Source organism: Meles meles, chromosome 15 (assembly GCF_922984935.1).
Source record: "Meles meles chromosome 15, mMelMel3.1 paternal haplotype, whole genome shotgun sequence".
In the NCBI taxonomy this organism is placed as follows: Eukaryota; Metazoa; Chordata; class Mammalia; order Carnivora; family Mustelidae; genus Meles; species Meles meles.
In genome coordinates this window covers 6,881,036-7,021,003 of record NC_060080.1, presented here as the reverse complement: position 1 = coordinate 7,021,003, position 139,968 = coordinate 6,881,036, and the positions used below count along the sequence as shown (strand labels likewise).

At 52.1% G+C, this 139,968-nt stretch overlaps 3 protein-coding genes and 1 long non-coding RNA gene across 4 annotated transcripts; 1 reads left to right on the top strand and 3 right to left on the bottom strand.

Moving 5' to 3' along the window:
• Positions 1-2,292: 2,292 nt before the first annotated feature.
• LOC123925931 lies at positions 2,293-6,217 on the bottom strand. Its single transcript, XR_006815112.1, has 3 exons — positions 6,011-6,217; positions 3,407-3,688; positions 2,293-2,561 (listed from the first exon to the last, which is right to left on the bottom strand). It is a non-coding gene; the product is annotated as an uncharacterized LOC123925931 (long non-coding RNA).
• A 13,518-nt stretch (positions 6,218-19,735) lies between these two features.
• Positions 19,736-39,564, top strand: CYS1 (cystin 1). Its single transcript, XM_045979321.1, has 3 exons — positions 19,736-20,124; positions 35,338-35,390; positions 38,986-39,564. Exons 1-3 carry the CDS (start codon positions 19,792-19,794, stop codon positions 39,098-39,100), a joined length of 501 nt encoding a protein of 166 aa, XP_045835277.1. The 5' UTR covers positions 19,736-19,791; the 3' UTR covers positions 39,101-39,564.
• Positions 39,565-49,249: 9,685 nt separating this feature from the next.
• Positions 49,250-58,421, bottom strand: KLF11 (Kruppel like factor 11). The gene is made up of 4 exons (XM_045979848.1): positions 58,223-58,421; positions 56,187-56,456; positions 54,000-54,963; positions 49,250-51,893 (listed from the first exon to the last, which is right to left on the bottom strand). Exons 1-4 carry the CDS (start codon positions 58,262-58,264, stop codon positions 51,613-51,615), a joined length of 1,557 nt encoding a protein of 518 aa, XP_045835804.1. The 5' UTR covers positions 58,265-58,421; the 3' UTR covers positions 49,250-51,612.
• A 28,205-nt stretch (positions 58,422-86,626) lies between these two features.
• On the bottom strand, positions 86,627-139,066 carry GRHL1 (grainyhead like transcription factor 1). The gene is made up of 16 exons (XM_045979448.1): positions 138,936-139,066; positions 135,591-135,777; positions 132,741-132,811; positions 130,253-130,643; positions 129,169-129,245; positions 127,583-127,739; positions 127,307-127,418; positions 126,272-126,366; positions 104,932-105,090; positions 98,066-98,153; positions 96,691-96,830; positions 95,014-95,051; positions 92,674-92,765; positions 92,261-92,346; positions 89,438-89,502; positions 86,627-88,262 (listed from the first exon to the last, which is right to left on the bottom strand). The coding sequence occupies exons 1-16, from the start codon at positions 138,953-138,955 to the stop codon at positions 88,148-88,150; spliced, it is 1,893 nt and encodes a 630-aa protein (XP_045835404.1). The 5' UTR covers positions 138,956-139,066; the 3' UTR covers positions 86,627-88,147.
• Between the last annotated feature and the right edge of the window lie 902 nt (positions 139,067-139,968).

The window sequence follows — 139,968 nt, the reverse complement described above, 5'->3', positions numbered from 1 at the left end:
TGTAGGACATCTGGGGTGCTTTCTAGTTTTAGCTATTCCAAATAAAGCTGTGGTGAATACTAACATGTAGGTTTTTGTGAGAATATATGCCTTCATTTCTCTAGGACAGATACTCAAGAGTGTAATTGCTGGTTCTTACGCTAAGTGTCTGTTTACCTTTATAAGAAACTGCCTAACTGTCTTGGAGAGTGGTTGCCCCGTTTACATTTGCGCTAGCAAGGAATGCAAGTTCCCATGGCTCCACATCTCCGCAGGCAGTTGATATTGTTGGTAGTTTCCATGTTAGTGTTCTAGTAGGTGTATAATAATGGATTAAAGGAGCTGTAGTTGGCATTTCCCTTCTGGGTCACGATATTAAACTTCTTTTCCCGTGCAATCACTTTCAATTCACACATCCTCTCCATCAAAGTGTCTGTTCGGGTCTTTCGCTCATTTTCTAGTTCAGTGGTCCTCAACTGAGTGTGATTTTGAACCCCCAGGGGCATTTGGCAATGTCCGGTGATGTTTTGGGTTGTTTTCTTGCTGATCAGTTTGGAGAGTTCTTTATTAGATTTTGGATGCAAGTCCTTTGTGAGGCAGGTGGTTTGCAAATATTTTCTCCCTGTCTGTGGCTTGTTCATTTACCTTTTAATATCATTTATGATGTCTTGAACCATTCAGAGGTTTGTAAGTGTTTATGTGGAAAGGCTGTTAAAAATTTCCTTGCCTGGTTTCTGGTTTTGCTGTCCTGCTAACACACCACACAAAGATACATTTTCTTACAGGACATTGATGGGTATTACTTTGTATGCCTGAATCTCGGATCTGCTGAATAAGGTTGGGCTCTACTCTACTTTTTAGTAGCCGAGCTTTACTTTTTTTAATATTTTACTTTTAAGTAAACTCAACAGCCAGTGTGGGGCTCGAAGTACAACCCCAAAAGCTTTGGGCTTCACCAAGTGAACCAGCCAGGTGCCCCTGAGCTCTACTTTTTTAAGTTGATAGGTCATTGTTCCAATACCCTCACTGAATAATCCACTTACCCTTTCTATACAAATTTTAGTTGATAAGGATTTTTGTTTTGTTTTTTAAGGAGCTATACTTAGTCCAAAGTAGGGCTTGAACCCAGCACCTGGTGATCAAGAGTTGCACGCTCTACCGACTGAGCCAGCCAGCTGCCCCTTTTTCTATTTTTTTTCAAGATTTTATTTATTTATTTGAGAGAGTGAGAGACAGAGACAGAGGATGGCGGTGGGTGGGGGGGGGGGTGGCAGAGGGAGATAGAGAAGCAGGTTCCCCGCTGAGCAGGGAGCCCAATGCGGGGCTCAATCCCAGGACCCTGAGATCACGACCTGAGCCGAAGGCAGAGGCTTAACCCACTGAGCCACCCAGGCGCCCCACAGCCACCCCTATCCCTATATTAATTTTAAATGTATCTTTATCCTATAAAATACAGTACTAAATTTCCATATGTATGATCTCTGGATTCTCAATTATGTGCCATCTATCAATTCCCATATTCTTTTAATTATTGCAGTTACATTATTTATTTTTTATGTCTGCTGGGGCATGATTCTCTCATCTTCTTCTGCCTTTTTTTTTTTTTTTAAGACTCCACACCCCGACGTGGGGCTTGAACTCAAGACCCTGAGATCAAGAGCCATGGCTCTATGGACTGAGCCGGCCAGATGCTCTCATTATTCTTTTATTAAAGTATTTCTGGGCTATTCTTGCAGTTATTTGTCACATAATCTTAACAATTCCTTTGTCAGGTTTAAAGTAAAACAAACCAGGGGCACCTGTGTGGCTCAGTGGGTTAAGCCTCTGCCTTCAGCTCAGGTCATGATCCCAGGGTCCTGGGTTCAAGCCCCACATTAGGCTCTCTGCTCAGCAGGGAGCTTGCTTCCCTCTCTCTCTCTGCCTGCCTCTCTGCCTACTTGTGATTTCTGCCTGTCAAATAAACAAATAAAAACTTTAAAAATAAATAATTAAAACAAACTGGAAACAATTACTAGAATTTAAAAAAAAAACTTTTATTTATTCATTTGACAGAGAGAGATCACAAGTAGGCAGAGGGGCAGGCAGAGAGAGAGGGAAGAGGCTCCATGCTGAGCAGAGAGCCGGATGCGGGGCTCGATCCCAGGACCCCGAGATCATGACCTGAGCCGAAGGCAGAGGCTTTAACCCACTGAGCTTGAACCCTGGGCGCCCCAATTACTAGAATTTTTAAAATATAATTTCATTGAGTTTATAAACTATTTGGGGGAAATACTAAGTCCACCCATTTATGAACGTGACATGCTTCTTCAGGAAGATTTTGTTCAATGGCCACCGGTAAGTTTACTCATGTTCTTCTTGTAGGTTTCACACGTTCCCCTTGGATTTTTTCATTGTAACTCCTGACAGCTGCACGAGGTACACGCGTCATCACCCGCGTTGTATAGACCAAGAACGTGACACAGAGGCGGTAGGTAGCAAACAGGTGAGACTAGGATTTGAGCCAGACGGTCCTGTTCCCAAATCTGTGCTATTAACCCCGGAGTTAGTCTGTATCGATCACGGTCTTTTACTCCTTTACTTCTCTACAAGACCCAATGGCGTTATTTAGATTTTGCATCAGTTACACACAAAAAAATTGCTAATATTTAACTTACGTTCTCTATGCTTACATAGCTTGGAGTCTAAGTAGTCTCATGAGAATCAAATTAAGAAACCTTACATATTTTCTTTGCTCTGATAGAGTTTAAGTGATCTCTCTCTTGTAAGGTTCATAGTACTTGCCTGTAAAAACTCTCAAGGATGAGTGCCTTTTTGTGCAGAGGGAGGTAAACTTTTTTTTTTTTTGTAAGATTTTATTTATTTCTTTGACAGAGAGCGAGACAGCGAGAGCGGGAACACAAGCTGGGGGAGCAGGAGAGGGAGAAGCCGGCCTCCCGCTGAGCAGGGAGCCTGAATGACTTTTTCACGTCCTTCTATGGGGCAGATACAGTCAGTATTTCTACGTGCACTTCAGTGAGGGGACATTTGAGGATAGCAGAAACTACTGTAGCCAATTTAGGGAGAAAAGCGTCAACAAGGGGGAATCAGTGCTTACAAAATTATTGAAAGTGCTAGAGGCTCTGGGCATAGCTTCCAGGAGCAACTTCCAGAACAATGCAGACCTGGGCCACCAGGGCCACGACCAGAGGACTGGGATAGAGAGATCAAGGCCCCCGTGCAGGGGTCAAGTGCACACTGCTTAGCCAGGATCTCTGCCACGGGGTGGATTCTCTGTGCCTTTCCTCGTGACCCCCGCATAGCTAGAAGCTGTTCTTTCTCTCTGAACTTTTTATTTTGAAATAATTATAGATCTATAGAAAAATTGCAAAGATGTTATAGAAGGTTCCCATGTGCCCTTCATTAACTTCCTCTAATAGTGGCATCTTACCTTTGTTAAAAGTGAAAAAATGAACGTTGGTACCAAATGATCAACTACAGACTTCATTCCGATTCTGCTACATTCCTCACTAAGGTCGTCTCCGTGCGAGGATCCAGTCCAGACTTCCACGTTGTGGTTAACATGTTTGTCTTGTTTCTTGTTTTTTAATGAAATCATTAATGCCCCTGTATGGACTTTTGAGTGTATTTTGGCCAAATTCCTCAGGTTTTAATGGGTGTGATCTCATTTTTGTAACCTTTCTGAATTTTTGGTCTTGATTTCCACCTTGATCTGCGTGATTTAGAAAGTCAAAAATGTTAATTATCAATTATTTGATTTCCGTTTCAGATATCTTTTCATTCCCACTCTGTTTCTCATACAGTTTGGAGTGGTTGCCTTAGAATAAAATTAAGAAACTTCACATATTTTCTTTGCTTGATATAGTTTACCAGAAAATGTGGCATGTACTTTTTCCTTCCTTCCTCATTTTTTAAAAACTAAAAATATGCAGAGAATAATGTAATTTAAAATTTTTTGAGGGACTGTCATGTTGTTTTCCATAATGACTGTGCCCTTTTACCTGTCACCAAGAGGGGACAAGGGCTCCTTTTTCCCCACATCCTCACCAACACTTGTTATTTTATGAGTTTTTTATTTATTTTATTTATATTTGAATTTTTAAAAAAGATTTTATTTATTTGTCAGAGAGAAAAAGAGAGAGAGAGCACAAGTAGGGGAAGCTGAGGCAGAGGGAGAAGCAGGCTCCCCACTGAACAGGGAGCCCAATGTGGGACTCGATCCCAGGACCCTGGGACCATGACCTGAGCCAAAGGCAGATGCTTAACTGAGCCACCCAGGCATCCCTATTTTATGGTGGGTTTTTTTTTCCCCCCAAATAATAACTATTGTGGTTTGGGCTTACATTTCCAGCATTAACTTTTATGGGAGTATTTTTAATGGGCTGACAATGTTGAGTTTGGAAGAAAATTGATACTGTTAACTGTTGTCTCTCACCCGGTATGGTGAAAGAGGTCGAAAACATTTGACAAGAGACCAGAGGTTCATTTGAGGTGGGACATGGAAACAGAGGGGCCATAATTCCAAACGTGGCCTTTGGAGTCGGACAGACCTCGTCTGCTGCCCTCTGCCACATCCGTTGGGGAACTGAGTAAGCTTCCTCTTTCTCAAGCCTTACCTCCCTCATTGAGAAAATGGGGCGTTAATATTTCAGCAGGACATGTGAGGCTTCAGTGAAAGAATTTATGGCGTCTAGCGCAGCACCTGGCATTCGGTAGTCCTCAGACATTGGTAGCTATTATGAGAATTAGGAATTTTGTTCCAGAATTTTCCAAGCTCCGCCCCCCTCCCCAGACCCACCATCCAAACCCTCCACTGCATGGCCTGATGAGACCCAGGGCAGCTGGCACCACCGTTCTTTCTCGCTGGGGCCTGATGGGCAGACCCAGGGAGGCTTATCTAGGCTTGGCCCACGGCTGAGGACACCAGTGTGGGGAGATTATGGAGGTTCGAGATGGGGCTGCTGGATGGGCATATTCAAACCCTGCAGAATCACACTTTGGGGGCGGGGGTTAATATAACCCAAAGCGTCCAGAAGGTGCTCCAGGAAGCAGAGGACCGGGATACCCGAATTGCTCACTCAGCGTGGGCCTGAGAGCGCTGACTTCACTCGCCTCAGCTCATGCAAGCCAACAGCCAAGTCCCTGGAAGGCCCTCAAGGCCCACGGCTCAGCTCCCCACTTTCCTCCTTCCCCCCAAAGGTGTAGGGGCATAGGGGAAGGACAGGACCCCGGCAATTTCTCGGCTCTTACCCCACTGGGACTAGGCAACCAACTCCAGCCTGGGGCTAAAGAAGCCCAATTTCAGGCCAGTTGCTGGCCACGGGCAGAAAGAGAAACTCGGACTTCCTGCCGCATCTGGAACTTGAGAGAACAAAGCCGGAGACTCAGAAGCACAGAATGGAAGACGGACCCAAGGCAGAGCCAAGCAGAGCAAACCAAGAAGGGGACCCAGGACTCTCCTGGTTGCAAGTGATAAGACACTTGAGCCAAAAGGGTGTTTATTGATTTAGGTGCCTGAAAAGCCCTGAGTGGCTGTCCCGCCCCGCCACCCTCCCCGCCGCCAGCGCCCTCTACCTCCGCCCCGTCTCTGACATCATCACTGGCCCTGGTCACCCCCCCCACCCCCGTGCCTGTTCATTCCCAGGCCTCTTCCTACACGTGGCCCACCTTTCCTGCCCTCCTGCCCCTTCTGAGACCAGAGAGGGTGTGTGTGAGAGAGAGACCCTCGGTTCTGTGTTAACAGTTCAAGGAGAGCTAAAGAAATGGCGCAGAAAAGGTCTAAACGTTACTTAGTGTTACTAAAAAAAAAAAAAAAAAAATCCTACTGATACTTAGTTCTTTAAAATCTGAACTTTTTACTTACTTTTTTACTGCTTTCCTCATAGAGACTGGTGATTAATGTAGGGCCTGATAACAAACGATGTTCCTCCGGAATTCAGACAACATTCCCTTAAAAATAGACACACACACACACACACACACACACACACACATTCTCCCAGCCCTTCAGGAGCGCACAGCTCAGGCGTCATACCTAGGAAACCACCTCTTGTCTTCCTCTTCCCCTGTGGTGGGCTCTGGCCAGCTTGGCTTTTCAAGGTGACTCCCCTTGGCCCGGGCTGATTCCAGAAGCAGCAAGGACAGCTGCCATTGCGGTGGGCTGTACCGGGTCCCCTCAAAGCCACGGGAACTCCATCTCTTCCTCTGAAAACTTATCCCTAAGAGATACTCCTTGACAAGGGCTTCTGGGAAATGGTACCCCCCCCCCCCCCCACCGGCCCCATCTCCTTCCCAGATGCCACCTCAGCAGGTTGGAGACCCAAGACATCCTGCAGGGAAGACCCTATTAGCCTCTGGGACCCGCGTAGGTGGCCGGCACCCCCAGCCCTGCTCCTGGACGCAGGGCCCATCACCTGGCCTCCAGCCCCTGATCTTCCTCAGCTTTAGGAGGAGCTGTGGGAAATAAGACCCCACTCCACTCTTCACCGGCCTTTCCAGGAAGAGAGAGAAGCCATTTAAACTCAAACTCTTCGTTTCCAGCGGCACAAACGCACTAAGAGAGAAGAAGCACTTGAACCAAAGCTGATATATACAAACACCCTTAATTCCACACTTTATCTCCCTCTCCAGGACCCCAAGTCCATTTACGCCGACCAGTGGTGAAGATGATGAACCCTAATGCTTACGGGGCGTGCACGGTGCCCCATGTTGGCGACCCTGTCTCACATGGAGGCTGCTGCCGTGACTGCCTTTGAACAGCCGCAGAGCACACTCCTCCGCACCTGTCGGGGGCACCTGCTAGGGGCTGCGCTTTCGTCTTCGTGAGTTTACGTAAAGATCCTATTCATCTCCGTACTTCCTACCGCTCTGATGCCTTGCACGTGGGAGGACAGGCCGGATACTACATTTAGTCAAGTGCCATCGAAGGAACGAGTTGGTGATGGTGTGGGGTGTTGGGGGTGGGCGGATGGGGCATGTCTCCTAAGCCCCCCTCAAACGAACGCCCCACCCAAATAAAATAGTGCGCGTCGCAAAGACTACAGGGCAAGTCCCACAGCCACTGTCACACCCTCAAGTTAAGGGCAGATGGCTGCCCCTCAGCCCTGCTGGGAAAGAGAAGTTCTGGAGAACACACCCCCCCCCCCCCCCCATTCAGCTTGAGCTGCGATTGGAGCCCGGGAAGAGCGATACCACGCTTGGTCGGCAGGGGGCGCGCTGGCGCTACGTCCGTCACAGGTTCTTGACCTCCAGACTGGAAGAAGGAGAAGAAAAAAAACCAACAAATAAACAAAAACCAAAACCCAAACCCCGGGACCTCTCCCCTGCTGCCTGGGAGACGGGAGAAAAGCTGATGGAAATCATGTCTTCAAGGAGATGCTGGAGGAGGGAGCTCAGGCTTCACGTTGGCCTGAGAGCTGTGATACAGTAGTTCATTGTGTAGAAGATGCCTGGACACCTCTGTTTTGCAAAGGGGACATTTTTATTCCGTCTGACGGTTATGATACAGTCATGTTGAACATCAAAAGCAACACGACTTTGGACAGAAGAAACTGTGTAACCCTGGGCAAGTCCCTTACACCCTCTCCAGGCCTGAGCTTGCCCACCTGGAAAGACGGGCATTTAAGTGTCCTTTGAGCATTGACAACTGATTTCTACTCTACTTGATGAGTCCAGAGCCAGAAGGTAAACAAAATTGTGCCGTGCTTAAGAAGTCAGTCCTGCCTGTCCCGGGAGCAGTGTCCTAGTACTATTCTAGGTGCTGGGAGCATAGCAGGGAACAATACAGAAAAATCCCTGCCCTCTGGAGTGAGCATTCTAGCAGGAGGAAAAGAGAAGCAAACAATAAACATAACCAATAAGTTTAGCAAATTATATGTTAGAAGCAGAAAGAGCTGTGGAAAGAAAATAGAGCAACATGAAGGGGATCTGAAGTGTAGAATGCAGGGTTGATTTAAAACAGGCCTCCCTGGCTCGGTGGGTTAAAGCCTCTTCCTCCCTGGGTCCTGGGATCGAGCCCTGCATCGGGCTCTCTGCTCAGCAGGGAGCTTTCTTCCCCTCCTCTCTCTGCCTGCCTCTCTGCCTGCTTGTGATCTCTATCAAATAAATAAAATCTTAAAAAAACAAACAAACAAAAACCAGGCCCATCCGAGGATGGACAAGAGCCGGGCAGCTTTCTGAAAGAGTGACACAGATGCAGTCAGTGCAAAGGCCCTGGGGTGTGCATGTGTCTGACATGATCAGGGATGGAGAGCAGGGAGGCTGGCGAGGAATGAGAGCCGTGGAGGCTGTCAGAAGCGGCTAGGTTCCGGCTATGTCATCGGAAGGCCAAACCAAGGGAACTACTGATGTTCGAAGATGTGATGTGAGAGCGCAGTTCAAGATGACCCCAGGGTTTTTGGCCTGAGTAACTGGAGGAGTAAAGAATTTAGGAAGATGCTGTAGTGTTAAGAAGAGGTCAACCGCTATTTCCTCTGTTTTCCCACAGCCTCTTGGCCCTTTGCCTGGGAGACACCCATGGCCTGGGAGACATGCCTGTGTCACAGGGGGAGGGGCAAAGAAATAAGGCAGTCTGGCAAAGTGAGTTTAGGAGGTCCCAAGATATGAAAGGCAGTAACTCCTTTTATTCTCGTGAGAAAAAACATACGATTTTTAAATATTTTATTTTGAAATCATCTTTGGAAGAGTTGCCAGGATAGTGCAGAGTGTTTCCCTCGAGCCCCAGCTTCCCTGGGGCACGTGCTATCACCAGAGTGGGATTACAGAGCCAGGACACTGGCCGAGGTACGTCCCACACCGTTCACGTTCCTGCAGACTCGGTTCCAATTTTCTGGGGTTTCCCTGCTGTCATTTTCGGGTGCAGAACCCCTCCTGTGCTGTGTGGTCGTGTCTCCTGACTCTCCAACCGGAGACCGTTTCTCCATCTCCTTGCTAACTGCCTGGCACATCTCTTCTTTCCCGCTGGGCGCCAGGTGTGGGCAACAGGCTCGGGGGGCCAAGTGGACCCCCCCCCCCCCCGCCACAGGCCCAGGCAGGCAGCACTAAGAGAGGAACAGCCACAGTGGGACTCTCCCCCTGGCCTTGGCCACCCTAACCCCCTACTCGCTCTTTCCTCGGGGGCCACCAATCCCTGGACACCAGGGCCACTTCCGATCCGCACCTCTGGGGGATGCCTGGCTGCCTCCACCACTGGAGCCTGTGACTCTCGATCTTGGAGTTGTAAGTTCGGGCCCCTTATGGGGTGTAGAGATTACTTAATAAAATCTTCAATAAAACAAAGAAACAGAAGTTGGGGCTGGGAGGCAGCAACACCCTCCCCCCGCCCCCCACACACACAGGCGATGCCTGTTCCCCCAGCAAAACCCGGATGACAGGATCAAAGTACTGACTCGGCAATTTGCTCCTGAGGCTGAAGAACGCTGCCGCCAGTAAGGAGAGCCTCCCTTCCCTCCTTGCCCCACCTCACCCCCTGCCCCCCTCCCCCCGAGTTGGCAGCCGGCAGCCTGCAGCCAGGGGCGCGGGAGCGCTGGTGTTAGAGATGAGACCCAGCGTGGCTGGCACTGTTCAGGCCGGGAAGGGTCTGATGGCCAGTTACCATGGCAACCAAAGCTTGCTTTAAGAGCCGCTGGTGCTCGCGTCTTACCCAGACAGGAGAGACTTAGGGATGCCTGTTGTTCTGGCGGCACAGGCTCGCCTCCCCGCGCTCGCACATTCAGGGAACTCTCTTCTCAGGAGGCCGCTACAGGTGGGCATGTGAGCTCCAGGCTGTGCAAACTGAAGACGGATGGGGGCGATCTTTCCAGGGGTGGAAGATGCCGCACAGTCTCGGTCTGGGAGAGAGGCTCCTCAGGGGACCGCGGCGCACTCTGCCAATGCCACCAAACCATTGGTGCTACCGTCTGCGCGTCTGCCAGTCTGCCGGACTGCTGGCGCGGGTGGCTCGCCGGTGATGGAGGGCACAGCCAGGGACCGGGACACGTGGCCCTGGTGCCAGGACAGGTGTCAGGGGAGCATGGGCTCCGCAGTGAGACCGCCTGAGGCTCTGGCACGGATGGGCTGTGTGACTGTGGGCAGGTGTCTTGGGCTCTCTGAGCTTCAGCGCCTTGTCTGTCAAGTAGGGGGGCCTCAGGATCTACCCCATAATGCTGCTACGGGTCAAACCATCGGAATGTCACAGAGGGCCAGGGCCCCAGAGCCCTCAACACGTGGTCGCTCTGAAATCCTGGCCGCAGGACCTTGGGTGAGTCCCTCCTCTTTCTTCAGGCCTCTGTTGGGGGCGTGTGCTACCCAGGCTCCTTCCAGCGCCGACTCCACGCCCCCGGGGGTGCTGTGTGGCATCCTCACCATGGCTGCCCAGAACACAGCACCGGTGGGGGACCGTGAGGGTCACGCTCCGAGTGACAGAATGACATCCATGCTGGGAGCAGGAGATGGGCTGGGGTGGCGAGGAGCCTTTCTTTACTTAAGCATTTCATTTCGTTCCAAACGCAGGGTTCTATCTAAAAATCAGGATGCTGGTTTCCCCACTAGAGCAGTTAGTTAAGAGCCTGCAAGGGCATTTGGAAGAAGGCAGCAGCTCTCGTTTCTCTGCCCCCACCCCCAAGCCTCCACACGCCCCGGTGCCTTCACCTCTTCTTTTGCAAACTCACCTTCTGCTCCTCATTTAAAACCCAGCCTGGGGGGCGCCTGGGTGGCTCAGCGGGTTAAAGCCTCTGCCTTCAGCTCAGGTCATGGTCCCAGGATCCTGGGATCGAGCCCCGCATCAGGCTCTCTGCTCTGCAGGGAGCCTGCTTCCTCCTCTCTCTCTGCCTGCCTCTCTGCCTAGTTGTGATTTCTCTCTGTCAAAGAAATAAAAAAAATTAAAAAAAAAAAACAAAAAAAAACAAAAAACCCAGCCTGGTGCTGGCCCCGTGCCGCTTTCTTGACTGCTCCCAGAGACACTAACTGTTAACCCTCCTTCCTCTGTATTTTGTACCTGTTGTTTCCCCTTTCTCCCTTTATTTTAATTATTTATCACAGCTATTTATTATTAAATAAAAATTCTTTAATTATTTAACACAGCTATTCATTATTAAATAAAAATTATTTAATTATTTAACCCAGAAAATCATTCATGTCTCCCTTTATTTTAATTATTTAACTCCCCCACTGGTCCCCAAATTCCCCGAGGGTAGGGATTATGGATCATTTGTTTGTTCCCTAGGTTTATCATTATGTGCTTGACAAATGTTTGTAGAGTTCATCAAATTGAATATCTGTGGGGTGTATACTTGTTCAAACAGATTGAGTTTCTTTTCCGATGATTTCATTTTGGTCTAAGTTTGCATTTAGTTTAAGGAATCAAAACATAACTGGATATAGATTCTTAAATGGCTTCAAATACATCCCTAGTGTTGATGTGTATAAAACTGGAAATCAGAAAGATTTTTTTCCCTTTATCTGTGTGTGAATCAGAGAGAGAATGAGGGCACAGAAACGCTTTCAACATTTTATGTGTAAGGAAAAAAACTGGTAGAAGTAGAAACAGAAGGATGACTGGCCGGTCTAGTTCTGGCTCCCACAAAAGAAGGACTTTAAAAATTAAGAAGGTAGGTTTGCCTATGAGAACATTTTACTTTGAATTTCACAGCCCAGCAAGCTCACCCGAGGCCCCAGTGAGCACGCTAAGTTAGACATGAAAGCAAAAATAAGTTACTAAAAGTCGCAGGTGGTTAATATTAACTTCCTTTCTTTCATGAATAAGCTGGATCATCCGGATTGACGGGGTGAAACACGGAGGCCTTTCAACTAACCTGGGAATTGGCACCCTTTTCTGGGAAGGACCAGGTGGTAAATATTTTAGGCTTTGCAGGACAAACGGCTTCTGGGGCAACTACTCAACCCTTCAGAGTGACGGAAGGCCAGCGGGAGAGCGCACATGAACAAACGGGGGCATGGCTGTGTCCAAGGAAACTTCTACAAGAACAGGTGGGGGCTGGATTTGGCTGAGTGGCTGCAGGATGCCGACCCCTGAGCTAAACAGCTCATCTTCAGGTCTACCGGTCCCTTGTTCTTAAATACATATAAGCAAGTACATATAAAAGAAAGCCGTGTCGACCAAGTTCTAAGGTTATTATGGGGGGTAAGGAGAGTTGCAATTTGAACACAGAATCAGATGAGTGGAAAATTAAACCTTTCAAGTCTGAACAGTGGTTTCTGATCCAGAGGAAGGCTGGCCTCTGGCCTGGGGCAAAGCCCTCCTCCTGCTCTAACTGACCCCTCCCTTACCCATACCCCACCCCACTGTCTTCGAGGTCTGAGGTTTGTTGTGCCCAGAAGGGGGCCTGCTGGCTGTGCTGATCTATTACACAGAGCACAGATCTACGCAGACAAAGCTGCACACCGGCCCCAAATGGAAGTGTTGACTTTTATTTATTTTTTATGTTTTAATTTTATTTCTCCACTTGTCAGAGAGAGAGAGCGCCGAGCGAGCATGGGGGCGGGGCAGAGAGGGAAACAGGCTTCCCGCTGAGCAAGGAGCCCGGTGCAGGACCCTGGGATCACGACCTGAGCCCAAGGCAGATGCTTAACTGACTGAGCCACCCAGGCGTCCCTGGAAGTGTTAGTTTTTAATCAATGTAGGAAAATAAATTTGCTGTTTTTGAATACTCAGAGATTTTACGTGACTCACTGTATTAGCCAGGGTTCTCTGGAGAAACAGAAGCGATAGGGTCTGGAGAGTGGGGTACATTTAAGAAGAGGCTTACTACAGGAACGGGCTCATGGCGCTGTGGAGGCTGAGAAGTCCCACGGTTGTCATCTGCAAGCTGGGAACCCCCGGAAGCTGGTGGCAGAACTCAGACTGAGCCCGAAGGCCTGAGATTGAGGAGGGCCGATGCCCAAGGACCTGAGGACGTGGGTGTCCCAGCTCCAGCCGGAAGAGTGAGAATTCACCCTTCCTCCTTCTGTTCGAATCGGGTCCTCAGCCTCCCCAGGGAGGACATCTCCTGACTCTGTCCGCGGATTCAAATGCTAACGTCTTCTGGAAACACTCCTCCAGACCTTCCCAGAAATAATATGCCACCACCCCGCTGGCCTCCCTTTGCTCAGTGAAGTCGACACATTAAATTAAGCATAACAACTATTAAAGTAACTTTTACCAAATTACAAAGGTTAAAAATTCCGGGACACATGGGTGCCTCAGTTGGTGAAGCAGCTCCCTTGGCCTGGGTCGCGATCCCAGGGTCCTGGGATCAAGTCCTGCTTTGGGCTCCTTGCTCAGCGGGGAGCCTGCTTCCCTCGGCCTCTGCCTGCCACTCTGCCGGCTTGTGCTCTCTCTCTCTCTGACAAATAAGATCTTAAAAAAAAAAAGGTTAAAAAGAAATCCTGGTGTCTGAGAATGTATTTAGGACAAACCCTATTCTTAAACTTACATTTAACAACCCCAATGAGATAGAATAGGGTGGTCTTTGGAAACTGTCCACTTGACCCTACTACTCCCCCGAGGCCCCCACATGGTTCACAGAATCACGTGCAGTTTCTTCACCATGCGGGGCAGTGGGGCTCTTTTACGCCACAGTAAGAAACAACATGGGCGCCGGGCTGGTTTACAGCAGCAAATACTTAGGGCCCCATGCCCATCACAAGTTGGCCAGGGGTCTGTTCAGTGACCCAGGACCCTGGGTGACAGCTACCACCGCGAACGTTGCCAGTCACTGTGGCTGAAAGAGAATTCGAGATCTCCCAGCCGGCTTGATGGTTATTGTCCAAAAGGGACACACTCAATTCTGCTCAGGAATCATTGGCCAGAGAATGTCCCAGGACCACCCAATCCCAAGGTGGAAAGTGCATACCTACCATTTTCCAGGAGGAAGTGTTTGCCGTCAGACACAACATTCTTGATCTACCATATCCCTCCAGGCTCACTTCCCATCAGCGGCAGGAGTCGTTGTAAGACCGTGAGTAGGAATTTGTGCTTTGATCCTGTGTGTGCATGCGGGTGTGCAGGGATTTGGAGAAATTCGCTGGCCAGAGAGGGTAAAAAGGTTAGTGTAAGATGAAAACATTACCTTAATCGGCTAACTCAGACTTCAAGGTTCATGGTGTCAGAGGAATTGGTGGGACCCTAGTGAGTATCAGAAAGCAAGACTTCCTGGCCCCTTCAAGGGTCCTTCTAGATGGACTAAGATTCAAATGGACCCGAGACAGATTAGCAGAAAATCAGATTTAAGAGCATACATACGGGGAATCCACACAGACATGGAAATTCCAAAGACAGCCCAAATCCGGTATTTCCGCCATCCTGAACCAAGGAGAAGGGGCTAGGGTTCTTGGACTTCAAAGGGAAGGGATATAATTCACAGGAAGATGAAAAAGAGCTCATGTTTGGTCAACAAATGCTTGCCCTGCCCTATAGATGGGTCACTCCGATAAAATTGATCTGTGGCAGTAACCCTTATTCTGGAAAGATCTCTGATTTAGATTCTCCGATGTAGTTCAAGGAGGGGCAAAAGCTTCTCTTGGGACTGTAGGGTCAGGATTGCCTTTTGTGCTAAAGAATCTGTAGGTCCGAGTGGCTTGTCCTGGGCAGCCTGTCCTCGAACCATGCTAGCTCATTCCTGGGGAGGGGGTGAGGTCGGGTCGGGGAGGCGGCAGGGAGGGGCGCAGCCCTGATGCACAGGGGAGAGCTGAGTGGACGGAGCTCAGCTGAATTGCAGCCTCTGCTTGCTGGTGGTCAGGCACTTTGGATCAGTAAATAGTCTGTACAGTCCTACACTCAGGGCGACTCACTCATTGGTTGAAAATCACAAGCCAGGGATACCCTCGGTCCTGGACAAACGGGAATGTTTACTCACCCCGCCTGCACAGCAGCCCTGGCTAGCGGGGTAGTAGCTCCTTCTCCAGAGCTCGTTTGCCTGTTCTGCTGCGTCTCTCAACAGTTGGTTACAGCGAGCATAAGGAAAAGACCACGAGGACCAGGCGGGCTTGGGTTCGAGTCCCACCTTTGCTGCTTCAAGGCTTCGAGACCTCGGGCGAGTCCGAGGCTCCTCTGAACTTCGGCTTTGCCGTCTGTGACATGGACAGAGGTAACATCTAACCTAGGAGGTTGCTGAGGGGCTCATTTAAGGAGCCCAGGTCTGTAGAGCGACCTGGAAGTGCTTCCTAACCTTCTTGGGCGGTGGTTGATTTCATCCCACAGAGCAGGTGGTCCTTCCGGCCAGGGGGACATGCACTAACAGTTCACGGGCATCCATCCCTACGAGCAGGCTGAGACTTCGGTGCCACAACACGACAGGGCCAGCAAACGTGGTGTTTAACCTGGACTTTAACTGGAGACATCTCTGTTCCTTAGGTGATCAGTTCACCAGGGGATTCTCAGGTCTCCCAGGAGGAGGAGGGACGTAAGCATCTCCCCAGCTCTCTGGGCCCATGCGCTCATTCTGTGCAGAAGCGACCAGAACAGGACAATTTCCACACTGCAGAGCGGCCGTTCGCAGTGGGGCTGTTTGAGCTAATGCTGGACGTTTCCTGTTGGACGCACGCTGTTTAGCCGGCGGTGGTGCCGAGGTTCACTTCCATGATCCAACCATATTAAGGTCAAGTTCACACCGGCTTCACTGCCCCCTCCCCTCACCACTGCCCTCTCCCCCTCTCCCCTTTCCCCTCCTGCTACAAGACTTCCTGGGGATGAAAAAGAACTCTCACCCAGCTTGGAGTCTATGTATGCTTTGAGCGGCTTCCAACTCTCCAACTCAAAACTGTGTTTGTGGAAAGGAGAGTCAGCCCCTGGCTGCGAGGAGAAGGGAGGCCGGCAAGGGCAGATGCCACGGTACTGGACGGTCATGATGCTTCTGCTGTCCCCAGCCCCCGGGGAGGGGACGGTCCCACCACCTGGGCCAGCACTGTAGCCCGTGGGCCAGGTGTGGTCACCTGAACCTAAAGTAGCCCAACTCCAGAGTGGGCGGCTTCCTGCCCACCAGTAAACACCCCACCCCAACCAGAGCACCCACTCCCAGTAAAACCGCATCAGGAAAAGACTCCACAGCCCCGGAGCTCCACACCAGCAACCCAGTCCTTTCTCCTGACTGGTGAACTGGGTGAGGGGGAGGCTGATGCGTTGTCCATATGCAGACCTTCCATCCTGCTTCTCGCTCCCACCTTCGGTCGGACCTGCTGCCTAATCCCCAAGCCTCCCGGTCAGAAGACTGACTCCTGCTTCCCCTTCAGCCCCAACATCATACCATAGGCTGTAATTCCTCTTCCTGTTTTGTCTGGAAACCCTCCACGATCAGCTTTGTCCCAGAAATGTGCCGAAATCGCTCATCTGTGATATTCTCTCCCCTTTACCACTCCTTCCCTGTCTTTTTCTTTTTTCTTTTTTAACTTTAATATCTTGATTTCAGTGGAGGGGGGGGATCTCAAGTAACAAGAGAAGCAAACTGTGCCAGACCTGCCATTTTGGACCAGAAGCCCACAGAGCCATCTTCAGCAACGCGAGCTGGTCACCTAATGGAAGCCTGCGTCATTAACCTTGCTTTCTGAGTGAATACTGCAAGAGAGTCCTAAATCCATTAATTATCCTTAATGAGTAGTATCTACTCTTTCTTACCTCTCTCTCCACCCCTCTCGGTGGGGAAGTCATGAAACCACATGCAAAAGTGTACACACTTTGCGGGGAGACAATAGCCCTTATAGATTACTGCTGTCCGACTGTATCAGCAATCACTGAGAGCACCGTGGCTCTCTCAAGTTCCTGACTAAATATGAAAAATAGAAACATGACTTGCCTGTGTTTCAAGTGCTCTCATTTTTCCTCTGAATATATGATTTTTCTGCATATTCATAATAACTAGGACCTACACAGTCTGTCTCTCCTACATGACCGCTAGTGATGTGTTTGGAATGGTGGGTGATCAAAGAGGTCCGGAGCAGAGAAAGTAGATCTGGAGAGTCCCTGAAGTAGGGCCCTGGAGTGGGGCTTTAAGAGGGAGATGGTCCTTGGGCTCTGGTAAGAAGAAGACCTGCCTCATCTCCAGACACCAGGCTAGTCCTATAGCCAAGGAAAACATCGCTCGGGACCCATCTCCTGCTGAAAGTATCAACAACGACGGTTCTCTCCCAAAGTTTAATTTGCTCACTGCGAGGAAGTTATTTTCCAGAATTGAAGCAGACAGGTCTCAAGCTGGGTCTCATCTTCCATCTCCCTCACCAGCCACCACCACGGTCACTGCATAAAGAAGTCCTTTAGCTGGAGAGATGTGGCTGCCAAGATGTCCCCATTTTCCATGTCCCAATATTTGTGGGATTTCGCTAACCCCGTGGTACAGAGAGATTCTTGTTTATTTCTAGAGATGATCTTAGGGCTCATTAGTCATGTGGGAAAACTTAGATTGTCTGTTCATTATGGGAAACTTGTAATAAAATCAATCTGGGTTTTTAGCCTGTTCGATGGAAGCCAGGTCTCCAAATGCAGCTGACTTTAAATGGGTTCTCAAGAGTGGAAAGACTGTAGGCTTTGGCATTACTGTTACTGAAGCCAAGCGAGTTGGACAAGTCTGGGGAAACCAGATTGGGATCTAGAGTGCTTAGAAACATTAACTGCCCTGAGAGGTGAACACAGGGAACTCTGGATATATTTAAACTATGAGTCACATGACTGACTCTATTTGGGCAGAAGAAAAACACATTTTCCTTTAAATGATTAAACTTAGTTGAACTTAGTTCAAGAAAAATGTCTTTTCCTTCTGAATGTCCCCCCCCCCCAGGCTTAAAGAGTTTTAAGATGAGATTTGTTTTGTTAAAGAGAAAATGTATATTAGTAGCTTCCAAATCAGACACAGCTGTAGACTCGGGACACCTAGATGACTTCAAATAATGTGTCTGGCCCATCTCCTCTATCTGGATGGTTAAGACTGCAGGTCAAAAACAGAGAGAGCGGGGAAAAAGGAAGTTAGAAAGACTTCGTTGGGGGCGCCTGGGTGGCTCAGTGGGTTAAGGCCTCTGCCTTCCGCTTGGGTTGTGATCCCAGGGGTCCTGCTCCAAATTGGGCTCTCTGCTCAGCGGGGTGTCAGCTTCCTCCTCTCTCTCTCTCTCTGCCTGCCTCTCTGCCTACTTGTGATCTCTGTCTGTCAAATAAATAAAATCTTGCCAAAAAAAAGAAAAGAAAGTCTTCCTTGTCTGTTGACGGAAATGGATTTGAATCCCATGTTTATCCCATCCCCCCCCCCATAAAGTTTTTAATCTCTACTCCTGGAGCGATAAAACAGTAACATTTCAAGTCCACAGTTCGAAGAGGTTAGCCAATATTTCACCTGACCTCTTCTGAAACTCATTCAGGATTCTGGTTAATGCTAAGCCCAGACCGGTGAGTGAGACTCACGGTGTTGGCCTTGCCTTACTTTGGAAAAGTTGGGTTTTTAAGTAAGTGGGAAGAAAGAGAGGAAGAAATCAAGTCTAAGCACAATACAGGCAAGACCGACAATAACATCCCTCGGGTTGAGGGAGACAGCTTTGGGGAGCCGCCTGTCCTTATCTGGGGGTTAGTTCACGCACAGTAATAAACGTTTTTCTTTTACTATTCCATGACCCAAAGCTAGAATAATGATTTATACCTATTGGTATTTCCTTTGCTTTTTATGGGGGGGGGGTGCTTCCTCTGTTCCCTCTTTATAATTTTTCTTTCCTAACAGCGATTACTTTTTATGATGGGGTTTTGGGTGAGGCGCAGCGCTGGGGCGCGGGGTCTCAGACGGGGCGGGCCGGGGTGGAGGACGGAACGAGGGCCCGGAGCCTTCCGCGGCGGCGCTCGCCCAAGGGCTGGACCGGCTGTCCTCGCGGAGGGTTGCCCCTTCCCTCCCCCTGTCGCGTTTTAGGTCCGCCCTGGCGCGGGAGGGAGAGGGGCGGCAATCTGCGGCCGGGGGGCCACGGAGGCGTGAAGCCCCGCGCGCGAACTTCCTCGAAGCTCGGGTGTTCGTACCCACCCGAGGAGTGCGAGGCTCGCAGAGGCGACGTCGCCCACCGCCCACCCAGCCTGGTGGGGGCAAGGCTGCGACATCACCTCCCCGCTCTCGTCCCGTCCTCGCGCAGTGTGTTCCATAAAGTGAACACGCCCAGCCGAGGTCGCCCCAAGGCCTGTCGGCGCCCGGGGGTTTCAGTTCCAGGCGGCGGGGACCTGGCTGACCCGAGGGGTCGCGGAGCCAGAGCCGGGCAGGCGGGCCCGCAAGGGGGTCCCCACCCCAGGCGGGGAGGAGGAGACGGGGCAGACGACTGAGGAGGGGACGCCCCGCCCCAGTGCCCCGCACCCGGATCTCGCTCCGCGCGCCACCTTCCACAGGCTGGGGCCGCGCCCCCGCCTCCCGGCCGCCCCTGGCCCTGGCCCTCGCCCCCGGCTCTGGACCCCTCACCCCTCCGCCCGGGTCCGCACCCCAAACGCCGGCCGCGCCCCTCCCCCGGATCGCGCCCCCCCCCACCCCATCTCGGCCGCGCACCCTTCAGGACCGGATGCGCATCTCATTAGCGCCCCGACCCCCCTCCGCCGCCCGCCGAACCCGGGTCTGCGTCCCGGTCCCCCCGCCGCCCCGCCCTCTAGCGCCCTCGCCACCCCCCACTCCCCACCCCCGCCCAGGCCCGGATCCGCACCCCAACCCCCGGCTCGCGGGGCCCTGCATCCCTGCCCCCGGGTCGCGTCCCCCGCACCTCACCGCCCCCGCCAACCCCGGCCCGGGTCCGCACCCCCGCCCCCGGCCGCGCCCCCTCCCGCGTCCCCGCCCCGCCGCGCTCCCGACCCGGGGCCGCGCTCGGGCGGCGAGACCGGCCTGCCCGGCTGGCGGCGGGGGCGCCATGGGCAGCGGCAGCAGCCGGAGCGGCCGGGCCCTGCGGCGGCTCCGCAGCCCCGACAGCCGGCCGGCGGGGTCGGGCGGGGCAGCCTCGGAGGGCGGGACGCGGCCTCTGGTCTCGGCGACGGCGGCGGCCGCCCGGGAGGAGTCCCGGAAGGCGGAGGCTGCGGAGGGGGCGGCCGAGCCCGACCCCGACCCCGCGGCGCCCCCCGACGGCGGGGACGAGACCCTGCGCCTGCTGGACCAGCTGCTGGCCGAGTCGGCGGCCTGGGGCCCGGGGGAGCTGGCCCCGCGGGGCCCGGAGCGGCCCCGACCCGCAGCCGGCGCCGGGAGCCCGGTGAGTGTGGGAGCCCGAGAGCCGCTGGGGCCGCGCCCTGTCCCCCAGCCCCCCCAGCCCCCCAGCCCCCCAGCCGCGTGCTTCCTCCCACCCGCCTCCGCGCACCCCACCCCCCGCCCCTCGGCCTGCGCGGCGCCGTCCCCCTCTGCCCCGAGTGTCACCCACCGTCTCTGTGTCTCCGAATACCTCCGAGATGTCCCGCTGATCACGCGGCCTGTCCTTCCCCGGCACCCGCTGATGTTCTCCCCGTCTGCCCCTCCGTCTGCCCCTCCTGGCTGCTGCTCTCGAGTCTGGGGTGACAGTGCTGGGAGCCGCCTGGAAGGGGGGGGTGGGGGAGACACACATCCCTTGGCAGAAATGCGTCTCCGGCTGTCCTTGGCCAGAGCTCCCCTTCTAGAACTGTGCGTCTACCCTCAAAGCACAGCATCCCAGAGCCCTTCCAGCCGACGTGGGAGCTGGCCAGGGGTGCTGGCTTTTCTCTCAAGAGGAGGCTGCGAAATGGCGGGGACCGGTAGCCAAACAGTGGTTCACAAATGTGTCAGACACGTCAAGAGTCTTGCCTTGCGAGTGGAGCAGTTCACATGCTACTGGCGATTTTTAAGATGCTGTGGAATCTGTTTTTAGCTTCCCGGTCCTCTTTTCCAGAACCCTTGTAATAACAGTCCTGTTGTTCTAGAAAAACAATAAAAACGAGCGCTCCGGTTTGGCAACAGTCTCCTCTCCAGCAGAGCAGAATGAACAAGATCTTTACTCTCAGCTCCCGGACTTGAGGTGGTCGCCAAAGGCAGCGCCCCCTTTTCTGGAGCCCAACAGGCTTAACTGCCAGGACCCAGGGAAGTGTCTTCTGGGGGCAGCCAACAAGCAGCAGAATCCTGAAAAGGCCTCCCCTGAGGGGTGGGGAGGAGAAGTGGCTCAAATCAGACAGTGTAGATTGTCTCAGCAGCCCCCCTCCAACCTCCTGCCTGTCCCCTGTCCCCTGCTGCCCTCCCAAAGTGAACCGCAGTGAGTAGGACTGAATTCGTTCACAAGATTCCTTCAGGACTACGTCACCATTCAGTTATATAACACTAGAAATGGATAAACAGTTGAGAAACTTGGGGGAAATTCTCAGGGAGCGTGGAAGCAATCATCTAGTGTCCAAGTTTCAAGCGCCTTGGAAACTCTCAAAGTGAAAATGAGAGGAAAAGAAAAAGAATGGATTTCCCCCCGATACGCTGAGTATCCGTGACTCTCAGGGAGCAGGGCTGCCTTACTCACTGTCCCGGTCATTTCTACGAGCCCAGCACCCCGCTAGGTGCGAAAGCCAACCCAGATGGCACGCGGTCCTTGCCCAAAAGCGATTCACAGTCTAGCTGGGGGAGAGAGGCCCGCAAAAACAGAACACAGTGTGCTGAGACAGACTTGCACAGAGCCCACAGGAGGAGGGAACGATCCCCTGGAGAAGTCAGGGTGGCACGCCAGAAGGGCAGCCCTTGACCTGAATCTGGAAGGATCTGTGGCCTTAGCCAGGCAGACAAGCAGGGAAGAGCATTTGTGCGGAAGGAACCCTGCACGCGCGGGCCAAGGCGACGGGGTGTGGTCTACGGTGCCCAGGCTGTGGATGGGGAGGGCCCGGGTGGAAGAGGCCGATGGGTCCCTACCATGCTGTCAGGTCGTTCTGGGAGTTTCCCCACGTTAAGGAGTTTGGACTTCATCCTAAAAGCTGTGGCTATCTCTGAAGGGCTGGGGGGCACAGCGTTTTGTGTTTTAGGAAGAGGACACGAATTGCTGTGGGACGATGGGCCACGCCAAGTAAGCCTGGGACCGAGATGGCCCGCCGGGGGCTGCTTTGGTGGTCTGGGTGAGCAGGTCCTGAATGAAGCAGGACAGTTAGAGGGCCGAGGGGACGAGGAGGTACCTGGGAGGGAGAATCGGCCCGCCGGGGTGGATCTTCTGGAGGTGGATTGTATGTACCTTCTGTGCCATAATTGTTTCTTGAGTGAATCCTAGAATCTTAGATTATTAGATCTGTAGGAAATCTCCTCGAGTCCAATTATTTTCAGGTGTGGGGAGACGAAGTGAAAAGGTCCGGGCTCCTAATTTCTTGACTGTAAAGTTCACAATTAGAAGGTCAATTGCCTTTCCGCTCAGTTGTGAGGTTTATGCTTTTTGCTGTATAGATGACCACCTTGGACTGATTCTCTTGGCAATTACACATCTCATAAGATTCTGAGTCGACGAGACATCATTGAGCTAGGAAGAAATTGGTATTTAGATGTATCAATACTGACCATCTAAATACCAAAGGGCCGAATTCAACCCCTACATACAAGTCACCCCTTCTCTGAAATGTTAGAGATGCTGTTTCCAAGGACAGAGCAAATGTTTCATTGAGCAAGTAAATGACACAATTTAAATTTCTTTAGGAGGGAGGGATGAAAACCTTCCTTAGGTCCTAAACTATCTAGCATTTTGAAAGAGGGAGGTATTCTTCATAAGACAGTATCAGACCAAGTGAAATTATCTCTTTAAGCACCCATGTTTAAAAATTTTAGCCACTGTGGATTAGACTCTCTTGGAGACTGATTATGCATATCTCTGAACCATCATCCTGAATATTATGAATTACACTCAACTATGTTCAAAAATAGTCGTAGCTCATATTTTAATGTGCACTTGGGTCTTGGACATGCATTGACTCTTTTCATCTTTAACATTATTCTCATCCATTTTTATAGATGGGAAAGAGAGAACAGGCACAGAGAGGTTAAGCAACTTAACCAAAGCCACACAGTTATGGTGGAGTGGAGATCAGATTCTGGGCAGTCAGGCTCCTGTACCCTGTACCCTTATGATCAAAATGGCCCTAACAGCTGTGATGATTGTCACATTGTAACAATTGTCTGTCCCTGAGCAACCCCCACCCTAGTGGACCCTCTCTGAGCTGGCTGTGGGGGAGGGGGTGGAGTCACATACCCATGCCTGCTGATTCCATGTTTAAAGGAAGAGCAGGACCCTTCGAGGTCAGGCCAGAGAGGTTCTTCCCTGGCCCAGAGAATCGTCTCTTCGGCCAATGGGCTTTGTGGCAAATATTCGAGTTAATCAAGTGCTCATGTTTGTCTCATTTCTTAATTCTTGGTTGTTTTCCTGATACAGTGAAGGTTGCTGGGTAAAAATGAAGTATTGCCATCGTCTAAAACTGGCATTTTTTAAGTTAAGTTTTAAGAAGTATTGATGTTTATTTATTTATTTTAGATAGAGAGAGATAGAGAGATTGGGGGTGGGAAGGAGTAGAGAGAGAGAATCCTAAGCAGGCTCCACACCCAGAGCCTGATGCGGGGCTTTATCTCATGACCCTGAGACCATGACCTGCCATCAGGAGTCGGATACTTAACCAACTGAGCCACCCAGGTGCCCCTTTTAAGAGGTATTTAAATCAATCATATATATCACTATGTATGATATATATATTCCTATCTACATAGGTATCTACGAGAAATGTGGTCCCAGCGGCATTATGTTGATATCGGTGCAATTATAATATTCCCTTTTGAATTTTTATACTTAAACTATCTCTTAAACAGCTTTCATATGGCTGCATAGTATTCTTAATGATTTTAATAAACGCAAAATATCCATCAAGTCCATATAAGTTAGCGAAACCGTCTCCTGTTGCTGTCCTGGGTTCATTTCCACCTTCGTGTCTGTGCCATGTTAGGTGTGCAAGGCAGAATGCCTTTCCCAAAGCCAGTGGGACTTTAAAATCAACAGCATTTTAGTGGGATATTGAAACGGAAAAGTATTGAGGATGGAAAAAGTATGTGAGGAAAGCTGACGGTTTGGGTTTGGGTTGTATTAAGCTATTTAATCCAATTCTAGTGCGGTATCTCCGGCCCTCGGTGCTCTGGTAACTGGGAGGAGGTACCGTGCACGGCTGACCCGTGCGCTCAGCGCGGGCCACGTGCCGTTTGAGGTGCTGGGTGTACATAGTGACCCAAACAGGCAGAACCTCCGCTACCATTCTGATCACAGTAAGTCCACCAGGGAACAAAATAAAGTATAAAGAACAATAAGAGCAGGGGCACCTGGGTGGCTCAGTCTGTTTTAAGTGTCTGACTCTTGATTTCGGCTCAGGTCATGATCTCAGGGTCGTGAGATCGAGTCCCACATTGGACTCTGCGCTCAGTGTGGAGTCTGCTTGGGATTCTGTCTGTCCCACTCCCTCTGCCCCTCCCCCCGTGCCTCTCTCTCAAATAAAAAAAAAAAAAAAAATTTAAAAAAAGAACAATACAGCAGCCGGGGCTGGGGAGAACAGGAGTGGGTCCAGGTTGTTCTTTTTCTAATAGGTGGGCGGGATGGTGTCACTGAAGGGGCACACTTGGGAAAGCCGTGCAGGAGGCCAGGACGCCCCGCTTCTGTGGGAACTGCTGTTCCAAGCGGAGGGATCAGCCAGTCAGAGGTCCTGGGGTGGAGCCTGGAGGGTCTGCCCAGAGAGCAGTGGGTTGGGCTGGAGTGGAGAGGGCAAGGTCAGGGCCGTGGGAGACAGGCTGGTGCCCAGGATGGGGGCCCAGTGTCTAGGCAGAGCATCATATGGTCCTTTGGCCACTGTTAGGCCATTGGCCCGCGGACGCAGAGTCTTTGTAAGTGCGTGGGACTCAGGGGAGGGGTTGTGGCTGGAGCTCTGAGTGTGGGAGCCGGCGGAACAGAGGCACATGGAGGGTCGACCAGAACGCCAGTAACAACCATGCCAGCTAACACCCTCGTGTGTGCCAGGCAAGCACGGCTGCCGGTGTGCATGGGTGTGAGCGTGTGTGAGAGGAGAAGAGGACCCGGCCCTGCTGTGTTTAGACGCGGAGAAGATAAGGGGACATGCCAAAGGGGCCAACCAGCAATGCGGGGAAAATCCAAGAGGACGCCATGTCTGGAAACCAAGGGAGGAAAGTGTTTCAAGAAGGGAGGGCGAGGGGCACCTGGGTGGCTCAGCAGGTTAAAGCCTCTGCCTTCAGCTCAGGTCATGATCCCAGGGTCCTGGGATCGAGCCCCGCATCGGGCTCTCTGCTTGGCTGGGAGCCTGCTTCCTCCTCCTCTCTCTCTGCCTGCTTGTGATCTCTATCTGTCAAATAAATAAATCTTTAAAAAAAAAAAAAAAAAAGGGAGGGCGAGCAGCTCTTGTAAATGCTGCTCGACGGGATGGTCAGGATGAAGCCAGGGAGCTGATCACTGACCTTAGCAACCTGGAGATCCCCAGAGCCCTCGGGAAGAGAGTGGGGGAAGCCCAGCGTGCTGGGGTTCATGGAGAATGAGGGGCAAGGGACCAGAGTGTGGTCAATGCTTTCGGGAAGGTTCCTTTTCCAGTACAGTGGCAGTAGATAGTCAAGGATGGCTCTTTCAGGATGCCCAATTTACCATGAAATCTCAGTCCAGATGGGCTGGATATACAAAGTTTTTGAGATTAAATGCACTAATAAAATCCAAGGGCACTCTTAGAGAGGAAATTCTGATACAACCCAATAAACACAAATTCTGCCCCTTTACTACCACATTATGGAGTTCAGACTTTGTTCCCACTCCTGCCTAATAAATCTGGGCTGATTAAGATCTAGGGAAGTTTGTTTTCTGGGAAGTTTTTTGTTTTTTTAAGATTTTATTTGTTTTTATTTTTTAAAGATTTATTTTATTTATGTTTGAGAGAGAAAAAAAGAGAGAGAGCGAGAGCATGCAAGTGAGTGGGGAGAGGCGGAGGCAGAGAATCTCCAGCAGACTCCCTCCTGAGTGCAGAGCCTGGAGGGGCCGGATCCCAGGACCCTGAGATCATGACCCGAGTGAAATCAAGAGCCCAACGCTTAACCAACTGAGCCACCCAGGTGCCCCTATAGATCTTAGGTTTTTTTGTTTTTTGTTTTTTTGAAGATTTTATTTATTATTTGACAGAGACAGCAAGAGAGGGAATACAAGCAGGGGGAGCTGGAGAAGGAGAAGCAGGCTCCCTGCTGAGCAGGAGCCCTATGCGGGGCTCGATCCCAGGACCCTGAGATCATGACCTGAGCTGACGGCAGGCGCTTAACTGACTGAGCCACCCAGACACCCCGAAAGTTCTTATTTTTAAGTAATCTCCATATCCAACTCGGAACTTGAACTCACAACCCCAACATCAAGAATCATACACTCTCCTGACTGAGCCAGCCAGGTGCCCCTCATTTTCTGGAAACTTTATCACTGCTGCAAAGGTAGCACATTTTTTTTTTACAAGAAGGTCTAGGCCGGTCATGGGTCCCAGTTAGGCGGAACGAATCCGTCTTCCAGCGTTTTTGCGAAGGTTCCGTTTTGCTCTAGCAGAGGAGGACCGGGATAAGGCTTGTGTGTTCCCACCAGCCAGGACTTCAGCGTGGTCCAGGTTCACAGCCCCCGTGGGAGATGAAGGCGAGGACAGCAGTCAAAATGATGACGTGGCTGGAAAGCAGATCACCAGAGAGACCCAAACGTGATGGATGACATGACGGACTTTCGGCAACGAAAATAAAGCCACTGTTTTGAAGAGTTACTGTCGTCCACATTCAACGTGATCTACAGCAAAGCACACCAGTTTGAGCGGGAGCAGGCGGTATTTGAGCAATCTAGGAAACAGAGAGGAGTCAAGCGTAGCGCTGACGCTCAGAAAGCTCCTAGTTGTGTTCTGGAGGGCTGTGTCAACGTGCGTTTGTTGTTCATCAGGGAAGCCCCGCACAGGTGTGTCGGAAGTGTTACACACCCAAGGGGTTGAGGCAGGCGCCTTCCCGGTGGGCCTGACGTCTGAGCTGGTTCTGAAGGATCGGTTGAGTTTTCCAGCAGCGGGAAAGGGATGGAGCATTCCAGAGGGAGCAGCGTGTGGAAAACCCAGAGGGATGAAAGTGCTTCAGGAGAACATTGTGCGGCCCGTTTATAGCCGGACAGCGAGGGGATGATGGGTGGAGCGCAAAAGGCAAGCGGGTTGCCGCGAATCTGGATTTCACAGCCCTCTAGGCTAAGGGGTGGAAATTCATCCTGTAGGCAGTGGGGAGCTCGTAGAAGTTGTCTGTGTTTATTATACTTAAATGTTGATTTTAAAATCAGAAGAGGTAATAGACATGCACAGGAGAGAAGACGTGAAAGATGTCCCCAAAAGAAAGTGTCCCTCCCACCGTCGCCACATTTCCCCCAGGTCCCTTCCCCAGAGACATCCCCTTATTTCTTGTGCCTGCTCCCTGGGCCAGCCTCCCTTTCGGAAGGTCAGAGATGGCAGCGGGGAGGGAATGAGCGGGGCTGTGCAGGAGTGGGACGCTCAGGTAGGCGGGTACTGCACTGATCCGGGGCAGAGAAGGTGGGAGACGACCAGGTGACAGGTGGGTGCGACAAGCAAAGGAAGGCGAGTTTCTAGAAAGACGCCGGGGCTTCTTGCTTGTGTAGTTGAGCCAATGATCACGCTCAGTGCCTTATACGTCGGGTCTGGGGCGGGAGGCCGATGAGTTCTGGGGGCTGTCTGAGACTCATGTCCACTGCGGAGAGTGGTTCCTGAGCATCAGCCTGCAGACAGCCGGGTTGGGGTGCGGTGGGGGGAAGCACTGGAACAGGGGTGGGAGGGAGAAGAAGATTAAGCCTGGGGCAGATCAAACGCTGAAGGCAGAGTCCTCCCTTCAGGGGACCTGTAAACACAGTGAAACTTCAAACTGTGAGATGCACAGTGCCTGGAGAAGCCGGTCGGCTGGTGACCTCAGAGGGCTCCCTCCCTCCATGCTTGCAGGATGGCGGCCGCTGTGCATGGGGTGAGAGACCAGCCCCACAGCGCCTGGCCTGACCTGGGCCTCAGCAGTGGCTACTGAGTGCAGGGTGGAGAGGCGAAGGGGGGGAGGGGGGAGGTCGCTCTCGCATGCCTGACATCCAGCCGTGCTAGTAGGACTTTCTGGGCCCAGGAGCTCTAGCTCCCACAGGGGCTGGGACCAGTGGTGGCTGGGCTCTGGTGCGGGGCCAGCAAGGGTCTGGGGAGACCCAAGCTTCTTACCTCCTTCAGGGCCAGGAACCCGATCCCAGCAAGGAAGGAGACCGCTGGCCTCTTTCTCCCAACATCCAGTGTCCAGGAACCTGGTGGTCTCTTTCCAGCTGGAGAATCAGATCATTGGCCCCAAAGGGAGTCAAGGCCATGAGGCCCACATCTCATTTGAATCGGGGGGTCTTTGGGGCTCAGCAAGGGGAGCTGCCCCAGGGCCGGGCGGGCCCCCTGGGAGCCACGCCAGGTCATCTCCCTCCTCCTGCAAGGGCCCGTGCCCCCAGATCGGGGCCGTCCCCAGGGTGGGCAGCTGTCCGTCTGCAGCCCACCCGTGAGTCCAGCAGAGTCCCCAGTGTCTGTAACGGTGTGAAAGTGAATGTGGTTGTGCTTTATAAGGTGAGAAAACACTATAAATGCAGTTGCTTGTCCTTTTCCTCCTACCCTACCCTGTTTCGCTTCTCCAGGCCTTCATTCTCTTTGGAAACACTTTCGTGAAGGCGTGGTCTTGTGAAGAGAGGTGGGGCTCCCGGACCGGTGGTCTCAGAGTCAGAGCCTCCTTTGGGAAAAGTCTGGTTGTCATTTGATTCATGCAGAACCGCTCTCCTGGCTGAGCCCTGGGAGACCATGGAGTGGGGCGTGTGGGGACAGGAGCGCCCCCTGGCGGCGGGAAGGCTGGACCCCCCCCCCCAAAGCACAACACGGGACCAGGCAGAGGCGGGGGGGGGGGGGGGGGGGGGCAGGCACCAGGGCTGCCATCACGCTGTTCTCTCCACACTGCGTGTTCAAGTGTCCATCGTGAGACATAAGGAGCCATAAAGCCCTCAACCAACCGGACCAACCTGGGCTTCCAAGAAGGATAATTCTTGGATAATGAAGAAGGGGACGTCTTTCCAGGCCATGGAATATTAATACGCGGTCATAAAAGGGAGAAAACTACTGCGATGCCTGGTGGGCTCCGTGGGTGGAGCACGCGACTCTTGATCCTGGGGTCGTGAGTTGACCTGGGGCCGTGAGTTCGAGCCCCACACTGGGCGCAGTGAAATGTCGCTACACACAACATGGTTGGATCTCAGCATCCTGCACTGAGGGACAGAAGCCAGGGAGAGGGCGCACGCTGTGTGATTCTGCGGGTCGTGGCTTCCAGACGGAGCCGCAGATCTGCAGGGATAGTGGTTGCCGGGAGGCAGGAGCGTGGCCGAGGGAAGCAGGGAGGACCACAGAGGGTGCTGACGGCCGGGATGGTTTACCATGGAAGGCTGCTGAACCGGGTTCCTTACACGTCTGTGGCAATTCTGCACATCACTGATACGTGTGTGTGTATGAACATGAAGAGTTAAAAGAGTTAAAACTTCTTCTCTAAATAGAAGAAACAGAGCAGAGCACTGGGTGTTGTGCAAAAAGAATGAATACTGTTACGCTGAAAAAATAAATAAAATGGAAAAAAAAAAGAAACAGAGCAGAGATGTTTTGGTAAGTAAAATATACATTTCCTAAAAATTAACCACTGATACTTTGCTTTTTCCAAAGCGCCCTAGTGTAGGAGTGTGAGGAGACTAAGAGACCCTCTGATTCACTCCCTCTCCAGCGCTGGTGTGTTCCTCCAAGCCTGCACAGGATCGTGAGTGATCACACACACACACACACACCCCCCGCCCACCCACACACACTCACGCACTCCCTGAGCTCAGCCCAGTTCCCACGGCCACCGGCCTCAGCCCAGGCGCCACGGCCCCCCGGGCTCCCAATGTCTGTCTGGCCCAGAGGTGGCCAGCTGCCAGCTGGCAGGTGGCTGGAACGTGTGTCCATGCTAGGCCTGGAGCCACCGGCAGGGGCTGCTGTGTCTTTGCTTTTCATCCAACCTCCCTTTGCGGCCTCAGTGAGCTGGGTTTCTGGGAGGGCGTCTAACATGGTCCGTATCTGACAAAGTCAAGTAAAAGGCTTAAATGCATTGACAAGGAAAGGACCGCAGGCTCAGACCTCGGGCATAGGAAGAAACTTCAGTAAACATGGAGCAGATGTAACAAGCCTGAGCCCCCGAGCCATCAGGGAGATTATGAAAGCAAGAGCACCACGTCCCTTCCGAACCCCGCTGCAGGGTGTGCGGTCCCCGCTGGTGACGGTGTGCCCAGTCCTTAGCTGCCCCGTGAGGCCGGCAGTGTGTCACCGTTCGTGGCAGGGAAAGCAGCGAGGCAGTGGAGATGGGCTGATCCTGCAAAGGTCTGACTCTCCCGCTGGGAGAAACTGTATTTGTGACGACGTTCACAGAGTCTGGTGATGAGGGGGCTGGCCAAAGCAGGTGACGTCGGAGGCTGCTTCCGGCTGAAACTAACGAGAGGCCGCAGGGTGCAGATAGCATGACGTTGAAGAAGCAGCTGGCGATGGCTGGCAAACCACTGCTTCTCTTCTCTGGAGCTCCTGGGAATGCAGGCAGGCCCAGCGACCGAAAGCTGTCGGCAGGCAGGTCGGTGGCCGTGTAAGCAAGGACTTTCACGGGTACCCGAGAGAGTTGAAAGCAGGGTCCCAAAGAGATCTCTGTCTACCCCTGCTCACAAGAGTGGTATTCGCAGCAGCCAAAATGTGCAAGCGACCTGACAGCCGGATGGAGAAACAGAATGTAGTACATACACGCAGCAGGAAATTAACCAGCCTTAAAAGGGAAGGACATCCTAACACCTGCTCCAATGTGGATGAACCCCAAAGTCGTGTCAGCTGAAATCAGCCAGACGGAAGAGGACAAATGCTCTAGGTTTCCACTTAGACAAGGTGGTCAGACTCATAGAGCCAGTAGGAGGGGTTTGGGGTGGGGGATGCACAGGACGGGGAGCTGTTTAATGGGGACAGAGTTTCTGTTTTGCAAGATGGAAAGAGCTCTCAAGATTGGTTGCACAACAATATGAATGTACTTAATCCTGGAATATACATAAAGTCTTTGTGGTGCCTGGGTGGCTCAGTGGGTTAAAGCCTCTGCCTTCAGCTCAGGTCATGATCCCAGGGTCCTGGGATCGAGCCCTGCATCAGGCTTTCTGCTCAGCAGAGAGTCTGCTTCTGCCTCTCTCTCTGCCTTCCTCTCTGCCTACCTGTGATCACTGTCTGTCAAATAAATGAATAAAATCTTTAAAAAAATACTGGAATATACACTTCAAAATGGTTAAGATGGTGAATTTTAGGCTATGTGCATTTTATCACAGAATTTTGTTTTTAATTAAAAAGAACATTCAGGGGCGCCTGGGTGGCTCACTCGATTAAGCGCCCAACTCTTGATCTCTGCTCAGGTGTCAGTCTCAGAGTCATGAGTTCAAGCCCCGCATTGGGCTCCACACCCAGTGTGGACCCTACTTAAAATGAAACAGAACAGGGGCGCCTGGGTGGCTCAGTGGATTAAGCCACTGCCTTCGGCTCAGGTCATGATCTCAGGGTCCTGGGATCGAGCCCCGCATCGGGCTCTCTGCTCCGCAGGGAGCCTGCTTCTTCCTCTCTCTCTGCCTGCTTCTCTGCCTACTTGTTATCTCTGCCTGTCAAATAAATAAATAAAATCTTAAAAAAAAAAAAAACAGAACAAAAAAAGAACATTTGGATAGCCTGAGCTGCTCTGAGATGGGATGGGTGGCTTCAAGAGGCAGTGGGGGTAAGTGTGTGTGTGTGTGTGTGTGTGTGTTACTTGCTGTCTTCTTTCTTCACTCCATCCCTACTCTCTATCCCTCTTCCGACTGTGAATTCCTTGCTGACTTGGAAGTCATCTCCTCTTCATCTTTATACTCCCCAAAGGCAAGAGTGAGTGTTCAAAGAAATGCGCCATGATAGTAAGTTCCCCATGGCAAGGTCCCCAGCCACCAGCGGTCACGGTCAGCTCTTGGCGGTACCACTGGGACAGGGCTGTGCACCATTGCTGTGGGGCCAGCCTCCACTTGCCGTGTTGGGCAGGCAAGAACAACCTTTACTGGAAGTGGTTGGGGCTGGCTGGCCCTCCCCTGCCCATCCCCGTGGGGCTGGCATTGACAGGCATCGACAGGACACACCGAGTGTGTGCTTGCTTCCACTTCCCATCACTAATGTTTCCCAGGAAACACATCAGAGCTAATTTCTCAGGGAAGAGTGTATTGTACAGGGACGTCTGGTTATGCCTCAAAGACCAAGACCAAGTCCCCTGGACCGATCTCATCACGTGCTCTGGTCACCTGCCTGTGGGGCTTCGTCAGAGGTTACCCTAGATTGGATGTTGGTTCACCTACTTCAAGTGGTGTTTCTTGGTCACCTGTAGGATAGCTGTTACTCTAAGGATGAGCCGAATGGATAATCTCTCATCTCACAGCAGTCCTAGGGCCAAGATACCATTATGCAGATGGGTAAACTGAGGCTCAGAGAGCCTCACAATCCACTCAAAGGCATATCATTATTAAATGACACAACTGGGATTTGAACCCTTTTCTCTATTACGCCGTTTTTACTCTACTATGCCAACTGCTATATAGACTTTGAACTCAAGATTATAACAACCCAGCAACTTGACATTCAACTTAATTTGGCAAATACCCCGTGTTTGTCCTGTGCTCAGCTTGGAGAGCTGTAAGCTCGGGAGAAGTGGTACTCGTGCTGGGGAGGACTAACGAATACTAATGGGTTAATAACTAGAAGACAGCGTGGTCTATAGCATCTGTCCGATGATAATAGAAACGGTAACAGCCGGTGTTTACTGAGAACTTACTAAGTGCCAGGCACTTTGGATTGACTTTAAAGTATCTCCCAGTAAACTTGCGTTGCACACGAGGAAACCTCTGCTTAGAAAGGTCAAGACAACCACCCGAACCACAGAGCTGGCAGGCCAGGGTTTGGGCTATCTCTCTTTCGAAACTCGTGCTTCTGACTACCATAGTGCCCACCTTCTCCAATCGCACATTTCATAGCAACATCCACCCCCGGCTAACTGTTTGGTGTGTTTAAAACTTACTTCTCTGGTGACATTTCCGGCACCTCGAGCGCAGAGTGCATGTCTGTGCGGCCGCTGATGGAGCGCTGGGCTTGCTGGGGTGCGGGGTGAAGGGCGGGTGACTGATTGACCCATGTGATGACATCTCCGAGTCAGAGGATGGAGGAGGGCTTTAAAACCGAATTTGGAGGGGATATAAGCAGCTTCCAATGGGCTAGTTCTTTCTACTCGCTGTGTAGGATCATGGAATGAGGGAAGGCAATCACTCCACTATGAAAAGGAAAAAAAACAAAACCTTTAAAACTCCCCATTATCTGAAGAATAAGGAAGGTCCCTCTACCAGGCCTAAATGCATAGATTTAATTTCAAGTGGTCCCAGACTAGAAATGCCACCGAGGTACCTGGAAAAAAAGTCATCTTCCTCTTAGGCCTCGAGGAATACTTACAAAGACGTTTCCAAGGACAATGAGCAGCATGCAACAGGAAATAACCAACTATGGAAGGAACCCAGTAAAAACCAGAAGAAAAAATAGTTAACAAAAACAGATGAGGGAAGGGGCACTTGGGTGGCTCAACTGGTTAAGCGTCCAACTTTCGATTTCGGCTCAGGTCATGATCTCAGGGTCCTGGGATGGAGCCCTGCGTCAGGCTTCACGATCAGCGGGGAATCTGCTTGAGGGCCTCCCTCTCCGTCTCCTTCTGCCCCTCCCCCCTCCAAAATAGATCAGTGAACGCTTCAGTTGTTTGGATTACCAGGAACAGGTAATAGTCGATTTATGTTTATTATATTTAAAGAAAATACCTGCAAAGCACAAGGGCCTAGAGAAAGTGACATGATGTATTTGAGAAAGAACCGAACAGAACTACTTGTAGAAATGGAAACTAGGATAAATTCAAAGATGCCAGTGGTGTGGCTTAGCAGGAGATTAGAGGAAGATGAAGGGATCAGCACACTGGAAGACAGAGCTGGAGAAGCGACCAGCCCGTAGCACCCAGACGAGGCTCTGATCCAGGATGCTTGAGAAAAAAACCTACGGCAGACATTAAGCTGTGAAACAACAGCAACTTTCCCTTTCACTAGGGGAGCAAGACAAAGAAGTCTGTGATCGTCATTTCTCTTCATGTGGTACCAGAAGTGCGGAAAGCCCAGGGGAAAGTCAAATGGCTGTTACTCTCAGAGAATGTGAATGAGAACAAAATAAGACAAAAAGAATCTATAAATAAATTATTAGGGCTAATACAAGAGTTGGTAAATTCACCAACCCCCATATATATATATATATATATATATATATATATATATATTTCAGTCATATTTCTGTAACAAGAGATATGAAACTTTATTTAAAAGGTTTATGTTGTGGTGTCTAGGTGGCTCCATCAATTATGCGTCTGCCTTTGGCTCAGGTCATTGCAAATACAAGTATCTAGGAACTGGTCTAAAAAGAGACATCCAGGGCTCCTGGGCGGCTCAGTCAGTTAACCATGTGCCTTCTCAGGATCCTGGCATGGAGCCCCATGTCGGACTCCCTGCTCAGCAGGGAGTCTGCTTCTCCCTCTCCTTCTGCCCCTACCCCCCCCTTCACTGTCTCTCTGTCTCTCTCTCGAATAAATAAATAAATAAATAAAGAGAGACCTAAAAAAAAAAGGACTTTAAAGGCCTGAAGGAATGGAGAAACAGTCCCGGTTCATAAATCAAAAGGCGGATTATTATAAGGCTATCAATCCCCCCACAAATGATCTGTGGCTTAATATCACCCCAACAAAATCCCCAAGATTTTTGTTTCCCATGGAATAGGCCAATTCGAATATGGGGGAGTGCAAAGAACAGAGAGTATTCAAGACTCTTTAAAAAAAAGGAAAAGGTGGGAGGACATGCTTTACCAGATGCCAAGGTTCATCCTAAAACTGTGGTCCCCGGGACAGGCTGGTGCGGGCCCAGGGCTCGGCACCGACCGCTGGAAAAGCCACAGACAGACGTGTGCTCCGTCTCCACACCCTTGTCTGGGGACAGAGAAGGTTTGGCGGAGCCGAGGGGAAGGCCTGGAGGTGAGAGATAGGGGTGCGGTCGGGCCGCCGTCCCTCCACAAGGCAGGGAGCCGCTTCTGTGACCTTCGTCAAGTCACCCGCTGCCGCAGCCACAGCTCTCCCACCTGGGAAGGAAGCAGACGGAACCAGAAAGCCAGAGGGAGCCTTTCCCGCTGTTTTTCTAGGACGGCGGTGGCCGTCCACTGCTGACAGAAACCCAGGACATCAGGCGGGCCGCACCCCTGACAAACTTTTGATGCTTCTTCCTTTTGTCCTTCTCAAGGTGTCCTCAAAGCAGAGCGCTGATGAGCAGCCAGAGAGCGCCGGAGTCTCCAGGTGAGTGCGAGGCTGGGCGAGGGCATTCCCTCCGCCAGAGACCACAGCTTCTTGTGTGGCCCCCAGGTCCCAGGTCCCCGCTCCCCTGCCCAACGCAGCTCCCTCCTTCCAGGGACAGTCCGGCCAGGGAATGGCCCATCCATGGAAACGTACAGAAGCCCTCCGGTCTCACAGCCGCCGTGACCTTCCCCCAGAGAGAGGCTCTGACCCAGACCATGGAGGGAGTTTCCCGATCTCCCTCGTTCACGCAGAAACCGTGTGCTGGGGGACATCTGCCGACGAGCCTTCCAGAGTTTGCAGCCCAGAGGGATGGCAGATGGGGCCCCTTTAATCCTGTTGCAATTTTATCAGGAAAATGCTTTTAAAACCCCTGGGAAGAGTCAGATAAGGACCGGGGCCCAGAGACCAGACCTCCTCTGCCTTGGGCCATCCTGCATGCCTCCAGGCCACGGGAGGGTTTCAGGGCATCAAGAGCAGCCCAGCATGAGGCTCAGCTGGGGTGACCTTGGGCCCCTGGCCTGTTCTCCCTCACCGTATCCTCCTGGCTTCCTTACCTCTAAAGGGATCCCCGTGATCTACCCTGTCCCCGGGATGGGCGTGACTCTGGTATCAAGATGTGAACAGGTGTAAAACCAATTCCTAATGGCCCAGAGCAAGAAGCCGGCTGGTTTCCCTCAGCGACCACACATTTGCAGGGTCTTCCCTGGGCAGCTCCGTCTGTTCACAGGCGCAGGCAGTGGGCTCCTGGGAGCTCAGAGAGGGGACAGGAGCGGCCTGAGGGCTCCCGGAGGAGCTGGTGATGGTTCAACTGGTTGGCAGGCCATGTGGGTGGTCACAGAGGAGGCAAGAGGAGGGAGCGCCCGGGCAGCATGTCCAGCTGAGGACGCTGGGTGCCGGCAGGTGGCGGTTAGCACAGGCCCAAGTGTCAAACTTCGGCCACTGGCCACCGCTCTCAAGTGCGAGCAGGCTGGGACCCCGGGAAGTGGGAACGCTTAACCCGCCGGCACCAGTGGTCGGGGCCCAGAGCCCTGGTCAGCACAGTGGAGAGCCGCGGTCCTCCCTCAGACCGTCCTCCCCTCACTGTATGGTCCGGGGATGGGCTTGGCACTCGGCATCTGGGGGTGGTCTCGGGTGCAGGGGCACACGGGGTCCCTCTGCAGCAGCCTCGCCAGCGGCCCCGGCCGGCACTGAGCCAGACGCCCGTGCCTGCCTGTGGGCCCCAGCTCGGCGCTGGCTGAATGTTTCCACTGATTTTTTTTTTTTATATTTTATTTATTTGACAGAGAGAAATCACAAGTAGGCAGAGAGGCAGGCAGAGAGAGAGGAGGAAGCAGGCACCCTGCAGAGCAGAAAGCCCCATGTGGGGCTTGATCCCAGGACCCTGGGATCATGACCTGAGCCGAAGGCAGAGGCTTTAACCCACTGAGTCACCCAGGCGCCCCGCAACGGATTTTAAAGAGAATTAGTGTGACTTTTCCAGCTTTTGTCAACCTGAGGAGTTTAGAAGGGTTAAGTTCTACCTGGAATCAATTAGCTCTTTCTTCTGCCTCTTAACCAAGGGGCCCCCTTGGCTCCCTGCACACTCCACCCCCTCACCGGGGTCCACTCCTCCCTCACTCCCTCCCTCACCTGCTTCCGTGGGAGGCTGGGCCAGGCTCCATCAGCCCTGTGGCCCAGGGAGGAGGAGAGGCGGGTGGAGGCAAGCTCTGAGGGAGGCTGGCCCTCCCCAGGCTCAGGACCGGACTGGCCTTCCTCTGGCCCCCAAACTTGGGCTCTGTGGCCTCTAAGGAGAGCCCCCCGTATCCCGCCCCATGTCTGCTGTGGTTCCCCGGCCCCCTCCCCCCGACTGCGGGCCCTCCGTGGCCCCCACACAGCTCTCGGAGGCAGCGGCCCCCCTTTCCTCCCAGCCTCCTCGCCCAGCCCCTGCTCTGCAGTTGGAACCCGGCCGAGCAGCATTTCTGGGAGAAATGTCCTAACACCTGCAGTTTACTTGGAAATACCTCCAGAAATCAGATGAAGGAGATGTGTGATAAAGTAAATACAGCCAAAAAAAAAAAAAAAAAGTGTATTTACTTCATCATTGAATCTACAATTTCAACCTTTCTGGGTGCTTAGAAGTCTTTGTAATAAAATGCTGAAGAGAAAAATCCTTCAAAGCCCTGTTAAAGTATCTCCCCCCCCGAACGCTCGCCCTCCCCACCCCCGTTCTCGGCAAGCTGGGGTGTCCCCTCCTCCGCAGGCCCCCAGCCTCCACACTCGTGACCTATAAGGCAGGAGGCGCACACGGCAGTCCGGCTCCCGGCCTCACTCTGCCTCCCGAAGGCAGCGCGGACACCTGACCCATGTCTGGTCCCTCACCATTCCAGGCACACGGTCAGGTGTCTCCCAGACGCTTGTTGGAAGAACGTTTGATGTCAACCTGGGCCACGTGGGCCTTGACCCCCCAGTCCCGATCATCCTCGATGACGTCTGCGGAGGGACATGGAAGAGGCAGGGCTGAGCCGGTCGGGCGGGCTTTGAGGACAGGGCTGGCCTGACCTGAGGTCTCAGGATTGGGTAACAGAAGCTGAGGGCGCATGGGGAGGAAGTTTGGTGACTCTGGTGGCTCCTGTCCCCACCTGCCCAAGGATCTCCCAGCCCGGCTCCCTGAGTTCACAGATGGAAGTGGCCCCAGCTCTGACCGGCAGAGCCGTGCGGGCTCCTTCTCTGGCACGGCAGAGCAGGCCGGGGGAGCTCGCTGTCCCCCAGCTGGCGACAGGCAGCTCTGGGCTTCGGAGCTCGCCTCTCCTCCAGACGCAGCCTGAACGGTGCCCACACCCTCCCACCTGTGGGGGGTTCTGGGGAGGCCGAGGCCAATGCCAGGCAACACTAGCAGGGAGCAGCCTGAGAGAAAGGGAAGTTTGGGGTACAGGGCACACCACCCAAAAGTCCCTGTGATGTCCAGAAAGTCGGAGAGGCCCAGGTGCAGGCTGGTGGGAACCACCTTCTGGAGCCCGGGCAACAGGAACAGGGGTGTGGCTCTGGTCACTTTTGCCATGTCCAGTCCTGTCCTGAGCAGCTCTATTCACCGGCCCCCGCCCCCGCCCCCGCAACGAGGGTGTCGGACCGTGAGTAAATCAGGCAAACGGGTATCTCGAAATGCAGCTCACGTTTGCTCAGGGCTGTGCCGTGTGCAGGACAGGCTCTCCGTGTGCTATGGTATTCATGCTCCAGAATGGACTTAGAAAGACAGCTCCACTTAGAGGGGGAGGAAAAAAACAACCGAGGCTCAGAGATGCAAATGCCTTGTCCAAGGTAAGTGGCAGAGCTGGGATTTGAACTCAGGCCCTGACCCTGACCCTGAAACGCTCCAGGGGCTGGCTTCCCGGCAGAGTACGTAAGGTCTTGGCGGACAAGGTCATAGGCAATGAAGCGAGAGAAATAAGCAGAGGCCTATCCTGTAAAAGATTAAGAAGTTAACCTCAGGGCAAAGGTTTTCGGGTTTTGGCTTTAGGACGGATCAGAAGTCCCTGAACAGGTAGGCCATCGTAGAGATGATGAGTTTGAAGGTAACATCTTGTCTCCTGACGCCGCTGTCTGTGTTTCTGGCCCCCAGAGCCCCGGACAGCAGCCACAGGAGGCCCGAGAGGCAGTCGGGCATCTCGGCCGTCTCCTACGACTACTCGGAAGAGGAGCTGATGGCCAGCATCGAGCGGGAGTATTGTCGCTGAGGCCCCCGGAGCAGCCCTGCAGGCCCCTGCCCCAGCCAGCCGGACGCTGCTCCTCTGCCCCACCCCCACCAGACTGGGGTTACACCCCCGCCCCCCAGCCCTGCCCCCTGCCCAGGCTCTGGCTGGAACTGAGCCCCTCCAACATGCAGTTACTCCTGGTTCTTTCAAAAGATCCAGCTTCAAGCTTGCTGGCAAGAGGTGGTCAGCTGCGCAGACCCAGGCATGAAGGCAGATGCAGGTGCGGCCCCCAGGTGTGGGCACAGGTGTGGCCCCCAGGTGCGCGTGCAGGTGCTCTCCCAGTGCTCCTCTCTCGGTCTCTGGGGAGGGCTTGCCTGCAGGGTTCTCCTGGAGCCTGAAATGCTTCCCATGTCCAATGGCCCTCTCTGCTCCGGGCCTGGGGAGCCTCAGTGAGTGGGGCCCAGATGGGCTCCCTTGGGCCTCTAACACGTCCCTGATTCTGCACACAAGCTGCCTGGAGATGTGGATGTGTGAATTGGGGTTCTGTCGGTCTGGGGCAGGGCCAGAGAGTCTGCATTTCTAACCAGCCCCCGGGGGAGACCCCTGCTCCTGGCCCCAGCCTCGCTCGGTGTAGGACGGCTTGAGTCTAAGCTGTAGACCTTATCTGACCCTTCCGGGTGCTGGGGCTGCTGAGAGCCACCGCCCTCCTGGCTCTCTGGATAGAGGCCTGCTCCCCTCCTGGCAGGTGTGATGGATGCAGCGTGCGGGGCTGTGAGCGGGAGCCCTCAGTTCTGATCCCAAGCGAGCAGCCACTTCACCCTGTGGGCCTCAGTTTCCCTCTCTAGAAACTGACCCTGGAGGCTCTTCCAGGCATAGCAGCCCTGACGATCTGGAATCAGGCAATTCCAGGTTTCCTTGATCTCTGCGGTCCTGCCACCCCCTGGGGCACAGCGCTGCCTCTGCAGCTGTGGGGGGGGGGAACCCCAGCCCCACCTGGAGGAGGTCCTGAGAACACCTGCTCTCACCAGCCTGATGGGAACTGGTTTCCTCTCTTCCCACCTGGGAGAAGGCGCAAAGTCATCGTGGTGAGGCCAGGAGAGCCCAAGAACGTCCCCGTCTGACAGATGAGGAAGTCGATTTGCCGGGGGTGCCTGTGAATCCAAGACGGGGCCGGGGGAGCCAGAGGCTGACCGGAAGGCAGGACCCCTGTGGGGGCGCAGGCATGACCGGCCTTGGAAGAGGGCTCTGGCTGGCGTGCGTTCTGGGTCCAGGTGGCAGGTCGCTCTGGAGCAGCTGGGAGGATGTCAGAACAAAGGGGCACGTGGGTGTGACATTAGCTTTTGCCAAGGCCAGAAGAGGTCTCGACTTGTCACAGTTCCCACCAACTCCGGCAGCCTCCCTGGCGTCGCCGGCAAGATGCGAGATCTTTTCGGGCACAGACGCAGGGCCCCTTGGCACTGTCCCCAGACCCACAGGCCTGCTGCCGTCACAGGCAAACGGGTGTTTCCATCAACTTTTATTACTTGGCAAGACAGCCTTTGGTCAGATGTTCCATCACTGGGAGATTCGTACCGCCAAGCCAGAGGACGGTGCGTGGGGCCTTCCAACAGCCCCAAGTCACCCCCACAGCGAGAGCTCCTCCCCATGCAAGCCCAAATCATTTCTTTTGATCAAAGATGAAAGCCATTTCTATTTTAATAATACAGATATTTCTCTTAAAAGTGGTTAATATTTTCTTTCTCACCACCAGACACATTAGGCCTTGAGTTTCGTGATGTAAAATGTTTACAGTTTTACATCGTTATTTTGTTAAAATGGAACATATTCGGCCAGTTTCTTGCATTTTTCAATGGAAACCTCACACAACCGTTCATGAGATGAAAGTGTTCAGAAAAAGAAGACGTCCCCCTGGGGCTACTACGATCTGTGTCAATGTCAAAGTGAGAACCCGTCATCAAAGCAAAGCAGTTGTTCTCAGGTCTTTTTTTTTTTTTTTTTTGATCACTTCATGCATTTTATTGATAGTCTATATTTTAAATCTGCAGTATGACATCTTACATAGGGAAAAAGCTTCTTCCTAAAAGATAACTATTAATAATCAAACCAGCTTTAATATGACTGACCTTTTAAGGTCTTGTTTTGCATTAAACAATTTAATTTTTAGCAGGTATAAAGCACTGTACAAAAAAAAAAAAAAAAGGAAACTGGGTACATTCTCAAAATTTAATACAGGGCTTCCCAACCAGGAGTCTTCTGTGTAGATATTGGAGAAGGGTGTTATGTTCAGATTTAAATTGAAAGAAAATGAGAAACCAGGTAAAGCAAGCCGACCAAGTTATACCAGGGCTTCCTGACCTCTGGGAGAGACTTTCAAAAAAGCAGAAAGGAGCACAAGGTCTTTTTTTTTTTAAATTCTCTGAATTTGGGAAAGTATCTTCCGGACGGTGGCCAGCCGAATAAACCACGTGCCCCAGCTGTGAGGTGGAAGGTGGCCAAGTAAGCCCTGTGGGGCGCTGGCCCAGGGGGCGGCGGGGAAGGCTGGGGGGCCCGCACGGGGTGTGAAGACCTGTGGTGGCCACTCGCTGCCCCAGCCCTTCCCGGAGCAGCTCCGTGCGCCCCCGGAGCCCCAGCCCCCTGCTCCGGCTCCAGAGCTGATTGCGGGTCCTGTTCCCAGACGGGGAGGGGGCGGCTCCACCAGACGCGGGAGGAGAGAGGCCTCAGGGTCGAAAGTGACAACGACACGTGTCAAGGTCTGGGACATCTGAACACCACAGGTGAGTCTCCTGGTTTCTGTGGTGGGTGCGCTCCACTGAGAGGTTGCAGAGCGCCAGGAATCCAGGAAACACACTCTGTCCCTGGCTCTGAGAAACGTCGTGGCCGTTTCCCGGGGGCAGAAGCGGAGCCACACTGTCACCTCCTTTGGCCACTGGGGTTCCCCAGCCCCTCCTCTCGGGCCCCCGGGCTCCCAGCCTCGTCCGGACAGCCTCCTCACTGTGAGATGAGCTTTCCCGAGATGGGCCAAAGTCATCGTCTTTTTTTTTTTTTTAAGATTCTATTTATTTGAGAGAGAGAGGGAGGGAGAGGGGAGAGACAGAGGGAGAGAATCTCAAGCAGGATCCCCGCTGAGTGTGGAGCCCGACGTAGGGCTCAACCTCATGCCCCTGAGATCATGACCCGAGCTGAAATCAAGAGTCAGACGCTTTACTGGCTGAGCCACCTAGGCGCCCCTTGACGGTCAAAAGTCTTAGAACCACTTCCCACTGGGCTGCCCATCGTGAGCTGTGCTGCCCCCCAGGGAGGCCCCCCAGAGCCTCTGCATCCCCATCTCCTGACTCCCACGGCTGTGAGCCTCCCCTCCTCCGCCAGATGCCTGGTTCGGGCGTGAGATCTGGTCTCCGCCAGGGAGGCCACGCTGTCCCCAGGGGCCGGCACACCTGCAGACGAGTATTCAGTCCGGAGAGGGGACAGGCTGTCAGAGAAGAGTAGCCATGGCTCCCCACGGAGGTCTAACCCGTGGGGGTGGGGGTCCTGCTGCTCTGGCGATAATTAGGCAGGATGAAACCTTTCCTGGGTGCCAGGGAGAGGATAAACCACGTCAGAGGCTCCAAAGGCCCGTGCCCTCTGCTAGGAAGAAGGTGGCGTAGAATCAGCCCTTCGCCACGGGGGCATATGGACCCTCCGAGGACCAATCCGACGGTAACAGGTGCACAAGGCTCTATTTTCTGTGGTGAAGTCGTCAGTGTCCAGAGTTGGAAAGCAAAAGCTGCTTCTTTTGTGGGGTGCGGACCCCAGGAAGGAAAGATGACACTTATTTTAAGTCTCCGGGAGGCGACCATCCGATGGGCACCCCGTGGAGCCGGTCGGTGTCTGGGGTGCGGCCACACGGGAGGCTGAAAGCGCATGTGGTTTCTCGCGGCACCAAGGGCCCAGAGCTGCCCTTCCAAGCCCCAGGCTTCTGCCAGCGTCTGGGGCCTGTGGCCAGGCGTCAACAGGGACACCACTGGGCAGCGAGATCACAGCAGCAGCAACCGTTAAGGCTTCCTGGCTCAGCCCCTGGGGAGCTGCGGTTGGAAAGATCCCCATTTGGGCTCGCTAAGCCCCAAGAGATTTAGGACAATTTGTAGGGAAAGATGAGGAACCGCAGAGGGAAGGGCTGAGTTTCCTGCGAATCTGACAGTGGAAAATAAAAATAACACGGCCTTAGGGGCTAGAGGGCCCTGGAGGGGTAAAAGACAGATGTGACAGGAATGAGCCAAGTCCCGTGTGAGCTCAGAGGAGGGGCGGGGAGCCGCTGGGGGTCTGGGTCCTGCTGTCCACACCGCTCCCTCCCTTGTCCTTGGAGAACATGGGGTAGGAAGGAGCCAGGCTCCCCGACGAGGCTGATCAGCTTCTCTGGGAGTGGGGGGACAGGAGAGCCCCGTGTGGAGGGCGGAGGTCCGGACCCCCGTCTTGGCCTCACTTTCCAGCAAGTGGCTTGGGGATCTTAGCCTCCTCGTCTTTTTGGGGGGCGGGGGGGCGGCTCCTGTCCTTCCTACCGCCGCGGATCCTGGGAGGCCTGACGGGCTCACGGCGGGCAGGGAGCTCTCTCACTGCCAAGCCCATCCAGGTAGCAGGTGGGGGCCTGATCCCGAGGACGGGGACCCTGTCGGGCCACTCGGTGTAGGCGGAAGAGCCGGTCTGTGCTCCACGGGAGGCCGGCTGGGTCTCGGTTTGGGGCTTTGGGGGTCTACCAAGAGGCAGAACTCTTCCTCAGGGATACCCCCAAGGTTACAAGTGAGGACCCACGGCTTCGAGCCCCACTCGGCTTTCCAGCAGGAGCTCTGCCTCTCCCTGGTGTTCCCTATACTAACGTTTCCGAGCTCCTCCGCGCCGCGTTGTCACCAGCCCGGGGAGCCTGTGCTCAGCTGTGCCCCGTGAGGCCAACCGCAGGCCTGGGCACCCGCGCCCCGGCTCCCAGGGTTGGGGCGCTGAGCCGGCGGGGCGTGGGGCTGGGGACTCCCGCACACCGAGCCCCAGGCCCAGCCGCTGTCTTGCCCCCTCCGTGAGCCCTCGGTGCTCTGAGAAGCCTCGTCCTCAAGGAGCCCGGATCTGACCGTGCGGGGTCCCCCTTCGAGGAGCTGACCAAATGAGCAGCCCCGCAGCCGGAAAGTGGGCACGTGTCCATGTGCACAGCAGCCTTCGGCTTCCGGCGCGGCCGCGCTCCAGGCCGGGGCGCACTCGGGTGGCTTAGGGCTGCCCTCAGCGGATCTGCAGCGTCCTCTTGCTGTCTTCTCTTCCTTGGCAGTCTGTCCTTTGACCCCCCCACCTCCTCAGTGTCCCTGGACCCTCAGGGCCATCTCCTCAACTCAGGGACTCCCCTGGGTCCCGCTTGGTTTCGCCTTCCTCCACGGCAGCCTGGAAACTTCCTTAAGACAGCCAACGGAGGCAGTTGCGGGGTTCACCCCACCTGTTTCCCGTCTCTCAGGGGTTTCTCTACAATCCAGGTTTTTGGAAACACTAGGACCGCGATTTTGTTTGGGTGGGTTGCCCCTTGCTGTTTTAAGATTTATTTATTTATTTGAGAGAGACAGAGAGAGAGAGAAAACGTGTGGGAGGGGCAGAAGAAGAGAACATCCAGCAGAGTCCATGCTGAGCACAGAGCCCGACTCGGGGCTTGATGTCACCACCCCGAGATCACAACCTGAGCAGAAACCAAGAGTCAGGTGCTCAGCTGACTGAGCCACCCGGGGGCCCCTCCCTTGCTATTTCAGACGTGAGGGTGTACTTGGTTCTCGTTACGCCCACCATCTTGGTGGAAGTGAATCCATATTCCTCTGACTTTAAAGTTCATACTGTCGGGGCGCCTGGGTGGCTCAGTGGGTTAAAGCCTCTGCCTTCAGCTCAGGTCATGATCCCAGGGTCCTGGGATCGAGCCCCACATCGGGCTCTCTGCTCCGCAGGGAGCCTGCTTCCTCCTCTCTCTCTGCCTGCGTCTCTGCCTAGTTGTGATTTCTCTCTATCAAATTAATAAAATATTAAAAAAAAAAAGTTCATACTGTCACAAGTCGGCCCGTGACTGTCCCTGCGAATGACCTCCTCCCTGTTTAGTACAGTCCCTGACACTCTTGAAGGCAGCAGCCAACACAAGGATACTCGAAGCCCGTCTGGATATTTCTGGATAGCAGAACAGCTATGCTGCTAGGAGCCTTGGCTCCTTGGGTAGGAAACAACTAAGGTTTCGTTCACTTGTTTGAAGTGGGCTCCACGCTGTGGGGCTTGAACTCACAACCTGAGATCAAGACCTGAGCTGAGATCAAAAGAGTCAAGCGCTTAACCAACTCCAGGCGCCCATGCTAAGGTTTTCCTCTCCACGCAGAATCAAAGTGCCCCTGAGCTCAGCGCGTGGCCCCTTGTCTCTACTTGGGTGTCATTTCATAAATAAGGACATCAAAGCTTGGAAGAATCCTTCAGCAGCTCGCGGCTGGATGGCGTGGGCCCACCTCAGGCCAAATCAGCTCTGGCCCCGGAAGCCTCCTGCAGGCAGGCCAGGGCCTGTCAGACCCTCGGGAGAAAGAAGGCCACTTGGGGGTCTGGGTGGCTCAGTCGGATCAGTGTCTGACCCTTGATCTCGGCTCAGGTCATCATCTTGGGGTCGAGGGATCAAGCCCCGCGTCAGGCTCTGTGCTCAGCAGAGTCAGCCTCAGGATTCGCTCTCGCCCTCTGCACCATCCCCTACCCCAAATAAAGAAATAAATCTTTAAAAATAAGCAAAGAAGAAAAGAAAAGAAGGCTGCGGTCTTCCGTGCTGCCCTTGCCCGGGGCCACCACTCCTCTGCGTGCTGCCCTCAGACTGGATGCTGAGAGAGACAGCATCGCCCGCCTCCTCCCTTTTCCTGTCAAGACCTCGCAGCCTTTGGCGCTCGAAGTCCGTCTACTTTTTAGCATGCTTCCTGGGTGTGCGAGTCAGGGGTCTCCTGGCCCAGCTCCAGCCCCGGCCTCTCCCCTCCAGTTCCTGGAGTCTGACCCGAGCACAGAGCATGAATTCCTTCCGTTTAACACTGAAGGAGTCACCTGGGCCTCCAGGATGCTAGGCCTTAGGGACCCAGGCCGGCCACGAGGACTGGCTGCCATCCCCGTCCTCAGGGAGCCCACGGTCTATGGAATGGGACAAACAGGTAAACACGGAGGTGTGATCACAGGGACAGGGGCCAGGAAAGAAGGCTGGGCAGTTGGGGAGGCAGTAGGGTGTTGGCAGGAACACACAGGTGTTGGTAGGGTGATCTCAGGCTGTGAGCTCTTCAGAAAGGCGGAGAAGGAGCACAGACCCACGTCCTCCCCATGTCCCTCGCCAGAATCCAGGTGAGTCTAGAGCGTGTGTGGGCTGTTCCCCTCCTCCCACGCCGGGAAACCCTCAGCCACACTTGCACGGCCCTGAGGGAGGACCCGAGGCTGCCCCCACCCAGGGTTGCCCCCTCCGCTCCCACCTGGGCCCTCACACCCCACCTTGGGCACCTACAGCCTGGGTTGGGCAGGGGGTTGGGGGGGAGGTGGCATCTTTGTCCCGTGCCTGCTGCTGTTCTGGTCCAGGGCCTGGAAAACCTCCCCCTCCCCTGCAGTTCAGGTGTTCCTCCAGAAGACCTTCCCAGCAGCACCGGCCATCAGCCACTCATGGCGCGGGGCTCCCTGCCCCCCTCTCCTCTTTTATCTGCTTTCGGCTCAAAATGTTCCTCGTGTGTTTGCTTGTCGTACCTGCTGGACCGCGAGCTCCCTTGGGGCAGAGACTCGATTGAGTCATCTCCGGGCATCTGCCCCGGCACGACGGGGTTCATTACGTGCTGTCGGATGGTGGATAGACGGATGGCTGGGGTTTGGCTGGATGGAGGGGAAGGGGATGGCTGTGTGTGGGGGGGGACACAGGGAGGTAGGTGGGAGGTGAATGGGAGGGTAGGCGGATGCGATGTGGCTGACTTCTGGCATGTGGGACCTGACGTTTTGGCAGGTAGATTAGACTTGTGATAAAATTCAATAAAATAGAACAAGTTTTCATCTTAAAAGAGTGAACCTCTAGGGGTTTTTTAAAAGATTTTATTTATCTATTTGACAGAGAGATCACAAGTAGGCAGAGAGGCAGGCAGAGAGAGAGAGGGGGAAGCAGGCTCCCCACTGAGCAGAGAGCCCGATGCGGGGCTCAATCCCAGGACCCGAGATCATGACCTGAGCCAAAGGCAAAACCCACTAAGCCACCCAGGCACCCATGAATCTCTAGTTTGTTTGTTTGTTTTTTTTAAAGATTTTATTTATTTATTTGACAGAGAGAGAGATCACAAGTAGGCAGAGAGGCAGGCAGAGAGAGAGGAGGAAGCAGGCTCCCTGTGGGGCAGAGAGCCTGATGCGGGGCTCGATCCCAGGACCCTGAGATCATGACCTGAGCCGAAGGCAGCGGCTTAATCCACTGAGCCACCCAGGCGCCCCCAAACCTCTAGTTTTAAAGGAGTCCAGGAAAGGGGTGTCGCAGCCTGCTGCGAGCTGAGGAGGGAGTACAAGCCCCATCGCAGAGTGACTGTCATCTCCCTGACGCGTGCCTCTCCAGCACTTGGCTTGTGGCATCTTGTTTCTTCTTTATCATCTGGCTTGTTGGCTAGTTTGCCCTCTGAGCTCAGTGAGACACACCAGGGAGAAGCAGCCCATCCGTAGGACCGGCTCAGGGCGATCCTGGACGGCACTAAGCTTCGAGGGGGCAGTAAGAGGACTTTGGGGACGGACCCTCCTCACTTAGAGGGGACCGTGTCTCACCCCTCTAGGGTGGGGAAACCTGGCTTCGGGGCTTTCTCCCACGAGCAGCCCAGCCATCAGGAAAATGTCTCAAGTTCTTCACTGTGGAAGGCCCTAAACAAAGAGGCAGGGGGAAAGCACGGGGACAGTGGATGTTACAGGAAGCAGTTAGAACCCTGGGGACAAGAGGAAGGACAGCAAGGACAAATTCACAAAGCTGAAGGTACCAAGCTTGAGGCTGTCCCCCAGAAACAAAGGCATTCGGAGCTGGAGAGACTTTCCGGGGTGGACTGCGGGACGCCAAACCCATTATGATCCTTTACCTCCCCCACCCCCACCCCAGCGCCCGCAGGTGCACACGCGTGCACGCACACACATGTGCGCGCACGGCCACGACCAGGAGTTGCATGGCCTCCAGAATCACGTCCCAGGGGCCCAGGGAGGCAGGGAGTCCAGGTGCCTCCAAGGTTTTAGGTGTACAGCCTGTTCTTGTATTAAAGACTGCGGGCTGGGGCGCCTGGGTGGCTCAGTGGGTTGAAGCCTTTGCCTTTGGCTCGGGTCATGAGCTGGGGGTCCTGGGATCCAGCCCTGCATCGGGCTCTCTGCTCAGCGGGGAGCCTGCTTCCTCTTCTCTCTCTGCCTGCCTCTCTGCCTACTTGTGATCTCTGCTTGTCAAATCAATAAATAAAATCTTAAAAAAAAAAAAAGACAGTGGGTTTCCCTGTGAGGGGTGAGCATGGGGGAGAAGATGAAGAGCTTGGTCAGGTTCGAAGCCGACTGGACGCACGTCGAGGAGCCAGCTGGAGGTGGGACTCTGCTGCCCGGTGAGAGGTACCAAGGACGGACACGCATGCGGGTCTCTGCGGCGGAGGCTCTTCCTAAGGCACGAGATTGGCCACGAGCGCCGCGGCTGCGAGGTGAGTCGGGAACGGAGGGGGCCCGGCGGGAGGAAGGCCGCAGAGTGTGGCTGGCGGGGGTGGTCGGCTCTGTCGGGGGCTGCTGTCGCACAAGCACCGTGGCTGGGGCCCCGAGCTCAAGCACATCTTGGCTCCCTCGGCGGCCGGGCGTGGAGGCACAGCCCTGGCTGCGGTGGGCCCGAGGGCACACGCCCCGAGAGCAGGAGCGAAGGCCTGCGACCGCGGGTCAAGCCCGGGCTGGAGGGGGAAGGAGAGGGGAAGAGATTCCTGCTCGTTCTACCTCCCGCCGCAGGCCACCCTACCGTCGCCGTCCCATCCTGCCAGAACCAGAGCAGTGTCCGAGGGGTCACAGCCCCTTCACACTTTCCCAATGGACCCTCCCAAGAACCTACAGGGCGTCCTGGGAGCTGAGCAGGGCCCCGGAAAAGAGAGGGGAGGCTCCGGGAGGGCCAATGCACAGTGAATTTTGCAGACTCTTTGCTGGGAAGACAGCGGGTACGTTCTGACGGGACTACACGACACAGGACACAAGTCCAGTTTGCAAATCAAAAAGGTTTTATAGGGTTCAAAGCAAAAAGTTACATCACACATACTCATTTAAATAACAAGTCAAAGTCCGTTACAGAAAACATAATTCCAAAGCATTTTCAATTTTATTACTGAAACTACTTAAAAAGGCTCCAAGTCAAAAAAAAAAAAAAAAAAGATGAAGCAAAATTGCTCAGGCGATAAAGTGCACTGGGGGGAGGGGCGCGCTCTGCTTCGGGGGCCCAGAGCCGCCGCGGGCCGCCACAGGCCACCGCGCTGAGATAGCGCCAGGCCCCTGGTTCTCGGGCGGTGTTTCTCCGATGGAAACTCTCCCAATTTACAGTCTTTCAGTCAACAGAGGGGGGGGGGGGGGATGTCACGTACAGAAGGTATTTCTAAATTCGATCAGGAAATGGAAGTTTAAGTCAAAACCATTTTAACACATCTATTCCTTAGAAACCACACTGCTGGGAGAACGACCTCTAACGCGACAAGTAACCCAACACTCCGAGACCTTGTATCACCCACCAGAACGTTAGTCGGACTTCCATTATTTGGCATAATTAAGAAAAATACCCACATTTCATGCCATTCAGCGGCACAGACACGGAGAGGCTTTTGTTGATTTAAGACGGAAGTGGGAGAAGAGACCGGGTGGCGGGGAAGCATGAACTATATACATTTAATCACGTTCTCTTGCAACGGCGCTGTCTGATGAGCTGCAGGAAAAGTCGACTATGAAGTGACCAAAAATCTGGAAGCGCGCGTCGCGAGCAGCTGAAAAGGGCGACTTGCCGGGTATCAAGCAACACACAGTGACTGACCAGGTGACAATGACCAGGCTAAAATGACCCGAACATAAAAGCTAATCGTATTTATTCAATATTTCACATTACCATCATTTTAATAAAAGTAAATGCCGATGACTAAGAGGCAGAGACAAAACCTAAATACATTCGGCACACAAACAAAACCCTTCCCAGGCTCGTGTTCCCTGCGTGCCCCGTGTTGCCTGGATTCCTGCCGCCGCCCACCGTGAGCAGCTCAGCGGCTGCTCCGGACCCCGCGCTGCGGCCTCTAGAGAATCAGGACCTGAGATCGCACGGGTCCAAAGTGGTGCCCTGGGTCTATTTTCTAAGCAGACTGCAGAACACCCCATTCCAAGTCATTCTGTTCAATCAACTTTCTTCAAATATAATGAGCGAAAGGCGAGCAGAATAGCGTTACCGACTGGACATAACTAGCATTTCTCCTGTTGTTCTCCGAGTTTAATCACTAGGGGACTCAGAACCTCAGAGCTGGACCGTTTGTATGTCCGCTTTGCCCCACCTAAACGTACTTTGGTGGAAAGTTCCTCCAACCGCTAAGGACCTTTTCTTCTCTAAGAAGTTACTCTACTCAAAAAATACACTAAGGCCACAGCAAAAGAAGTCAACAGATTATTAACAAAGCTCTGGGTTTGAGAGCTTACCCTTATCTTTGTTTTGGTGTTTGAGGTACAAACAGGAAACTGAGTAAGTTGCTCTCAGCAGAGCCACGGCCCCAAAGACACAGACACTCAGACCCCACAGCTCACTGTTCACGGGGTCTCTGTCGGGTATTTTAAATGACCCCCGGGGCACATTCTTTACAAGTCCCACCATGGACACAGGTAAATGACTAGATCTACTTAACCAAAATTTTAATTCTTTAGGCTACAGCCTTAAAGGAATCGTTGCCTAGGATTTCTCTTGAAAATGTTGTGAAAAAGCTAAACTCAAGTTTTTCCCTCCTTCCCCCCTCATTTAAGAAGCCCCTATTCAACCAGTTCTGGTTCTAAAAAATTTGTAGATCTAAAAGGCCTGATGACAGACTTGTGGTTTTGTTTCTTTGTTTTTTTCTGTGGCTGAATAATGTGCCAAATTTACCAAAAGTAGAGTTATTATGAAAACCACTGTTGAACACTGAGAAGACTGTAAAATCACCTATCTAGAAATTGGTGGTTGGAACACCAACAATATAAATAGTGTAATAAAAAACAGTATAAAAATTAGTACCCTGTCTCAGTTCTACAAAACATGAATAGAAAGGTTGTAAAAATCCAGATTTTGTAAACTTTATTGCCGAAATGTTGGTTTGAATGCTGGTGATTCAGATGATCCAATTTTCTTCCATTTCCTCAAAAAAACTCCTGAAACTACAAAAGAGACTGAACAGGGTCCCAACCAAAAAAGGAAAAGTTTAACATACTTTCATCAGAACCAGCTCCCCGCCTTCTCCTGCAACACCCCCCACCATTTTTTTGGGGGGAGAGAAAACCATCAGTTCCAATCTGGAAAAACGCCTCCGCCAACTGCCGGCGGCTCCCCGGCTGGGCTCTCAGGCGGAGGCCGGCACAGCCCCCGGCGGGGCCCCCGGTTTCTCGGCGGCCGCGAGCGCGCTCAGCCGGCCCACCTCCGCCTGCCAGCCCGGGGCCTTGCGGGTGGTCACGTGGCGCCGGGCGTGCTTGGTCAGGTGGTCGCTGCGCATGAAGCGGCGCTCGCACGCGGGGCACGCGAACTTCTTCTCCCCGGTGTGAGTTCGGCGGTGGCGAGACAGTTCGTCGGAACGAGCAAATTTTTTATCACAGCCGTCCCAGTTACAGTTAAAAGGCTTCTCTCCTAAGAGGGGAGAAAACACACGTTCAAGGAAACGTAAACACTCGGCAGCTCCCCAAGCTGGGGAACTCATGACGGTTTTAAATTCTGTTCATCAAACTCTGAGAAAGTCTATCCTGTTCCTCCGGCACCGAGTTGTCCGAACGTCAAGAAAGCCTCCACTTCTTGAGGCCACGCCTGAGATGTAGGTCAGGGCCCAAAGATGTCAAGCTTATCTCACATTTCTGAATTTTCTTTTTTTTAAAGATTTACCCATTTGAAAGCGAGCGCGTGTGTGCGGGCATGTGTGCAGGTGTGCGCACGAGCGTGCAGCGGGGAGGGGTAGAGAGTCTCAAGCAGATCCTGCGTTGAGCGTGGAGCCTGACGCGGGGCTTAATCCCACAACACCAAGGTCATGACCCGAGCCTAAACCAAGAGCTCGATGCCCGATGGACTGTACCACCAGGGCTCTTCTCAAAAAGTATTTTTAAATAAAAATAAATCTCTCATTGTTATAGCTTGGGATAGGGGGAAGATTCTTAAAAGGAATAATTCCCTGCCCCAAGTGGAGCCCCTTAGGGGCGCCTGGGTGGCTTAGTCGCTTAAGCATCTGTCTTCCGCTCGGGTCATGATCTCAGGGTCCTGGGATCAAGTCCCGAGTCAGGATCCCTGCTCATCGCGGAGTCTGCTTCTCGCTCTGTCAATGCCCCTTTCTCCAACTCGTGTGAGTGCTCTTGAGCTCATGCAGATGCCTTCTGTCTCTCTCAAATAAATAAATAAAATCTTTTAAAAAAATAAGTACAGACCACTGGAGGCACCTATTTGATCTATGACTATCACATCTAGATACTAGACTCTATTTCTTTTTTTTTTTAAGGTTTTGTTTATTTGACAGAGATCACAAGTAGGCAGAGAGGCAGGCAGAGAGAGAGGGGGAAGCAGGCTCCCCACTGAGCAGAGAGCCCGATGCGGGGCTCCATCCCAGGACCCTGAGATCATGACCTGAGCCGAAGGCAGAGTCTTAACCCACGGAGCCCCCTAGGCGCCCCACTAGACTCTGTTTCATTGGCTGAGTGGGAGCCGGCATGATTAAAGCTCTAATGAGCTCCAAGCACGGCACGGATCTGAAGAGCATTTTGGAAGGCGACACAACAGGGACTCACTGCTGTCCTCCAGGCCGTGAGGGGACACTCTGGTGGAAGGGGATTCCACGACCAGGTTCATGACCCACGTCTTTACTGCAGACTGTGGGACCTGCCACTGTGCTTACACTTACGTGTGTGTGTGAACCTCTGACAGGCGAGTTTCACAGACTCCTTAACCACAAGAGCCTTAAAAACAAAACAGCAGAACAAGAGAGCTGCGAACATCTGAAATATTCTAACGGGACCTAGGAAGGCCGACGGTCTACCAGACCTCGGTCAAACCCGGAGCCCCCAGCCCCCCGGAGCTGCGGAAACGTAAACTTAACGAAAATGAAAAAGTCACTTCCTTAGTCATACTGCCCACATTCCAGCTGGTGGCCACCTTAACTGGACAGGGAATATTTCTCTCATCACTAAAAATTCTCTCGGAGCACGCTGACGAGATAATAAAGGTATTACTAAGTCACAGTTTCTTGGATGACTTCTCCTTCTGAATTAGAAACGATACATTCCCAACTTAAGAACACCGCATCCCCTTCAAGTTCGCACACTTTCGATTTCAAACTTTTCCATGCTTTAGAGCCCTTTCCCCATAGTGAACCAAAGTTACACTGATGTTTCTTGAATGTGAAATGCCCATTTTCTAAAACGCAGAAAGACGGAGGAATCTACCACAGCGTAAACAAAAGGGGCAACAAGAGCATCACACTAAAAACCTATCAAAGGGACCACGATCCTAGAACTACACCACATTTTACCTACTGCGATGAGCTGATGGCATGTTCTAGAAAAACCAATGATGGCTGCACTAATGTTAATCCCAATCCCTGTAAGACTCTGAAGGCTTTTCGGAACCAAAGAAAAACAGCCAGCCCTCCGCCTTCTCCAGGGAATCTCATGTTTCCCTCCCGCCCCGGGAAGGCTCAGGTGTGGTTCTTCACCACAGGCTCTGGAGCTCTAACGTCCCTCCAGCCTTCGAACTCACCTGTGTGGGTGCGAAGATGAGCCTTAAGGTGGGAACTTTTGAAGTAGGTTTTCCGGCAACCTGGGAAGTTGCAAACATAATTTCTCCTTCGGGAAAAGTCTACCTGAGGGCCACAGTTTTGACCGGAGGCAATGAACACCGGGGCAGGGGCGAGGGGCAAGAACTTGCTATTCCCCACAGCCACGACGCTGGACGCCGAGGTGGCAGGCTGGGGGAGGGCCGCCTGGGGTAGGACCAGCATCACGGAACCCTGAGGCACAGGCTGTCCCACGAACACAGCGGGGGGCACTGCAGCAGCATGGGGAAGGATGGGTTTGACGGTCCCTGCAGACACTTGGGGAGGAGGTTTCAGAAAAGCGGAGAACACGCCACTCTGTCCAGTCACAGGGATCATTTGGCAAAAGACAGGGGAACTGGGGACAGGGACAGAAATCAGAGGGGTGGCTTTCCTTGGCAAGTCACTTTCGTAATTCTTTGGTGAGCAGGTCTGAATTGCGACAGGCCACCCTGCCTGCTGGCCTTTGTCTACGGGGACCAGGCCACCAGACTTGTGCAAGCAAGGCTGACACGACACCGAGTTAGTATTCAGTAGACTGTCTGTGAGCTGTGCGCCCAGCGAAGCTTCAGGATGTCCCAGAAACTGTGCTTCTCCTTCTCTGTTGACGGAAAGTTGGCATTCTGGAATCTGGGCAGTAGGAAGCTGACCAGAAGCAGGACTCCCCCCGGTGTGGCGGATGACACTTGTCACCATGGGCCTGCAGGGGGTGCTGGAGGCTGGCTCCAGTGACTCCACCTTTAGATCCAGAAGGCCCCTCTCTGCCTTCCTGCTCAGCACTTTGGCTGCCCCAGCAGAAGCTGGGGTGATGGCCTTGACCATGCACACTTTGGAATCAGTTACTTGGGAAGGAACAAGTGTCCCCGTCGATGGCTCCACAAGATCAGGGCTCTGAGGAGGAGTCATGCACTTAAAAAAAAAAAAAAAATACCGTGTGAAAATGTTGTTGTGGTTAAGTTTTAAAAGGACTTACTTTGATCACCGTGCCCCTCATGCCTTTTAAAAAAGCTCACGACGGCACCCGGTGGGTTTCCAGACCCCATGAAGGACTGCACTTTCTAGGCTTCTCCCCATTTCCTGATCGCTCCCAAACCAAACCACTTGCTTAATTTTAAGAATGTCAGTTCCACCCCTGGGCTTCCATAGCTACTGAAACGAGCAATTCAAGTACAAGGACCCCAAATGAGAAAGCAAAGGACCCCAAATGAGAAAGCAAATTTATATTCAAAATAAGAGCTTTTCACAATAGTTTTTGATTCTCAAACTTTATCTATTTATTTATTTGTTTTAAATCCCAGTGCTAATCATTTCACACACACTTACCCAGTGCCTACCGGATGCCAGGTAAAAGCCCGTCAGAATGATCCTCCAAAGGCCATGCTCTAACCAGCGGCTCTAAGCTTACTGTCAGCCTCCCCGCGGGAGAGTTCAGTGCCAAGTAAGTCTGCCAGGAGCTTCTGGCCCACTATTGGCACAACTCTTCCCCCTGCCCACGAGTCCCTTCTCATCCCTCTCCCCAAGCCCGCTTTCCACACCCTCCTTCCAGGGCAAGCCTCCAGCCGAAGACAATCAGATTCTAATTTTCACATCTGTTAGCCCATTCTCAATTTCTCCAGGCGGAGAAGCAATCTCTCCCAACGCTTCTGTAGCTCTGGCAAGTTAAGAGGACAAAAACAGAAACCAGGCTCGACTGCACTCAGCTCACACAGGTAAGAAGCGAGGTTCCCCAGGGAGGAAGAGGCCAGGATTGCAACCCGGCTAATTAGGGCTGATGCCAAAGCACAGGCCGCTTCTAGCTGTCACCCGAGTATCCTGATCCCACGCTGAGTCACCTGGGGGAAGCCAAGCCCCCACCCTACAGTTCCCCAGGGAGGCGAGTACATTTCACTTTCTCACATCACTCTGCAGCTTTCCACTACGAACATTTCAACACTGGGGCTGCAAGCTATGATCTATTAATGGAAAGACCGTATTTTCGAGAAGTAGGAGAAGTTTTCACCCTCAGGACCCACCAAGAGGAGGTTATGCACGTGGCCTACCAGCATCCCAGAGAATCTACCTGCAAGCTCTTCAGCACGTTCAGCTAACACACTCTAGTCACTACACAAAATGCTCTTCTCCCCATTTCTTACCAGAGTCGATAAAGAGTCCAAGTCCTTTGGTAGCTCAGGCGTGCCTGTGTCCACATGCACAGTGCTGGTGACGTCCCCAGGGTCAGAGACAGGTGTGAGGGGTCTTATCTTTAACAGGTCACCTTTCTGGGATCTTTGACCCCAGGAGCTCATGCAGACAAGAGCCTCAACTGCTTCGATGTCATTCTGCTCCAAGATACTGCATGTAGACCTTTCACTATCATGCCTTTTCCTCTCCAGGATTGACTCACAGATGTCCATGATGTCCACCTAAAGGCGACACAACACAAAGGCTTCTCAGTCCAGGGGAGACAGACAGGGTAACCCTGATGGGCACGTGGGTACGTACGCCAAGCGCCGGCACTATGCACGTGACACACACACGAAGCTCAACACACAACCTGCTCTGTATTCGAGGAAAACACGTCAACAGAACATTGACGACAATTTCACTTTTAAGCCAGCATTCTGAAGAGTGAAGATGACTGGACTTGGCCGGCAAGCAGTTTCCACGGAAAACCCTGACTCTTGAGAAAAGTTAAGTTCGTGTTTTCCTTCAGCAATGATCGTTTAAGACTTTAATCCCGGAGGTATGAGCCAAAGTGGCCAGTGTGACACTATCCAGCTGGGAGGAGAAACGGACACCGGCTCCAAGCCTTCAGCTGGCTGAGAGGACACATGGCTCTCCAGAGTTGGCAAAGCCTGCAGAAAAGCGTCCCTACAGATGCATTTTTGGCAACTCTCTGAGGCACTCAGCACAGTCTTCTCAAGTCAGGGCATCACCATGGCAGAACTTTCCAGTGGCTCAACTCTATCCACGCCAGGAAGGGGGAGCCCATGCTGGCTGAGCCTTGTTCCTTACTCAGAAACAGTCACTCCTCACTGCCACGGGGCTAGCCAGGAGATAAGAAGAAGAATTTTAAAAATCTACACAGCCCAAGAGACAGCTGCCCTTCCTGTTGTGTCGAACCATCCTTTTTCAGCAGGCGTGGGGGAGGGGGGTGGAAAGAGAAGTGACTGGAATCAAATGATCTCTTCCCAAAGACCCTTTACATCTATAAAGATCTGTTTCCACTTGGCCCTAGCCCACGTCAAATCCCTCCATCCCCACCAGGTCCCTCTGCAGTGCACGCTGGTAAAGTGCCCGCCTCTGCAAGTGCCACTGTGGCCCCACAGCCTGGGCCTCAGAACCCTGAGGTCACAGACATGGGGCTGTCGCCTCCTCCCTGGACCACCACGGGCAGGAGGTCTGGAGGCACACAGGGCTCCCGCACCTCTCTCTCAGGCCCTCAGGGCCCGGCAGTCCCGAGGACCGAAGTCCTAGGTCTAGACAGTCGGCTCACTCCCGGGGCCCTGAGGCCCAACACCAGAGGGCTACGACTAAGAAGAGTGCCCCACCTGGCCCCAGGACACCCACCCCGCCGCTGGCACCTTCCCGCCAACTTTGCCCCGCCCCACCCTAACACACCACCTTTCCGGTTTGCCCCGCCCCCTACATAAGAACTTGCTCCGCCCCCTATATAAGGCCTTCCTCCCAGCTCTGCCCCACCCCCTGCCCCCCTTCTCTCCAGCTTGGCCCCGCCTCCTGCCTCCACCCATCGCCTTTTGGCCTTCCCGCCAGCTTTGCCCCGCCCCCACCCCGCCCCCCGCAGCGCCTTCCCGCCAGCTTTTGCCCCGCCCCCTCTCCACCGCCCGCTCGCCGCACCCCCGCCGCCCGCGTGTCGCGTTCCCGCCAGCCGCACCCCGCCCAACGGCCGCCTCCTCACACGGCCTGGTGACGTCATGGCTGGAAATAGCCCCGCGCCGGGAGCCGGCGGCCGCTGCGGAAACGCCAGACAAAGCTACGCGTAGGGCAGCGCGGGGCACACGCCCCCGGCCGGACGCGTCCCCTGCCCCTCCCAGCTCCGGGGCCCGCTCTGGCCCCGCACCGCTTGGCCGCCACAAAGCCCCGTGAATTTCTGCCCTCCTCCGCGCCCGAGCCCCGCACAGGCGGCACGTCCCTGCCTCGCCCCTCGCTCAGATGGGCGTCCACTCACCGCACGCGCGTCGCCCGGGCCCGCGGAGTCCGGAGTATGCATGGTGCCGGCGGCCCGGAGGTAACAAAGCAGCCGCGGAGCGGGAGCTCGGCGCACGGCTGCAGCCGCACGTGCGCCGCGAAAGGCGGCGACCCGGAGTCCCGGCAGCCGGCGGGAGCCTCCACCCGCCCGCGCCGCTCTGCCCCGGCGCGGCCCTCGCGGTGCGGGAGGGGCGGGGCGGCCGCGGAGGGAGCGGCCGTGGGGGCGTGGCGCGAAGGCAAACCAAAATACACCGCGCCCCGCCAGGGCGGGGCCGGGTGCCCGCCAGCCAATCCGCGCCCGAGCTTTACGCTGCCGGCCAATGGGCGCCGCGGGGAGCCGCGTGATCGGAGCCTGGCCGCGGCGTGATCTGGCAGGGCGGGATGCGGCACGTGTTTTGGTCGGAGTGAGGGGCGGGGCCTGAGGCCCTGGAAAGTAGGGGAAAGGTCCCGGCGGCAGCTGCGGCTGCTGCTGGAGGAAGGGCGGTGCAGATGGGGGGGGCGAAGTCCCTGGGCTGGGGAGGGGGGGGCGCACTTAAAGGGGTCCCTCCTGTGACCTGCCCAAGCGCTGGTCTCCATGGAGTGAATCCGTCTGGTAGCGGGAACCCAGCAGGTTCTGCTTGCTTGTTTTTTGTTTTTGTTTTTCAATTTACCTCCGGTAGGCTCCTAGGAGGGCATCCCTGATGGAAAGCTGGATGGCTGCAGGTGACGTTTCTGCATCCATGGCTCCTTTCCGCAGGCTCCCAGGGCCCAATCTTCTAGACGTGGGTCTGCCTTTGACCTCCCTTCCCAGGCAGCTCTGGGCCCCATTTTCCACTCTTTTAAGGGGGCTAGGGTGAACCAAGATCTGAAAGGCGCCTGGTGACACCCTCCCAGTCTTCCCAACCCCGTGGAAGCATCACTCCCTCCAGGAAGTCCTCTGGCTTGAATGAGCGAGCTACGCACTGGCATCTTTCTTCCCTACTTACTTGGCTTGCCCCGTCTCTGGGTCTGGCTTACCCTCTTCTGCAGCTCCAAGTTCTTGGAGATCAGGGACCAGGCTGTGTTTATGTGTACCCCTCCAGCCTGCCGCTCAGCGTGGGACAACCCTACATCCACCCACAGGGCCCACGGTGGCCGAGCTGTGATATGGGTGGGCGCAGCCAAGGGTCAGAGGCCACCGTGAGGCGTCCTCCACCCTCAAAGCAAACTGCAGGACTAAGTAGAGGATCCATGCCTGTGCTGTGGCGGCTCTGCCCTGGGCCCAAGGACAGGCCACAAGAGCATGCAGGGTCTCCTGGTAAGGCAGCAGGGGAGGCCCCGGGGTCAGGGTACTGCTTCTCCTCACAGTTCTGCTCGGTTGGGTAGACCAGGTTAAGCAAACCAACTACTGTCTATTTCTTCTTCAGTTCCACTCCGGCACCTTTCAGGATCTGTTGCTTTTCTGTTTCTTTAGTTATTTGTTAATTGTCTCCCCTCCCTAGGTTGGACAGCTTGTCCCAGTCACTGCGAACACCCCCCCCCCCCCACACACACACACACTCCCCTGCCCCGTGCCTGGCTCACTGCAGGAACTCGGTAACCATCGGTTGCATGGATGAATGAAGGCAAAACACCTACTGCCCCTCCCCCCCCAACTTGGACATTCTGCAGAAACCTCTAATTCTGTGTCCTTGAGACTGAACTCACGGTCTGCCCGAATCTGCATTTCTCATCTCTGGGCAGGGCATCACCGGATACCCTGAGACTTCACCCAGAGAGGGGAATCACCAGGGAACCTTCCCTTTCCTGCACGTGGTTCCTTTTGCCAATTACTTCATGCTCTTCTTCTTCCTGAATCTCTTGCAGACCGCTAGCTTCCCTCATCACCCACTCGTGCCCGGCCCAGGCCACCGTCCTCTGTCCCCTGAGTTGTTTGCCACTGCCTCCCAGCAGGTGTCCCTGCCTCCAGCCTCACTGCCTATCATCCGCCCTTCGTCTCACTGCTAGAATGATCTTCTGGAAGGGGAGACGGTACCAAACCAGTGTGTCAGCTCACAGCTGGGAGCCAAGCAGCTACAGGACTGAACCTCACTCCTTAGGCAAGAGTCCGTGACGTTGCACCAACAGCCTGGACCAGAGCTTCCTACATGGCGCCAACCAATTCCCTGAGCCCCTTTGGTTCGGGCCGTCCTGCCCCCACTGCCCCCGTACAGAGCTCTGTGCACGCAGCCCCTGCGCCCCCGACAACGTCGGGCTCAGTTGCTCCCTCCTGCTTTGCACAGGGCCTGCCTTCTGCATGAACACGGCTCCCCCTCTCCACTTTTGCTCTGTAGGGCTGCGCGCCTCCTCAGGGATGCCCTCCCTGACTCCCACACGGCAGGACAGCTCATCTCTGGACAGGCTAAGAGAAGGCTAAGGGCAGGGCTTGGGAGTTGGACTTGGATGCAAATCCCAGCCAGGCCAGTGTGGCCCCATCACGTGGCAGGCCATGTCTCTGTCGAATACGAGATGGCAGCTGCTGGCCATGAGGACGGCATGTGAGCTTCTCCCGAGTCAGACTCTGTGCCTGCCCCCGGACGGCAAGAATATGGGGGAACTCAGACGGCAGGCCGTCTCAGGGCTCTTCAAGCATGAGAACCTAGCCTTCCCTTGTCTAGCCCAGGGTGCGGACAGACACACGGGTTTTGGGTCCTGCTGGTCCCTCCTTATTTCCCTCCTTGTTTCCCTCTCCCCCCTACCCAGATCCTGCTTCTCCACGAAGCCGCCCAGAGGGTTGTGCTTGCCACCACCCCCGGGTGCTGGTCCCACGGAGACCCGGAGGCGTAGTGCCGTATTTGTGAATTAAAGACCACTCCAGCTCATTCGCTCAGAGACAGCACCGACGCCCTCAGACAGGGTGGACAGACTGATGTGGACAAGACAGCTGCCCCTGAGCAGACCCCCACCACCTTCCTGTGTGACCTTCCAGCCCGTCTCTGTCTGGGCAAACACACCCTTACCCAGCGGACAGTGTTCTGAGCGCCTTCGGAGCCCGGCTTGCTGATTTCACGACACGTCTTAGAGCGTGTTACCTCCCTGTTCGCAGAGATGGCTCTTGTGCTGTGGAAGGGTTAAGAGATGCTCCGTTGTACAAATGTGTCACGACTCACTTTACTCGTGGTTAAATCAGCAGGGGGTTCAGGCTCTTAACAGCTTGCCAGGACGAGATTCCAAGCATCGTCTGCCCATGAGCGAGGACACCTATAGGGTCACCTCCCACCAATGAGGTTGCTGGGTCAGCTGCCTTTGCATTTCTTTTCTACCATTTTTCCTTTTGGTAAATGTCAGTGAAGCACCAGACAGATCCAGGAGAACGTGGAGACATACGGGTACCGCTCACCGCTCACCGAATCTGCACAAGGCACACGCTTGATGTCCCCGGCACCCGGATTGAGAAACAGAACGGCAGCCTCGGAGTCCCACCCAACCTGAGCCCATCCAAGAAGACCCCGATCGTGGCTTCTGAGACCAGAGGAGACTTCTGCATGTACTGACACCTGTACCCGGAGAATCTTACAGTTCTCTTCGGGGTCGAGCATGCAGTCACTTGTAGCCAGAATACATTCATTCTCCCTGCAGAACGCACCGTGGCGCATTGGCCTAGTCATCAGCGGATTGACATCAGGATTGTTCCAACCCAGGGTCACCACAAACGCAGCTGCTTTGATGCTTCTTACACGTGAGTACATGCATTTTAAATTTAGAAAGATCGTCACGTTTTCCTCCAAGCGTGATCTTGTGCCGAGTTATCCCACCAACAAGGGACGGCAAAGCCAGTCCCCTGTTTCTTCACTAATGCCAGGCCTCTTCAGATTTTCTGACCTTTACCCAGCTGAGTGGAAAAAATGAGAACTCCTATTATATTGCATTTCTGTGATGGCGTTTCCTTTAGAGTTTTTCGTGTGTTTGAAAGCCATCTTGATTTTGTTTTCTTTGAACTTTGGAAGGAATTTTTTTTTCAAGGGTTTTATTTATTTGAGAGAGCGAGCGGGCACACTCAAGCATGGGAGCAGCAGACAGGGAGAGAAGCAGCGTCCTTGCTGAGCAGGGAGCCGGAGGCGGGGCTCGATCCCAGGACCCCAGGAACATGACCTGAGCAGAAGGCAGCCTATTAACTGACTGAGCCACCAGATGCCCTGGAAGGAATTTTAAATGACAGTACAGAAACCTGAGCATGTTTATATGCTGGAGACAAGGGGCCAGTGGAGAAAAGTGAATGATGCAAGACAGAGGCAGGAGCTGAGGGGAAGGGGGGAAGGAGGCGAGGGAAGTGTGTGTTGGGGAAGGTGGGGGACATGCAACAGGGAAGTTGACCCTGTGCAGGAGGAAGGGATTGCCTTGTGGGAAAACATGGGAAGGGAGAGAAATGGCTGGAGATCCAGGAAGATTCTGGGTTGGAGAGAAAGGCAGGCCAACGTGCTCCCATATTCTCCGCCTTCTTGGTGATGTGAGAGGCATCTACCCAGAAGGGGCCCTGGTGGGATGAGAAGGATTTGGAGCTGACTCAGCCAGGGACAGTGACAAGTGCCTGCGACATGGCAGGCCCAGTCATAATGTTGGAGTGACCCTAGACCAAGAATTAGGCTCTTGTCCTAGCTCAGGGATTAAAGTGCTGGCTCGCCTGGAACGGGCCTCCTTCTCCTCTCTGAGCTCGGTTTTCTGACTTTGCTCTGTGATTCTAGTCACTCCCGAACTGTGATCAAGTTTGTCATGATTTTGTTGCTTCCCCCCGCCCCCATGTCGTAAAGTACAATTTAAGGCCCATCATCTATTACAGAGATTAGATCGCTGCTTTCTTTTTTTCGTTGGAACGGTCTGTGTTTTAGGAAGAGGTAGCGATGGCGGGTGGTACGGAATGCCATAACCTGTGAAAACAAAACATCGGCAGCCCCCCAAATGGATTCTGAAATTTTGTGGTCCGTGAAATGCCCAAATCTGGGACTCTCTGGTTGTTTCTAAGGCTCATTCTGTCTCTGAGAGCCATGATTCTGCAGGGCAGGCTGGACTCCTTTCCATGTTGAACTGGGAGAAGCAGATTTCTTTTTTGTTGTTGTTAAGGGAGTAGATAACAGAGAACGAGAACCCAGATTTCTGATGAGGAGCTGCTTTCAATGCCAGAAACGATGGCTGGAGCGGATTCCTCGGTACCCTGGCCCGGGTCTGGCAGGGCCCATGGGGAGCACCCTTGGTCCTCCTCCTGACCCTCGGCACCCCTACCCCGGGTCACTGACTGGCAGTCCTAGGCCTTTGCCAGCTCTCAAGTGTTTCAGCCTTGGCCAGGACCCTGCTGGGAACCAAGAGCCAGCTGGGGGAGAGGCATCGGAGCTGACATGGGGTGGGGGGAACCGGCTCCCCGTGGGGCCCGGGTCCCATGCTTCTCTCGTTCCCCCTGCCTTGAGCTCCCCGATGACTGGAAGCTCCACGAGGACCAGAACATGCTGCAAAGTAATTAGCTACGAGACTGTGGGCTGGGGGTTCAGAGACTTAACTTAAATGCTGACCAAGAGCTGGAGAAGGGGAGTCACCAGCCGGCGGGACCCCGCGGGCGCTGTGGGCGCCACGGCCCTCTCCCGTACTCCAGTCTCCTGCTGCTTTTTCCTGACTGTCTGGACCACAGGTGTTAAGAGCACTTGTGAGTCCCTGTAAGTGGGGCTGGGGTGGGGGGGGCGCGCTGCTGTGGCTCCCCCAGAACACACACAAGGGGGAGGGGGTGGGGAAGCAGGGGCTGCTTGGCTCCTGCCCTCGCTGATCATGGCCTCCAGTGGCTGCGTGTCTCCAGGTAGCATGTGTATGTTCTGTCTTCAGACCTTCCAAGAGGGAGAACCAGTTTGCATGGACCGGTCGGGCCCCCACGCTCCGGGAGAAAGGTCACATGGGCCTCAAGCTGGAACCTTGCCCAAAGGAAAGCTTCAGGATGGGCCCCTGGAGGCTCTCAGAGCAGGTAGGTACTTGGTGGGGGACCTTGAGAGCCCAGGTAGGATGGGAAGGAGACCCCTGCTGTGTGCTGGGTGCTCCGGGACACGGGGGACTGAGACCAACCCCTGGCCTTCAGGTCCAACTTGGCCGGAGGAACCAATGCAGCGACAGGGGGACATACTGTACACAGGTGCAGGGGGTAGAGGACACCTGACTCCTTCCAACTACAGAGCTGGTGGACAGCAATCTGGGGCCGCTGCCCGCCGGAGCCGGCGCTGGAACCAGCATTAAGCGACAAGTGCGTGGTAGCCTTTCAGGGGACAGAAGAGACGTCTCAGAGTGACAACGCACCGTAGCCGCATCACATACACGGCCGGTGCCCGAGAGACTGAAAGAGCTTCAGGAAAAGACCGGGAGAGGGTCCAAGCCAGCAGTCCTCACCCTGGGCAGCATCAGAAGGGGGAGGGTCAGAACACAGACGGCTGGGCCCAGCAGGGCCCGGATGGGGTCTGAGAATTTGTGCTTCTCACAAGTTCCCAGATGTTGTCGGCACCGCCGGCCCAGAGACCAGGCTGTGAGAACCACGGATACAGCCCAACGCCCTGGTTTCACGGGAAGAGGAATAGAGCCAGAGAACAGAGAACAGCAGCTTGTCCGAATCACCGTCCGGGGGTGCACAGAGAAGTTACTAGAACTCACACCTCCAGACTCACTCCTGACTCGGAGCCCTGTACCATAGGACACCCCCCACCCACCCACACCAGGGCTGCTGTCCCGGGAAAAGCCCAGGTTTCTCCTAGCCTTTGTAGGCCAGTGTGCCCCTGGACGACAGCAGAAGCGGCAGGCTGGCCTGGGAGGGCAGCATTCCCTGTGTCCCCGGGGCCACCCAGTCCGTCCGCCTGGCCCACTGCCCGGAGCCGGCTCTGCTCCCAGCCTGGCTTCGGTGGCGACCCAGAGCCGCGCTGGCAGTGGCCCCGATGGGCAGCAGGGCCAGCAGCGGCTCAGGGCGTTGGCAGAGCGGCCAGTGGAGGAGCGTCCCACGCGGGGGGACTTGTGAGTGTCCTGCAGGGGCCTGAGTCTGCCTCCTGCTCCTCGCTCCTGCCCTCTGGGGCTCGCCAGGCTGAGCCTCTGTCAGGCTGTCCTGTTCCTGCGGTCCCCCACGCTGGCCGGCCCCCTCACTCAACACAGGAATGGGTTTTAGCCCCTTGCAGGAGATGCCCTGTCTACGCAGGACGAACATGCACGGCAGAGCCAGGGGGAGCCGTCCAGCTTCACCCAGGAGCCTGGTCCACGGCCAGCTGCTTCCCTGGGCACCAGGGGACTGCCGGCGGAGGCCCCTGCTAGCTGTGATGGCCCCTCTGCCCAGCCTGCCATCAGTGTCCCTCCTCGGTGTCCCCATGCGGCCTCTCTTCGGTCCCCCTGATCACAGTTCTCATCTCCCCCATGTCTCCAGCCTGAACGGGGAGCTCCAGCGGCTCTGAAAGCAGACGGGGCGGGTGCCGACTGGGCTCACTCTTCCCCAAGAAGTTAGCGAACCGCCCAGCCAGGTTGAGTTAGGAAACACCGCATGCCCCGATTTGTCCTGAGCCCCTTCCGGAACACCTTCCTTGGGTCACTCTCTGGGCCGGGCTGCCCTGGCCATCAGCGGAGCTGGGGGACAGGTGCTCAGCGCTCCCCGCTGGGGAATGGCTTCATTGCCTTTTCCTCCGCCTCCTGCCAGGTGGGGACTTGGTGGGGGGTGGGGGGAGTGACGCCTCTGCTGGTGCTGTGGGCCACTGCGGGCGGGGGCGGGGGCGGGAGGCCCTAGGAAGCTCTGGGCAGGAAGGCGGGAGGTACTTGACCGAGGCAGTTAGCAAGATAACAGCCTGGGGTTTTGCCTTTCTTGTTGCAGAGCAAGCCTGTTCCTGATGAAGCTTGGTACTCAGCGAGCCACTGGGGAGACGTCCTCCTGGAGGTCACTCACTGCCTGTGTGACCTTGGGGAGGTTGCTTAACCTCTCTGAGCCGGTTTCCTCATCTGTCAAATGGGGATAGTAAAAATATCTACTTAAAGGCATGTCACAGGCATTAAATGAGTTGATGCTCATGTAAACTGTTGGCAGAGGTGTGTGCTATACCGAGTACTCGCGAACTGATGACTAGAAACCTGTCCCGTGGTCGGAGGCTCACAAGAAAAGTAACAACAATGATGAGGTCTGACAGGTGCAGCAGGAGAGCAAAGTCTGGTGGGCAGAGCTGTGTTAGCCTCTCAGCTCTGAGGCTCTCAGCGAGGAGATAAGGACAACGCACTGTGATTAAGCGAACACGAGGTCAGAAGAATCCCAGGAACCCCAGGAGAACCCCCTCAGGGAGTGGAGTTTCGGTCTTCTCCCCGCAGCGAGGGCCGGACCCGGTGACTCGCTTCTCACACAGTGCAGAAAGGGAAAAGGGTGACCTCACAGTGGGGGAGCTTGTGAACGTGACTAAGCAGGGGGGCGGGCGGGGGCTTCCCTCACCGGGGCTAAGTCGTGTTAGCGTAACGGACCCCCAAGGAGAGGCGAGCAGGGCACCTTAGGTCTGGGTTATTTTTCCTAAATTCCGTAACCCCCGGTCGAATCATGAGTATGTTGGGCAACTCAAACCCAAGGGCACTGTGCAAAATGCCAGGACTCTTCACAGGGGTCAAGGTCATGACATTCAAGGAGAGACTGAGGAACCGTCCCAGGCTGCAGGAGTCGAAGGAGACAGGAGGACGAATTGCGCTGCGGCCCCCAGTCGGGACCGGGAACCGTGAAGGACATCGGTGGGAAAACTAGCAGACTCCGGATAAAGTCGGTTTAGTGTGTCGTATTGTCCCGGTGTTGGTTTCTGAGTTCTGATGGGCAGACCCTGGTCGCGTGAGATGCTGGCGCTGGGGAAGCTGGGCGGACGGTATGCAGGAATTCTCTGCACTATCTTGGCAACTCTTTGGTAAATTAGAAATTGGTACCAAAAATTTCAAAAATAATGTGCCGTGAGAGATGACTCGGAGCAGGCTCTCAGGCAGCGCACGTGTGTGCACGTGTGTGCAGAGGTGGGTTAGGGAGTGGCGCGTGCGTGCCAGGTGGCTGGACTGGGGGGCGCGGGGGCTCGGGGGGAGCCGGGAGCACGGCGGTCCGAGTGTGGAGGACTCAGGGCCACTAGGGCTGTAGGCTCTGGTTAGCCACGGTGAGGAGTTTGGGTTTCCAGGAAAGGGGATGTTTGTGCCAGCCAGAGCTGACCCCTCAACTTTCAGGGGACCCAGGTGGATGCCGGATCTGCCCCATCCGCAGCCCTCAGGTTCCACGGCCCACGGAGCCCTCCTGCCCCTACACTGTAAGGAAATAGCTTCGGGCGCTCCAGCCCAGCCCTTGTCCAGTTGGAAACCCGCAGCCTTCCCAGTATCATCAGGGACCCCCAGGGCCACATCTCTCCCTTCCTGACCAGCTCTAAGAACGTGCTCGTGCGGGTTCTTCCTCCTCTCCTCATCACCTGGGCCTGGAGTGCCCTCGGACGAGCCTGACCCTTCACAGCCAAGTGCATGGACAGCTTGACTCAAGGTCACAGTGGAGGAACGGAAGCAAGTGAAGACTTAACACAAAATGGAACTTTCCCGTCGTGAAAGCCCCAGCCCTCAGGATGCCTGTGTGGCTCAGTCAGTTAAGCGTCCGACTCGATTTCGGCTCAGGTCATGATCTCAGGGTCCTGGGATGGAGCCCTGCGTTGGGCTCCCAGCTCCATGAGGAGTCTGCTTAAGGTTCTCTCTCCCTCTCTCTGCTCCTCCCCCAGCTTGTGTGCACACACACACTCTCTCTCTCTCAAACAAATACATAAAGATTTAAAAAAAAGCCCCAAGTCCTCTGTCCCCCATGTGCAGCACCCCCGTATCTCTCCTGCCCGGCAGCCTCACCCCCACCCGGTGAACTCTGCCCCTCTCCAACCCCATAGCAGTCAGGGCCTGGGGGCCCTCTTCCTGTAGTGGGTGACCCGCAAACCCAGGCAGCTCCCTCTTCCAAGAATAGCTCTGCCTCTGGCTCGTGGACAGACGCCCTTTGCTCCCTCTGCACCAGCGGGGAAGAGGGCTGCGTAATAGGAAGTGCCCGGACCGCCCCACGAGGGCTGCGCCCCCCAGTGCGAGGGATCTGAGCCAGCCTGGGCAGAAGTCCACCGGGCTGGGAGGGCTCCTGCCTCGGCTGGGCTCATGCTGAGGCCCCAGGGCCGTCCCAGGGTTCTGGAGGCTCATGGGCGCACTCCTGCTCTAGAACCTTGGGCAGCTCTCGCTAGAAGGGGAGAGGGCCACCAGCCTGCCCTCGGCGGCCGACTCCAGCCGAAGCCACAGCCCGCACGCCTGGACGGTCCCTGCTTCCCGCAGGCCTCAGTTGCCTGTGCCATCTGCCCTAAGCCTCACACCACGAGTCCTGGCTGGGTACCTCCCTTCCAGCACTTACACCAACCCCGCGAGCGCAGGGCCTGCCAGGGAGTCCTTCGGCAGCTCATGGGCCCGCACCAACCGTCTCCCAAGACAGCAGCCCTGAAGGCCGGCCAAGGGTCCGGGGAAGAGGGCCTAGAATTCCCTTCATCCCTAAATGCTCTTGGATCTTTTCTGGCCATATTTGTCAGAGCGCGCGGGTCCTCAGTCCTCTCTGGCTCGGGGAAGCCACCTCAGCTGGCCCATGCGGGGCTTAAACACCCAGAGAATGAAAGCCCCAGTGGGAAATACCAACGTGTCACCAGCCTCCCGCGGCCTTCCTCGCTCTCCCACTTCTGAACGGGCTCCTTTACCAGGAGGGACCCTGCGGAGGGCACGGGGTGCGATGAGCACCGGGTGTCACAGGAAACTAATGAGTCGCGGACCTCTACCTCTGAAACTAATAGTACGCTGTAGGTTAAAGAATGGGTTTTACATTTTTTTTTTTTTAAAGATTTTATTTATTTATCAGAGAGAGATCACAAGTAGGCAGAGAGGCAGGCAGAGAGAGTGAGAGGGAAGCAGGCTCCCTTCAGAGCAGAGAGCCCGACATGGGACTCGATCCCAGGACCCTGAGACCATGACCCGAGCCGAAGGCAGCGGCTTAACCCACTGAGCCACCCAGGCGCCCCTGGGTTTTACATTTTTATTAAAAAATGTAAAAAAAGATACTTCCCTAGCTGAATTGTTTTAAGAATTTAGAGGTTTTGTTCCACAAAACATGGCACTTAGCCATCACATGGTCCCCAGCCCAGAGCACGTCATTTTTTTGGTTTTGGGGGCCCAGCTTTTCCCTCCTGTCAGGACCGGAGTGTGTGTGATGCTGGGGAGACAGAGCTCTTTACTTTCTGCCCCTGGGGAAAAGGGGACAGTTGTGGGACTGTATCGAGTGTCTTGGATGTGGGACCCTAAGAAACCCTTGGGGGGGCCGGGCCTGAAGTCCCACAAGGGGGGTGGCACCTCAGGAGCTCGGGGTCAGAAAACGAGGTCCCCAAGTTTGCATCCCCCGCCCACCCCAGGCTGGCGGGCCGGCCGGCTGTGTGGTCCCGGGGGCTCTTGGGGAGCACGCTCGCCCACAGCCGGGCCTTGGGGCGTCTTCAGACCCAGCCTCACGCTTGGCCACTCAGATGCTTCAGTGCAGGGCGTGGGGACCATTCCAGTTCCCGACCTCCCCCCCCCCCAGCTGCAGTTTACAAAGCTCTCTAGGGGGGAGGGGGGGTGGGGAGGAAGGGAGGGGACGAGGGTGTCACAGGCCCAGGGCACTCTTCTGGGTGGAGGCAGGTTAGAAGGGGTGCTGGGACCTCCGGATCCCACAGGGTCCCCCTGAGGGCTTTGTTTGGGTTGCAGGGAGCAGGAAACTCCCCACCCTGGGGAAATGCCTCCCTACGCAAGGGTGGGTGGGCCGGGCCACCACTTCCCCTGCAGAGGGATACACCCAGGCTCAGCAGCCTGCGGAGGGGTCATGGCGGGGGCAGAATCCTCTCTGCCCCAGACTCAGTTTCCCTTTTTGGCTACAAGGGGACGTTGCTAGGATGGTGGCAAAGGACCAGCAGAGGGGCAGATTAAACAGACCACATGGGCTTCAACCAGCACCTCTGGCTTCCAGCAAATGCCTGGGCTCCGGAGGTCCTGGTGTCCTGATCGGATTTGTTCCCAATTGTCCTGTTCACGTGTGTCTCCCACTCCACATACAGAGGGCGTGAATGGGTTAAATGTCCCCCACGGCCAGGAAGTACGTTATCCATACAGACCCCTGCTGGTGGCCTGAGAAAGCAGCCTTGCTACCCTCTCTGGGTACACACACAGTGCGGGGGAGGGCAGGGGGGACACAGAGGTGACCAGGCATTGAGGGTGGGGCCAGGGGAACTGGGTGAGGAGGGGGGAGCCGGAGGCAGACAGATGGGGAAATTCTGGGTGGGAACACCACCCCCTGGCCATTTCTGAGCTGAGCTTCAAAGAGGAAGGGGAAAAAGTAAGAGAAGGTGTGTGTGTGTGTGTGTGTGTGTGTGTGTGTGTTGGGGGGTGGGCACAGAGAGCCAGAGGAAAATGAGAAGGTCATGAACACCTGAAGCATGAGCGGCTGGGCAGTGGCTCTCCACGCCCCCACCCTGCAGATAGGTGGGAGTGGGTGAAGAGGCCCATTTATGAGACCAGAGTATCGAGGACCTTACAGGCCAGGCCAGAGGGTTTGCCTCTTGTTCTGACAACCCGGAAGCGACGCTGCTGGGACCCCACCAGGGGAGCAGCCAATCACGTCTGCGCTTTAGAACCGTGCTCCTGACCTCGGCGTGGAGAGCGGATAGGATTGGCACCATGTCAGGCTGGAGGCTGGGACGGCTCTGCAGGCCACGGGCTGGATTAATTTTTATATCGTGTGACAAATTACAGCAAACTCAGAGGCTGAAAACAACATGCATTTATTATCTCAGTTTCCATGAACTAATAAAAGAGCAATCTGGGGGCGCCTGGGTGGCTCCGTGGGTTAAGACTCTGCCTTCGGCTCAGGTCATGATCTCAGGGTCCTGGGATCGAGCCCTGCATCGGGCTCTCTGCTCAGCGGGGAGCCTGCTTCCCCCTCTCTCTCTATGTCTGCCTCTCTGCCTACTTGTGATCTCTGTCAAATAAATGAATAAATAAAAAAAAAAAAAGAGCAATCTGGACAAGGCTCCGCTAGGTCTTTGGCCTAAGGTCTCAGTGATCCACACTTAAGGTGGCATTTGGGCTGCACTCTTACCGGGAAGCTCGACTGGGGGAGATACTGCTTCTGTGCTCTCGGGGTGTGGGCACGGTTCTTCCCCTTGCTCCCATATGGCCGAGGACCGGGCTTCCCACCGGCCGTCTGCTCCGGTCTTCAAGGCCGTCCATAGTCGCTGGCCACAGGTCCTCTCTCTGGGCAGCACACAAACCACAAGCCAGCATGGGGCAGCCTACCCTGTACTTTCCTCTCAGCACCCCACTTTCTCCTCTCTATTCCTTCCACCTCCTTGCTCCCCATTCATTCCTTCCATCTCCTTGCTCCCCATTCAAGGTGGTGGCTCTGGGCCCTCGCCTGGGGGAAAACCACACAGGGCAGTGCATGGAATGAGCTCACAAGCCTTTCCCCCGCTCTGGGTTCCTGTTGAATAATGGGGGGCTAGAGCCTGGCTGTGCTGACACACGAGACTGGTCCTCAGACTGAGCGCAGAGAGCTGCTGAAAGATGGGTAGGGACAGACGGACACCAGGGTCTCTGCTTGGGGGACCATCGCTTTCGGGGGCCACCAGCCTTATCCTCGCCGTCGCCCGTGGCTCTGTCCTCCGGCTCTTGTCCTTCACCCTTTGGCTTCCCGTGGCTGCTGTGTGTGTGTGTACGCACGCGCGCGTGCGTGAGCAGGTGGGTGTGCATAGGGGACGCCCGGGGCTACAGAGCAGGCTACCCTGTCCCCAGGGCTCAGGACGTGGGGAAGGACTTCCCGTCAAGCCTGAGGGCTGAGCCAACAGCGGATCTCGGACGACCTCTCCGCCAAGTGGCCGGCTCCAAGGGACAAGAAGAGACCCCGGCGTGCTTTCCAACGGAGCAGTCGCCCTGAAGATGAAGCTGAGCCCGGAGGTTCGCACCCCGAGGAGAAACGCTTCTACCCCATACACGGTGCCGGCCTGGAGCACCCCGCCCTGTCTGAGCTCCCGCTCCCCGACCCTGTGGGTAGAGCTCGCTGGAGCCAGTTTGCACGGACCCACTGCACAGGGTTCTCTCCCTGCCGCCCCCCAAATCCCCACCTGAAATCAGCCACAGAGGGAGTATTTACACCCCAGAAATCAGCGAACACTGCCAGTGACTTCCTGGGGCCGCGGGGTAGAGCGCCCCTCCAGGCAGAAGCCGGACCTGCTGCCCCCAGGTGCGCCCCGTCTAGGAACCACAGCCCTGCGTGTCCCCCCAGGGCTCCACGGAATCCGCCCGTCCTGTAGTGATGCGCGGCGGATAGCCAAGTCTGATACCCGTTGCGCTCCAATGGCTGGAACCAGAGTCCCCGTGGTCCTCTTTAAACTCCGAGCGTGGCTTCTGGACACTGGCGTGAACGTGTGTGCAACAAAGGAGTAGAGCAGCACACGCATGTCTGTACACACACACACACACACACACACACGTGACCCGTGCAGTCTTCAGACCGCGTGCGACCTGCTCGTTGGTCTCAGGGACATGGAGTGTGTCATGGCCTTTGGCTGGGAATCCCTGCCCCAGGCCCCCCACCACGAGGAGGGGCAGTGGCTCCTTTGCTCCTGGGTCTCTGTTCCCTCACCGCCCCTCGCTCCCCCTCCCTCTGCCGGCGGCAGCTCTGCGCAGGACGGAGCCGCAGGACGGAGCCCCATCACAGGGCTGCTGCGTCCACAGCCTTATCTCCCAGCGCAGAGCCCGGGCCGAGGCGGAAGCACAGAGCGAGGCCGTGTGTTTGCTGTTCTGGTGCTTCCAGAAAAACAGAGCCTTCTTCCCAGAAGGCCACCTGGCCCTGAGCCCACTGCCTGGCCCCTGCTCCCGGGAAGCGGTGTCCTGGGGCAGGGCCGTGCCCCGGGAGGCCGCAGGGCCAGCGGGTGAGGTGGGCGAAAACCACGCTGCCTTCCCTCGACGAGAGGGTTGGCTCAGGTAGAGCTGAGTTCCCCTTTCCCTCCACGTCTACACAGCCGCCCGGTTGGGTCAGAGCCCCGTCCCCCTTCACCACTGCCCGCATGCAGAGTTCCCACTCCCTGCACGCCAGCCCCCCGCACTGGCCCCCACCTGGGTATCTTCTCCGTGCTCCCCGGCCTTCTGCCTCGCTGTCTCCCGTCCCTTGCCCAGCAACAGCCAGAAGCCTTGGGTTTAGAACACCCCCGGCCCCCCTCAAAATCCCTCAGGGCCCGCACCCGCCCTCTGGGTGTGAGGAATTCAATCCCTGGCCGTGTCTGCTCCCATGGCTGCTTCCTGGCCGAGTAACGCAGGTGTCCAGGGAGGGACAGGGAGGGTGCCCCATGCCAGCTGGGAGGGGCAACGGGAGGGGATCCCAGTGCCGAGGCGCTGGGCTTGTGCCCACCCCTTCCTGGGGAAGGAGATCCTTGACGTCGTCCCTTGAAGGAGGCAGCCTCCAGCCCAAGTGCCCGCTCTGGTCCCTGCATCAAAGCTCGGCCCACTCTTCCCAGGCGGCTCTTCATGGGGCTTCCCAGGTTGTGGTCCCCCAGGCCTTCCCATGCACCCACCTTTCTGAGAGTTCTGAGACCCTGGAGACCGGTGCACTTGGGGCCCCCCTGCCCTTCTTATCTCTGGGAAACCCTGGTCAGGAAGTCTCCGGGGTGGGCTTGTCTCCTACTGCAGGCCAATCCCCCGCCCCGCTCCCTGCCCTATCAGGGAGCTCTACTGAGCCTCCACCCTGAGCGACACCTAGAGGGGGGCCCCGGAGGCCTGGTGGGCAGCCCTCCATCTGCCAGTGACGGTGCGGGGAGGACCTGTCCCGGGCAGTCATGAGCCTGTTTCTGGGGCATGGCCTTGGCCGTGGTTCCTGCCCATTTTCTCACGCTGGTTTCTCAGCTTTCTGCTTTTGAAAGTTTTCTGTTGCCTGAAACCAGGAGCCTGTAAGCCGGCAGAAAGCCCCGTACCTGGCAGTGCCCAGCTTCGAGCCCAGGAAAGGGTAGCTTCTTCCCTCCCTCTTTGTCCCAGAGGCTGCCCTCTGTCTCCAGGCCCGACCACCCCGCCTGAGGGCAGGTTTCCCTGGGGCAGAAACAGAACAGAGGACGTGTCCCAGGAAGGGGCTGACTCTGAGTACCTTGGTGGCAGGGATTCCAGGGCAGCCTTGGGCAGCCCCTTTCCTAGGGCCCTCCCTTCCCAAAGTCAGGGGCCTGGTGCGTTCGCGCGCGCGCGCGCACACACACACACACACACACACACGCACACACACACGCGCACGCGCACATACACACACACGCACACGCACGCGCTGGAGCGCAGAGGCACACAGTGCCCACGCACCTGTCATGTGCTCCACCTCCGCCTAAGGCCTGGGCTGCCTCTTCCTGGCCCAGCGATTGTGGGGGTGCCCCTTGGCTCGAGCGCCCCCAGGCTCAGGATCACCTCTGGCGGGGTTCTCTGAGCACACTGGAGCCCAAGCTCTTGGACCCCCTCTGCCCCTCCGGCCAAACAGCTTCTTGTTCTGAGGCCCTTGCCCATCCCCCCATTCCCCTGCAGCTCTGTCCTCTCCGCTCCTCCTGTCCCTCCCCCAGGCCCCAGGCCAGCGTCTGCCGTGTCCATGCGAGGTACTCCCTCTCCGGAGCCCCGGGCTTTGTCTACACTCGCAGGCCTTTACCATACTGCTGGGCTGAAACAGGGACTTGGCGGGGGGCGGGGGTGGGAGGTGGGGGGTGGGGGAAGCACAGAGCAGGCATCAGACCGGCATCAGACCCGAGGATTGTCCGAGGGATTCCTGAGAGGGAAAGCCGCCGCTCTGGGCCTGCACGTGGGCTCCCTTTCTTCCGCGGTGGGAGCACCTCCCCCCACCCCAGGGCTCCTGTGCTCCGCAGGAGGGCTTGCTCCCTGTGGGAATGACCGAGGGGGACTGGGGTGGCGGGGCCGGGCTTCCCGCTAGAAAGTCACTGTGTTCCGTAATTCTGAGTATGCTGACGGACGGTCCTGTGTGAATGTCTGATTCCTCATCGAACGTGCACGTGCTCCTGGGGTAGCGTCCACCCGTGTGGGCTGGTGCTCTTCTGTTTCGTTTTGTGACAGTCCCGTCCTCTGGAGCTCGAGGCGCGTCCGTGTGCCGCGTCCCCATCCTTCTCGCAGCACGTTCTCGCTCTTGGCTGGGGATCTCTCTGGGCGCGGTCCCTGAGGCCGGCCCCTCCTCCCCGAGCCCTGGCTCCTCCCAGGGCAACGACACCAACATCGAGAAGCCCCAGCCTGGGCCCCAGTGTGTGCACCGTGATCAAGGCTCACAGCTCCCGGCCCTCTCAGCGCCCTGGGGGAGCAGCGACGCACACACACGCACACCTGTCTGCCTGCAGCCATGTCCGCGCACACACACATGCGGGCACAGGCACCCACGTACACACATGCACACGCACACACGCAACGCACCCGCGCGCACACATGCACACCCGCACACACACATGCACACAGACATTTATTTCTCTATCTATAAATACTGGCAACTACGAGTTCCCACCGCCAGCGTAGGTCCACTCCAGTCTGCTCCTTCTCCACGTCCCTAACTCTTCCCTGACGGGGAGAGAGCGGCTTCCCCTCTGCCGTCGCTCACCCGGCCAGCCCTTCCCGGGCACGGCCTCTTAGCTGGCCAGCGCCGGAACTGCCCCAGGCCAATGCCCTGACTGGGTCCGAGAGCTCGCCACCGCTCCCCCCCACCATGGGGTCCCCTACACACCCTCCCTCCAGATGCTGCCTCACCCCGCTCGGGAGCTGCACCCACACGCGGCATCCCCCCCACGTCCTCCTCCTCTGCTGGGACCTGGCACCGCGGCACGCTGTCTTGCCCCACGGGTCCGTCTCTGACCCTGTGCCAGGCTGTGTCCCCTCGCTCCCACGGGCCACCTGCTCGCCCGTCAGGCTGGGCGATGCCCTCCTTACCCTGCTGTGTGCCCACACCTACTCTCGCCATTTGTACTCTGACCTGACACAGACCCCTACCTTGCACTCACCGGTGGGCTTTGAACCAAATTGTTTGGGAAGGAAGTGAAGGGGTTGGATGGGAGGGGGAGGGAGAGAGCTGCTGTTTCATTGTGTTTGTTTGTTTGTTCGTTTGTTTGTTTGATGGAGGCTCCGCTCCTATGAGTGGAGAGCTCAAGAGTGCAGAGCTCACCGGGGGCTTGAACTCAGAACCCTGAGCTGAGATCAAGAGTCGGGTGATTAACCGACTGAGCCACCCGGAAGCCCCTGGTTTGGGGGGATTTTGTTTGTTTGTTCGTATTACAGAGCTGCTATTTCTTACTAGAAGGCGGAGGGCAGACACTCGGTGCTGGGAAGCTCTGATGTAGTTGCCGTCCTCGCTCACCCTGGGCGCTCACAAATGGCTCAGCCCTTACACGCACTATTTTCGTCCTCCCACGAACTCATGAGCTGGGTTTCATCACTACTCTGTCCTCAAACTGCAAAATCTGCAGCTCGGGAAACGCATGGTGACCGTCCCGTCACACGGCAGCGAGGGCAGCCCCCAGGCATCCAGCTCCCGGGATGGTTCTGGGTGCCCGGGACCCATCTAGAAATAAAATTAGATTCCCCTTTTCATCTGTCCCAGGCCCCCAAGCTCTGGGCCCTCCCCACCATGCATGACATCTTATCAAGCTCCAGATAAGGGCTGCCGACACCCCCTCACAGCCTGTGAGCCCCCCGGAGCTGTCCCTGCGGGGCAGGAAGGCAGGGAGCAGCCCACCCGGGAGCTGGGCAGGTGCAGGGGGACCAGTGCTTGCGGACACGGAGAGCTGGAGGGGCCTGGCCGGGAGGGGCATGGACCCAGGAGACCTGGAAGGAAGCCTCAGGGCTCGTAGCTGCCCTGGGGACCCGACCTCCTGGTTTGCTTGCCAAGTCCCTCCACTCACCCTGAGCACTGGCTTGAGTCCAGGGGTGCCCCCGTCCAGCTGGGAGAGTTCTGTTGCCAGGCCTGACAAGACAGCAGGCTGGAAGCACATTGAGGAAGTGAGGGCCGGGGGGGCGGGGGGCATCTGCAGGCTTCCATCAAGATGGGTTCCCTGAGAGGCTGGGCGGGGACCGTAGCCAAGGCCGCCTCCTTTACGTTCCCTTTCTGACCAGGGAGCTGCAAGACGATGAGAGATGGGATTGGGGCCTGGCCCTGTGACCTCTGGGGAAGTGGCTGATCCTGGCCCGTGGGCAGGTGTGATGAGGCTGGGAGTCCATACCCCATGCATCCCGCACCCCCCCACCCCCGCTCTTTGCTCCAGGGCTTGGGGTCACCAGGGCTCAGCTGGGCCCGTGCTTACCCCCATGCCTCCGTTTCTCTGTGTGGGCCTTGGGCTCCAGAGCAGGAAGACCTGCATTCGTGTCTGGGCCCTGCCGAACCCTGCTGTGGCTCTTTGGGGAAAGCGGCCTGTGTTGTCACTGTGTCTTGAGCTTGCTGTCTGGGCTGTGAGGGCTCCGGGAAGGCCATGGGGCCGTGACACAGCCGGGAGCACCAACAGCTGGGCCTCAAGGTGATGCTCAAAGCCCAGGGGATTAGAAGCGGACAGCGGAGGCTGGGGACACAGGGAGGGTCCCAGGACGACTGGTGCACCCCGCAGGCAGCTGAGAGAAAGTGGGCCAGTGAGGCCCAGCCTCAGGACTAACGCCCGCCAGCAACACTCAGGGGCTGGGAAGGTGCCCGATGGTGGACAGGATGGGCCTGTGCTGACCTGAAGCTGGTGCGGGGCTTAGTGCACAGACGGAGGGCCCTCACCCTGCCGCGGCCTGGCCCCGGCCCTGCAGGCCTGCCATGGCCCTCCCCAGGGGCCGGCTTTCCCTTCCCTGCTTGCTGGTGTGGCCTTCAGGTTGGAGCAAGCAGGGTGGGGGCTGGGAAAGGCCTGGGAAGCCCTGTGCCAGTGACATGGGACTTCTGTAAACGTTAGGGACCTGGAATCATCTGGAGGCCCAAGCTGGAAGTGGGGGAAAGGTCTCAGCGTCGCGCCAGCGGTGGGCGCTGCGCCAGGGCCAGCAGGAGGAAGGCAGCCGACGTCCAGATGGGCCAGACACCCACAGGCCAGCCCCTGCCTGGCCGCCGGCCACCTGGGAAGGCTGCACGAACCTCACACAGGCCAGGCCAGCGTCGGGCCTCCCAGGCAGGCAGGCAGGGTGGGAGGAGACTGTGGAGGGAGGCCCTGCTGCGACCGCGTCCCCTCCTGCCTCTGACCCACGCTTTTCTAGGCTCACGCCTGGCCTCCTAGCGGGAGGGGTCCCTGGGGCACCTTTGCCCCCTGGAGCCGCAGCCCTTCGGCCTGCAGGATGTTTGCTGATGCTTATCACCACCTGCGGCAAACAGAGATGGAGCGCTCCGTGCTGGCCCCTGGCAACCGGGCCACCTGTGCAGGCCGCCAGGCTTGCCTCAGTCTCCCTCTGCAGTCATGGGATAAGATGTCCACTGCCCGATCTGGCCCAGCGGGACTTGGACGTGGGAGCATCCAACTTGCTGGGAGTTGAGGGACTGCAGCCGAGAGCGCCGGCCGGCCGCAGGTCCCAGGAGGCCAGCGTCCATCAGCAACAGCCCCCCTGCACGGCTGAGCCCAAGATCTGGTCGCGCAGGCCACCCCCGTGCTCACCTGGGGAACAGGGTGACATCAGATACTGTCCAGGGATGGGGAACCGGGACAGGCAGCCTGCACGCCTCCCGAAGGAGTGTTCTTTGCTCTTGGTTTAGACACACAAGTGAGAAACGGAGGCGGGGGTTCTCAGGGGTCCTCAGCTTACTCCTGGGCACCTCGGGCCTGCAGGGGAACAAGTCTGTGCACGTGTGTGGGAAGGATTCTTAACAGGACTCCGCTTTTTCAGAGCGGTGTTAGGTTCGCAGCCCAACTGGGAAGGGACAGACATTTCCCCTCTACCCTTTCCCCCAACACACACGTGTCTCCCCCGTATCAACACCCCCCATCGGTACATTTGCCACAACTCTCAAACCTACATGACACACCACCACGGCCCACGGCCCAGAGCTGACCTTAGGCGTCACTCTTGGGGGGTCACAGGTCCTGCGGGTCTGGACGGTGCTGGAATGCCGTGTGGACATGGACCCGTTGTCAGGCTATCCTACAGAGTGCGCTTGCCGCTTTGAAAATCTTTCCCACTTATTCACCGGCTCCCCACAAAGCCCGGCAAACCCCAGTCTCTTTACTGTGTACGTCATGGTGCTTGATTTCCAGAATGCCGTGGAGCTGGGATCAGCCAGCCTGTGGCCTGTTCAGATCAGATTAGTTCACCTGGAAGTCTGCACTGAGGGTCCTCCTTGTGTTTTCATGGCTTGTAGCTCATCTCTTTTTAGCACCGAAAATATCCCACTGTCTGGACGGGCCGCGGTTTACTCCCGCACGTCCCTAACGACTAAAGGACACCTGGGCTGCTCCCCACGTTTGGCAGTTACGAATAAAGCTATTATGAACATCTGCGTGCGGGTTTTTGTGCGGACCTACGTTTTCAGCTCCTCTGGGTAAGCAGCACGGAGCACGACTGCTGGGTCGGATGGTAACAGCATGTTCAGTGTCGTAAGGAGTCACCGAACTGTCTTCCAAAGTGGCGGCCCACGCTGTGTTCCCGCCGGCGGTGGGCGAGCGTTCCTGGCGCTCCCCGGCCTCGCCGGCCTGCGGTGGCGGCACTGGTCTGGACTGGGGTCATTCTAGGAAGTGTGCAGGGGTAGCTCATTGTTGTTTTAACGTGTCTTTCCCTGAGGACGTGTGACGTAGCGTCTTTTCGGATTCTCACTTGCCGCACGGGGCTTCTTTGGTGAGGCGTCTGTTAAGTTCTCTGGCGTCTTGTAATTGGGTAGTTTGTTTTCTTATTGTTGAGTTGTAAGAGTTCTTTGTGTGTTTTGAGTGACTGTCCTTCATTAGATGTTTTCTGCAAATATTTCCTCCCAGTCTGGGGCTTGTTTTCTCCTCCTGACATTGCCTTTGGCCCAGATGTTTTTCATCTTGGTCAAGTGCAGCTCATCTGTGATCGCTCTCCTGGATGCCTTTGGTGTTGTAGCTAGAAAGTCCTTGGCACACCCAAGGGCATCTAGGTCTGGGGTCCACTGGGAGTTACTTTTGTGATGGGTTTAAGGTCTGGGTCTAGATTCCCTGGAGGCAAGAGCTCTGTGTCCATTCCGGCGGCCAGCGGGTGACCCGCACTCGGCACTTCCCTTTCCCGCCGTTCCTTACGGAGGCCCAGGCAGAGCCGTCTGGGCGGCAACTCCCCGGGGAGTCTGCAAACCTCTGACACCAGAAGGCATCAGGGCTTGCTCCTCCAGATGCTTGTTTAGGGGGAGAAGCCTTTCCTCCTAGTCTGGGTAACAGTCAGCCTGAGTCCTCACAGCATTTTTGCCTCTTGTAACTTCCCTGGTCCGCGGCGGTCTTGACATACGCCGAGACAGAAAGGCAGGAAGAAAGGGGGAAGGGGGAAGGGGGAAGGGAAGGAAAGGAAGAAGGGAAATCCCCGAAGGAAATAGGAAGTAAAAAAAAACCAGTTATCTTGCACTGTTTTAGTTTTTATCACAGGATTTTCCTGAAAATTAAGCTAATTATGCTTTTTTTCTGTAGGGCAAAGAAGCCAGGTCAGGCGAGAAGTGGAGCGATGACCACGAAGTGACTGTATGACCTGCTGTGTGACCTCCGGAGGTCCCCGCACTCGGGCCGGCGTGTGCTCATGTGTGAGGCGGTTTCCCTGGGCTTCGGGTTTAATTTTCTGTAAAGAGTAACAGCACAATCACGCACCGAAAGGAGCAGAGGTCAGAAGAAACAGCCCACTCCGGTCACCGAAACGACCCTCCTTTCAAGGACACTCAGACCTGAGCACAAGTGTGCACCTGGGGGGGACTGTCTCAGGGAAAGTCACATCTTCTTGCCCATTCACTAAAATAAAACCCACCCACCAGGTTCACACTCTTTCCTCAGCATTCTAGAACTTGGAAAAGTGAATGGCAGAGCTCCTCTTTCGTAACAACATATACGAGAACATTCAGGAAAGAACAGGTGATCTTCCAGGGGCTGCTGAGAAACACTGGACTGATTGAGTCCTTCAGTCAGTGAAACTTTATTTTTTATTTTTAAAATTATTTTGGGGGGGATGGGAGGGGTGGAGGGAGAGAGAGAATCCTGAGGCAGACTCCACACTGAGCAGGGAGCCCAACACGGGGCTCAATCCCAGGACCCTGAGATCATGACCTGAGCTGAAATCAAGAGTTGAATCCTTAACCAACTGAACCACCAAGGCACCCCCAATTTTTTTCTAGGTTTTAAAAAAATTTTTATTTAAGTGGGGCTTGAACTCATGACCCTGAGTTCAAAAGTCCTCCTCTGATGGAGTCAGGCAGGTACCCCCATGATGACGGCTCGTCGTATCAACAACTTCAACAGCAATCAGATGGCATGCTCAAACGCCACAATTCAAGGACGGAGTATTACTATAACGGGACTCTTTGCCAAGATGGAATGTGGTTCACACAACACAACTACACGAATGTCTACAAGGTGCCAGCCATTCCTGCTGGCATTTGGGGCTCATCAGTGAAAGAGTCAGAGACAAAAGCCCTTGCTCTTCTTGAAGGAACATCCTAGCAAGGAAGGCTCACAGTAAACATGAGTGTAATCATCAGGTAAAATACACGGCAGGTTAGAAAGCGGCATGCTACAGGGCGCCTGGGTGTCTCAGTGGGTTAAAGCCTCTGCCGTCGGCTCAGGTCATGATCTCAGGGTCCTGGGATCGAGCCCCACATCGGGCTCTCTGCTCCGCAGGGAGCCTGCTTCCTCCTCTCTCTCTGCCTACTTGTAATCTCTGTGTGTCAAATAAATAAATAAAATCTTAAAAAAAAAAAAAGAAAGAAAGAAAGCAGCACGTTATGGAAAACACCAGAGGGGTTAAGGGGGCCTGGGGCCGGGGGCAGAGGTGGAGGTGGGGAGCGGGGTCACTGGGCCGCCGAGTTCCTGTGGCTTTTCTCCTCTCCGCACACACGCGCTTCTTCGGTGTCTAGACTAGCACCTGCTGTTTCCTGCTCACCTGCTCACAGGCTCACCAAGGGCTCCATGTCCTGTGGATGTCAAGGAGGCCAAGGTCCGCAGACTAGACCGACTCTGGGCTGGCAAGTCAGGTCAGCAGAAGAGTGTCATGTTGGCCCTGACAGGCCGAAAGCCAAGGGCTCCGGTGGTCTTTCCGAACAGGTAAGTGGTGAAACGTACTTGCCGAGAAGGGCAAGCCTGAGACAGGCTTTTACTCATCTTCTTCTGAATGTCACGAACATCCCATCAGGCTCATGAAACGTGAATCTTTCTCCTTGGTATCGTGACCGAGACTGGGCAGACAGCAGTGGCTGTGATTAGGGCAGCCCCTGCTGTCCACATCACGTAACCTCAGCAGATGAAGTGTGTGGGAGCTTCAGCTGATGGGATGGAGACAAGTTCAAGACAGCCAGAAGGCTGGGATGGCTGCAGGAGGCGGCGAGAGGGGAGAGTGGTCTGGGCGGGGTCAGAAGGGTAAGTGGCAGAGATCCTGTCTACACTGAAAGGACCTGGGCTTTTCCTCTGGGTTGAGTAGGGCTCTGAGCAGGAGAGGCTTAATCTGATTCATGTTTCAGAAAGATCGTCGTGACCGCTAGATTGAGACTAAAATGAAGGTGCCCGTGTGTGGAAAGACCGGAGTCCAGCTAGGCGACTGCCCAAGTCCAGGCGAGAGATGGCCGTAAGTGATGGTTGTGTTCTGGATGTGTTTTCAAGGGAGGAACAGCAGGATTTTCTTGGGAGATTGGAGGCAGGGTGTAGAGAAAGGGAAGTTGGTGATGGCTGTAAGGTTTCTGTTCTGGGGAACCACAGAATTAGCATCACCATTTGCTGGTGACCTTCTCTATGCCGAGACCGTGCTGGGTACAGGCTGAGCAGGAAAGGTCTGGGGCATGTCCTCAAGGCACTAGCAGTCCGGGGCAGGGGCGGAAAGGAGCACAGTCAGACATCTCAGTAGGGAATTAGTTACAGGACACTACGGAGGCACCAAGGGGGATGTGCAGAAAGCAAATTGCCCAGCAGAGTTCTCAAGCTGGCGATGGGCAAGCGGAGTTGCGAAGAATGGAGGGAGGGGCATCTGGGTGGCTCAGTCCGTTGAGCATCTGACTTCTGATTTCCACTCGGGTTATGATCTCACGGTCGTGGGATCGAGCGCTGCACTGGGCTCTGTGCTCATTGTGGAGTCTGCTTAGGATTCTTTCTCTCTAATAAATAAAATCTCTCAAATTAATAAATAAAAAAGAATGGAGGTAAATTCTCCAGCCAACAGGGAGGAGACCTTGAGGAAACAGAAAAGACAAGGGCACAAGGCAAGAGGAGTCATGAAGGGCAGGACTTCGGAGCTTGGGGACGGCTCTCGGGACTGGGGCGCTGCAGACAGGGCAGTCGGGATTGAGCCATTTGTGGTTTATCCTGACAGGATCTGACCACACCCGAGAGAGCCTGAGAGCCAAAGGGCCTCGAGGCCGGTGAGCTACAGGCTGGACTGGAAGCTGTTGCAACACGGAGACAAGAGTGTGAGAGGACTGGAGAAGATACGCCAGGCCTGAAGGTCTGGCTGGAGGCTGGGCATGGGAGAGACGGCGCAGTCTAAGGTGCCCACCGCTTTCTGGCTGGGCGGTCACCGCAGCGGAAGCCCCAGGAGGAGGCTCGTGATTGAGAAGGAAGAGTTTGGTCCCAGCTGCCCAGCCTGGTGGCCAGCACCCAGGAGGGGGCTGATCTGGAGCCAAAGGGAGACTCTATGCAGGAGGAAGGAATCCGGGAGTTGTCCCTGCTCGAGGGCCTAGGGTCAAGGATGGAGGAGAGATCACAGACCGGCCCCTGGGGACAGGGACACTTCGGGAGCAAGAGTGGGGTCAGAGAGGGGGCAGCCGGAAGTCGGAGAAGCCGGGTGCGCTGCCTGGTAACCACTCCCGCTCCTTCTCTGCCTCCTTACACCCACTGCCCGGTCTCCGGTCCCCCAGAGGCCCGATTTCTACTTAGGCAGCTGTGTTGGAGGGGGGAGGCTTCCAGGCCCGGGCCGTGGGGGTTCCCCAGTGCGCCCGTAAGCGGGGGCGACCCGATCCGAGGGAAGCGCGGGACTTCGGCCCGGAGTCCTGGGCCTAGACTCTCCCCCGTCCAGACTTGGGTCGGGAGACACGGAGTCTGAGGAAGTGCTGGCAGCCATCGGGAGACGAACAAGGATGAGTCCCCAAAGGAGGAAAGAAATGAGGACGCCTGGGTGGCTCAGTGGGTTAAGCCTCTGCCTTCAGCTCGGGTCCTGATCTCAGGGTCCTGGGATCGAGCCCCGCGTCAGGCTCTCTGCTCAGTGGGGAGCCTGCTTCCCCCTCTCTCTGGCTACCTCTCTGCCTACTTGTGACCTCTCTCTCTGTCAAATCAATTAAAAGATAAAATCTTTAAAAAAAAAAAGGAAGAAAGAAATGAGGCTGCTGGTGAACCAAGCTCCAGGACGCCGCGGTGCCGCTTTCCGGCTCGAATGTTGTGAAAGTGGCAGGCGTCTGTCCCTTCCTAGCAGTGTTACCTCCTGACCCGGAGTGTGGTCTGTGATGTGGTGCTCTAAGCCCCTTGCATGAGAGCCTGCGAGGACTGGAGGACGTTTGTCAAGTGTCTGGGAGGGGGTCAGACAAGCGGGCGGGGCCGGCCGGAGGGCGGGTTGCGCAGAACCCAGCGCACAAGGAGCGGGAAAGCAGGAGGAGGCTGGATTGTTTCCTTCAAGGAAGCGGCTCCGGCTGCTCTGGCAAGAACCCGCCCTGCGGTTTCCCGGTCAAGTGTGCGGGGACAGGCCCGTCAGCCCGTCTCCTGCAGCCTGGCTCGCCCCGCAAAGCCCGGCCTGGAGGCCCGCCAGTGGGCTCGGCTTCCAGCGGGCACGAGGGGCGCCGGCAGCGCAGGCATGGGAAGAGCACGTCTGTGGGAGCGGAGAAGGGAGCGGCGCGGGCCTCCGTGCGGCGGGGACGGTGCCCCCAAGTGTGCGGCAAGGAGCCCACGGGTGCGTCCCTCCTGCCGGTGTCCGGGCAGCGGGCTTGGGGAGGAAGAAAGTTTCCCCAAGAAACCTTCTCCCGGGGCTGTGTTCATGCTAATGGCTTACGGTTTGTCTGCTTGCTTGTTTCGCCTGCGTCACACTTATAAGATGACGACGAAGACGAAATTTGGCTCCAGGTGGGAAGGGGGTGAGGACTGCGCAAGCAGCTCGGGCCGCGTGCACCTCCGGCAGAGGCGACGTGCGTGGGCGAAGTTGGGGCCCTGGGCCGCGCGGGGTCTGGCTCGGCGGCGGCCGCCACCCGCTGGGAACCATGTGGGGACTGCGCACTGCGGGCGGATGCCACCGTGGCTAACGCTGCACGACGCCACTGGCCGCTTCCCTCTGAAGCGGAGCCTAGAAACCGCGCCCGGTGCCAGGCCCCAGTAGGGCGCAGGCCCCCCTTTGCCGCCTCCTGGGCCTCCTCCCCGATCCAGGCTTGGGGCCTCCCGACCCCGGCCTCCCCGAGCGCACCCTCTCAGGGGCTTCTGCCTTCACTCAGGAGGCGAAGCCTGCCCGGCGGCCTGCTGGCCCAGGCCTAGCCCGGACTCCTCTGGGAGCTTCTGCTGTCAAAGGAGGGAGCGACGCGGCCGAATGCAGGCGCTCAAGGACAAGGGAAACCCGAGGCGCAACTTGGAGCCTCGGTGAACGTGGCGTCCAGCAAAGGCTCTGAGCTGGGCCCTGGCCCTGCTGAGTGACCAGGAGCGGAGTCTGCCCCTAGATTCTTGACCTGTGGCCCGAGCCGTAGAGCAGAAAATGAACAGATGTCACAGGAAATCCAGCAGGACGTTCACTCCATTAATCTGATCACGTATTCATTAGAAATTTCGATCAGTGTCTGTCATCTTTAGGCCTTGGATTACCTGCATAAGCTACAAGAGCTGTTTGATTTAGAAAGTCTAATGAACTGCAACATTCTTAGTAGATTGTTAAACCAGACATTTTTCTGCTAAGCTTTAAAAACTAAGAACCCTTAGGACTTTAGGGTCTGAAAGTGTACACCTTCAGCTTTAGTGGTTAAATTTTGGTAACGAGCTGAAAAATTATTCAGGGCTCCCTTATTTACGAGTTACTTGGGCCGTTTCAGACACCCGTAAGAGAAATTAAGATGAAGGAAAAGATAGGACTGTCCATCTGAGACATGAGAAAATACTAAGGAGATTCGTTCTGGCTCTACTACTTTAAGATCTCACATTCTGCATTAGTGACTAATGAAAGGATAAAATCGAACAGAGTAACAGGAAAGGACATATTACGAAACAGACATATAAAATTTAATCCCTTTGGTTTAAAATACATCTTCAATGATACAATTAAAAACAAGCGAGACAAAAATTTATTTCATAAAACAAAATATAAAATAGTTATGACCCGTGTCCCATGATATCTTATCTTAGAAAACCAGCAATTTAGTTCACGTACTTCATTAGAATATTTTAATGTAAAAATGTAACCATCGATCCTACTTATACAAATGACCTATTCTAGCTCCCTGAACCGAGATCCCTGTGATTTTGCTATAAAATGACACTTTTTAGTACTTTATATATTTAAGCGTTTGCACAAAATGCTCCGCCGCCACAGTCACGCGGTCTCATAAACTCATGAACGCTTCCTAGACTCGTTAGCGTACAAGACGATCAAAGCTTGAAGGCTCTGGAACACGGTAACACAGAAATCACTTCTTGCAAGAGGAAGACGAGGAAGGACTCCGTGTCGGGTTGCATCACCTCGCACCCGACAACGCCACGCGTTTTGGAAGGACTGCGTGTCCACTCCCGCGGGTGCGCACGCTTGCTATGAGCCTGCGCGCCAGAGCGGAGCTGCAGTAGTGTTTCCCCTACACTTCATGGGCTACAACAGTGCAGAGATCCGAGTAACAACCCTCTCAAGAGCAAAGAGAATCCCTGCCGTTTGTGAAGGTTTTGCTATGCTCTGGGACGATCGCGGTCTGGGAAAACACGACAGAACATTTCAGTGAGTTCCGCTAAGCACAGTACTCGATCTGCTTGGTATACATGACCGAAAATAACTTAACCTTTCATTTAGGCAAAGTCTTCAAGGTAGACCTTGTTGCATCTCTTCACTCTATGTACAGACACCACGGTTATATATTATCTATTTGTATGAGACACGTATGTACACATTTACAGACACAGGCCTTCAAAAACGTATTGCACTTATATACAACGCGGCGTGAGCTTATCTGATTCACACGGTGACCCATTTCAGTTCTTCCTAAGAAAGGCAGTTGACACGTTCAAGAAAGTTGCAGAGGAAGATTCAGTAACATGCCCTATCTGAGTAAACATTTTCTGGAGGACGAGAGGCTGAGGGAGAAAGGGCGCGTCCTCGCCTCTCCAGATGCCACTGCCACCACTCTGAGGCAGTCGGGGCGACGCTGAGCAGGCGAGGGCACGAAATCCTTAAACCCAAGCCCATTGCCTTTTCTGGCTTGCACTAGTGAGCAGGCCCACTAACATTGAAGAGACAAGGTAGATAACCCAATAGTCGTATAAATAATGGAGCAGATATTCCAAAGGTTCCCAGAGAGTCTATTAAACCTTAGAACACAGTTTTCACTTTTAATCCTAAGTACTGATATCAGAATACTGATACCCGCAAATTCAAACATAATGGCGTATGGATTTCTGTCGTCTGGAAATGCCAAGGCGGTATGGCGAACGCGACCTACGAGCCCAACGTAGCGCCATCTCCTACTCGCAAGGAGTCCCTTCCGCTGACCTCCACCCTTACCCGCGGGTACCTGCGGCGGCCCAAACAGCGAGGCCCGCGTAACCTTCCTTGAACTCGCTGGGAGAGGTGGGCCGGCGTGCCCTTAGATCTCGGTGAGGGTGAGCCTGTACGACCCCCCGGCTTCTTCGATCTGCAGCTGGAAGGTGTCTTCGTTGGAGTAGTGCTTCACGATGTTGTCATCCATGTTCACCAGAATCCTGGGAGAGGAGAAGCAAGACAGGTCTCATTCCTGGCCCCGTTTGGAAGGTAGGCCCGGACTCATGGCCCCGCGGCCCCGTCCCAGCTGCGACACGGGAGGTACGTTCTTTACAAAACCTCCCGCAGCCTCGATCCCCACCTATGAAGTGCAGGTGGTATCAGCGCCTGTCTTGTAAGGCTGCGCGAGGACTGCACGAGGGACCCCAGTAAAGCTCTTCGAACAGCGTCGGGCCCGCGGTGAAAGCAAGCGTACTAGCTTCTCTCCTGCTGTTACTTCAGCATGTAGGACTCCCTCGATAGACAGGAGCTCTTACAAGGCCAGAGTAAGTCTGCAGAAGCGGCGCCTCACTGCTCCAGCTTCAGAGAGCACAGCAGTCAAATTAACCCATGGGATCTGAAGCCACAGCTGTCTGAGCTTCCCTGGCAAGTCATCCTCAACGTTTAAGTGAACTACTAGGAAGTCTGACCCTTCCCACTCGGCTCATCCACAAAATTCAAATTAGGATTTGCTCTAGAAAGAAGCCAAATGATTCTTATGCCATACTCTGCGTACCATATCGAGTAGCAGAGTCACTTCCTTAAGTGAAATGGAACTAGAACGATGAATTTCTCGACCAGGGAGCAATGTTTTATGATTGAAAACATGGTCCGGGACAGGAGAACACAGCAGAGGGAGCAAGGACTGAACCTGAACCATGGCCTTGGCACTAACCTGCTACCTGGGCTTGGACATCGCAGGCTCTCTGCCTCAGCTGCCAGGTCTGTGAACTAATGATTGCCCAGCCCGGCTCAGAGGGTTAACATGAAAGTCAAGTACTACGCCAAGTGCCTGGTCCAGTGCCTGACTCATGCCGGGGGCACAACGAACGGGGCCATGCCTGCTCTTACCCTGACTCAATCTCGTAACGTGCTCTGGGATTCGGAGCTGCTTCACTCGTGCCCAGCGCGGGAAGAGCAAATAAAAATTTTACTTGGGGGAAAAAAAAAAAGAAGTCCACAAAGATGTCTTAGAAAGGCAGATCAACTTAATGTGGATATTTTAAGAAAAAATATATCCCTGCATTTCACATTCCTGTAACTTTATCTAGACCGGGCACAAACGCATGTGAACTGCATTAATGTGACCGAATACTGACATGACTTAGAAGTACTAGGAATGCCAGGTAACGCTTACCCTTTTTTACATTTCTTGAATATCTTCCCAATCTTATCATGGGGCACATCGTATTTGTCTGAGATCTAAAAGAACAAAGAAAAATAATTACAAAATGCTGATCTCGAGGCTTTAAAACACAAACTATAAATACTGTGGGACAGTCACTCAGTTTTCTGTCTTTCAAAAATGCACATGCACAGCCGTACAGGAAATGCCTGCAGACCGTGGGAGGGGGGTTACCGGCCTTTGAGGGAGCGGTGGTCACCGGCCTGTCATCTCCCCCCAGCGTACTGATGGCTCTCTGTGGGTTATGTGGTCCTCTTTCTGGAACATGACTACGCTCTAGAGGACTGTTAGGTTTCCAGAAGGAAGTGCACAGCTGCTCAGTGCCGCTCTGTACCCCGGGGACCCACAGCTCCCATCCATGGCGCTCCTGTGACCCTGACGTGGCCACAGGGCCCCAACCTGATGACCTAAGCCCCACGGCTTCCAGTCGGGGTCCCACCCTGCGGGTCACACCACCACGCGTGCTCTGCTCAAGCCCACGAAGGCCCTGCTCTGGGGTCCGACCCAGTGGCCTTGACTCGGCTCTGACCCTCCGCCTCCCCCACTCAGGAGAGAGAAGCTCTGATTCCCTGCAGCGCGGGGCGGCGGTGAGGACTCCGCATGTCCAGCACAGAGCAAGGGTTCACTTTAGATACAGAATCACGCGAAGGAAAACAACGCCTGAAGGTCCCAGAGCCTAGGAGACACATCAAGGTCCCTGATCACAAACCACGACTGCGCCACTGCCTGTTCTACCGAGAACCTCTCCGAAAGCAGCACAGATTCTCGCAAAGCCCGTGAGGCTCCGTGGTTAACTGCGAGGTTAACGTGGCCGTGGCCGCTGGGGTGTGGCCCTCGGGCCCTCCAGAGCCTCAGGTCTTCCACCCCCTTCCATAATCTGTAAGGTGTAGACAGAGCAGTGGAATCAGGGTCGTGTCAAGTGTGCGGGTTTCCTGTCGGAGCACAGAGGCTGTCTTTAAGGAGAGAGGATGAATTAATCCAAGGATAAGCTGACTCCGTCTACACCAAATGCCTTATCTGGAATTGTGCAGGCCACCCCCATCGACCCTCCATCTGAAGAGCAAAGCTCAAAGGAGCACTGAGAAAGGGGGCCTCAGAAGGCCAACCTGCAGACCGCTTTCAAGCTAACAAAACACCCAGTTCAAACCCAGTCTAAGCTCCCATCATCCAAACATCCACTTCTTCTCTGTGTCACTGGGTCATACGTTCTCACGTACTTATGAAGCATCAGTTAGGAAACCCCAGGCCTGAGAGACAACACTGACGAATTCATGATGGGCTCTGAGCATGTTGTATTTGCATAGTAAGTCTCAACCTTTTTTACGGGGAGCCTGCTTCCCCCTCTGCCTGCCTCTCTGCCCACTTGTGATCTCTGTCAAATAAATTTTAAAAATCTTAAAAAAAAACAAACAAAAAAGAGTAACGTAGGAAAAATCGCACAAAGCTGAAAAACGCCAGAAAGCAGAGGCAGATGGTGGTGCTGGCTTCGTCGTGCGGAGGGAATGTGCTCAGAGATGCCTGTGCGCCCAGGGACCCCGAGAGACCATGGCTCTCCCCAGTCCACTGTTCCCTCACCCTGCTTGATTTTTTGTCACTGCATTTATCGTTGCCTGGAAAATCACTTTAGTTTCGTGGCCTGCTTTCTTGCCCACACCTTCCTCTCTGGACCCGAAGCTCCATTCGGCAACGTGTCACCTACTCTCACGACTCTAGCAGCTAGAACAGGACCTGCCAAGCAGGCGCTTAGTAACACGTGTTAGCGGAATTCAGCACGCCGTGGCTGTCAGGGGAGCCGGGGGAAACCCATTTCCAGTGGTGCGCATGCTCTGAGCTTGAAGATGCCTATGATTTCTAGCGAGTTGATTAATATCAGGACACAGTGTTGACTCCTTGAATTGTATCCCAGGGCAAAGCTAAAATGGCCTCCTCCTCACGCCAGCTCTTGCTGACATCCCAGCAGGGCTGGTGGGGTCAGTTTGCTCAGTGCTGAGGTCTTAGTGGGAAGGATTATGGTTATCAGTGGCTACATGTCTAAATTTTCTCAAATAGGCTTTGGCTAAGAACTTGATATAAACTTGGTCATTCCCCAGGATCAGGAGTTTCAAAGGCAGACCCAGGAGCCATTGTTTTTATGCATGAAGTTTTTAAAGATTTCTATTTGGTTAAAAATAATTTTTGTGAGCTTCTAAATGGTTTGTTAAATGGCAGTCTTCCTCTAACCAAGTATATTAAAACTATTTCAGGGGTGCCCGCGGGGTCAGTCGGTTAAGCATCCAACTCTTGGTTTCGGCTCAGGTCATGATCTCAGGGTCCTGGAATCGAGACCCATGTCAGGCTCCACACTCAGTGTGGAGTCTGCTTGAGATTCTCTCTCTACCTCTTCCCCTCCTGCTTGTGCTGGTTTTCTCTCTCTAAAATAAATAGATAAAATCTTAAAAAAAAAAACAACCCAACCCTTCCACCACCACCAAAAAAAAACCTCTATCTCATAGATCAGCACGAAAGCCATCAGTTCGGTTGACAAGACGTTACTCAGAAGTTACTTCTACCAACTAGTATGCTGGGTGCGGTGGCGTGAGGCGCAGTGGGGAAGGTCCTGCGGACGAATGAGGGCCTCACGAGACAGGATGAAACCTGGACTGTGCCACAGGCACAAGCCTCAGAGATTTCCGTAATAACAAGGAATGTGGGCGGTCTGATAAAATGTGTTTCAGTGGGATTCTACTTCAGTATGTTTAACTTTCACAGGAGGGTTTCCAAGTTCCTACTACTTACAGCCTCCATCAAGCCTTTCAAAGATGGAGTCTTCAGCATCAGGGCATCAAAGACTTCCTCTGACTCCTTGCGTACGTAGAGCAGCACTAATCCCCAGCCAGGAATAAGGAGGGGGAAAGAAAAAGGACACAGTTATTCGTATGAGCAAAATGAGAGAACAGATTCTAGACACCGGTTAAACTAAAAAGAGACATCCACATCAAGAACAGTGAACATGAACCAATGTCAAATCCATCTGGAGGAATACAGCTTCCGGCTTCTTTTAACTCTTGGGTAAGTCCAAGCTCCGAGCTGAGAGATGGTCTGATTCAAGAAAGTCAAGCTAGACAAGGTTGGCCTGAGCACTTCGTGCTTTTGGCAGATGCAGAATCCCCTTCTCTCTGGCAGTCCCCCAGGACTGCAAGCCGGCGCACCTCTCTTTGGTTCCTCCAGCCGAGTCAGCTTAGCAGCAGGGGCGATCGCAAAGTCCTCCTCCGACCCATACGGGGCCCTTTTCAAGTTAGAGCTGCAGGCAGTCCAAAAGATGGGATTAGTGACCTCAACTTCTATCACTTGTGGAAACAAAAAAGAGTTTTAGGGCATAGCACTGAAGTTCAGATTTAAAATGACCTTCGTTCTTTATCTGGCCCAGCTCCCTTAGTTTGTGGAGGAAAATCTGAGGCCCAAGGAAAGACACTGACTGAACCGGCTCGGGCTGTTCAAGGGCAGAGCTGGGACTATGCACTCCGGTCGGCTGCCGGACGCTCTGCACTGCTCGGACACCAGAGCAAAGCGCTTCTCGGCAACAGAGAGCTGCTCTTCAGGAAGCGTTTTATGGAGGGAGTAGGATTTGAGATAAAGACAAACACACGCACACACTCGCACACACACACATGCACGTATAACGGTGGCAACAAGGAGAGGACATGTCAACGAAGGGGGGAAGCACGAGCAGCAGAGCAGGCTGGCGAAGACAGAAGGCTCTGTAGGAAGCAGGTACTGACGGGCAGCCGGGACGCCAGCGGGAACACCTTGCTCATGGCCGTAAGGAAATTTTAGACCCAAGGTGCAGGCTTTACGAAATCTTTCAGTTTCGTGAAATGAGAATGCTGTGATCCAAGTGTGTGGTGGAGACTGGAGGGGACGCCAGGACTCAGAAGCAGAAGAACCTGCTAGCGGACTCTGGGGAGATCCCAGCAGAAAATTCAAGGGTTCGAATCCCGTAGTGTCCGTGCAAATAAAAAGAGGAAATAGACACCAGTGTGTCTGAAGGAATAAGTCCTGGGGCTCAAGTTCTACGTTGTGAGGGGGTGCAGTGTGGGCGAGCAAGAAAACTGCACAATAACTGAAAATGAAAATGAAGAAAGAAGGCTTGGTTTTGAGCAGAAGGATCACATCAAGAATAGGGGCTGGGCCTTCAGCTACTCAGTGTCTCTTGGTTTCCAGCAACTACTCAGTGTCTCTTGGTTTCCAGCAACTACTCAGTCTGTCTGAGTTTCCAGCACACACCCAGGCCTCCCGTGAAAGCACGTAAGGTCCGTCTGAGCGCACGAGGAGTCTGGGAGGAAACGGATGGCCTTCGGAGAGACCTTTCCCTACGTAACACGGGTCTGAAAGGGGAGCCCCAAAGAGGGGACCGGACATGGTTGAGTGCTGAGCAGGGGGTGTGCCGGTGCGGGCAGTCAGGGCCCGAGCGGGCCACGGAGGGCAACCACAGGTCGGGGCAGTGACGCCTCCACAGCAAGGAGCACACCCGGGGCCAGCTTCCTCCTTCGAAAGGGACCAGGGTTTCCAGGAGAAGAAGCTGACCCTCAGGCTGGGGAAGGGAAAGCCCCAGTGCCTGGAAGACGCTGGGCACGGGCGTGAGCACGGAGCACCCAGGGAGCCGGCGGTGGGGGAGCCCATCGACGGGGCTCAGCAGTAGCTGGAAGGCCCAACGGACCTTCTAGCACAATTTGATCAAACTAAATGACAGAAATGATTTGCAACTTGTTGAACAGAGCCGGAAACTAGGAGTCCATACTGATATTAAAAAAGGAAGAAATTAAAAGTCTGATGAGGAATGAAATTTTCACTAAGCGACAAGGCGCCTCCCCACTACAGACTTACTACAGAAGGAGGACGGGTGCCCTCGCGGCGGCGAAGCCTGGCAGACACCACCTTGATCATGTGATCAAAGTGAACCACACTATGGTGGGGGGGACCGAAACCATGCTACCTGACAGGACACACAGGGAACGCAGCATTATGTCTACGACGTTCCTGCCAAGAGGCATAATTACCTGAGTCTAATCATGACAGAACAACAGAGACCCAAACTAGAGGACGTTCTACAAAGCAACTGGCTTGTAATCTTCAGAAGCACTAGGTCGGGGGAATAGCTCAGTGGTCGAGCATTTGACTGCACAAGTATTAGGTCAGGAAAGTCAAGGAGACACTGAGACTGTTCAAGACTGAAGGAGATTAAAGACACAACTACACACACAGTCTGAGTCCGCACCGGGTCTTCCTCTGCACAAAGGACATTATCGGAACAACTGACAAAACCTGGACGGAGCGTCTTGTTATTACCCTGGCTCCGTTATGTGGGAGACTGTCCCCAGCTGTAGGAAATATACACAAAGTGTTTAGGAATGACAGGTCACGGAGTCTGCAGCTGACTCTCCAATGGCTCAGGAAAAAATGAGGTCTTTGCACTGTACTTGCAATTTTTATGTAAGTTTGAGATTGTTTAAGAATAAAAAGAATTTATTAAAACAAAACATAAACCTTACCCTTCACCCTCCAGTTCTTCTGGGGCAATGGGAAGGACCTAAGACCAAAAAAAAAAAAAAAAAAAAGATTATTTTCTAGCATATGCTCAAAATATTTCACACCATAAGTAACTTATTTCTAAAATGAAAATAATTTTGAATTTAGTCTAGTCCAAAATTCCTTAGCCTTATTTGTCAATAACCAGATTCTTCTGGGCATGAACTCCTCTAAAGCAGGGGACGGCCAGCTAGGGCCCACGAGCCAAGTGGGGCCCAATGCCTGTTCATAGACATTTACTGGCACACGGACATGCTCACTCCCAGGCTTCTGGCACCTTAGCGGCAGAGTTGAAGGGTCACAACAGACACCGTGTGGCTCCAGAAGCCTACAGTATCTGCTCTCGGAGCCTTTACAGGAAAAGTCTGTCAACTCCTGCTTGCCCCGAAGTTTCTCATTAGAAACTGGATGATACATGGTTGGGGCATCTGGGTGGCTCTTGACATCGGCTCAGATCATGATCTCTGAGGTACGTCTGGGCACATGGAAAGTTCGAGAGGCAGTGGAGAATGGCCTTCAGAAAAAAGGCTCCCTAGGCAACCTAGGTCGGAAAGTGGAGCACCAAGGAGGAGACCGGACCCTCAATATGGCCGAGCGCCGAGTAGCGGGTGAGCCGGCGTGGGCAGTCAGGGATGGAGCCTACGCGGGGCTCCACGCTCACCGATGAGCCTGCTTGAGATTCGCGCTCCCTCTGCCCTCCCCCCATGACGCACTCTCTCAAATAAATAAACCTTAAAGAAAAAAAGAGAGAGAGAAAGGTACATTGGCAATACCCTCCCAATCTCCAAGACTTGAAAACTCATCGACCCGTATAAATCTGTGCACGAAGTGCATGGGAGACCACCTTCTTCATATTGTTCCGAGCTCTGCAGAGAAAGCCGGCCCCCGCTGTCCCAGCTGTTCTGTCTACTAAGCTTCTGGCTCGAAGCAGGGCTTGGCCAGTTGTGAACTTTTATATTAATTGACAAGATATGGCTGTCTATGTGCCAACTATGATTCAGTAACTGAAACAATGAGGAGAGCCTTCGGATGCTCTTTTGTTTTTTCTTTTTAAATCTTTTTTTAAAAAAATATTTTATTTATTTATCTATCAGAGAGAGAGAGAGAGAGAGTGTGCGTACACAAGCAGGGAGAGAAGCAGGCAGAGGCGAAGAGAGAAGCAGGCTCCCTGCCGAGCAAGGAGCCTGACGCGGGACTCGATCCCAGGACCGTGGGATCATGACCTGAGCCGAAGGCAGCGGCTTATCCGACTGAGCCACTCAGGCGCCTCTCGGATGTTCTTTTAGCCATGAGGGCTACCTACCCTAAGTCTTCCTGTGGCTGTTCCCTCCTGCCCAGAACCATGTAAGTTAAATGCACAAGATCATAGATTCGGCCTTCACACTGTTACTATTCTAACAATTTTAAAATAAACTAAGACACAAACACACACAGACGAATAAAGTGAAGTTCACAGGTTTGGTACTTCATTTCTGTCAACAAGGCTTCCATCCACCTTATTGTAAGGACATTGTATCACCCAACAGAATATTCCAGAAGGCTGGCCCATAACACTGGTCAAACCTCTCTAAACTGGCTTCTGTTGACCAGGAATGCCAAAGACCTTCTCTCACAGCCGCCCCGGGATCCTGGTTACCTACGTGAGTGCCCCGCTGAAGGTTGGCAAAGTGCACGTCGGGAATGAAGAGGACAGGCTGGGTGTCCAGATCAACGAAGGGCTTGAAAACTGTGATATCCATCCGTTTGTGAGAGGGAAGCAGTGGCACTTTAACATCGGAAACTGGGGAAAAAAAAAAAAAAAGACGACCCCTGAGTCCACCACTTCGGTACCCGGACTGGACGCAGGCCACAGAGCATTCCCCTCAAGTGTAAGGGCCTTACACAGCAGCGCTCTAGAAGGCACAGCTCAGGTTGCCTGAGCCAAGAGGAAAATCACAGCCCACGTGAAGAAATACGTTGCTTACATTTATACTAAAACCAACTGAACATTTTAGCAATTTAACATTTAAACATACACAGGAAATCCGGAACAGAGGCAAAGCATGTTTACTTTTTGTCTCAAAGGTAAGACTTGTGACCCTACAAACACAATTCAGAAGTCGTTTCACCTGAGCTGCCCTGCCTCAGTGGTTCACATTCTGACAGCAACGCACAATTCACCTTGCGAACGTAACTTTGTAGCTCCAACTCCCCCTCCCAACTTACCCTCGGAGTGGCTCAGCGTGAGGGTCACGGACTAGGTTTTTTATTTATTAAGGTACGGACTCCCTCTTCCCCTGCCCTGCAGCCCTCGGAGGTAAGCTCTCCCTCGGGTGAGCTGGGACCCTGCCCTTCGATGGCGGCCCGGGAGCCCACCGCGCGGTGCCGCAGGGCACACGTCTGCCGAGCAAGGCCCCGTTCGGAGCCCGATGCTCGCGGCCCATGCACCAGGCACGAAATGCTCCTGCCACAGAGCAGCACCCCACCCCCCCGGCCCGCCCCAGAGTAGACAGATACGGGATTTTGTGAATATGAATACTGGTCACATTAAAAAAAAAAATCAATCAAATAAATAAATAACGAAAGAAAGAAAGCTTTCCGGGTGAAATGTCCAAACAGGAGCCCTACAGATTCTGAAACGTTAGAAAACCACGCATTTACATTTGGAAGTAAGACCTCCTGAATTCGCAAGAGCATTATTACGATTCTTACAAGTCTAGACAAGCCCCGGTGTTATCTATCAGCAGCTGTCCAGACAGAAGGTGTGTTATTTTTCAGGGCCACAATCAGTAACCCGAACTAAAGCTAAAATATGTGAACTCCGGAAAAACTCAAGGATCCTTTTCTGTCCTTCCCCCTAGAAAAGGACTGAGCTCAGCCATTCATCGGATCGTGACACCAGGAAAGAGTCGCGCTACCCCCGCGCGGCAGTGAGTGGTCACTACTGTGCCTTGTGCTTGATCCAGTAAAGACAGATTCAGTCCCTGTGCTGAATGGAAAAGATCGGAAACACGGCGCGGAAACATTTCTACTTACAGGCGTTCAACTGGGAGCTGGGGTCAGTACACTTGCCTTTTCTTTTGCTTTGTTTTCGTTCTTCGTCCCTGATTTTCCTTTCAGCGCCCTACAGGTCAAGAGAAGAAAAGGCATGATTCTGTTTAATTGATCCTCTTTAAAATATTTAATTCTGGGTGCCTGGGTGGCTCAGTGGGTTAAAGCCTCTGCCTTCTGCTCAGGTCATGATCCCAGAGTCCTGGGATCGAGCCCCGTAGCGGGCTCTCTGCTTAGCGGGAAGCCTGCTTCCTTCTCTCTCTCTCTGCCTGCCTCTCTGCCTAGTTGTGATCTCTGTCTGTCAAATAAATAAATAAAATCTTTAAAAAAATATTTAATTCTTTTCTGAGGAATGGGAAAAAATATCTCCTTTCTGGAGATAAACTCCATTAATTATTATATTTATAGAGTTTACCACAGTAGTTTTCTCTAAAAAGTCTATTTTTCCCCCATTTTTTTTTTTTAAGAGAAGGAGGAAAAGGAGCAGAGGGAGTGGGGGAGAGAGAATAAGAAGCAGGCTCCATGCCCAGGGTATAGCCAGACACAACCCTGAGATCATGACCTGAGCCCAAATCAGGAGTCCAGCGCTCAGTTGATTAAGCCACCCAGGTGCCCCTAGAAGGCCCGTTCTTTAAACTGTTTAACTATGTGAAAGCATGGGGAAATACCATTTACTTAAAAAACAAATACGGCACAATTCCCCTCAACAATGGATGCGGCCAGGCTAAATGAAAAGCTGAAGATATCTGCTCATGCACTACGCGGCCTTCAAAAACCCGAGTGACTACTGCCGTTGTCTGGTAGACAAGCTGGCCCCGCTGGGACTTTGCTTTCCCAGGTGGGCAATGTTATCATTGGAAGTGGGATTCTCTCCAAGGACTTGGCATCAAGCAAGTGGCAGATGCGACCAACTATAACTCCCAAAGCGAAGATTTAAGTAGAAAACCTAAATAATCACATAAAAGAGAAAAAGTGTACTCCCGGTCCCATAGAGAGGACACGCACACAATATACACCAACTGTACAGAGAATGGCAGCGTCCTAGTATTTATAAAACATGACCTAAAATTAAGCAAGTATCATAAAAACCGAACTATGAGTTAATCATTTTGTTTCACCTGTTAGCATTTACTTCTGGGTGGTACAGTTTTCTTCACAGTCACCCAGTGAAATCTCGACAAGAAGCTTATTTTTCTGCAAATAAACTCCCTGGTAGCAAAGACAGGCAATGAAAATCATCCCACAGGCCCTGGCACTATTATGTAATGAAACCACATTTTACCAAACAGAATTCAAACCACCTTCTGCCCCTTCTAGCAGGTGTTAAGACACTCGCCTACCGGTAAACACACAATAAAAATCGCCATGCAATGCTGAAACAAATCCCACCTCCCTGACACAGAAAAACAGGTCAATATCCCCGACCTCCCGCCTGTTACCAGAGAGTTGGTCTGTGTCTCTCTCAGTTCTTTCCAAGAGTCTAACAACAGCTTCACTCTGATGATAAATTACACTCCCCAAAAGGTAGTTTTAAAAAATAAGACATTTCCCTCTGTGTTTATTGGCTCCATCTATAAAGAATAAGGGACTTGTGCTTCCACTTGAGATGGGACTATGACAGACAGACTTACCCCCACCCTGAAACAACCTAAACAACAAAAAAGAGAGAGATGCACGAAACAAGGATTGTGAAGGCCAGGGCCACCAGGCAACAAAGACCAGGGATCCGTGAGAGAAAGGAAACAAGCAGGATGAGCCCTCCAGGGGCTGACTGCCTCCCCAGTCCCCAGGCTGTGGCACAGGGAGGGACGTCCAGAGGTCTGCTCCATCCAGGTTCCCTGGGTCAAGGGAGAGAGTTGAAAATCCAGAGAGAGATCGAGGAAGCACAACAAAGCAGCAATGGGGAGTTACATGAGGAAGAACCCCAGAAGTCTCCAGAGGGTCCCCTCAGGTAGTCAGTCTAGTACTGAGAGAGAACAGGTGTAAGGAAGGTACCCAAAGTTGGGGGGAAAGCCCTCAGACAAAACCAGAGAATAGTGTCTGAAACTCACACAGGGAAAACAGTGCCTCTTCCCACCAGTGAGACCGGAGAAACTGAAAATGCACAGGGTGGTTGGTAGAACAGTCAGGAAAGCCTGAGCTCAGTTGCGGAGAATAAGCAGCTGATTCTGAGCCGCTCCAGACTCACCTATCAAAACTGGAAAAGCAAGACCTGAAGGGATCAAAATGTTTCCAAGTAACTCCAGCAGCTCTCAGGACCAAGCTCATGAGGATTCCGAGGATGGCAAAGCCACCCAGTGTCAGACAGTGTGAGACCCACAGGGCCAGTAGCCCGTGAGACGCCGGGCGGGTAAAGCAGCAGGAGTCCACAGCTTGGGAGGAGGCTGTCAGAGCACTGACACCAGCCCAGAAACCACACAGGATTCAGGCGCGGACATCAGCGTGGCTGTTGTAACTACATTCCACATGTTCAAAAGTTAGCGAAAAACACACATATTGAGACCAGAAAGATGTAAAACAGATCCAAATTGATCTCCCAGAGACAAAAATGTCCGAGATGGAAAATACACTGCATGGGATTAACGGCAGTGTAGACGGGCAAAGGAAATACTGAAGAACTTTAGACATTAACAACAGAAAGTATCCAAACTGAAACACGGAGAGAAAAGGCAATCCTAGACACTGGTCAGCACCGGGGAGCTGTGGGACTGTAAGCTCGTGCGTGTACGTGTGCAACAGGATTCCCAGAGGAGGACGAGAGGGTGTGTTTCAAGAAACAATGGCTGGGGGCGCCTGGGTGGCTCAGTGGGTTAAGCCGCTGCCTTCGGCTCAGGTCATGATCTCAGGGTCCTGGGATCGAGTCCCGCATCGGGCTCTCTGCTCGGCAGGGAGCCTGCTTCCCTCTCTCTCTCTCTGCCTGCCTCTCTATCTACTTGTGATCTCTCTGTCAAATAAATAAATAAAATATTAAAAAAAAAAAAAAAGAAAGAAACAATGGCTGAAAAATGTTCCAGTAGGATGAAAACTATAAACCCACAGATCCAAGCAGCTCAACAAACTCTAAGTACAAGAAATAAAACGAGAAACATCAAATTGCTCAAAATCAGTAAAAAGAGAAAATCTAAAGAGAGGGAAAAATAGATACATTAAATAGATACATTAGGTACAAAGATAATGATGGCAGACATTTCATTAGACATGGAAGTGTGGGGCGCCTGGCTGGCTCAGCCAACTCTTGATTTCGGCTCGGGTCATGATCTCAGGGTCATGAGATCGAGCCCCACAGCAGGCGCCACGCTCGGTGGGGAATCTGCTTGAGATTCTCTCTCTCCCTCCCTCTGCCCCTTCCCCCACTCGTGCACTCTTTCTATAAACAAACAAACAAATAAAATCTCACCCCAAAAAATGTAAGGCTGACCACAGCAGAGCCATGTCTTTCAAGCATTGAAGGAAAAAGCGTCAGCCAGAATTTCATACCCGGCAAAAAGATTTTTCAAAATCAGAGATGAAATCCTTTTCAGACATACAGAAGCTAAAAGCATTCGTCAGTAGTAGACTCTGCAGGAAATGTTAAGTCCTGTGACATTACAGAGAGCCACTGAAACTCGTGCTTCACTCTCCATCTCCACAACTAAAGAGGCTGATCTTGGGCCATCACAGCAGGCGGTGACTGAAGAAGTTAATCTATCTGTTCCCGATTACAGCCACAGTATTACTCTGCTGAAGAAAACAATCTATGGGAAATGAAGGTCAATGACATGTTTCTAAGGATGAACCCCAAATACACACACACACACACACACGCACACACACACACAAGCTCGTAGAAAGAGAAGCTGCCAAACTTCCACTGGTTAGAGATCCAATTCCTGTTCTCGTTTTCTCTGAAAACATGTTAAATTGCTGCTGCTTCTGCCATAGGAGAAAGTTCCATTTACCAAACCCGTTGAGCAATTCATAATAACGTACTAAAAAAAAACCTTCTTAGGAGAGAAAAACCATGTAAATGCCTCTGAAGGATACCAAGAGATGTCTTATTTCTGGTTTCCAACTGTGGATGTGGACCAGATTGATAAGATGTAAGAGTTTTAAGAACCAGCAGAGAAAAACGAATGGACAGGCACCAAACAACAGGCGAGTCCTAGCTCAGGAAGGAGAGCATCAAGGAGGGAGGTGGGACAGTCCGCAGAGAGGGCAGCACCAGACAGACCAGAAGAGCAGAAGCAATCCCAACTGTACGGGACGAGAGAAGCTAAAACAAGATGCACGAGAATCAGGAGCGGGTGTGAGGTCACAGAGCAGTTTCATGTGGCTGAAAGATTCAAGGACTTTGACAGTTAATAACACACAGCGATACGTACTATTTTCTTCCCATACCGGGTTTGGTATCAACCCCTAACAGCTCTGAGATTAAAACCTTAGGACGGAAACAGTGTGTACGCTCACCCCCACGCCCCCTAGGCACCTCTCGACTGGACAGCGCTCACACCACCGCTGTGTGCCGTCAGGGCGCCACGGGGAAAGCTGACCAACAGTTTCATCCCCGAACAGATCTCTGCTTCCGCAAAAGGGCAGAAGAGGTCAGCGATATTTTCAGGGGCCTTACAAAGAAAGCCCAGCCTACGAAGGCTGAGGCTGTGTGGGCACCTAGACAGGCCGCACAAAGCACGGGAAGGTGCGGATGCCTAGTTTCTAACCACGACTTTGCGTGGCCTCCTCTCACCGCGGGTCAGAGCTTACACACACGCAAGGAGAAGACAGTGACTGGCCTGCACAGTGGACACGCGATGCCGGACCGCGGCTAACATGCTGCTCTCACACGTGATCGAGACGAACAGGTGAGGAGGCAAGCAGCATCCCCGAACATGAGATCGTGGGTCGCCCCAGACCACATTCAGTTTTGCAACTCCGAAGAGAAGGCTTTCTGCTTCAGAATGTACATTAGCGCACACACAAGAAAAAGAAGTGGTTTCTCAATTCTGTACAACCACTGATTAATAAAATAACTTTAGACAATCATGAAACTTTCCCTGTGTTTCATTTTCTAAATCAGCTACCAATACGGAAGCTTCCCTCAAAAAAATCTTAATATTAAAAAGAATTTCATTTAAGATTGTGACTCATTACTGTTCCTTCTCTGCAAAACTGTTTGTACAGCTTTTGCCATCTGATGCCAAAAACTCAAGTTCATGCTAACACGTGCTGACGTCATTCGACACAGCTAAGATTCCGAGTGGGTCCACGCACCAGGATCAGCGCGCAGACGGTTACGGCCCCAGGAGATACACATCAGAAACACAGTAAGCACTGGGCTAACAATTAGAATGATCTTACGTCTACTGAATCAAGTAATAAAAAATTGGGGCTTATAGTTTTTATGACTTTGGACACCTCTCTAGGTTTTCTTCTGGCTAATAAGAGGAATGTGGTGTGAAGCAGAGAACTCCGGCTCAGGACCCGAAATGCCTGCTGTACGCCTGATGTGACCTGGCATTTGTAAAACGCAGAGGATGTGGGAAGTCACAGCCGCTGGGAGATGTCTGTACCCAAATCCTCAAAACCGGGGACGGCGTGAGCTAACACAGCAAAGGAGACCTAATGTTGCTAATCAGCCGGCAGTCCGATAGGACAAGTGTCCGAGATCATGTGTGTGAGCCCAGGATAAGGGAAGGGTCCCTATCAGCCAAAGAGCCAGACGAGGACACGAGGCACCAGCAGCGCTGTCCGAGGGATGTGATGTGAGGCTCCCGGCTTGGCAGGTGGAAGAGGCCATCAGCCAAAGAATGTCAGTGCCTCGAGGAGGCAGAAAAGTAGACAAACAGATTCTCCCCTAGAGACGCCAGAAAGAGATGCGGCCTTCTAACAGCTGGGTTTTAGCCCAGCGAGACCTCAGACTTCTGACCTATAGAACCATGAAGTAATAAAAGGGTGTTGTTTGAGCCACTTAGTTTATGGTAATTTGTTAATAGCAACAATAGAAAAATAATACAGCCTAGCACGTGACCAGGCACGTGGTACTCAATACATGTTACTGAATTTGGGTGTTTGAGAAAGTTCTCTGAACTCAGGCTGCTCCAACGAGGCTCCATGCTGTGTTCTGGCCCCAGTATAAAAATCAGGACAGCAGACCTCTGACAGCAAATACACTTCCAGTTTTCTAGTACCTTCTAAAAATCTTAGTAACAGAGAGGGTTGTTGCTGCTGCTGTTGTCGAACAGGACAAAAAGAAGAGACTGGCAAAAAATATGGTCCAGTATTTCCCGAGTGGGGAAAGTCAAAGTCGCCTTCAGTCTTAGGTCAGTGGAGCAATCGCTTCTCCAGGGCCGCTGCCGAGTTCCTGAGGAGAACACGTCTCCAGCCTTCAAGACACAGGGGGCTTACCCGCTCTCTCCGGAGGGAGAGTTCTAAAGGAGAACGCAGTACCTGGCCAAACTGACCGTTTCCTCCCCAGGTAAAAGAAATGCTGTCGAACTCATTAGGCTTATGCTTTCTGCTCTTGCCAACTGCCGCCCTAGAGAAGACTCCGAGTCTCACCTTCTGCTTGGCGAGCTGGCTGACGACTCGTCAAAGGGCCAGAGGGAAGTAAGCTGGTTAAAGGACAGCCCTTTGCGGCCATCCGCACGGAGCCCTCGGACCCAAGGCCCCAGAGCTCCAAAGCTGCAGTCACTGCCTGCAAGTCCCAGGCAGTTGAGGGGACGCCGAGGACTGAGCACAGTGCGCGCTCTCATGTCACTATTAATACACTTACACCAAACTGAAATGGTGCAAAGACCCTGGTCACTCTCTGTGAGGAAGAGTATGGCTCTCACATGCTTTACTCTCACTGTCCCTCCCCAATCTGACAGTCTTACCTTGTCACAGAAGACCTTGATCTGGCAGTACGCCCGGTGCACAGGCTTGTTGCTGCGGTTGTTGTAACTGTAGGTGTCAATTTGAATATTAAGAGGCAACCCCTTCACACCTTTCTGAGAAGAGAAATCTGTGCTTAAGCAGTTCACAGAGATGAAAACCTGCAAAGGGAAAAGAAGGTATGATAAGCAATAGGCACCAACAGTCGACCTTAGTATAGCTCGTAAAAATACCAATGTTACCGAAATTCCTCAGATATGTTCTAAATGAGAACTCAGTTTCTCACTTAAAAGAAACTTTTTTTTTTTTTTAATAAAGGGCTTATTTTAAAACTACTTCTGGACATAGGAATGGCAGACTTTATTTGAAGGGAAAAAAAACAGACAGCAGCTTTGAACCACACTGTCCATCTTCCCTTCCGAAATATTTACTTAGCATCAGACTATGGAAGAGTCTACTCGTCTTCCTTGATTCATTTTCACCAATGTTACCAACAGCACAGAGATCTAGAGATGTTTTCCAGCTTAGTACAAACTCTGGGACTCCGCCCGCATTTCTGTCCATACCACCTCTTAGGATAACAGTAGTACCTGATGCACGTCCCAATGTTCCGGAATTTATGACATCGGTGAGTCACGTTATGAAAGTGGCATTGGAGATTGTTATGAGAAACCCAAGGGCATCTTAGTACAGCAAAAAGCATGTTTCATTTCCCCCTTTTGTGCGATTATGGAGTTTAACCTCCCTACACAAGGTCACAATGCACGGAGATCCCTTTCAACCATTTAGTTTCAGAATTTATTTCTGATGTGTGAGCACCACACAGTGGACAGTATTGGAATTACAGTTTTAAATATCTGTGCCTTTCAGAGACCCAAGACCCTTATGCTCCATTCCTTCCAGTCCAGGGGCCAACGGCACATTAGCTCCAACAACCAAGGGCACATCTACTACAAGTAGTGTGGGGTACTGCTGGCTGAACCAAGACCCAGACAGGGAGACGTTTAAGCCAGAAAATCTGGGGCGAGGGAGCCTCTAAGGCTGTAAAGAGAAGGGAGTGCACAGGGTAAGGAGAAAGAAAACTGTAACCATAATGACAAAGAATGTTCTCTTTAGAAGGTTTGCAAATCCTGAAACACAGGGGTTTTATTCTTGCTCTCATCTATCCACTATTTCCAAGAAGGAAAAGACCAAAACACCCTACAATGACGGAGAACTTGTCCATTTAACATCCTGTCCCTCCATTAGCTCTCCACTCCGGCCGGTCTACTCCCGGCCCCTAGAACACACCTCCATGCTCACCCCCGCCTCACGTCTTTGTCCTTGTCCTTCCTCTTCCTCCTGCGTCCCTCCTGTCCCAGTCGAAGTCACCTCCAGAGCTCCCCTCCGCCCTCCACATCTGCAGAGCGCCAGCTCTAGCGCCAGCTCCAGAGGTCCCCCTTCCCCCTGACTTGTGTTGTGGAGGTCACAGCAGTGGGCCCCGGAGGGGCGTACAGGGCACCTGTACAGGGCACCTGCTTTATACACAGGATCTCATTTCACAACCTTGAGAGACTGTGTTAATCTTTTTACAGGAGAAGACCAGAGATTTTTTTTAAAAACTGTCCCCAAGGCAGAAAAAAGCAAAGGGCTAGGGGCACCTGGGTGGCTCAGTCGTTAAGCGTCTGCGTTCGGCTCAGGTCATGATCCCAGAGTCCTGGGATTGAGCCTCGCATCAGGCTCCCTGCTCGCAGGAAGCCTGCTTTCCCCACTCCCCGTGCTTCTGTTCCCTTTCTCGCTGTCTCTCTCTGTCAAATAAATAAATAAAATCTTAAAAAAAAAAAGAAAAAAAAAAAAAAGAAAGCAAGCAAAGGGCTAGAATTATATCCAGAATTACCCCCCACCCCTTTATACCTATACTGCGACCTGTCTTTCCCAAATCAGCTTTTTACGCTGATCGCTTTGCTCTGCTGCTGGGAAGGGTTTGCCGTCTGACATGCGTTATGCTTTCTTTCCATGGCTAAACCACAAATACTTCGAGGCCAGGCCCATATTCTCCGTGTGACAGCTTTCTCAACACTTACTTTTAGCTCCCTGTCGGGTCTCAGGTTGCCTTTTCTAGCCCATTATTTTTCTTTCCTGTTAACCCATTTTCAACCAATAAACAAAATGCTTTTGTTTTTAAAAATACCTCAATCTAGATATATAGGAAAAAGTGGTTATGTATGAATTTCAAATCCAGTAAAGAAACTCTGTGCTTTGACTTTATATCTTTTCCTACACTACTGACCCTGGAACAATGTGGGGGTTGGGGTACCAACTGCTGGTCCCCCACCAAGAGTCAAAAATCCACGTATAACTTTCAACTCTCCTAGAACTTAACTACTAACAGCCTACCGTTCACCAGAAGCCTTCCCAATAACACAATCAATTAACACGTATTTTGTATGTTAAATACATTAGATACTATAATCTTACAATACTTTTTTCTTAACTTTTTTGGTTATCTCTAGGCTATGCGGGTTCATCTGTGAGTTTTTTCAAATTGTTGCAAATCTCAAAAAAATTCTCCAATACATTTATTGGAAAAAAGTGACGTATAAGGGGGCCTCAGCGGTTCAGGCCCACGTCGTTTGCCAGTCAACGGAAGGCCGTTAGAAACACTTCATATACAACTTACAAATCTGAGTTAAGGAGATGGAACAGACAAAAGACAAAAAAAAAGACAAACAGAAAGACAGCAGTCCACGTGAACAACTGAGCACATCAAGTAACCAAATCACCATATTTTCCAGTTTACAACCAAGTGGGAAATCTAAAATTTTCTCTATCATTCTAGGCTCCATGGCTCAATTTAGGACTCAAAACCAGCCGCCTGGGAAAAGTACACTTAACCCTCAACAATTCCAGGAAGTCCCCGACCCAAAGTGATATTCCATTTACAAGAGGATTTCATGGTAATCCAACCTAAAGCCCAACCTCCCCTTGCTTCCCAGCGTCAAGTTTCTATTCAAAGCAGAAATAAGCAGGAAGCAAACCCCAGGATCAGTGTAAAAGTGGAGTCTTCAGAGAGACGTTCCCCTGTTGCTCAGGATGACTTGCAATCCCTTTCTTACACACATTCTTTTAAAATCGATTCTTTCCAAACCTGACATTGTTTCTACATGCAACAAAGCAAGCGTACAGCATCCCTAACCCAATATTAAAAGCGCACCACCTTGTCTAGATAAACGCACACACCCACTCTGAGCAAGAGGTAAGAGCACCAGGCCCGGGACGCGCGGTACCAGGCGGAGAGCGGCCGCAGACCTCTGGGAAGGAAGCGAGGGTGGCGCCCACGAAGCCTCGGGACAGTCATGGGTACGCGCTGCTGCCAGTGAAGGGGACACACCTGCTACGTTTAAGCCTCAACCACAGACTAGCAAGAGACAAGATGCCTTAGGTGTCAACAGGAAAGGCTCTGGCCTGCAAATGGAAACGTGGGAGCTCCGGCCCCCTCGCTACTGAGTGCTGTGAGCGCGGCCGGGGTCCTCGCCTGTCCGACGCAGCTGTGAGTCCAACGATGTCTAGGTCACTTCTTCCTCCCGAGTCCTAGGATTATATTTATACCGAACGATTACGAATCCTTTATCCCCAACTCTGTATTTACTAGTGACAATAATTTTGTGTCATACATTTATCAATTTTTTTTTTTTTTTACAAATCATATTATCTTACAAGAACCACGTAAGGGTGCCATTTCGAGTAATTACATGAACTACTCGTCTAGAATTAAGGACCTCGTAAAGCAGAGCCTCACACGGCACGGCGCCGGGAGCCCCAGCGCTGCCAGGGCTCTCGGGGGCTTCGCAGCCTGACCCGGTCACGATCACCGGGAGGACGTGGCCCTTACCGGAGACAGTAAAGCCCGGTCTAGAGGTTCTGCTCTCACTGGCCGGGGCTGGGGGGGGGGTCAGACGCAAGGCCATTTGTAGGTGCTCCGCAGGGGATCCGGTGACCAGTGAGGAGAAAAGCCACTGCTGTCGGGTGGTAACGTTTCTCCACACTTAACTTTGATCCGCCAAAGGTCTCCTTTGGCTCCCGGAGTTCGAGATGATTAAAACAAGCCCCAACATGTGGTTTCCTTCCTTCAAGAAGTTCAGAGAGTCTCTGTGCATGTATAGGTACGCCATCAAGTTTGCTCACTCGAAAAAATTTTAAGCTCTACCGAACCATCATATTCATTAAAATTGTGTAAGCCCTATCGAACAATCATGCCCATCCCAGCAGCGGAAAGATAAAGGTCAGAGCACCCGCAGAGCCTCACCACTCAGCAAGCTCACGCGCACCCTCAAGAACTCACAGTTCGTAAGAAGAGTGACCAGAAAAAAAGCCTATTAAAAATCTATCAAACGATGCTTCTGTTTCTTCCTCCCAGAACATGCGGTTTTCGCACGGGTTGACGTGGCTGGTGAACCGTGTGCTCGGGTGACCCTCGGTGTCCCTGAGGGGCAGAGCCCTGGAGACCGACGGAACACTCGGTCAGCCCTGTTTCTCAGGCCTGGCGCGCAGCACACGCTTAACACGTGCGCTGTTCGCCAAAGCAGGAAGATGCAGAGGGAGCGTGCGAGAATGCGGCTGAGAGGAAGCACGCCCCAGACGTGTGTGACAGCTGCCACACATTTCTCTCAACCAGGAGACGGCGGACTATTTCCGTAAAAGGATCCAACGGTGTTTCAGCCTTCGTGGATGACACGCAACAGCTAAACGCCACAGTAACAGAATAGAGACAGCCGCGGACAGTCCACGGGCCAGTGGATGTGCTGATATTTCCGTGAAACTTGACTTACACTGACAGGTGCTGGCCGGCCAGGGTTTGCAGAGAGCTGCGGTTTGCTGAGCCCTGATCTGAACAACCCCTTCTCTAAGTGCTCGAACAATAACTTACCCTTACATCGTCACAGTGTAGTTAAGAGCGAGGAAGTATTACTTCCCTTTTGGTAATTCAACATTTCCACTTTCCACATAAGTGACTTCCCAAGAAGCACCTCTCGCTAAAGTGTCATTCACGCGTGGAACCATATTCTCTATCAACAACCCACACTCGCAGAGGGGACTAGAGTAGGTCTTAAAGGAGAAGCTGTTTCCAGGAATCTTATTTAGGAAGGTGACCATCTTTCATTAGCAGCACCCAAAACGGGTGAGAGGACAAGAGTAGAAGCACGAGGCAGGTCCTCCTCTAGGTCCTGGGGCCCCGAGAAGACGGGCACCGTCTGTTCCTCGCAGCGTTAACACTTGGGATCGGTTCTACCTCATGGACAACCGCCCACAGCGGCGGAACGACAGGCCACGTCACCTAAATCTGGATAAAACAAAAGTTTGGGCCACAGTCACTGCGCAGAGAAAAATACTTTCTACAACACTGTCACAGAAAAACAACACTATCCCCTCCAAGGAGAGGAAAGAGGTAAAAAGTAAGATGACAGTGACGTTCCACTCCTTCACAGAATACACACGGGGGTAACCTCTTCTCCACGTTCATGCTTCCTTGCCACCGATTTTGAGGAAAAGTTTGCTTTTATTCGAGCAAATGAAACATAAATCTTACTCAAGATGAGCATCTAATGTTCCCAACCGAAATCACTAGAAGAGAAAAAAAACAAACCACAAAAATAAACTGCTAAACAGGTCGAAGATGCTCTACAAGATTCCTGCTCGAATGTCCAGCCCAGTTTTCTAACAACTCGTAGTTCCTCATTCTTGGCTGAGAATTCACACACTTAAAACTTCTCAAAAGACTTGATTTTGTTTTCAGACCTCAGCTGAAAATGTGAGGAAAACAACAAAATAAAGATTTATATTATCAAAGGATTAACTTGTATGGATTTTTTTTATTCTAAATGCCATTTACAAGCGCAGAACCAACAAGAAATCAGATCTTGAACTAATTTATGATGATTTTTCCAGGAAGCATTCCAGGAGCCACACACCATTGTTCGCACAGCTGGCGGCTGTCTGTACGGTCACTCCTCAAAGGAGAAAAGGGGAGGGGGAGAAAGACACCAGGAAACACGAGGCTCAAAACACCGGCTGGCCTCAGAGTCTCATTTTCCCAGCCCGTGAAGTGAAAGCAACCGAGAATGAATTTTACAGACCTCCCCAGCCCCCCAACTCACTTACTCTTTTTGGGCTGTAGCAACACAGCAAACCAAGGCACGATCCTGGTAAACCACGCTAACCATCCAGTCTAAAGACAGTGGTCAGACGTGTGAGCTTTAACAAGTGAACTTCATTTGTGGGTAGAAATTACAGAAATAATTTCTACTCGCCTAATTCACAGCAAGTGTTAACAAAGCACCTGAAATTTATCAGTCAAAAGTTACAAAAACTCTAAGTTGAGTCAGAAGCTGAGTAATGAAATTGACAGACTTAAGTACACTATACGAGGATATTTTTCATGAACAAAAAGACTGTTCCTGGGACGCCTGGGTGGCTCAGTGGGTTAAGCCTCTGCCTTCGGTTCAGGTCATAATCTCAGGGTCCTGGGATCGAGCCCACATCGGGCTCTCTGCTCGGCAGGGAGCCTGCTTCCTCCTCCCTCTCTCTCTCTGCCTGCTTCTCTGCCTACTTGTGATCTCTGTCTGTCAAATAAATACAATCTTTAAAAAAAAAAAAAAAAGACTGTTTCTGGGTGCCTGGGTGGTTCAGTCAGCTAAGCACCTGCCTTTGGCTAAGGTCATGATCCTGGAGTCCCAGGATCGAGCTCTGTCTTGGCTCCTTGCTCAGTAGGGAGTCTGCTTCTCCCTCAGCCCCTCACCCTGCTCATGCTCTCTCTCTTTCTCTCAAGTAAATAAAATCTTTTAAAAAGGGCTATTGCTTTAAAAAATTTTACCACAACAATGGAACTAGAGCGTATCATGCTTAGTGAAATAAGTCAACCGGAGAAAGACAACTATCATATGATCTCCCTGATATGAGGACATGGAGAAGCAACATGGGGGGTTAGGGGGATAGGAGAAGAATAAATGAAACAAGATGGGATTGGGAGGGAGACAAACCATAAATGACTCTTAATCTCACAAAACAAACTGGGGGTTGCTGGGGGGAGGTGGATTGGAAGAGGGGGGGGGGCTATGGACATTGGGGAGGGTATGTGCTATCGTGAGTGCTGTGAAGTGTGTAAACCTGGCGATTCACAGACCTGTACCCCTGGGGATAAAAATACATTATATGTTTATTAAAAAAAAAAAGAAAATTTGGAAGGGGAGGCGAACCATAAGAGACTATGAACTCTGGAAAACAACCTGAGGGTTTTGAAGGGTCAGGGGTGGGAGGTTGGGGGAACAGGTGGTGGGTAATGGGGAGGGCACGTTTTGCATGGAGCACTGGGTGTTGTGCAAAAACAATGAATACTGTTACGCTGAAAAAATAAATAAAATGGGAAAAAAAAATTTTTACCACAACAGTAAATACTTGGTCTATATTATTATTCATGTACAAGAACCTGACATCCAAATAATATAGTTTTAATTTTTTTCCCACTGAGATATCTAGGTAGAATTTTGCATATTTTTAACATTGATGCTATAATGATGAAAATAGTTTTCTTTTACTTTTATAATTTGATTTACTCAATGAATAGAATAAAAAATTTCAAAATATGAACCTTTAGAGTTGCTAAGAAAGCAGAAATAAGCAGGAATCGAATCCCAGGATCAGTATAACAGCTCAGTTTTAACAGCTCCAACAAAGTTTTCTTAAGAGATCCGATTTTTAAACTAAACCAGTATCAAAGTGTCAGGCTCATCAGAGTCCATGAGAGGTCCCGGAACTCACCCACACAGCACCACCCTGATGGCCGGGAAGATGAAAAGGCCAGAGAAACCACGAACACCTTCAGTGGTTCTCTTCCCTCAGAAGGAAGGAATCCAAACGATCCGGGCCGTCCGAATGTAGCTCTGAACTCCCATTCCAGTCTCACACATCCTTTACAGGAATTTTCACACTTCAGTGATCTTTATTTTCTCTGCCCCTCAATGCAAAAAGAACCTTTATTCCATGCTCTACCGGTATCACTCTTGTCGATGAAGACCCAGTAACAGTTGATGGAGCTGCCGTGAGGCGTGTTCCCTAAGGTCCCAAATAGAATTTCAGCCCCATTTTACTACTGAGCAGGTTGGAGCAAGCAGCTCCCCTCCCCTCCTCTGCGACCAGACTCTGAGCTTCAGGGTGGGGTAAAGAACCGCATCTCCCTATCCCCTCATCGCCTCAGTCACGAAAAGGGATCAACAAGCACCCTGAACGTGCCGCCTCGCCCCAACACTTTTTTTTTTTTTAATATTTTATTTATTTGACAGACAGAGATCACAAGTAGGCAGAGAGGCAGGCAGAGGGAGAGGGAGAAGCAGGCTCCCTGCTAAGTAGAGAGCCCGATGCGGGGCCCGATCCCAGGACCCTGAGATCATGACTGGAGCCGAAGGCAGAGGCTTAACCCACGGAGCCGCCCAGGCGCCCCGCCCCAACACTTCTGTCACTCCGTCACACGGTAATTCTAAGTGCTCGACGACTAAGACGGCAGAGATGGTTCCCCATTTTTCAAGTGTTTTCAAGGGATCGGCACATTTTTTTGTATTTCTTCCAATGCCTATTACAAAATGGTCCTGAATTACATGCTAGTAATGATGGAAAAATCATGGGGATGCAAAAGGCTATACAGTATCTCCAAATCTCGACTTTCAAATCCTTACAAAACTTTAAATACGCACAAGGGTGCCCCCCCAAAATAAAAACACTTGATAAAAAAAAAAAAGAGAGCTAATATCAATTCACACAAATTAACCTTTCTTTCTCCCAACCTCTAGCAAAGGGCCCTCTGAACAATAAAATGGCTACGAATCAGGTAATGAAATGAAATGACATTAGGCAATCACCAAATACAGTATCGCTACAAATCTTAATTCTTTTTTTTAAAAGATTTTATTTATTTATTTGGCAGAGAGAGACACGGTGAAAGAAGGAACACCAGCAGGTGGGGTGGGAGAGAGAGAGAAGCAGGCTTCCTGCTGAGGGGGGACCCTGATGTGGGGCTCAATTCCGGGACCCCAGGATCATGACTTGAGCTGAAGGCAGATGCTTAAAGACTAAGCCACCCAGGTGCCCCCAAATCTTAATCCTTTATTCTTACTAAAATTTTTTAGAGCTCCCCATCTATGGGGAGCGTTCAAGATGCTCCTCAGCGTTCAAGATGCTCTATGTGACACCAATCTACCTTTCCAGCCACGTTTCCTACTCCCTAGTTCAGTATTTCTCAAATGTGAATAATATATGTATCCTTTTTATTTATTTATTTTTTAAAGATTTTATTTATTTCAGAGAGAGAGTGAGTGAGAGAGTGAGCAAAAGAGCAAACAGGGGGAGGAGGAGGGGGAGAGGGAGAAGCAGACTCCCTGCTGAGGAGGGAGCCCGATGCGGGACCCTATCCCAGGACCCCAGGACCCCAGGACCATGACCTGAGCCGAAGGCAGATGCTTAACCGACTAAGCCACCTAGGCGCCCCTACGTCTCCTTTTTAAAAGAGAAAAAAATGGGGGTCCCTGGGTGGCTCAGTCAGTCAAGTGTCCAACTCTTGATTCTGGCCTCTCTACTCAGTGTGGAGCCTGCTTGAGATTTTCTCTCCCTCTGCTCCTCCCCCTCCTGTATATTCTCTCTAAAGAAATGAATAAAATCTGTTAAAAAAAAAAAAAAAGAGAGAGAGAAAAGTTCCTTAACCTTTAAAAATATAACCTAGATCCTAGGTTGAAAAATATGACTCTTCAAACAGCTGTCAAATGTTTGATCACAGGGCACCTCAAGAACTCCTCTGGCCTTTATCCGGGCCGAAGCTGATACCCAAGCACAGGCACGTGCACCGAGACATCCTGGCAGCAATGGACTTGACTTCAAACCACTCGTGATTTTGACAAGTCTTACCACCGAACTGAAAACACACTATTAAAACTCTCACAGAAATTCCAGCCTCAATATACTTGGCCCACAAGACCCTGACATTCTGAGACAAAGTCATTTACAGGGTAGAGTCCAAGGTCCTTACTAGGGCATGCCAGGGCCTTCAGGATCTGGGCCCAACATCCCCCACACTCTCACCGCTGCTCACTTCTGACCTCAATCAAGGTCCAGTAGTCTCCGTTCTACAGGCCGACTTGCCAAGGCTATTGGCCCATTCGGGGCTCTGAGCGTTTGGCTGTCTTTTTGTCAACAGTTTCATCTCGAGGAAACTTTCCCCCGATCCTCCCATTCTAAGGGAAGCTCTATTCCCATGTGTTTACTTCTACCGACATACTTACTACAGGGGCAATCTCTCCACTAAATTCTGAGTTTTCTGAGAACTGGGCCATGTCTTACTCATCTTTACATTCCCAAAGCACCCTGGCAGTGTCTGGGCAAGAAGAACCATGTGTTCACTAGATGGATGACCCCCAATTCCCAACCCCCAGTCAACTAACACTACACACCGCCATGATGTTTGAGCTAGACTTACTGCATTCTTACAGCGTGCCTGACTCTGGCCCTCGAAACAACCTATGAAATCGGTACGATTCTGACCCCATTTCACTGATGAGGAAACTGAGGCTTAGAGGTCATGTCACCTATTGCCCAAGTTCACAGGTTATTTATGTTCACAACTTTCCTCCACATAGACTTGCACACCTAGGTCATCTTGGTAGAGAGCAGAATGCCAAGAAACCTTTTACACATACTGGACATGAAATAAATATCTGTCAAATGGGTAATTAAATCAACTCTACAGACACACACATATACCTTCAATTAATTTGAAAAAGATTATGGCATTTCGAGGCTCACTAATATACATACCTATAGCTATATAGATAAATACATATATATGTACACAGAGAGAGAGAGAAAGAAGGTAAGCTCTAGGGCAGAGATAAAACCACACAATGAGCCATGAGGTGATTTTCTCTTGCATTTACCCGATTTTTACACTTGAAGCTATTCTTCACAGTGACCATCTACTAGGGAAACTGCAGGTTATCTACCAATTTTGCATTCGATAAATAAACAAGCTGTCCCTTCCCTTGCGGCTTCACGCCACACTAACGGGTATGGTAGCGTCCCAACTGTTGTTTTCATCACTACACAATGTCTGGGCCTTAGTACATCAAAGCAGCTCCATAAACTCAACTATTCCAGTTGCCTCTTTTCCACTTAAATTCACAACAGATAATCTGTGAGGGAGTTAAAAATAAGGAAAGAGAACAAGGATCCAATCAAACAGACTCTGCAAAGGTATTCTGTAGGTCCAGGCTTTCAAAGAACCCCAGCAGGTACATCCTCTTCTGTAAAGCCTTCTCTGATCCCCTTGGCTGAAAGCACTCGTCTCCCCGGACTTCGGAGTTTTTCTAACCTCACTGATGACCTGTGCATCACAGAGAGAGTATCATCGCTTCTGAGGACGGGCTTTATGCTCGAGTCGTTTTTTTGCCCTCACAGTGCTTGCACAGAGAAGTACACTGAAGAATCCGCCGAAGGAATGAGTGTACAGTTAAGAAGGTCAACTCTTCGCAACCTGAGTTCTTAGGCCAGTTCTCCCACATATTAGCAACAGATTAATTACGTTGCATAGAATTTCCTGGAAGGATGTTAGAAATAATTTAAATCGGTCAGTAATGACTGAAATGAAACAATCCTTCAAAGAAGAATTTTGCTTTTGCAAACCAGAGTATGCGCAGCAGACTTTTGGAAAGCGTCACATTTGGAGCCGAGAGCACACCTGGTTACCTACGACACTATTATATACCTGCCATGTGGGTGCTACGGCGCACAGATAGTTTCAACTGTCTGGTCAACATAAGCAAGAAAAGAGAAAAGATCTGTCAGACAGAAGAAAAGAAAAAAGGAAAGTAGTTTGGTTTATCCATGGAAGATGCTGCAAAAAACTGATAGCTGAGAAATGTGTTTATATCCCAAAACGGACTTCCCGTATTTGTTGTATATCCAACAAACATGACCTTCAGCATGAGCAGCAAACAGTCCAGGCTCCGGCCACTCCACATGTTTGAAGTCTGGAGAGACTGTTCAGTTGTGCCTGAGGCCCCGGCTCTGAAGACACAAAAACCATAGAAGGCACACAGGAAGTAGAAGGCAAAGGCGAAGCCAGGACCCGCATCCCTGGCTCCAGCATCCCTGGCTCCAGACTCAGCATTCCAGAAACTACACCGCCACGAGGAAGCACGGAGAGCTGGAGAGGACCTCATGGGAAAATTGTCCTGGGAAAAAGTGACTCCCAAGTGGCTGAGAGCAGAGGTTGTTTTTTGATCATGAGGCATGAAATGAAAGGGCCTATCCTTCGAATCAAAGTTCCTATTTGATTTCACATAAGTCACGAGATTTAGCTGATCACGTGGTGCCCTTCAAGACACGGCAGCTCTCCTGGATAGGCTCCCAGGCCTCTAGGAATCTTTATCATTTTCACCCAACCTAGTATTAAAATTCAGCTTAGTCAGATACAGATTTAAAGTTTATAATTTTTATTCCTAGAATATAACTGACCTACTAATTTGGAACAAATTCTAATTGAACTCTCTTCCGTATCAGTCAGAAAGATCACTCAAAAACATATCTAAGGGGCGCCTGGGTGGCTCAGTGGGTTAAAGCCTCTGCCTTCAGCTCAGGTCATGATCCCAGGGTCCTGGGATCGAGCCCCGCATTGGGCTCTCTGCTTGGCAGGGAGCCTGCTTCCTCCTCTCTCTCTCTCTCTCTGCCTGCCTCTCTCCCTACTTGTGATCTCTATCTGTCAAATAAATAAATAAAATCTTAAAAAAAAAAAATCTAAAAGAAGCTCTTCTTAGAAACCTCCTGACGTATGAAATTGCAACAGGAAGTCAAAAACAAAGTTTATTCTCACCCTAAATCCGAAGCACTAATTAACGAGGATAAAATCACCCTTTTTTCAACACATTGACGTGAAGTGATAAGCGCCAACTGGAGCCAGAGCAAGCGGGAACCAGCGCCAACCGAGAAATCAAGGCCCAGGTCTTGGCTGCAGTCTAAGTCGACAGCAACATTTATTGAGTATTACACAGAAGACACTTAATCCTAATCAACATTCCTCCTCCCCAGCCAAAACCAAACAAACGCTGATTATCTTAGTTCTGTCTCATCCCTGCAGCTCCTACTTACCCCGTGTGTGCCCGCCTCGTTCACCAAGCCCAAGAAGGCATCAAACACTGAGTCATAAACCCAGAACTAGAATCCGGTTCTGCTACTGACTCATCGGACTGTCCTAGGAAAGCCATACCTCCCCCACTACTCTGATGGTGTGAGGTAATTCCGAACACCCTCCTACACAATGATCGCAGCCTGAACTAGAAGCTTCCAAATGCGCCACTAGGATTTGTGCTGTTTCTCAGACCGTCGAACGACCATCAGGAGCTAAGAACAAGAGTTGGAGGGCTGAGAGTACGAAGGAGAAGGATCCGGGAAGAGCAGGGCACGAACCTAACATCTTCTCACCTCTACGCAGGGTGTCTCCCTGAAGGAAAAACAAGGCTCTCGTAAGTCCTCCCCCCTCCTGTGGCCTCAGTTCCGCCTTCCCACACCGCCCACACGGCAGCTCCGGTTTCTGCACAGACTTCAGACGGCCAGGGGAAAAGTCAGAGAGACACAGAAAGAGAAAAGGAGGAGAGAGAGAGAGAAACAGAGAAGGAGATGGGAAGAGAGACACACGGAGACATGCTGGAGGTACCCACATACTGACTTCCCTGTGGCCTCGCCTGTAAGCAGGACCTGGTGAACTTAAGGACAGTTGGCAGATACAGTGATTTGGCACCTGTTGTCCCAAGTAAGTAGGATGTCCGTTGTGAAATACGCGAACTGGCTGCAGGTGTGACACAAGGCAAACACAGACCGCATTCCAGCATCTCTAGGTTCAGAATGGGACAGGGAAGCCTATGGGTCATGAGGGCAGATCTGGCAGGCAAGCTGACTTCCAGTCAAAATTCCTAATTATAAGATATTTTCCATTTTGAAAGAAGCTAAAGAAAAAAGTCCCCAAATGAATAATTAATGTAGAGAGTTCACTTATATTTACTAAAGGATTTGGAGTCTTGCACGAAGATCTGCCCTGTGAAAGGAAACTGACCCCAAGGCCCCTACCGCTGAGGTAAATCCAGCCGCTGCTACTCACGGCAGACCAGAGAGCTCTCCGATTCGGCTTACACGGAGCAAAGCCAGTTGAAAGGACAGATTTATGAAAACCACTTTAGATGGGATTTCCAGGAAGGACCTGGAGAAGGAGGGTGGAGGTGACAAGCTGTCAAAGAAGAATGTTCCAGAGAGGAGCTCAGTGTTTCTAGACAGTGGCAGGGTGGTGGAAGGGGCAAAATTTGACCAAAAAAAAAAAGAAAGAAAGAAAAACAAATTCAAGTGACAGCACAAATGGCGGCTAAGTACCCGGGATGCTTCAAACCTGTTTCACAAGATACAGTTTCACGGCCAAACCAGAGCTTTCTTCAGCTGCCAAGTGTCTCCCTGTCCAATGAGAAGCGTGGGGCGCCGGGCGCCTGCCCCCAGGCGTGTGCTGCAGTGAGCGTGCCCTCTCGTTCCCCGGCGCCCCGAATGTCCCCCAGGAGTCAGTGCATTTTGTCCTCCGTCTGGACGAACCTCTTGCTTAGACGCCAGAGGATTCTACATGAAACACTTCGAAGCCAGAGTCCAGCGAAGAGAATGGTAAGAAATTCCAAAGACAGACCTTTCTGCCAGTCTGCCCCAGATCGATTTCTTCAAAGCCAACTTGCAATTGCTAAGAATGTACTCCGTGTCGGCTCACGGGAGGCATTCTCTCCCCAGCGTCCCGTCAAGAACAGCTTCTTGTCATTTCCAAAACGGGTCAAACTCAAACTCTACAGACTGTTCATTATCTATAAAGGAATGTGACTATGTTTCTGGCACGAAAAAAGTTTATTTTTTACTCTGATAAATATGTGCTTTCAAACCGCACGGAAGGAAACTCCGGGAGTCAAGTGCGAGCCGATTGGGAAGGCTGGACTGAGGCAGTCTCCAGCTGCCCTGGCGCTGCCCCCCCACCCAGGCGAGAACTCAGGGATAATCCCATCGGATGGTGTCAGCCTTGCATTTGCCCAGACCTTAGAAGTCTCTTCTCCTTTGTTTTAAAAGCAGCAATGCTTCCCGACTTCTAGTCAGGCCAGGGAGGATACACTTTTGTTTTAGATCACCTGCCTGCATTTAATTGCAATTGCAAGTAAAATATTTGACTCACTCCTCTCCCTCCTCCCTCCCATTCACGCTGGGAATTTAAAGTTGTGAAACAAACCGAACCTGTCCCTGCTTAATGCGACCAAACACGGCAACACCTCGCTTTAATAGAGCACTTAATAGATGCTTCACCGGAATGGAATCCCCATAAACGCATGCGATAGGCTCAGTCCAAACAAATTAAAAATTACTCTCACAATGAATTCCAAATATTAGGCTTAGACAAAACAACAAACTGTTATTAAACTCATAAACCCGCATCCCACAAGAACCTACAAAAAGTCTGAAGTTCAAGTTACCAGATGGGCTACACCCTCTGACAGAATGAACTCTGCTAATCCCTCACCAGGAACTCCGCACTCTGCACTCTCCGCAGAGACAAGAAGACAAAAGCGAGATACCAGAGATACCAGCGCTGCATCCAAACACGGCCGCTCAGGCCTCGCATTCTATTTTAATCCTCTTTCTTTTGTAACGGGAGCCTCTCCAAGATGCATAGAACGTTTGGCTCCGAGTGACAATCCAACCCTTCAGAATGGCTCCGCGTTCCTTCTTAGAGTTGATAGGTCGTAGTTAAAAGCACAAAGTGCTCTCATTGATGGGTTCTTTCCTCTAGAGAATGGCATGCTCTGGTTTTGCCCATCTCTGACTGCCTCCCTGCCCTTCACTTCTCACTGACCATGAAGAGACAAAACGTGCAGGAATCGGTTTTGTCACCCCCACAGGTAAGATCAGGCCACCAAGAAGAGATTCCATCTGTCTGCGAGAAATCCAGTCGCAGCCTGAAATGGAGCGCTGCTTCGGAAGGTCTCCCGAAGACTCAAAGGCCAGCGGGGCCCACAGGAGCACCCCAGGAAGCAGGCCAGGCTGCTTTAAGCCATGAATGCGCAGACAATGAAACAGTCAGACTCCACATCTAACTTCTCGACATTGCTTCCTCTAGCAGGAGCTCGATGCATGTCTGTCGGCAGTAAGGGCTTTGCTGCTGATGGTTTAAAAATCAAACATGGGAACGGTGGCTGCACCGCAATGCAGCTTCCGGTGTCAAAATGTACAAGTCACGGGGGGAGAGGGGTCGGGAGAGGGTGGTGGGGTTATGGACATTGAGGAGGGTATGTGCTATGGTGAGTGCTGTGAAGTGTGTAAACCTGGCGATTCACAGACCTGTACCCCTGGGGATAAAAATACATTATATGTTTATAAAAAAAATTTTTAAATTAATTAAAAAAAAAGAAAAAAATGTACAAGTCACTATTGGAACAAATCTGTTACATGTTTTGTATCCCTGGGGTCTATTACATTTTTAAAAGGTTTGCTTAAAATTTGGGACAACTGGGTGGCTCAGTCAGTTAAGAGTCTGACTCTTGACTTTGGCTCAGGTCATGATCTCGGGGTGGTGAGCTCCAGCCTACATCTGGCTCTGTGCTCAGGATGGAACCTGTTTTGGACTCTCTCTCCCCCTCCCCCTCCCCACGCAGGCGCACCCACACAGGTGTGCAGGTGCACTCTCTAAAGAAAATCTTTAAAAATAAAAAGATTTGCTTAATATTCATGGGCGTCACAGCTACATATAGGTGATCAAAGAAAACCCGAGCTTTGCTTTGGACTGTAGCTCTTTTCCTGTTGCCAAACTGTCTAGGCAATTATAACTCAGTGTGTTCCCAGTCCATCAACAGAGATCCCTTCCTGTTAGCGGTCCCCTGAATCCAGGGGCTCCCTCAAAGCCGGCTGGCCCAGTTTTCACCTGATTCCAACACAGCTATAATTTGTATTTCTCTGTAGTTAAACATCACTTACTAACAATCAACATAAATTGTTTCCTGTTAGCAAAGTGTTCTCCTACTAAGGGAACTTATAACAGTGAAGCCATAAAGCTACTCTAGTAACGAGAATTATCACACTTTTAAAGATTTTTTTTTTTTAATGTGATCTCCACACCCCAACACTGGCGCTTGAACTCTTCACCCAAGATAAGAGTTGCAGGCCCCACTGACTGAGCCAGCTGGGGGCCACTAGACTTTTAAATACTTCCCCTGTCCGAAACGCCTTCTGTCCAGTTCAAGGTCTAGATTCTTGCCTCCGCGGACAGCCTCACTGTGATGACCACGTAGCAGACACGTACTCATCTAGGGGACTGAGTGCTTTTTTCTGGGTACTGACAGGTAGCACTGCCTCAGTACGTGGGAACACGGAAAAGGGCCCTTAGCGCAGTGCCTAGCATTAAACAGGCATTCAAGGAAGTTAATTCTCTCTCTAACTTCTGTTTCCTCTATTTATTCTAGATCTTCAGGCTTTGAGAGGTCCTTACTTCCTATCACTAACCAAATCTCAACTCTGCTGTAAACCCTTCATGTATAATTCCAGCAAGAAATAAAACTCCAGGCCAAAATGTGCAGCCTTTCCAGAATTAACCACTGAGTTCTGGGAATACTGTCATGGAACAGGACAGTCCCAATTTAAAATTAGCAGTGTCTCCAAAGTTCATCTGCAAAGTGGTCTAAACACCCTTTCTGTGATGTTATATTTAGGATCTCGAACTCTCCCGCAAAAACCCATGAGACCACCAACGTACCTGAATGACGACACCGGGGTCACAGCCTGGATTGAGCACAGCGCCTGGGTCATGGCGGACAGTAGCTGTTCGCTGTGTCACGATTCCCCGGGGCAGGGGATGTGCACAGCGGGCTTTGGGCAAAATCTCTATCTAGCCCAAGAAGGTGCACACCTTCCCCTACCTTCCTCTTGCGCCCTTCTCGCTTCCCCGTCCTCTCCCATGTGACCGATGCCCTCAGAACTCCCGGATTCTCAACTGCAGCCCCTCACCAGAGCTCCACTTTTAAGGTTTCAAAGGCGGAGGCTTCTCCCTGCCAAAATGACCTGCGATCAGCTGTACATCGGAAGGGAAGAAATCTGATCATAAAGGTATTCCACGAGGGAAGACGAGTGTCTGATGAACTTGCACTTGTCCAGAGATTTCTGCCTCTTTAAAAGAAGCCTGGCTACCCAGACAAATCTAACTTTGTGTGGAAGACAGGAAAACGAGCTGAAACAGGTCTGCACGGCGGAGGGGTGAGGGCCACCTGGGGGACTCTTCTTAAGCTACCTCGGCTTTTCAGAGTCACTTCCTCCTCCTTGCCATTTTGAAAACTCATACATTTTTTTTTTTTTAACAACCTCCATAATGTCTCCGAGTTCCTACAGGAATAGCAGGTGTATGATAACAGATAACACAGGTATACAACACCGTGACGGAGTGGGTACGATGAGTCCCGTCTGGGCAGTGTTCTTCCCAAACTGGAACTCAAGCCATGGTGTTCAGGATTCCTATGTCCTCAAAATACAGTCATCTCCAAAGCGAGCTGCAGAAGCTACGGGAAAACTCAGATGTCAATACAGGGCCAGAATTCTGGTTTTACTCATCCTGGCATGGCCAGAAGGGGGTATTAGATTTGTTTCTAAAGTGTGTTGGGAAGCAAGGGAATGGCACACATCAACTCTTATGTTTATGGGAGAGAATGAACAACACACGTATTCTAAATGAGAACAAGAGAAGTGGGCAACGAAAGTGGATACTTTTGAAAAAGAATCAAAAGTCAAAAAAATCTATACAAGATTCTGCTTGCATACTCGTTCACTCTAGCTGCCCTGGGGCATCAATTACTTTAAGTGTAAAAACAGAAAACATCCACTTGGCCAGGGAAAGCAAAGAATCTGGACACTGAATTCCAACACATGCTTGAAGCTGATGCCTGATATCAGCATCAAAAGGCAACAGCCTCATTAAGAAATGGCACAAACTTTCCAGTAGCAGGCAAGGGCTTAAAAACCAAGTCGGTGTTGGGGGTCTGGAAGGGAAAATGAAAACTGAATTTACCTCCATCCATGAACAAGCAGCTACTAATGCTGCTTAAGACACCCCAACAACACATCTCTTTGCTACAAACATGCTGAAGGTTGTCAGAATGAAAGCAGCCATTATCCTGACCCGTCACCTGGGCTTTCGTTACCCGCCCCCCCCACGAGTGACACGTCAGACAACCAGAGCACCCCGCCCACACGCTGGGCCTTTCCACCCAGATCCCCAGGCACTCTGACAAGTGCTTATTAACCTTGAAGACGTGCCAGTGAGAAAGAGAGTTGGCCAACACAGGCTTTTTATTTTCCTAGGGGGAGAAAGGGGAGAAAACGGAGCTAGTGAACTAAGGGACTAAGCCCAAGGTCACGGGTAAATCAGAAAAGTGGACTCAGGACTTAGGCATTCCCGATCACCTCCTCCACAATTTCTCAATTAGTCCCTAATGGCAAACAGAAGTCTCTCTATTTTGCTTTAAGAACAGAAGCTCTCGGAGGGCACAGGGCCAACTGTTCTTATAGGCTGCTGAGTCCTACCCTGAGATTTAATTTCAAAGTAACTGTAGCAACAATTACATAAAATGAAGTTTCCTTTTCTTCCTAACAACTCTTCTATAGCGAATTCCCGGCTTACTTGAGCACCAGACTGTGGAAGACGCACGCTGAGGACACCTGTGTAAGACCAAGGGGGTCGCCAAGAAGCCCCTCATGCGACCACAGTAACCCCCACTTCCTCACACTGGCAGACCCAACCCAGCACACCCTCCACTGAAGACACACTTTTGCCTCAGACAGGACGCCCCCAGGAAGAAAGGAGAGCAACGATGCACAAAGTTCACATGGTTCGCAAGGATCCAGTCATAGGGTTTTTTTGAAAGCAACCGTAGGAAGGGGCACCTGAGTGGCTCAGTGGATTAAGCCGCTGCCTTCGGCTCAGGTCATGATCTCAGGGTCCTGGGATCGAGCCCCGCATCGGGCTCTCTGCTCCGCAGGGAGCCTGCTTCCTCCTCTCTCTCTGCCTGCCTCTCTGCCTACTTGTGATCTCTCTCTCTGTCAAATAAATAAATAAATAAAATCTTAAAAAAAAAAGAAAGCAACCGTAGGCAGTAAAAAATGAAGTTATGCAATAATTAATACCTAATGCTATCTTATTCTGTCATTGCTAAGCTTCGTATTGAATATGTAAAAGAAGAAATTCTCAAGGTCGAGAAAGACAGGAAGGTGGTCTTTGGTCACCCCTGACCAAAGGGGTCAGGTGACCCCTGACGAAGGGCAGTGCAACGCACACGGCAAGTCTGCAACGGTACCCAGCGTCAGCTCCGCGCCAACCGCCCCCAAGTGAGGACGCGTCTCCCCTGTGAGGCCTGAGCTCCCAAGTTTTTAAGTAACCCAAAAGAGAAACTACCTACGAAACCCCTGTAATTCCACTAAAAGGATGCTGTGGGAAGGGCAGAAATGACTCGAGGACATGCTGAATTTTTCTGGCAAGGACCAAACACTCCAACTAGAATGATCCAAATGATCACGTGAATTGGAGGCGACTCTTCATGAGGAAAAGTGCCAGAGCGGAGACCCTTACTCTAGCTGAATGTGACAGTAACGGCAGGAGAGTTCTGCCGACAAGAGCTTGTATTCAAGAGACTTTCTGAAGGAATTCCAACAGCTTCCTGCGCAATTGTTTCAATAATCCACACACCGGGCCCGCAGGAGGGAGGAGGGAGGTATCATGCCACTCTGCAAATAAGGAAAAGGAGCACAGGGAATGGGGCATCAGGTGCCCCTACAAGCAGCGTGCAGGGGCGCGCGTTACCCCCAACCCCCGGCCACTCTCCGGGCTCACGCACTGCACCATGTGCAGAAGGAGGCCGACAAAAACTGTCCTTTTGGAAGGAAGGAGAGGGGACAAGGACAGTTTTGTAACCTCTGGAAGAAGCTGCACTTGAGAGAGAAAGTGGAGAATCCAGCTGACTCTGCTAGGTGGGAAGGAAGGGCATAGCTGGTGAGACAACAGCTGCTTCTTCTCCCAAAGTCTGGTCTCATTTTCACGCACCTCATGACTTAACGGCTCTCACCTATCCTCTTACCAGTTCATTCTCGCTCTTCCTTAGCGAAAAAATGAAACATGCAAAACCATAAAAAAACAAACCAAAAAAAATCAGTTGTCAAATCATTAAGCTCCTCCCGCTTTCCCTCCCAAAGCTGGAAACGGAGGAGCCCCGGGACTCGGTTACCCACCTTTGCTTCATCGTTCATGTCCCACGTGAAAGAAATGGCATTATATGCAATCTCCTCAATGTTACTGATGGTGTTGAAGCTTTCTTTATAGTCAGCTACATGAGTGATGAAAAAGAAAGGGAAATTGTGATTTCCGGTTCCAACGTTTTCCATATTATTGCCTCTGAAAAACTTATATGAACATATTGTTGGATTGAAAAAGGTTCAAAAAGATGAAAATAAGAATCACAGGATTTTTAAAATACAGGTAAGCCTTAGACCTATTTAATTTTTCCCCATTATGTCAAAATTAAGATATTTAGGACTAAAAAGTTTACACAATTGTCCCAAGGTCACAAAACTAGCTCAGAGAACCAAGATGAGAACTCAGCTCTTTTAAATTTTTTTGAAAAGAGAACATGAACTTTACAAAAGACAAAAGAAGTAACACTGAGATCAAGGGCCATCTTGTGATACAGACGACGGTTCTGTACCAAAATTCTCTACATGGCAAGAAGAGCCCTTCTCATGAAATCGCTGCATTAAATGCGGGCTTGCCCAGGTCTGCCGCCACAGCGCAGCGGCTACAACCCTGGTCTCTTGGAAGACAGAAGAGTCCAGCAGTACAGCTCCTCAGGTAGCCAGGGGAGACGGGTTAGGCAAGTGCCCGCCAGGAGTATTTGCTTCCGCTTGTTTATTTAGGGTTCTTTCTCTACTTCACTGTCATCTACAAATAATCAGTATCTCTTAAAGACATTGCACCTCAAAAACTCTGCAGACCAAAGAGCAGGGCCCTCTTATGCGAGCCAGCTCTAGAGCGTCTGGTCCAGAGTCATCTGGAGAGCCGGCACTGCACAGGCCACACGTCCTTCTGCAGGAAGTAAAGTGAAGAACACCGATTCCAGGAGGCCGAGAACAGGGTTTGGAATAGATCAGTAGCTGGCATAAAAATTCAAATGCTTTCGGCAGGAAGCTGATCGCCGCCAAAAATAACTGCAATCAGAAAACTGGATGCTTACACCTCTGGGAATAGAAGCAGGCTCCAGAGCTCCTCACCTATGTCAATGCACCTTTGTTTGGCCGTGTGCTGCCGGGAGTGCCAGTATTTCCAGTGCCTTAACTGATCTTCTCTGCTTTTGTCTTCTGCAAAAACCACCATGATCACACTCTACGAAAGAGAACGGATTATGATATAAGGACGCTAAAGAATGAGTATCTTCTGGAAATCTTACTTAGGGTTCTATTTTACAGTGCCGTTTTAGAGCTTCATTTAGATCTAAATGAAAGCTCTGACGAGCTTTCCTGGAGAACAGAGCCAAGAGCAGAACGTACCCGGACTTTGCTGATGGGCCGGTGGATCCCCTCGCTGCCGCTCACCTCCTTCAAGGTGACGGGGTAGAACTGTCCTTTGTTCAGGTAGGTCATGGTGCTATCTCCTGGCTTCTGTCGAAGTGATTTTGAGGCTTCTAGGGTATATTCAAAGTTATTCCTAAAGAACAAAAAAAAAGCCACAGCTCTCTAATCCACTCTTTTGAAAGCTCTCTTTATAGGTCAGCACTGAAATGCTTCAGTGTGGATGTATGCAAATAGCCAACTACCAGGAAACATCCAACTGACTACGTCATATTATAAACAGCATTTGCTACTTCTGGCACAATAAATATAATCTAAAACAACATAGATATTCTCAAATCTCTCATATGCGGGGCTACAAAATGTCTACTAGAAATTCTGTGAGGTAAAAAGGTTAAAAATTAGAAGTTTAGAAGCTAAGGGTATTAAAGATACTAGCAGCCGAAAAGGACTTTGGAAGGAAATCTCATAAGACATGCTTCCAATTTGGTATTTACCCAGGAAGGGCTGCAAGCAGGTGGCCCGGTAGGTCTCTGATTAAATTCGGTTTGGTCTGCACAGCACTCTTTTTGAGGTTTTGCTTGGAATTTCAATGTTTTGTGATGGGCACGGCACAATTCTCTACATTCACTATCACCTTAAAGTAACATGTATATAACTCCCTTGAGTTAATAACCTTCCTAGACCAGAGCTCGAGAATTACACCTATTTTTGTAAATAAAGTTTTATTGGAACACAACCGCACCCTTCTTCGCACGTAGTCTACAGCTACTTCTGTGCCGCAGTAGCAGGCTGTGCATTTGCAACGGAGCCTGTAAGGCTCACAAAGCTTCAATATGTACGATCTGATCCTTTACAGAAAAGGTTTGCTGACCCCTATCTTAGATCCTACAGGTATCTGAGTTTGTGACTCTTGTGCCTTGAGGCAGGTCTTTAAGGGAAGTCTCAATTCCCATCAAATCCTAGACTTTAAAAAAAAAACCAAAAAACTGGTTTTACTTCAAAGCACAACATACAAAAAATGCGTAAGACTAAATTATAAAATGAAATCCTAAATGCTTTTAAAAAACATCCAAAGGTGTTCGTACATTTTCATAATTAACTTGGAAGATACTCGTATGCCGGCATGAAGTACAATTTTGAGGTTTTAAAAGAAGAGGTTGTCAGGTCAGGAAAAAGCTGACTTCATTTATTTCACCACAAGTGAGGCTAAAACAAAATAAAAGCCTTTATCCACTTGATGTTATTCCTGAATTCTCACAGAATTATATGTTCTTAGAAAAGGAAGGGAGCTCAGAGGTCTAATTTAAAAATCCCCTCATCTCTTCTTTTAGATTCCATTCTACCACCATCACATAAAGAAACTGAAGCAAAGAAAAAGCACCAACACCAAGAATTAAGGAAACGTGAAACACAGTACAGAGTTCAAAATTAAATGCACTAAAGCAAATGTCCCCCTAGCAAAGATCATACCACCAAAGCCACCTCTGATTTTCCAACATCAGATTAACACAAAAAGTCATAAGAGCTGAAAGTTAAAAATCAAATTAAAAGACAACTATTACCCAGAAACACTGTCAAAAACATAGTCCTCTGAATTCATGCCAGGCATCCGCAGGCTGAGATCCGAGGGGAAGAAAACCTGAAATACGAATGTGATAAGCCACAACTATTTAACTGGTTACCAGGCTCACTAAAGACTGACACGTGCTACAGCACAGAAGTGTGCAGCTCACAGCTACGCAGTACTCACTCGACATTCATTTGAAAATAAAAACTTTAACTCTACGAAAAAAAATCTGAAGGAAAAACAGCCATTTCATATGCCACTCAATTACACGAAGACCATCCACGCGGGTACGCCCCCGGAGTGCGGCCTTATCCCGTTTCCAACTTCCCCACACATCTCAATTCTGTTCGAACTCTAGAATCTGCAACCAAGATCTCATGACTTTCAGGGCTCATCACACCAAGTGAAGCTACCTATCAGGTCTGCACCCCAGTGGACGGACTGATGCACTGTTCTCAGATAAGGCTACGATTCTACTCCTAGCGCCCTAAGCGGAGGGATATTCCTTTTCCCCAAGAGACATTAAATATGGCTTTAAACACCTTCACTCCCCAACTTTTACCTGAGAGGGGTTCATCACCACAAAACCCCGAAAGCATTTGGAGTTAATCTGTAAATTTCACACAACGCACGCCTCACAGCATCTACTGCTCCCTGACTCTACTATCAACCGAGAGACCCAGAAAATCCATGAGAAATCATTTGATATTGAGACCAACTGCAGGAATCTTGTTCTGGTCTAGGGCAAAAGCTGAAAACAGACTTCTGTGGAGATACCTGTTGTTGATGGAAGATTACATATGGGGTTTTCTTTCTCCGACAAAATCACTTAGCTGAAATCATAATTGCTAACTCAAATGCTGGTAAGATTAGCCATGTGCCCTTGATAATAATTTCTGGTTTTGTAGGTTTAGTTTACAAATTATACCCATTGGCCTTTTCTCGTAAAAAAGAAAATCTTTTGTTCCTAATCCATTCATTTCAGGCTGAGTTTCAAGCTTACGTAACAAGGAAGAGGTGGAACCCAATACTTATACAAACACACAAATGTCTTAGGAAGATGCTTGCATTTCCTGTACCTCCTGAACGCCTTCCTTGAAGGTCTCTGAGAAGGTAGAGTCTGGAGTTCTCCTTTGAGCATTTGGGGGTTGAGCACCAGAGCTGAACTGGTCAGCATTAAGGTTCCGGTCGAAAACCACCACCCGCTCAGTGGGCTCAGGATGATATACTGCCGGAGAGATTCCCACAGCAAAGCCATGGGGCTGGGTTTCTGTCTTGATGGAGTGGGTAGGCATTGTTGCTATGGAGACGGTGACTGTTGTATCAGGAGCTGTTAGATGGCCTCTCTTATCAATGCCCAGTTGGTTGCCATGGGGAAGGACAATGTTAAATGGCACATTTTTCAGTACTTGCACTCTGTTTTCTCCAGCAGAAATGAGGGACTGCTCAGCCACATTTGGTATGCTGTTTCTTTAAGAAAAGAAAAGAAAACTCTGTTTTCAAACTCAATGCTGATGCAGTTCTTTGACAATTTTCATTTTCCTGATGGCAATGGGCCATTGGGTCCTTTGCAATAGTAATAATAGTAATAATAATAATAATAATAATAATAATACGTTTGGGAGAAACCAAATAAATATAAAATGGCAATGAAAACCCATTACTAGAGCAAGAAAAAAAGATTTCATGGTTAATTAGTCATAAAATCTAAAAGTATCAGGTAAAAATCTAGAGAACTCAGAGCTCTCCTCTACTACGCTTTATTTGCAAGAATCCCAATACAGTGGTCATATTTCACTAGAAGCCCGAAGCTACAAACGTAACCGGCTGGAGCAGTACAGTGCTTCAAGCACAGACTCCAGAGTCATTCCGCCCTGGTTCAAATTCTGTGATCAGTGGGACGCTATCTCATCTCTTAGTAAGTACGTGCTTGTCTATAAGGTGAGGGTAGTAATGCTATCTATCTTTCTGTCCTCACAAGGTTGTGACAAGGATGAAATGAGACGAGGCGCTGAAATGTGGATGATGATGCCTGGTGCACAAAGGCTTGAGCAGTATGAACAGTTATCTCACGTGGCCACCACGTTTCCTAGGACCTACACTTATCTGGCTCTCTCTACACCAAAAGAAAACCGATGGTTACGTTGCACAGGTTGCTATATTTGCATAAAATTACTTTTGGTTTAATAAATATCCTGGGCAACAGAAGATGACTTCTAGTCTAGGGCGAAGTTAGTGAATTTTTCAAAGCCCCCTCAAACAATATATGCTGATACCTTTAAGAAAGAAAGCAACTTGGCAGTTTGGGACATTTCAGATCAATAAAATGTTCAAAATTTGAACCATAAATTCACTCCCAAGAATTTCCTAATGAAAGAAAAAAAAGGAAAAAGCTATCTAGAAAGTGGTTTGTCAAGGCTTTGTAGTAGTAAAAAAAAAAAAAATTATAGAGCCTTAATGTCAGGATAACTAAGTTTTGCTTAAAAACTATACCAAAATTAAATAAACAATGAATTTAAAAGTTGGAGAAAAGGGAAGAGCAGATCAAACAGGAGGAATTACGTTAGTAACTGCTGAAGCTAGTAATCATACATATATAGGCTTATATTATTTCTCTACTTTTGTTATTTGAAAACGGCTATAATAAAGAGTAACAGTAAAAAAAAAAACAACCTTAAGATCTTCTCCAAAGGGTAATTATCAAGATTAAATTAGCAACATGGAAAACACTTATGGAAAGTAGAACATAACCTACCAAATGCTGTGTGTGAACACAACCACAACCACATAGAATGTGCACACATACCTGAACAGTAAATAAAGAAATCATAGAGACAGTGGGATTCTGAGTGATCACTCTTTCTTTAAAAATATTTTACTCCTGGGATGCCTTACGAGGCTTAGTCAGTGACGCATCTGACTCTTGATTTCGGCTCAGGCCATGATCTCAGGATCATGAGATCGCGCCCTGATCAGGCTCCAAGCTAGGTGTGGAGTCTGCTTATGATTCTCCCTCCCTCTGCCCCACCCTTCTCGCACTCTCTAACTAAATAAATAAATAAAGACAAATAAATAAATAATATAAATAAATAAATATATAACTAGTTATTTCTTTTACCAATAGAGCACAGGGAAATTTACAAGTTATGTGTAAAATAGTTTTCACAGCTATAAAGTCAAGCCTTAATGTTCTGAAAGTTTTAACCTAAATAACCTAAAATAACTTCGACAGGAGTTTGAAATACAGCTGCATCATTAAGTTTTACTCAGGCCACTACTCAAGATCACTGGTACATAATCTTTTTTAAAGGACCCCACCTTTGCATTAAAGGCCACGCCCTTCTTAAGAGAAACTCAGACAAATAAGGGAACAGTTCGCTTACATGCAAAGAAAGCATGCAGAAAAGGCAAGTATGTGTAAAGAAACTGGCAACTTCTCAGAACAGAATCATAATTACCACCTATCTCTTCCACCAAAGCTTTTTCATTTGAACTCCTGCTTTGTTTTCCGCAGAAACCCATGAAAATACAATACAGTACCGTTTCACGCTTTCTATGAGACATTACCTTTTGCTGTGATCTGGCTCTGGGGACTCGACGTCTGGCTTTGCTGTTGATGACCTCCTCTCTCTTGGAACCTTGGATATTAAACAAACATAACACAATTTAGTTCTCACTTAGTGAAATATAGATACAGCCTCTTTTCAGTGAAGTTCAACCACTGATAAGTCTACTTGATCGCCTGCCAAATGCCAGGCTGTGGGGATACGTGATGAGTGAGACAGTGTCTGCCCTCAGGAGCTTACAAATCTTGTCACGAGGTTAACATGTAAAAACTGACGATTCCTTCGTTGCCAAATAAACCCAGGACATCACGAATTCACTTTGTCATTGAGTTTGGGTTTCATCTCTTAAAAAAATACCTCTGGCTTGGTTTTACCATTTATCTATGCTACGGAATCAAGAAGCTACTGAAAACACAACCGGACTCCCAGTGTTCTCGCCTTTTCGTTACCCTTCCTTTCAGATCAAATGCACAGTCGAAAGGCTCAGCCGTGCTAACAGTTCATTTCCAAGATCCAAGTGCTGGCCTCAAATGATAAATTTCTTCAAATACTCTGGGACTCACATTATCTGGTTCCCAGAGGACAAATCGAACTCAGTTTGTTCTATGCTTTTCTTGATTCTGTTCTTCTTTACACAGGAGATGAAAACAGGCTAATATTATACATGTGTACCCTAGACATCAACCCACTGGAGAGTAATTCCAAACATGTGCTCAAAATTGCTAAATGTTTGAAACTGTTTCCAGTGTGAACGTATGGATATATTTACCTTTAAACACAAAATAAATTATTTCATGTGTTAACAAATGTGTTTTTAAATCCTCACTGAAGTTATTTAGATCTTCATCAAAGAGGGCGCCTGGGTGGCTGAGTCGGTTAAGCATCTGACTCTTGATCTCAGCTCAGGTCTTGATCTCAGCGTTGTGAGTTCAAGCCCCGGGTCGGGCTCCACACTGGGAGTGGAGTCTACTTAAACAGTTATTGTGTAAAAACGACAGATGGTTATATCCAAAGAACTGAAACAAATCAGTTCATTTAAAAAAGAAAAGGACCCTACACCAGTCCTAAGAAACCTGACATATTAGTACTGTCACCCCTAATGGACAGACATAATGACCGATCTCCTCCTAAGATGTAAAATACTTTCAGGACCTTTATTTAAAATACATACACATACATACACACACACCCCTGCAACCAGCATCATTACGTCCGTCTTTCTGGCACTGAACTTGTTCGTTTTCTCCCATTTTCAAAAAGTTCCAGTTAAAAAGACATACTTCAAACTTCATAATTAATACTTGGGAACTTACGATTTTTACACTGAGTCAAGAAAACAGGACTCGAGAAGAACGGATTTATCATGAGTTCCACTTCGAAGGAATTCTGCGGCTCTACTTCCCAGGCAAAGAGATCTCCTAGCATCATTAGTTACTACACAAGTTTCCCTTCATATTCAAAGGAAAAAAAACAAAACGAAACTTACCCCAGTCTCTCAATCACAACAAGCTGGATACATGGCCTCAGACCAGAAAATAATGAAATCTTTTGTTTAGGTCCCACCCTAATTTGGTAATCATAATCAAGCCATCTTCTTTGTTTTTTCCCTCTGCATTTTTTAAAGAGTTTATTTATTTATTTCACACCCCCACACACACACACCCCCACACACACAAGCTGGGGGAGTTGCAGGCAGAGGGAGAGGGAGAAACAGACTTCCCGCCAAGCAGGGGGCCCCACAGGAAGTTGGATCCTAGAACCCTGGGATCAAGAGTTGAGCTGAAGGCAGCTGCTTAACTGAGCGACCCAGGCACCTCCGCCCTCTGCATTTCTTATATTCAGGAAAGAATACAATGCCAGAATGTAACAAACCGTAAGCAACTGGTGAATCCAGGTGAAAGTATCTGGGAGTTAATCATCTGATTAAATTGAAGTTTTCTATAGGTCTGGAAGTTTTAAAAACAAAAATATGGCAAAAATCAACTGTGATATAGAGCCATCCCCACATACTACTATCGAGCAGAAAGAATGCCAAAGAGTCTAGCAAGCAAAGGACATTCCATGGCACGCTGAAGAGGATGACTTTGGCATAATCCAGACCAGGCCTCAAATCCTGGCTGCAACACATGCTAGTTGTGTGACCTGAGAACTTAATTTTTTCCTATTTGCAAAACAGTGGTCATACGACGTATTTCGCAGGCTTTCTGGAGAGATCAGAAACAACATGCATGGCAGTAACATGCTTAGCGTGACAGAGGAAACCAGTAAGTGGTGACCAGTGACGAGGACGCAGATCTTCAGATAGGAACATCACACAAAACTCCAAGCACAGAATAGACGATATTTAATTAAGACTAATCTATTGAAATAGAAAGAGAATGTATCCTGATCTTAGAAGTAGAAAGTCCAAGACTGGAAGAACAGCTTTCCTTCCTGAATCCTTCAGTCAAATCAAAGGCTCTGTGATATCACATAAGACAAGGAAATCATTCTGACCACTAGAGCGCAGGGAAATGAACCACTGTCTACTCTTCGGGGCACGAAGAAGTCCCTTTGGTAAAACTTTCAATCCCAGTAAGACACATCTCCCGTCTTCTTTTATGGTAGCTTCACCCTCCAGATCGAGCTAGAGCAGCTGGCTACTTCACCCATTTTAAAAACAACCCTTTGATTCTATGATCGTAGATTTTCGGCTTTGAACCACATTAAGTCAAAGCGCTCATTAAACTATTTATAGTCACTAGAGAAGCAACTTGCTTTACATTCTACCAGCAAATTACTGTTTTATATGCTGTTGAATCAAGTGCATCTCGGACTGTTGTTAGGTTTCTGAAAGAGGAGGCACATCTACCTTGTAATAGTCATAGAGCAAACCCAGGGCGGCCGCACTGTCTTCGTCTCCATTGATGCTCATCATCGCCTTGGTTGCCGCGGTGAGAGGGTTCTCCAGGAAAGACTTCCAGGCTTCGTCCTCACTAGTGTAGGGGCGCCGCTGTGGGTAAAGGGCTTCATTCTGAAGAACCAAGACTGGCCGTTTGCTTCAGAGAGATTAAAAACACACGTGCGGCTAGATCTCACACTTTTTACTGTGAGGCACCATAAGCTAATTTTTAAAAGACCCAAACAATCAATTCCTTGATATTCCAGTAAAAGAGCCCAATGACCCACCCCAGCAAAGGGCACTGAGGCGAGACCAGGAGACAAGCCACCTGAACGCACACCGACGGGTCCCCGGGGTAAGATATATGGGACTGGGGAGCCAGGGAACGTGCAGTTAACCTGCACACGTGACCCAGGATATATAATTTGGCAAAACAAAACACTATAAGAAAATGCCAGGCTATTCAAATACCTAAGCAAACAAACACAAGGACGAAGTGAGGCAAAACAGAACATTCATTCTCCTCAGACATCTGCAGTCAGGACTGTACCCTCCTAAAGAGAGCAGACACGGTTCAAGCATCGTGCTGCTACATGTTACTTCCCTCTTTCTCCTGTCGATACCAGGCCTTAAAAACTTTCCTACCCACAAACCAGAGAGAGAGGAGGAGGGGGCGGAAAGAAAAGAGCGACTTCGTTTAATCCTCCGGGGTATATGAGAAAGTTAGAATATTCTACTGATTACCACCAGATTGAGCATGGAATGTGGCCAAAGGGGACTGTAAATCAATAAAGAGGCATAATTTTCTGGCATGGGAGTTAACTGTTTATCTTAGAGATAAACACTTAAGAATCTACAACAATAAATAAGGCCACTGAACAAAAAGAGCTTTTTAAGAAAAGAGGTGGGAAATCTATTTTTAAAACACTTTACCAGATTTTCACACTGGGCAAGAACGGTTTCATTTTAACACTGTAGTTGGGTGGGAAAAATCCAGAAAAATCAACAGAGATCTTAGTAAAGTCTTACAGAAGATTCAGCTTTAAAGATTAAAACAAACATTACTGATTCCAAAAACTTGAAATGTCAACAGTCTCAACAACTTTTCAGTTGGTACTATTTAACAAGTCAATGAGGAGAAAAAGCGGAACACAAACTCCAGCAAAATGAAGTGTTTTTTTTTTTTTTAAGGGAAAAAAAATTGTTGATGTTCAATATACTCTGAATTATCAGTATTCTAACAAGCAAATTTAAGGATCAGCTCTCGTTGCAACACACAAATGAAATATGTAAATGGCCTAAAGGTGACCTACCTACTCTAAAAGTGAATGTAGAGAGATTGATTATCTTTTCAAGTAATCAACAAAGGTTAGGGTTTTGGCAGGCAGGCCCTTTAGAAACAGATACAGATTTTTAAAAAGGAGAACATCTTTGAAAAGGGGTGGGAACATGGGCCAAACAACTGAATTTATCCTCAAAATTCGGTCTTATTTCAAAGCCAGTGTTTTAAACTCATGTCTAGGCATAAAACCCAAATACGGATTACATTTAGTAGGCAAAGCAGTTTTGAGGGGGGGTATACTATTCTAACACAAAACCAGCATAATGAAGAAGTTTATTTAAAAATGAAGGCTGTGTGTACAAATCTCAAATTCACAATAAATTAATAAATGCACAAAAAGGCATTCCCTACACCATTAGGAACAGAATATAAGAGTCACTGAATCAGTGGTATCTTGGGGTGATTTACTGGTGCGCTGCTAAGCTATTATTAATAGTGTAATAGCTACTTCCAGAAGATTATGACAGCACTTGGCTCATTCAATTCCAGTAATGCTAGTTTTTCAGCTTCCCTCCTTCTCCCACCCCCATCCCAAATTTGTATAGGCAACAGAAAATATTTTTTGCAAATGGTTTTGTTTGGGATCACCCTGGAGGTGTCTTGCATTTCCAGAGTGTGCCTGGGGCCAAAATTTTAGCTTTGGAAATTTGCCTTATCTAAACCATAAGTCAAGAAATAAGCAGTCACCAGTTGCCTGACTTAGGTCTACTTCCTCATATGACAGACAGTCGGGCAGTTGCTCGTCTCTAAAGGCCCATCACTGCCTTTGGTTAAGTCTTAAACTCTTCATTAGTGATCTCTCGAAAGACTTCTGAAACATACTTCAAGTGATTAATTTAACTGCACATTCTACAACCCAAGATTAATCCATTTAAGATATCCCCTACACAACATCTAACCTTCCCAACCAGAAAAAGGGCACACTTAAATAAAATGACCCTTAACAAATAATTATAAAACTGGAATATCTCTGGATTTACCGATCTGCCGTAGATGGTTGGGTTTGGTGCGATGTGCTTTTTTCCTAATAAATATTTTGTTTCGCAACAATTTCACACTTCAGAAAAGGTGCAAAGAAAACACTGAAATATCCCCCCCTCCCGTGTCCCTCAAAGTTAACATCTTGCGTTACCACCTTGCATTTGTCAAAAATATTTCTTTGATCACAAACTCCAAAAGGAGCACTAGTACGTACGTTCTGTTTATCACCCAGATTTCGAAGATTTCATCCTCTTGATACGTTCGGAGGATTTTTAATTACAGTAATCTGTAATTACCATCAGTGATGCAAGTGGCAAAATGACTCCTACAACAATTTTCTCACTCACACAGCCAGCCAGCGGGGAAAAATGCCAGGACAGCAGAGCACTTCAACTTTTCCCTAAATTTCTCCTTTCTGGAGTTCTGGCAGGCGGACTGGAGGAGAGGGTTGGACGACAACGGACTGATTACCCGAGACGTCTACCTTCCGAGCGGGGGAGCCGGTCCCCAAGAGCTCCGCTGGCCGCCCTGAGCAAAAGCGACCCCGAGGGGGGCCCCGCGCGGCGCGGCGCCCCGAGTCTCCCTCCCCGCACCCCTGCCAGCAGCAGAGCCGACATGAGGGCGCGCCCGCGGGGTGGTCCCCACGACGAGGCCGCTGAGGCGGAGGGGGGGCGAGGAGGGAGATGTCCCCTCCGGAACTGAGTCCCCAGGGCAAGGGTCTGCCCCGGGGGCTTCGGTGGAACAAAGGCGCGGGGGAGGGGGTGCCGAGGGCTGAGGCCGCGGCGGGGTAGAAAGCGGACGCTGTGACGCGCGCCCCCCGCCCTCCCTGCGCGCTTCGCGTCCCCGGTCCCCGCCCCGCGCCCCGCGCCCGGCCTAGCACCCCCGCTCGTCCGGCCTCGCCTCTCCCGGGCCCGCGGCAGGTGCGGCTGGCCCGGCGCGCAGCGGCGGCCTGAAGCCGCACGGCCGGACTCGCGCGCCGGCGCCTCACTCACTTGTCGTACTCCTGTGTCATCGCGCTTGCTCGCCGCTGCCGGGCCGCAGAACTGGACTTTCGGGTTGGGACAGTACACCCGATCCGGGGGGGAGGAGGAGGCGGCGGCAGCGGCGGCGGCGGCGGCGGCGGGTCCGGAGCGGCGGCCCCGACGGGTTGGGTTCGCTTTTCTCGCTCTGAGCCGGCTCGGCGCGGGCTGCGCGCTCTGGACGCCCGGGCTCGACCGCCCATTGGCTGGCGGCGCGCCGGGCCGGGGCGGGGCCTCGGGGCCGGGCGGCCGGCGGCGCCGCCTGATTGGCCGGCCTGCGGGGCGCCGGGGCGGGGGCCGCGGCTCCGCGTGGCCGCGTCGGTGCGGCGCGCCCCGCGCTGTCTGCCTGCCTCCGGCCGGGACTGGCGTGGCCGCGCGGCTCCCGGCGCGCACTTCCCGCCGCTCCGCGGGCCTCCGCGCGCCCACCGCCCTGGGCCAACGTCGCAGCCTTTGGCCGCTCGCCTGAGGGACCGGCCGTGCCTCGGCGCCGCCCTCTCGGGGCCGGGTCCTTCTTCCCCGCTGGCCCGCCGAAGCGCACCCCGCTTCAGGGACGGAGCTTCCCGGGCCGCGGGCCGCCGCTCGGCCGCCTCGGGCACCTTCCCTGCCGGGGTCTGTGACGCGCCCCGCCCTCGTGCCGCCTCTCAGTCCGCGTCTACGTGTTTATGAGGCTCCTGGCTTTTACCTGAGAAAGCTCGGTTGGCTGCTTCCGCGCGGAGCCCGCGGCACTGACCGGCGTTAGAACCTTCTGCGCGTCCGTCTCACGCTGGCCGCTGCGTGACCGTCACGGGCAACCGCTGTTTCCCCTCGGGCGGCCGGCGTGGGGACCTGCCTCCAGCCCCAGCTGCCTGGTCCCAACTGCCTGCCCGGCCGGCCCCCTCTTCTGCGCCCACTTCCCTGCTGGCCCCCGCCAGTCTCCCAGCTCGAACCCCCGCGCACCCCATCGGGGCTTCAACCCCTTCACCCTTCACTCCCCTCACCCGCGAGCTCCTTCCTCGGGCTCCATCTC

What these genes read in the sequence shown, in the direction of transcription:
- KLF11 (XM_045979848.1), bottom strand. Translation starts at nt 58,264, where the DNA reads ATGCATACTCCGGACTCCGCGGGCCCGGGCGACGCGCGTGCG. An exon ending in TGGACTCTTTATCGACTCTG is followed by an intron (nt 54,964 to 56,186) that starts GTAAGAAATGGG and finishes TTTTTTTTTAAG; the next exon opens with TGCATGACTCCTCCTCAGAG. An exon ending in TCATCTTCGCACCCACACAG is followed by an intron (nt 51,894 to 53,999) that starts GTGAGTTCGAAG and finishes CTCCCCTCTTAG; the next exon opens with GAGAGAAGCCTTTTAACTGT.
- GRHL1 (XM_045979448.1), bottom strand. Translation starts at nt 138,955, where the DNA reads ATGACACAGGAGTACGACAA. An exon ending in TCAAGGAAGGCGTTCAGGAG is followed by an intron (nt 129,246 to 130,252) that starts GTACAGGAAATG and finishes TTCGTATTTCAG; the next exon opens with GTTTTCTTCCCCTCGGATCT. An exon ending in TGAAAGGCTTGATGGAGGCT is followed by an intron (nt 89,503 to 92,260) that starts GTAAGTAGTAGG and finishes TTGTTCTTTTAG; the next exon opens with ATCTCAGACAAATACGATGT.
- CYS1 (XM_045979321.1), top strand. Translation starts at nt 19,792, where the DNA reads ATGGGCAGCGGCAGCAGCCGGAGCGGCCGGGCCCTGCGGCGGCTCCGC. An exon ending in CAGCCGGCGCCGGGAGCCCG is followed by an intron (nt 20,125 to 35,337) that starts GTGAGTGTGGGA and finishes GTCCTTCTCAAG; the next exon opens with GTGTCCTCAAAGCAGAGCGC. An exon ending in GAGAGCGCCGGAGTCTCCAG is followed by an intron (nt 35,391 to 38,985) that starts GTGAGTGCGAGG and finishes TCTGGCCCCCAG; the next exon opens with AGCCCCGGACAGCAGCCACA.